Source organism: Coregonus lavaretus (assembly GCF_964263955.1).
Source record: "Coregonus lavaretus genome assembly, chromosome: 19".
NCBI classification, from domain to species: Eukaryota; Metazoa; Chordata; class Actinopteri; order Salmoniformes; family Salmonidae; genus Coregonus; species Coregonus lavaretus.
Window position 1 is genome coordinate 48,596,795 of NC_140006.1, and position 144,179 is coordinate 48,740,973.

Below are 144,179 nucleotides of genomic sequence, written 5' to 3' on the forward strand. Positions count from 1 at the left end.
GCTGCTCGTCTTCCAGGTGACTGATGTCAACAGGCGGGTGCCACGGCGCCGTCGTTGGCTTAACAGCATTGGGCGAGTCTGACTGTGTTGACCTTCACACTGGACTCCTGCTTGACGGGTCTCAACTACTCTAGCTATTGGCTGGATGCTACCAATGGCTGCTCTGCGGCTGGATGCTACCAATGGCTGCTCTCTGCGGCTGGATGCTACCAATGGCTGCTCTGCGGCTGGATGCTACCAATGGCTGCTCTGCGGCTGGATGCTACCAATGGCTGCTCACTGCGGCAGGATGATGTCATGTTTGGTGTGGTTCCCGACTGGGATCTCCACATATGTGTTTGCTTGTCTCTTGACTTCTACAAGGCCCTCTCCAAAATCTAGTTATTCTAACTGATTGTTGTCTTCATCTGGCTCGAACAGGACGAGGGAGTCAGACAGACTTGATTTGGGAGGGACACTACACCTAACCTTAGCTACTTGACTGGGGTGGATAAAGAAACACTGTGGACCAACTCTCAGGCGGGCAGGTGCTGGGTCTGTACAAAGCCTTACGGAGTAGACTAACTAGAGTTAACAACAGCCCTCCTGTCTGGCCTGACAGTTCAGAGAGGGGCCTGACAGTTCAGAGAGGGGCCTGACAGTTCAGAGAGGGGCCTGACAGTTCAGGGAGGGGCCTGACAGTTCAGGGAGAGGCCTGACAGGGCGGGGCGGGGCTTTGCCTCTAACGCCTCCCTGCTGATACTTTGACTCTGAGGGACTAGCAGTTTGGGACTGTGACTGTGGCCCGATCACTGATTGTCCCTCCACAGCGACCGGCTCCCGTTTCCAGAGCACTAACAGTATCCTGTAAAACAGGAGTAATTATGAGAATGGAAATAAGGTGTCAATTATTGAACATCTTCTCAAAATATAATTGTATTTTCCTTTTTTTCTTTTGGTATCAAAAATAATCATTTCATACAAAAATAACCACTCACATGTACATCATCCATCACAAACACATGTGGAAATACACTACCAGTCAAAAGTATAAAATATTAAAAATTATGAAAAACCCTTGAATGAGTGTTACATCTGTGCTGGCTTGTGTGTGAATGGTCTTGCACTGGGTAATGAATGAGTGAGTGTGTTAGATAGGACTTAGGTCCAAATGTACAGTACCAGTCAAAAGTTTGGACACACCTACTCATTCCAGGGTTTTTCTTTATTTTACTATTTTCTACAAAACTATGAAACAATAACACAAATACACATATGGAATCATGTAGTAACCAAAAAAGTGTTAAACAAATCAAAATATATTTTATATTTGAGATTGTTCAAATAGCCACCCTCTGCTTTTCCTTTACTCTGCGGTCCGACTCATCCCAAACCATCTCAATTGGGTTGAGGTCGGGGGATTGTGGAGGCCAGGTCATCTGATGCAGCACTCCATCACTCTCCTTCTTGGTAAAATAGCCCTTACACAGCCTGGAGGTGTGTTGGGTTATTGTCCTGCTGAAAAACAAATGATAGTCCCACTAAGCCCAAACCAGATGGGATGGTGTATCGCTGTAGAATGCTGTGGTAGCCATGCTGGTTAAGTGTGCCTTGAATTCAAAATAAATCATAGACAGTGTCACCAGCAAAGCACCCCCACACCCTAACACCTCCTCCTCCATGCTTTACGGTGGGAAATACACATGCAGAGATCATCCGTTCACCCACACCGTGTCTCACAAAACACGGCGGTTGGAACCAAAAATCTCAAATTTGGACTCCAGACCAAAGGACAAATTTACACTGGTCTAATATCCATTGCTTGTGTTTCTTGGACCAAGCAGGTCTCTTCTTGTTATTGGTGTCCTTTAGTAGTGGTTTCTTTGCAGCAATTCGACCATGAAGCCCTGATTCACACATCTTCTGTATACCACCCCTACCATTTCACAACACAACTCAAACAATTAAGAAGGAAAGAAATTCCACAAATTATATTTTAAGAAGGCACACCTGTTAATTGAAATGCATTCCAGTTGACTACATCATGAAGCTGGTTGAGAGAATGCCAAGATTGTGCAAAGCTGTCATTTAGATTTTTACATTTTAGTCATTTAGCAGATGCTCTTATCCAGAGCGACTTACAGTTAGTGAGTGCATACATTTGTCATCAAGGCATTAAGTTTGCCGACGACACAACAGTGGTAGGCATAATCACCGACAACGATGAGACAGCCTATAGGGAAGAGGTCAGAGACCTGGCAGTGTGGTGCCAGGACAGCAACCTCTCCCTCAACCTGAGCAAGACAAAGGAGCTGATCGCGGACTACAGGAAAAGGAGGGCTGAAAAAAATGCAGCCGTAGAAGATGGCTGCCGTTTTACAGCCCTCTAACCAATTGTACTATTATTCTTTGACAATATATATAATAAATGATCAAGCCTGCAAGCAACTCAAGACAATATTATTATGGTGGGGGATTATAATACTGTTTTAAATAGCTCAATGGACCGAAAAGGAAATCACACCACAAACAATCACCCACATGCTCTTAAGGAAATTGTGAATGCCATGGATACATTAGAACTAGTAGATAATGGCGGAGACTGAATCAAGCTAGTCGTCTTGACTTCTTTCTTATCTCATTCTCGTTGGCACCAAAAGTAAAAAAAAGTGTTGATAGGGGACAGAATGCGGTCGGACCATCATATAATAGGCATATACATTACTCTGACTGAATTTCCACGTGGGCGAGGATATTGGAAATTTAATCAAAGCCTATTAGATGATAATTTATTTATAATTAGAACAAAGGAATTTATAACTGACTTTTTCCAACATAACATAGGTACAGCGAATCCCCTTATTGTATGGGACACCTTTAAATGTGCCTTTAGAGGCCATGCAATTCAGTACTCATCTCGAAAACAAAAGCAATTTAGGTCAAAAGAGTTAATACTAAGAAAGGAAATAGAAAGTCTAACAGAACAGATAGATGGCAATAAAAACTGTAACATAGAGGCTCAGAATAAATTAGAGGATAAACAAAAAGAAATGGAAAAACTTATTCAAGAAAGATCAAGTGTAATATATTATAAAAATAAAGCAAACTGGATGGAATATGGGGAAAAATGCACAAAATTATTTTTTAATCTTCAACATAGGAATGCTACCAAAAAGAACTTAATGAAACTGGTTACAATTGACGGAGTCACCCATAATTCACCTAATGATATTTTGAAGGAAGAAACAAAGTATTTTAAGCATATGTTTTCTTTTTAGTCGTCTCCATCTCCTCTAACTGAAGCTAATTGTAGAGATTTTTTTCCTATTGATAATGTCAAATTAACAGCCACACAGAAAGACTTATGTGAAGGTGAAATTACAGAGGAGGAACTTCTGGATGCAATTAAAGACTTTAAGTCCGGGAAAACTCCAGGGTTGGATGGCATACCAATCGAGGTATACCAAACCTTTTTTGATATACTAAGAGGACCGTTATTAGCATGTTTTAACCACTCCTATGTAAATGGTAGATTATCTGACACTCAAGAAGAAGGTCTGATCTCATTATTACTGAAACAGGATACAAGTGGAAAATATAAAGATCCAGTCCATTTACAAAATTGGAGGCCCCTTACACTTCAGTGTTGTGATGCAAAAATCCTAGCAAAATGTATAGCGCATAGAATTAAAAAGGTATTGTCGGATATTATTCATTCTAATCAGACAGGTTTTTTACATGGAAGATACATTGGAGATAATATAAGGCAAGTATTGGAAACAATAGAACACTATGGAAAATATGGGAAACCAGGCCTGCTATTCATAGCAGACTTCGAAAAGGCATTTGATAAAGTTCGACTGGAATTTATATATAAATGCCTGGAGCATTTCAATTTTGGAGAATCTCTTATAAAATGGGTCAAAATCATGTATAGTAACCCTAGGTGTAAAATAGTAAATAATGGCTATTTCTCAGAAAGTTTCAAACTGTCAAGAGGAGTGAAACAAGGTTGTCCACTATCGGCATATCTATTTATTGTGGCCATCGAGATGTTGGCTATTAAAATCAGATCCAATAATAATATCAGAGGATTAGAAATACAGGGCTTAAAAACAAAGGTGTCATTGTACGCAGATGATTCATGTTTTCTTTTAGATCCACAACTAGAATCCCTCCACAGCCTCATAGAGGATCTAGATACATTTTCTAACCTCTTTGGATTAAAACCAAATTATGACAAATGTACTATATTACGTATTGGATCACTAAAAAATACAATTTTTACATTACCATGTAGTTTACCAATAAAATGGTCTGATGGTGATGTGGATATACTCGGAATACATATCCCAAAGGAAATAAATGATCTCACTTCAATAAATTTTAATAGAAAGTTAGCAAAAATAGATAAGATCTTACTACCATGGAAAGGAAAATACCTGTCAATTTGTGGAAAAATCACCCTGATTAACTCTTTAGTATTATCCCAGTTTACCTATTTGCTTATGGTCTTGCCTACGCCTAGCAAACAGTTTTTTAAATTATATGAGAAAAAAATATTCAATTTTATTTGGAACGGCAAGCCAGACAAAATTAAAAGAGCATATTTATATAATGAATATGAATTCGCAGGACAGAAATTATTAAATATTAAAGCATTAGACCTATCACTAAAATCCTCAGTCATCCAAAAGTTATACTTAAATCCGAACTGGTTCTCAAGCAAATTAGTAAGATTGTCTCACCCAATGTTCAAGAAAGGCCTTTTTCCCTTTATTCAGATTACAACCTCTCACTTTCAGTTATTTGAAAAGGAAATAATCTCCCAAATGTCACTATTTCTAAAACAAGCCATAGAAAGTTGGTTGCAATTTCAATTTAATCCTCCAGAAACGACAGAACAAATAATGCAACAAATATTGTGGTTAAATTCAAATATACTAATTGACAAAAAACCTTTATTTTTTGACAGAATGTTTAAAAAAGGTATAATCTTCGTAAATGATATCATCGGTAGGACTGGTGGAGTTATGTCGCACATGCAGCTAACAAAAACATATGGAAATGTCTGCTCTACCCAAAATTACAACCAAATAATTGCAGCCTTACCGCAAAAGTGGAAGAGGAAAGTTGAAGGGGGAGAAAGTAAGGAACTTGTCTGTCGGCCTTGCATTAAAGAACATAATTGGTTAAGGAAAACTGTGATAAATAAAAAAGTATATCAGTTTCACTTAAGGACCAAAGGATTGACAGCAGTCCCATATAGATTGCAAAATAGTTGGGAAGAGATCTTTGACGTACCGATCCCATGGCATAGTGTTTATGAACTGATACGCAAAACGACACCGGATTCAAAAATTAGAATCTTTCAATTTAAATTATTATATAAAATTCTTGCTACCAATAGAATGTTATTTATATGGGGGATACAATCTTCCCAGCTCTGCAGATTTTGCTGTGAAGAGATAGAATCATTAGATCATTTGTTTTGGTTCTGTCCATTTGTAGCTTGTTTTTGGACACAGGTCCAGGAATGGGTAAAGGATTGCAATATTTACCTGGAGCTAACCCTGCAGATAGCATTACTGGGTGATCTGAAAAGTTATAGTCAATCAATCAATAATATAATAATACTTTTAGCAAAAATGTTTATTTTTAATTCACAATCTGTAGAAGCAATGAGAATAGAAAGGTTCAGAACTTTTGTAAAACATCACAGTATGGTTGAAATATATATGGCAAATAGAAATCCTATATGGATGGTGTTAAGAGATAGATGGGAGGTATTGAATAGAGTTGAAGGATGGGACTAATAACAAATAACAACAAATAATAACAAAGATAGTTAATAATGTAAGCATACTGTGTCCATAATAAGTATATAGGTTGTATGTTGGGAGCTTTTGGGAAAGAGCACAGTTAGAAAGATATGGCATTTAGAAGCAAACCGGATGGACATCATGAAAATGATCGGAGAGGTTGAGAGTAGAAGAAGTTCAGGAGCAAAAAAAAAAAAAATATATATATATATATATATATATATAGATATAGAATTATTGTAAAATTAACTCTGTCCATAAGGTGTAGATAGTAAGTATAGACCGGAAGTAGAGGCCTGGGCGTTGTTGTTCACTAATTTACTCCAAGTAGGGAAAGGATGGTGGGGTTGAAAAGTAATAAAGGGGAATATATATATAAAAAATAAAAAAAACATGGGGGATTGGAAGTGATGCAGACAATTACATTGATAGAAGATACAATATATCTGCAATATTAAGCTGATCCATCCCCCCGAAGGCGGAAAAAAAAAAAATCAGCTTTAATATTGCAGATAGATTGTAACTTCCATCAATGTAATTGTCTCCATCACTTCCAATCCCCCATTTTTCTTCTCACAAATATATACAGTGGGGAAAAAAAGTATTTAGTCAGCCACCAATTGTGCAAGTTCTCCCACTTAAAAAGATGAGAGAGGCCTGTAATTTTCATCATAGGTACACGTCAACTATGACAGACAAAATGAGAAAAAAAAATCCAGAAAATCACATTGTAGGATTTTTTATGAATTTATTTGCTAATTATGGTGGAAAATAAGTATTTGGTCAATAACAAAAGTTTCTCAATACTTTGTTATATACCCTTTGTTGGCAATGACACAGGTCAAACGTTTTCTGTAAGTCTTCACAAGGTTTTCACACACTGTTGCTGGTATTTTGGCCCATTCCTCCATGCAGATCTCCTCTAGAGCAGTGATGTTTTGGGGCTGTCGCTGGGCAACACGGACTTTCAACTCCCTCCAAAGATTTTCTATGGGGTTGAGATCTGGAGACTGGCTAGGCCACTCCAGGACCTTGAAATGCTTCTTACGAAGCCACTCCTTTGTTGCCCGGGCGGTGTGTTTGGGATCATTGTCATGCTGAAAGACCCAGCCACGTTTCATCTTCAATGCCCTTGCTGATGGAAGGAGGTTTTCACTCAAAATCTCACGATACATGTCCCCATTCATTCTTTCCTTTACACGGATCAGTCGTCCTGGTCCCTTTGCAGAAAAACAGCCCCAAAGCATGATGTTTCCACCCCCATGCTTCACAGTAGGTATGGTGTTCTTTGGATGCAACTCAGCATTCTTTGTCCTCCAAACACGACGAGTTGAGTTTTTACCTAAAAGTTATATTTTGGTTTCATCTGACCATATGACATTGTCCCAATCCTCTTCTGGATCATCCAAATGCACTCTAGCAAACTTCAGACGGGCCTGGACATGTACTAGCTTAAGCAGGGGAACACGTCTGGCACTGCAGGATTTGAGTCCCTGGCGGCGTAGTGTGTTACTGATGGTAGGCTTTGTTACTTTGGTCCCAGCTCTCTGCAGGTCATTCACTAGGTCCCCCCGTGTGGTTCTGGGATTTTTGCTCACCGTTCTTGTGATCATTTTGACCCCACGGGGTGAGATCTTGCGTGGAGCCCCAGATCGAGGGAGATTATCAGTGGTCTTGTATGTCTTCCATTTCCTAATAATTGCTCCCACAGTTGATTTCTTCAAACCAAGCTGCTTACCTATTGCAGATTCAGTCTTCCCAGCCTGGTGCAGGTCTACAATTTTGTTTCTGGTGTCCTTTGACAGCTCTTTGGTCTTGGCCATAGTGGAGTTTGGAGTGTGACTGTTTGAGGTTGTGGACAGGTGTCTTTTATACTGATAACAAGTTCAAACAGGTGCCATTAATACAGGTAACGAGTGGAGGACAGAGGAGCCTCTTAAAGAAGAAGTTACAGGTCTGTGAGAGTCAGACATCTTGCTTGTTTGTAGGTGACCAAATACTTATTTTCCACCATACTTTGCAAATAAATTCATAAAAATCCTACAATGTGATTTTCTGGAAAATTTTTCTCTCAATTTGTCTGTCATAGTTGACGTGTACCTATGATGAAAATTACAGGCCTCTCTCATCTTTTTAAGTGGGAGAACTTGCACAATTGGTGGCTGACTAAATACTTTTTTTCCCCACTGTATATACAGCAGATTTTTCCACCTTTCTGGCTCGGGGATTCGAACCAGCGGCCTTTTGGTTACTAGCCCAAGGCTCTTAACCACTAGGCTACCTGTCGCAAATGGTGGTCACACCAGATACTGACTGGTTTTCTGATCCATGCCCCTGCCTTTTTTAAGGTATCTGTGACCAACAGATGCATATCTGTATTCCCAGTCATGAAATTCATAGATTAGGGCCTAATGAATTTATTTCAATTGACTGATTTCCTTATATGAACTGTAACTCAGTAAAACCTTTGAAATTGTTGCGTTTATATTTGTGTTCAGTATAATAACCATCATATGGAAGTAAACTTGGAGTCACACGATGACATGTTGTGTGGTCCTCCCACTACCACGACTGTCTTGGTGTGTTTGGACCATGACAGTTTTGGAGATGTGGACACCAAGGAACTTGAAACTCTCGACCCGCTCCACTTCAGCCCCGTCGATGTGAATGTGGGCGTGTTCTGCCCTCCTTTTCCTGTAGTTCACGATCCACGATGTGTTGTTGCCTACCCTTACCACCTGGGGGCGGCCCGTCAGGAAGTCCAGGGTCCAGTTGCAGAGGGAGGTGTTTAATCCCAGGATCCTTAACTTAGTGATGAGCTTTGTGGGCACTATGGTGTTGAACGCTGAGCTGTAGTCAATGAACAGCATTCTCACATAGGTGTTCCTTTTGTCCAGGTGGGAAAGGGCAGTGTGGAGTGCAATTGAGATTGCATCATCTGTGGATCTGTTGGGGCGGTATGCAAATTGGAGTGGGTCTAGGGTTTCCGGGATGATGGTGTTGATGTGAGCCATGAACAGCCTTTCAAAACACTTCATGGCTACCGACGTGAGTGCTACGGGGCGGTAGTCATTTAGGCAGGTTACCTTCACTTTCTTGGGCAAAGGGACTATGGTGGTCTGCTTGAAACATGAAGTTATTACAGACTCGGTCAGGGAGAGGTTGAAAATGTCAGTGAAGACACTTGCCAGTTAGTCCGCGCATGCTCTGAATACACGTCCTGGTAATCCGTCTGGCCCCCAGATGAATAGTTAACAAATATATTTGTTCACCTAAGTGTCCCTTGTAGCAGCTAGCTGACCCATGTTTTGATGCATGCCTCCACATGGTAAAGCTGGTCATCTGGAGATGCCTCGTCTATTAGCTGCGGCCCACCTATGTGAAGCTAGCCACAGTAAAGATTATTGTGGAATTTGCGGTTCGCCTTCAAAATAAAGACTGAAACGGATTGTAGAATCATGCCATATTTGGACTAGATAATGCTTAACAATTTTGGAATGTTATATAAATTCGACAAAATACAGTAATTAGTTAATTTGACAAATTAGTTGAAATCACACTGTGGATGTATTTGACTTCATAATTGCATTGGGGACATAATTATATTTCACTATACAGCCTCACCTATGGATTATGGATTGCAGGACTTTGACTGTGGGAAATCGCCTCATTATTCAGCCTATTGACTGGTGAGCTAATGTGGCTCATTTCACAGTGGTGTCAAAGTCCTGCAATAAGAGTTATGCCGTTCATATCTGTGTAAACTCTTCACAGTTGGGTTCTGTGGGTTTCACTGAGTAGGCTGATAACTCATTTCGTGGACCCAAAATCCAATGCAATTCTGAAGTCTAATACATCCACAGTGTGATTTCAACTGTTTTTTTAGTTTTAAAAAATGTGTATTGTCTTTTGTTGAATTTGTATAACAACAGTCCAAACTTGTTAAGCATTATCTAGTCCAAATATGGCATGATTCCACAATTTGTATCTGTTTGCGTCAGTTTCAATGTGGGACTTTTATTTTGAAGGTGAACCGCAAATTCTACTATTGTGGCTAATCGTTGTTGTGGCTAGTTTCACGTAGGTGGTGTAAAAGCAATCGAGCAACGCAAGGTGACATTGATCAACCAATGGTGTGTTAGATACCACCCACAGGAGTTTGATTGACATCTCATTATCATATTGGAGGAAGGAATACAGAAATTAATGAATAAATATATAAATTAATATAATTGATTAAAGTTTGAATAATTAGATAATACATAGATAAATAATTAAATACATACATATATGTAGAGAAAATTAATTAATTTGAGTCAGTATTTTTGTATTTCCTTGCTCATTTATTTAAAGGGGCAATATGTAACTTTTTGGGCGACCTTGACCAAATTCTAAATATTTGTAGGCCTTGTGTTACAGGAGGGGGTCGCAGTACTGGAGTGACCAGAGGCCTTCCCTTTAAATTAGAACGCTATCGAAGGCCTATAAATAAGGCAGCACAATGATTTTTATGATCCAAGCAATTTAACACTAAAATTGCAAGCGTAGCAGCTGAAACTGTGCCATGTCCAGGTCTAACACCGTATTGGTGCACATTAATTAGCCGCGGAAATCGAATTAACTTAATAAAAAACAAACATCAAAATCCATCTGTTTAAACTAGAGATGTGTTTGTTGCATGGGCTGCATCTAAATCCACCTCATCAGCCGATATCTCCCTTCCGCATCTGGGGTGAAAGGTGACAGAGCTAGAGCGGAGTTTGTCAGACCATGAGACATCCCGAAAATCGTTCTTCTCACGAAAACGTCTGTAGCGTCCGAACGGTTTGGCCAGCAAACTATTACGACCACTCCATTGAAAGAAGAGACTCTCACGAACACGATGGTGTTCTCCCACAGGACTCGGCTGAAGTCGGTGCAGCCTCTTCTGCTAACTTCTCTCTGTAGCGTCCGAATGGTTTGGGCTACACACTAATATGACCCCTCTGTGGAAAGCTGAAACTATCACGAACACACCCACAAGACTTATCTTAAGGTTCCCAGTACCTGTTTAAAAATGAATGGAAGTATATATGGAGATAGTTTAGTGCCTAAAGTAAGGGGATAAATACATGTAATTTTCTTTTATGAAAATGGTTTCCTGATCTCTCTTATATTTCTCAAATATAGGACAGACAATTCAGAACAAACTTCCTTTAGATTTATTGGGGGACTATCTGTTGTTCCATGTAGTGAATCTGTTATTCAATACGTTTATTGGCTAATAACAGTAATGCCAAATTAAATGTTTCATCCAATAATATTTTTTATATATTTTTTTGATACCTTAAGGGGTCTTAAAATTCAATGATAAAAGTCAGTTATTTTGTATTTTGGCTTCGGGACCACCAGTAAAGATCCTTGTTTCACAACCTCTGCCTACTGTATATCATAGCACTACACCTGGGTCACACCTCATCCCAACCCTTACAGAAAACTGAGCCAATATGGACCCAGTGGAGGCAGCACAGTATCGGAGCGCATTGGCAACACAAGGAGCCATGCTGAACCAACACGACCGCAGCCTGCAGTAGATCACCGAGAATCTCCGCCAGCTGACGATCGCCGTTCAGAGCCGGGTGGACACCCGATCAGCCCCGGCAGCCGGCGGAGCAGAAGCCGCGGCGTCTCCAGTATCGCCTGCAACATCGCGGGATATCGGAGGGGATGAAGGACAAACTCTCCAACAGGGAGCTGCCTGAGAAATTGGACGGCCTCGTCAAGCTCTCGGTGCGGGTAGACAATCTGCGTTGTGAGAGGGCGCATGAGAGAGGGATGACGCAAGGCGCCCTATCAACCCGGAGGCTGGTTCAGGGAGGGGACCCATCAGGAGGAGGCTATGCAGCTGGGGGCGGTGCGCTTATCCAGGATGTAGAGGCAGAGGCGTCTGCGCCAGGGACGTTGCCAGTACTGTGGCCAGGCAAGTCACAACTGCGACTCATTCCCGGAGAAGCCGGGAAACGGGAAGGCTCGCTAGTATCGGGAGGGGACTTTTCTCCCTGTCAGGGTTCAGTGGGCCCGCGCTGCGCGTCGGGTGCATGCACTGGTGGATTCTGGGGCCGCGGGAAACCTAGTTCCGGTCATGGGCCTGGACAGCCGGCCGTCACCCGGCGCACTGTCCCCAAACGTGTCCGGGTGGCGGGGGGCTATGGGAGGAAATCCAGTTTTTCATTGTGGACTCTCCAGAGTGTCCCCTCATCAGTCTCCTTCCTGGGGTTCATCATCACCCATGGGGACCTACGGATGGACCCAGCCAAGGCCAGCGCGGTACTGGATTGGCCCCAGCCTTTCTCCCTCAAGCAACTACAACGGTTTTTAGGGTTCGCTAATTTTTATAGGCAATTTTATTCGCAATTTTAGCTCCCTAGCCGCTCCCCTGACAGCCCTCACCCAGACGAGCGTACGCTCCTTCGCCTGGACCCCGGAAGCGGGGAACGCATTTGATGCGTTTAAGCGGTGCTTTACATCGCCCCCGGTCCTCAGGCATCCTGCTCCGTCCCTGCCGTTCATTGTGGAGGTGGATGCTTCAGAAGTTGCGGTAGGAGAAATCCTGTCCCAGCGGTTCCTCACGGACAGTAAGACTCACTCCTGTGCATTTTTCTCCCGTCGGCTGTCCCAGGCGGAGCAGAATTACGACGTGGGGAACCGTGAGCTGCTAGCGGTCAAGCTCGCCCTGGGGGAGTGGAGGCATTGGTCGTATGGACTGACCACAATAACTTAGCTTACATTCAGGGGGCCAAGAGGCTCAACTCACGCCAGGCCAGGTGGGCGTTTTTCTTCACCAGGTTCTGGTTCACCATCTCATACCGTCCGGGGTTGAAGAACACCAAGCCTGACGCGCTCTCCTGGCAGTTCGACCCCATGGACCTGGTGGAGAGGGACGACCCCATTGTCCCCAATGCCCTGATTGCTGCCCAAGTTGCGTGGGGAATCGATAGGCTGATCAGAGCAGCACTACGGCGGGAGCCAGATCCGGGCGGAGGTCCATCGGGGAGGATGTACGTACCCAAGGCTGAGCGCTCGCGACTGCTTCAGTGGGCGCACACGTCCGACTTCACCAGCCATCCGGGGTGCCAGGACGTTGGAGTTCCTGTGTAGGAGGTTCTGGTGGCCATCTGCTAAGGGGGATACATGCACCTTCGTGGCTGCTTGCCCAGTGTGCACGCGCACGAAGAGCTAACGTCAGCCCGCGGCAGGGCTGCTCCGACCCCTGCCTATCCCCAAGCGCCCCTGGTCCCACATCTCGCTGGATTTAATTTCCGCCCTACCCTCCTCTTATGGATACACAGTCATCCTGGTCGTTGTGGACCAGTTCTCAAAGGCTGCTCACTTCATTCCCCTTCCCAAACTCCTGTCGGCCCGGGAGATGTCTAAGTCGGGGGTGCAGCATGTTTTCCGGGTCCATGGCCTTCTCCAAGATGTGTTGTCGGATCGAGGTCCTCAGTTCGCCTCCACATTCTGGAAGGCGTTCGCCACCTGCCTCTGCACCTCCGTCAGCTTGTCTTCCGGCTTCCATCCCCAGTCGAACGGGCAGACTGAGCGCGTCAACCAGGATCTGGAGGGGGTGCTGAGGTGCTACGCCTCCAGCAACCCAGCTACGTGGAGTCAGAGACTGGCATGGGCGGAGTACGCCCACAACACCCTTCTCTGCTCGTCCGCCCACCGGCCTGTCCCCCTTCCAGTGCCAATACTGGTACCAACCCCCCCTATTCCCTGAGCAAGAGGAGGAGGAGGCGGTCCCGTCAGTCCCACATCAGGCGCTATCGCCGCACCTGGAGGCAGATATGGTTAAGCGGGCCTCGGTCAGGTCTCAACATTAGGCCAACCGCAGGCATCGCCCGGCCCCGGTCTTTCGCCCGGGACAGAGGGTGTGGCTCTCCCTCCGCGTGGAGTCCAGGAAGCTGTCCCCCCGGTTCGTCGGGCCATTCAGAGTGGTCCGGTGAGTCAACCCAGTGGCCTACCGCCTGCAACTTCCCCCCACCATGCGGGTGCATCCCACATTCCATGTGTCCCTCCTCAAGCCCGCCGCCACCTGTCCCCTGGCTCCTCCTCTTCGTCCTGTTCCCCCACTGCGCCTCGTCGGAGGGCAACCGGCTTTTACTGTGGACCGGATCCTGGACTGCCGGCAGGTGGGGAGGGGTCTCCAATTTCTGGTGGACTTGGAGGGTTATGGGCCGGAGGAGCAGTCCTGGGTGCACAGGAGGGACATTCTGGACCCAGGGCTGATAACAACATTTAGTAGCCTCCACCCGGAGGCGCCGTGGTGAAAGGCTGCGGCACTGGATACAATGAACAAAAGCACCTCACCCCAACCCTTACATACAGGTAGGAACACACACATTAAATACAGGTAGGAACACAAACACATTATATACAGGTAGAAACACATTAAATACAGGTGGAAACACACACATTAAATACAGGTAGAAACACACACATTAAATATACATTTGAAGTCGGAAGTTTACATACACATTAGCCAAATACATTTAAACTCAGTTTTTCACAATTCCTGACATTTAATCCTAGTTACAATTCCCTGTCTTAGGTCAGTTAGGATCACCACTTTATTTTAAGAATGTGAAATGCCAGAATAATAGTAGAGAGAATGATTTATTTCAGCTTTAATTTCTTTCATCACATTCCCAGTGGGTCAGAAGTTTACATACACTCAATTAGTATTTGGTAGCATTGCCTTTAAAATGTTTAACTTGGGTCAAACGTTTCGGGTAGCCTTCCACAAGCTTCCCACAATACGTTGGGTGAATTTTGGCCCATTCCTCCTGACAGAGCTGGTGTAACTGAGTCAGGTTTGTAGGCCTCCTTGCTCGCACACGCTTTTTCAGTTATGCCCACAAATGTTCTATAGGATTGAGGTCAGAGCTTTGTGATGACCACTCCAATACCTTGACTTTGTTGTCCTTAAGCCATTTTGCCACAACTTTGGAAGTATGCTTGGGGTCATTGTCCATTTGGAAGACCCATTTGCGAACAAGCTTTAACTTCCTGACTGATGTCTTGAGATGTTGCTTCAATATATCCACATAATTTTCCTTCCTCATGATGCCATCTATTTTGTGAAGTGCACCAGTCCCTCCTGCAGCAAAGCACCCCCACAGCATGATGCTGCCACCCCCGTGCTTCACGGTTGGGATGGTGTTCTTCGGCTTGCAAGCAACCCCATTTTTCCTCCAAACATAACGATGGTCATTATGGTCAAACATTACTATTTTTGTTTCATCAGACCAGAGGACATTTCTCCAAAAAGTACGATCTTTGTCCCCATGTGCAGTTGCAAACCGTAGTCTGCCTTTTTTATGGCGGTTTTGGAGCAGTGGTTTCTTCCTTGCTGAGCGGCCTTTCAGGTTATGTCGATATAGGACTCGTTTTACTGTGGATATAGATACTTTTGTACCTGTTTCCTCCAGCATCTTCACAAGGTCCTTTGCTGTTGTTCTGGGATTAATTTTGCATTTTTTTCACCAAAGTACGTTCATCTCTAGGAGACAGAACACGTCTCCTTCCTGAGCGGTATGACGGCTGCGTGGTCCCATGGTGTTTATACTTACGTACTATTGTTTATACAGATGAACGTGGTACCTTCAGGCGTTTGGAAATTGCTCCCAAGGATGAACCAGGCTTGTGGAGGTCTATTTCTTTTCATTTTCACATGATGTCAAGCAAAGATGCACTGAGTTTGAAGGTAGGCCTTGAAATACATCGACAGGTACACCTCCAATTGACTCAAATGTTGTCAATTAGCCTATCAGAATCTTCTAAAGCCATTTCATCATTTTCTGGAATTTTCCAAGCTGTTTAAAGGCACAGCCAACTTAGTGTATGTAATCTTCTGACCCACTGGAATTGTGAAACAGTGAATTATAAGTGAAATAATCTGTCTGTAAACAATTGTTGGAAAAATTACTTGTGTCATGCACAAAGTAGATGTCCTAACCGACTTGCCAAAACTATAGTTTGTTAACAAGAAATGTGTGGAGTGGTTGAAAAACAAGTTTTAATGACTCCAACCGAAGTGTATGTAAACTTCTGACTTCAACTGTAGGTAGGAACAAACAGACACATTAAATACAGGTAGAAACACACACATTAAATACAGGTAGAAACACACACATTAAATACAGGTAGAAACACACACATTAAATACAGGTAGAAACACACACATTAAATACAGGTAGAAACACACACATTAAATACAGGTAGAAACACACACATTAAATACAGGTAGAAACACACACATTAAATACAGGTAGAAACACACACATTAAATACAGGTAGAAACACACACATTAAAGTAGTCAACAGAATTGAAAATGGTCCAAAATGCATCAAAGCATGTTATACAGTGCCTTCGGAAAGTATTCAGACCCCTTGACTTTCTCCACATTTTGTTATGCTACAGCCTTATTCTAAAATGCATTTCTCCCTCATCAATCTTCACACAATATCCCATAATGACAAACCAAAAACAGGTTTTTAGGAATTTTAGAAAATTTAAAAAAAACTGAAATATCACCTTTACATAAGTATTCAGACCCTTTACTCAGTACTTTGTTGAAGAACCTTTGGCAGTGATTACAGCCTTGAGTCTTCTTGGGTATGACGCTACAAGCTTGGCACACCTGTATTTGGAGAGTTTCTTCCATTCTTCTCTGCAGGTCCTCTCAAGCTCTGTCCGGTTAGATGGGGAGGGTCACTGCACAGCTATTTTCAGGTCTCTTCAGAGATGTTAGATCGGGTTCAAGTCCGGGCTCTGGCTGGGCCACTCAAGGACATTCAGAGACTTGTCCCGAAGCCACTCCTGCGTTGTATTGGCTGTGTACTTAGGGTCGTTGTCCTGTTGGAAGGTGAACCTTCGCCCCAGTCTGAGGTCCTGAGCGCTCTGGAGCAGGTTTTCATCAAGGATCTCTCTGTACTTTGCTCCGTTCATCTTTGCCTCAATCTTGACTAGTCTCCCAGTCCCTGCCGCTGATAAACATCCCCACAGCATGATGCTGCCACCACCATGCTTCACCGTAGGGATGGTGCCAGGTTTCCTCCAGACGTGACGCTTGGCATTATGGCCAAAGAGTTCAATCTTGGTTTCATCAGACCAGAGAATCTTGTTTCTCATGGTTTAAGAGTCCTTTAGGTGCCTTTCGGAAAACTCCAAGCGGGCTGTCATGTGCCTTTTACTGAGCAGTGGCTTCCGTCTGGCCACTTTACCATAAAGGCCTGATTGGTGGAGTGCTGCAGAGATGGTTGTCCTTCTGGAATGTTCTCTCATCTCCACAGAGGAACTCTGGAGCTCTGTCAGAGTGACCAATGGGTTCTTGGTCACCTCCCTGACCAAGGCCCTTCTCCCCCGATTGCTCAATTTGGCCGGGCGGCCAGCTCAAGGAAGAGTCTTAGTGGTTCCAAACTTCTTCCATTTAAGAATGATGGAGGCCACTGTGTTTTTGGGGAACTTCAATGCTACAGACATTTTTTGGTACCCTTCCCCAGATCTGTGCCTCGACACAATCCTGTCTTGGAGCTCTACGGACAATTCCTTCGACCTCATAGCTTGGTTTTTGCTGTGACATGCACTGACAACTGTGGGACCTTATATAGACAGGTGTGTGCCTTTCCAAATCATGTCCAATGAATTGAATTTACCATAGGTGGACTCCAAGTTGTAGAAACATTTTAAGGATGATCAATGGAAACAGGATGCACCTGAGCTCAATTTTGAGTCTCATAGCAAAGGGTCTGAATACTTATTCTACAATAGATACAAATAAAAAAAATCCTCATCAATCCACAAACCATAATGACAAAGCAAAAACTGGTTTGTAGATATTTGTGCAAAATTTATAAAAAAATATAAAAAACTGATACTTTATTTACATAAGGTTGTAACGTAACAAAATGTGGAAAAAGTCAAGAGGTCTGAATACTTTCCGAATGCACTGTATTGCGTGATTAGTTTGATTTTGAGTTCTGATATTGGCAACTGTGGTAAACAGTAGAAAAGTAACTTGTCCTAACCTGACCCCATTTAGTTGACTGGTCGATGGGCTGTTGGTCAACCGAGATGTCTTTAGTCGACTGGTCGATAGGCTGTTGGTCAACCGAGATGTCTTTAGTCGACTGGTCGATGGGCTGTTGGTCAACCGAGATGTCTTTAGTCGAGCAGGTGGCAAATATATGTATAAAAAAACATGGCACACAAGACGCCTGTCTCTGGACTAATCCATCGTGGAGGCCGCAGTAGTACATTTACCGTTAATTACCATCATTTCCAATCTACAATGTTTGCTTGGTTACGGTAATTTCTGTTAATGCGTTCAATATATTATTATTACAGTCTTACCGTTGTCGTTGTAGGAGTGGACACGTTGTTTGCAGAGTCACAACCGACCAATCAAACCTCGGCTACACAAAAAGTTTGGGTGCATTTCATTCCATTTACGAGTTGTCAATTAATGAATTGTCTTTTTGTTTGGAGCGCTCCTGTCAATCTTGTGTAAGGACACGCACCTGATTTACGCATATAGAAGTAGGACTAGTCTGCCTGGCCTGCGCGCAAATGTAGGCCTACAAGTGTGCCCATTTGGGGATCTGATACTATTTTTGATTGTCTTCACTCACCACCAAAAGTAGTTTTTTTTCTTTGCCTCAAAAAGCAAGTAAACTAAATCTGTTTTTACATCCATTGAGAATGTCACTAGTTCCTCAAAGTAGCCTATTTGTAAAATCTTTCCAGCTCTCTCCCTTTCGATTACCACTCAGCATGAAAGGGGGAAAAAATGTCATGCTCCTATCCGGCATAATATAGGCCTACCTGATTACTTTTATCCCTTGTAGTATCGCATCATAGCCTACAGCTGTGTCTGTCAGGAGCTCACTGGTGCAGGGAAACTATTTTATAGAAATAAATAAAAATTAATAAATATGCCATTTAGCAGACGCTTTTATCCAAAGCGACTTACAGTCATGCGTGCATACATTTTTATGTATGGGTGGTCCCGGGGATCGAACCCACTACCTTGGCGTTACAAGCGCCGTGCTCTACCAGCTGAGCTACAGAGGACCATAGAAGGTTGCAAGTTTTCTAGCTCAAACTTCTGGCTGGACCCAAGTTAATAGTTAATACAATGTTTCAAGGAGCTTCAGGCTGGACCCAAGTTAATAGTTGATACAATGTTTCAAGGAGCTTCAGGCTGGACCCAAGTTAATAGTTGATACAATGTTTCCAGTTCGTTGCAGACAGGCCATGAGTAGCCAATGTAATTGATAGGATATTTTCCTCAGGATATTTTCTACCTGCGTGCTGCAATGTTTTTATTTGTTGGCATTATGGAGGCTATGTTTACATATTGGCAATGGCCATAGTTTTAGATTTGTATAATTTTCATTCAGGATTTTGATTCACCACATGACATTGATTTTGAGATATGAAGACTTTATTATAAATTAAATTAAACTGTTCCACGAAAATGTCCATATGAAAATCCTAACTAGCACGTAGATCAGTATAAATGGTAAGATAACTTGGCACTCCAAATGGAAAAGGACCCCTGGTGTAGACTATTACCTACAGGCAACTTCAGGAGCGTAACGGCAGCATCTGGCCAGCGGCAGCGGGAGGAAGAGGGTCGGGAGGAGGAGGGGTCGGGAGGAGGAGGGGTCGGGAGGAGGGGGGTCGGGAGGAGGAGGGTCGGGAGGAGGAGGGTCGGGAGGAGGGGGGTCGGGAGGAGGGGGGTCGGGAGGAGGAGGGTCGGGAGGAGGAGGGTCGGGAGGAAGAGGGTCGGGAGGAGGGGGGTCGGGAACAGCATTTCTCTCCTTCTGGTTAGGCGATATTGATCTCTGGCTCCCTCTTTAGTAATTTGTGTGTCTTCATTTTTTTATCGCCGTGCTATCTCAGTAGCCTACAGATTTGAGTTGATTTTATTCAAACATAGGGTGTATCTATATGTGGAAAAATACACGTTTTTAAAATGTTGACTAGTCGATTGGTCGAAAGAACAAACGACTCTTGGTCAACCAAGATGGTTTTTGTCGGGGACAGCCCTAGTCCTAGGGGTACCGCAGTGGGCCCATAGCTGAACCTAGGGGTACCGCAGTGGGCCCATAGCTGAACCTAGGGGTACCACAGTGGGCCTGAGATGAGATGGTGAGGCCTAGGAGGGTGCAACCTGACAGGATGGTAAAGGGCCATGGGCCACACCCTCTCACATAATACCATGCCAATTGGCCACATGGTGGCGCTATAACAATCGATTTAACATTAAAACTTAGCAAGGTCACGTGCCTCACCCCGCGTGAGCTAGTCCTAAAAATTGGTACATAGGTCCCTCTCCTCACAAGGAACAAATTTGCTTCAAGAACCCATAAGGTCTGCCATGATGGATTTTTCCGCCATTTAGAATTTTGTCAAAAACATTCAAAACACTACTAAAACAACATGGCCACTATTGACCAATAAACATTCAGATGGGCGTGGTCTGACACCTAAATGCATATAAATCAGACATGGATATTCGTATTGTTACAGAACTTGTCCTTGACGGTGTTCCAAACACTGTCAAGAATTAACATTTGCAAGCACATTCAGATCGACCACACGGTGGCGCTATAACGGGCAAATGTTGATATCTGTTGATCTGTTTGATTTGATAGCGAGGGACACATTTCACTTTACATCTGGTAAGAAGAGTTCCGAGAGATTATACATATGCCTTTGTTGACGGGAAACGTTTGATTTGGTGTAGCCGGCTATATTGTGGTAGGGTTATTTTCCGTCGCCAGCCACCAGAACGATTCACAAATCAGGGAGTCTAACCAATACACAGACTCCCAATGTTGTGTCCCACAGCTAACTTAGAGGTATTAGTTAGGTTAGTTGTCCTCTAATTTACCAACTGACATAGAGGTATTAGCCAGGTTAGCTTTTTTTCAAAGTTAGAAGAAAGTCTAAATGAAAGAATGTGATTAATCAAAGTTATGATTGGCCAACAACTGTGGAATGACTCAACCCCATAACAGGATGCTGTGTTACGTTATGTCTCCAGTACTGAAGTCTTCTCTTGTCCTTACAGTGCGCAAAGCCAGAGCTGCATTCTCATCAATATCACAGTTAGGCAATACTCAGGAAGACACAATTCTAAGAAAAACCTATAATACAGTGACGTCACCCAGCAGAGAAATTCAGAGGAAACAAGGGAAGGATATAGATAGATGAGAGAGTATCTTGCATTTCCTCTGAATTTCTCTGCTGAGTATTATTGGTTTTTCTTAGAATTGTTCCCTGCCTGAGTATTGCCTAACTGTGATATTGATGATAGTGCAGTTCTGCCGTTGTGCATTGTAAGGGTAGAAGCGAGGAATCAACACCAGTCTATCACTCTATCACTCTATCCATTGAAGTCAATGCACTCGTGTTAAACATCCTGTGTTATTGGCTTTGCTCTAGCCATATAGACTCATAACAAACAATTGAGGAGACGTTTGATGGTTCTGGCTAAGTTTCAATTGTTGTTGTCCTACATTTAAGTGCTGCTTTTGATACTGTAGCGATCTTCGCTATATGAGCCACGTTACAATTCCTACCACGTGGGTTAACCCAATTGGTGAGATGCATATGGTGGTTGCCTTTAACGCCAGCGTCTCAGGTTCACTTCGCTGCCCCACCATTCACTACAATACTATTGCTCAGAATAATCGTCTTAACACGCCTGAAAATTTGGTTGGCCTTTGAGGACAAGTTCTTAGATAGTATTAACGTAAAAAGCTCCAAAGTCAAATGTTGTGTTCGTACTGGACCCTACTCTGTAGTAGTCCCAGCTGGTCTATAGGTTCCGGTAGGATAGTAGACCCGGCTGGTCTGTAGGTTCCAGTAGGATAGTAGACCCAGCTGGTCTATAGGTTCCAGTAGGATAGTAGACCCAGCTGGTCTATAGGTTCCAGTAGGATAGTAGACCCAGCTGGTCTATAGGTTCCGGTAGGATGGTAGACCCAGCTGGTCTATAGGTTCCAGTAGGATAGTAGACCCAGCTGGTCTATAGGTTCCAGTAGGATAGTAGACCCAGCTGGTCTATAGGTTCCAGTAGGATAGTAGACCCAGCTGGTCTATAGGTTCCAGTAGGATAGTAGACCCAGCTGGTCTTAGCTGTCATTTGTCCTCCTTGGCACTCAGCCAGTTGCTTATTGTGTGCTGGTGAATCACGTCTCGTCTGCCCTTCCTTTCTTCGAGGAGGCGGGGTTCGGGAGGCCATCGGTCACTGGGGCCCCATGGTACCACTTCTCCTTTCTCACCCCCCCCCCCCCCCCCCCCACACACACACCCCACGCTCTCAGCCCACGCTCTCAGACCACCCACACCCTTCTTTCTCTGTGTGCTCAGGGATGAGTCAGAGCTGTCAGCATGAAATGTTTTCACAACAGATTAGTTTCTTTCACTCCCTGGGCTCAGGGTCAAGTGTGTGAGTGTGTGTTCCTGAAAGAGTGGTGATTATTAAACAGACAGCTAGCCGTTAGCCAGGTATAGTCTGACAGCTAGCCGTTAGCCAGGTATAGTCTGACAGCTAGCCGTTAGCCAGGTATAGTCTGACAGCTAGCCGTTAGCCAGGTATAGTCTGACAGCTAGCCGTTAGCCAGGTATAGTCAAACAGCTAGCCGTTAGCCAGGTATAGTCTGACAGCTAGCCGTTAGCCAGGTACAGTCTGACAGCTAGCCGTTAGCCAGGTATAGTCTGACAGCTAGCCGTTAGCCAGGTATAGTCTTACAGCTAGCCGTTAGCCAGGTATAGTCTGACAGCTAGCCGTTAGCCAGGTACAGTCTGACAGCTAGCCGTTAGCCAGGTATAGTCTGACAGCTAGCCGTTAGCCAGGTATAGTCTGACAGCTAGCCGTTAGCCAGGTACAATCTGACAGCTAGCCGTTAGCCAGGTATAGTCTGACAGCTAGCCGTTAGCCAGGTATAGTCAAACAGCTAGCCGTTAGCCAGGTACAGTCTGACAGCTAGCCGTTAGCCAGGTACAGTCTGACAGCTAGCCGTTAGCCAGGTATAGTCTGACAGCTAGCCGTTAGCCAGGTACAGTCTGACAGCTAGCCGTTAGCCAGGTATAGTCTGACAGCTAGCCGTTAGCCAGGTAGTAGACCCAGCTGGTCTATAGGTTCCAGTAGGATAGTAGACCCAGCTGGTCTATAGGTTCCAGTAGGATAGTAGACCCAGCTGGTCTATAGGTTCCAGTAGGATAGTAGACCCAGCTGGTCTATAGGTTCCAGTAGGATAGTAGACCCAGCTGGTCTATAGGTTCCAGTAGGATAGTAGACCCAGCTGGTCTATAGGTTCCGGTAGGATAGTAGACCCAGCTGGTCTATAGGTTCCAGTAGGATAGTAGACCCAGCTGGTCTATAGGTTCCAGTAGGATAGTAGACCCAGCTGGTCTATAGGTTCCAGTAGGATGGTAGACCCAGCTGGTCTATAGGTTCCAGTAGGATAGTAGACCCAGCTGGTCTATAGGTTCCAGTAGGATGGTAGACCCAGCTGGTCTATAGGTTCCAGTAGGATAGTAGACCCAGCTGGTCTATAGGTTCCAGTAGGATAGTAGACCCAGCTGGTCTATAGGTTCCAGTACGATAGTAGACCCGGCTGGTCTATAGGTTCCAGTAGGATAGTAGACCCAGCTGGTCTATAGGTTCCAGTACGATAGTAGACCCAGCTGGTCTATAGGTTCCAGTAGGATAGTAGACCCAGCTGGTCTATAGGTTCCAGTAGGATAGTAGACCCGGCTGGTCTATAGGTTCCGGTAGGATAGTAGACCCAGCTGGTCTATAGGTTCCAGTAGGATAGTAGACCCAGCTGGTCTATAGGTTCCAGTAGGATAGTAGACCCGGCTGGTCTATAGGTTCCAGTAGGATAGTAGACCCAGCTGGTCTATAGGTTCCAGTAGGATAGTAGACCCAGCTGGTCTATAGGTTCCAGTACGATAGTAGACCCAGCTGGTCTATAGGTTCCGGTAGGATAGTAGACCCGGCTGGTCTATAGGCTTAAGTAGGATAGTAGACCCAGCTGGTCTATAGGTTCCAGTAGGATAGTAGACCCAGCTGGTCTATAGGTTCCGGTACGATAGTAGACCCAGCTGGTCTATAGGTTCCGGTAGGATAGTAGACCCAGCTGGTCTATAGGTTCCGGTAGGATAGTAGACCCAGCTGGTCTATAGGTTCCGGTAGGATAGTAGACCCGGCTGGTCTATAGGTTCCGGTAGGGTAGTAGACCCGGCTGGTCTATAGGTTCCAGTAGGATAGTAGACCCAGCTGGTCTATAGGTTCCGGTACGATAGTAGACCCAGCTGGTCTATAGGTTCCGGTAGGATAGTAGACCCAGCTGGTCTATAGGTTCCGGTAGGATAGTAGACCCAGCTGGTCAATAGGTTCCGGTAGGATAGTAGACCCAGCTGGTCTATAGGTTCCGGTAGGATAGTAGACCCGGCTGGTCTATAGGTTCCGGTAGGATAGTAGACCCGGCTGGTCTATAGGTTCCGGTAGGATGGTAGACCCGGCTGGTCTATAGGTTCCAGTAGGATAGTAGACCCAGCTGGTCTATAGGTTCCGGTAGGATAGTAGACCCAGCTGGTTATTAGGTTCCAGTAGGATAGTAGACCCAGCTGGTCTATAGGTTCCAGTAGGATGGTAGACCCAGCTGGTCTGTAGGTTCCAGTAGGATAGTAGACCCAGCTGGTCTATAGGTTCCAGTAGGATAGTAGACCCAGCTGGTCTATAGGTTCCAGTAGGATAGTAGACCCAGCTGGTCTATAGGTTCCAGTAGGATAGTAGACCCAGCTGGTCTATAGGTTCCAGTAGGATAGTAGACCCAGCTGGTCTATAGGTTCCAGTAGGATGGTAGACCCAGCTGGTCTGTAGGTTCCAGTAGGATAGTAGACCCAGCTGGTCTATAGGTTCCAGTAGGATAGTAGACCCAGCTGGTCTGTAGGTTCCAGTAGGATAGTAGACCCAGCTGGTCTATAGGTTCCAGTAGGATAGTAGACCCAGCTGGTCTTAGCTGTCATTTGTCCTCCTTGGCACTCAGCCAGTTGCTTATTGTGTGCTGGTGAATCACGTCTCGTCTGCCCTTCCTTTCTTCGAGGAGGCGGGGTTCGGGAGGCCATCGGTCACTGGGGCCCCATGGTACCACTTCTCCTTTCTCACCCCCCCCCCCCCCCCCCCCCCACACACACACCCCACGCTCTCAGCCCACGCTCTCAGACCACCCACACCCTTCTTTCTCTGTGTGCTCAGGGATGAGTCAGAGCTGTCAGCATGAAATGTTTTCACAACAGATTAGTTTCTTTCACTCCCTGGGCTCAGGGTCAAGTGTGTGAGTGTGTGTTCCTGAAAGAGTGGTGATTATTAAACAGACAGCTAGCCGTTAGCCAGGTATAGTCTGACAGCTAGCCGTTAGCCAGGTATAGTCTGACAGCTAGCCGTTAGCCAGGTACAGTCTTACAGCTAGCCGTTAGCCAGGTATAGTCTGACAGCTAGCCGTTAGCCAGGTATAGTCTGACAGCTAGCCGTTAGCCAGGTACAGTCTGACAGCTAGCCGTTAGCCAGGTATAGTCTGACAGCTAGCCGTTAGCCAGGTATAGTCAAACAGCTAGCCGTTAGCCAGGTATAGTCTGACAGCTAGCCGTTAGCCAGGTACAGTCTGACAGCTAGCCGTTAGCCAGGTACAGTCTGACAGCTAGCCGTTAGCCAGGTAGTAGACCCAGCTGGTCTATAGGTTCCGGTAGGATAGTAGACCCAGCTGGTCTATAGGTTCCAGTAGGATAGTAGACCCAGCTGGTCTTAGCTGTCATTTGTCCTCCTTGGCACTCAGCCAGTTGCTTCTTGTGTCCTGGTGAATCACGTCTCGTCTGCCCTTCCTTTCTTTGAGGAGGCGTGGTTCGGGAGGCCATCGGTCACTGGGGCCCCATGGTACCACTTCTCCTTTCTCACCCCCCCCCCCCCCCCCACACACACACACACCCCACGCTCTCAGCCCACGCTCTCAGACCACCCACACCCTTCTTTCTCTGTGTGCTCAGGGATGAATCAGAGCTGTCAGCATGAAATGTTTTCACAACAGATTAGTTTCTTTCACTCCCTGGGCTCAGGGTCAAGTGTGTGAGTGTGTGTTCCTGAAAGAGTGGTGATTATTAAACAGACAGCTAGCCGTTAGCCAGGTATAGTCTGACAGCTAGCCGTTAGCCAGGTATAGTCTGACAGCTAGCCGTTAGCCAGGTATAGTCTGACAGCTAGCCGTTAGCCAGGTATAGTCTGACAGCTAGCCGTTAGCCAGGTATAGTCTGACAGCTAGCCGTTAGCCAGGTATAGTCTGACAGCTAGCCGTTAGCCAGGTATAGTCTGACAGCTAGCCGTTAGCCAGGTATAGTCTGACAGCTAGCCGTTAGCCAGGTAGTAGACCCAGCTGGTCTATAGGTTCCAGTAGGATAGTAGACCCAGCTGGTCTATAGGTTCCAGTAGGATAGTAGACCCAGCTGGTCTATAGGTTCCGGTAGGATAGTAGACCCAGCTGGTCTATAGGTTCCAGTAGGATAGTAGACCCAGCTGGTCTATAGGTTCCAGTAGGATAGTAGACCCAGCTGGTCTATAGGTTCCAGTAGGATGGTAGACCCAGCTGGTCTATAGGTTCCAGTAGGATAGTAGACCCAGCTGGTCTATAGGTTCCAGTAGGATGGTAGACCCAGCTGGTCTATAGGTTCCAGTAGGATAGTAGACCCAGCTGGTCTATAGGTTCCAGTAGGATAGTAGACCCAGCTGGTCTATAGGTTCCAGTACGATAGTAGACCCGGCTGGTCTATAGGTTCCAGTAGGATAGTAGACCCAGCTGGTCTATAGGTTCCAGTACGATAGTAGACCCAGCTGGTCTATAGGTTCCAGTAGGATAGTAGACCCAGCTGGTCTATAGGTTCCAGTAGGATAGTAGACCCGGCTGGTCTATAGGTTCCGGTAGGATAGTAGACCCAGCTGGTCTATAGGTTCCAGTAGGATAGTAGACCCAGCTGGTCTATAGGTTCCAGTAGGATAGTAGACCCGGCTGGTCTATAGGTTCCAGTAGGATAGTAGACCCAGCTGGTCTATAGGTTCCAGTAGGATAGTAGACCCAGCTGGTCTATAGGTTCCAGTACGATAGTAGACCCAGCTGGTCTATAGGTTCCGGTAGGATAGTAGACCCGGCTGGTCTATAGGCTTAAGTAGGATAGTAGACCCAGCTGGTCTATAGGTTCCAGTAGGATAGTAGACCCAGCTGGTCTATAGGTTCCGGTACGATAGTAGACCCAGCTGGTCTATAGGTTCCGGTAGGATAGTAGACCCAGCTGGTCTATAGGTTCCGGTAGGATAGTAGACCCAGCTGGTCTATAGGTTCCGGTAGGATAGTAGACCCGGCTGGTCTATAGGTTCCGGTAGGGTAGTAGACCCGGCTGGTCTATAGGTTCCAGTAGGATAGTAGACCCAGCTGGTCTATAGGTTCCGGTACGATAGTAGACCCAGCTGGTCTATAGGTTCCGGTAGGATAGTAGACCCAGCTGGTCTATAGGTTCCGGTAGGATAGTAGACCCAGCTGGTCAATAGGTTCCGGTAGGATAGTAGACCCAGCTGGTCTATAGGTTCCGGTAGGATAGTAGACCCGGCTGGTCTATAGGTTCCGGTAGGATAGTAGACCCGGCTGGTCTATAGGTTCCGGTAGGATGGTAGACCCGGCTGGTCTATAGGTTCCAGTAGGATAGTAGACCCAGCTGGTCTATAGGTTCCGGTAGGATAGTAGACCCAGCTGGTTATTAGGTTCCAGTAGGATAGTAGACCCAGCTGGTCTATAGGTTCCAGTAGGATGGTAGACCCAGCTGGTCTGTAGGTTCCAGTAGGATAGTAGACCCAGCTGGTCTATAGGTTCCAGTAGGATAGTAGACCCAGCTGGTCTATAGGTTCCAGTAGGATAGTAGACCCAGCTGGTCTATAGGTTCCAGTAGGATAGTAGACCCAGCTGGTCTATAGGTTCCAGTAGGATAGTAGACCCAGCTGGTCTATAGGTTCCAGTAGGATGGTAGACCCAGCTGGTCTGTAGGTTCCAGTAGGATAGTAGACCCAGCTGGTCTATAGGTTCCAGTAGGATAGTAGACCCAGCTGGTCTGTAGGTTCCAGTAGGATAGTAGACCCAGCTGGTCTATAGGTTCCAGTAGGATAGTAGACCCAGCTGGTCTTAGCTGTCATTTGTCCTCCTTGGCACTCAGCCAGTTGCTTATTGTGTGCTGGTGAATCACGTCTCGTCTGCCCTTCCTTTCTTCGAGGAGGCGGGGTTCGGGAGGCCATCGGTCACTGGGGCCCCATGGTACCACTTCTCCTTTCTCACCCCCCCCCCCCCCCCCCCCCCACACACACACCCCACGCTCTCAGCCCACGCTCTCAGACCACCCACACCCTTCTTTCTCTGTGTGCTCAGGGATGAGTCAGAGCTGTCAGCATGAAATGTTTTCACAACAGATTAGTTTCTTTCACTCCCTGGGCTCAGGGTCAAGTGTGTGAGTGTGTGTTCCTGAAAGAGTGGTGATTATTAAACAGACAGCTAGCCGTTAGCCAGGTATAGTCTGACAGCTAGCCGTTAGCCAGGTATAGTCTGACAGCTAGCCGTTAGCCAGGTACAGTCTTACAGCTAGCCGTTAGCCAGGTATAGTCTGACAGCTAGCCGTTAGCCAGGTATAGTCTGACAGCTAGCCGTTAGCCAGGTACAGTCTGACAGCTAGCCGTTAGCCAGGTATAGTCTGACAGCTAGCCGTTAGCCAGGTATAGTCAAACAGCTAGCCGTTAGCCAGGTATAGTCTGACAGCTAGCCGTTAGCCAGGTACAGTCTGACAGCTAGCCGTTAGCCAGGTACAGTCTGACAGCTAGCCGTTAGCCAGGTAGTAGACCCAGCTGGTCTATAGGTTCCGGTAGGATAGTAGACCCAGCTGGTCTATAGGTTCCAGTAGGATAGTAGACCCAGCTGGTCTATAGGTTCCAGTAGGATAGTAGACCCAGCTGGTCTATAGGTTCCAGTAGGATAGTAGTCCCGGCTGGTCTATAGGTTCCAGTAGGATAGTAGACCCAGCTGGTCTTAGCTGTCATTTGTCCTCCTTGGCACTCAGCCAGTTGCTTCTTGTGTCCTGGTGAATCACGTCTCGTCTGCCCTTCCTTTCTTTGAGGAGGCGTGGTTCGGGAGGCCATCGGTCACTGGGGCCCCATGGTACCACTTCTCCTTTCTCACCCCCCCCCCCCCCCCCCACACACACACACACCCCACGCTCTCAGCCCACGCTCTCAGACCACCCACACCCTTCTTTCTCTGTGTGCTCAGGGATGAATCAGAGCTGTCAGCATGAAATGTTTTCACAACAGATTAGTTTCTTTCACTCCCTGGGCTCAGGGTCAAGTGTGTGAGTGTGTGTTCCTGAAAGAGTGGTGATTATTAAACAGACAGCTAGCCGTTAGCCAGGTATAGTCTGACAGCTAGCCGTTAGCCAGGTATAGTCTTACAGCTAGCCGTTAGCCAGGTATAGTTATAATCTCCACCCGGCACAGCCAGAAGAGGACTGGCCACCCCTCATAGCCTGGTTCCTCTCTAGGTTTCTTCCTAGGTTTTGCCTTTCTAGGGAGTTTTTCCTAGCCACCGTGCTTCTACACCTGCATTACTAGCTGTTTGGGGTTTTAGGCTGGGTTTCTGTACAGCACTTCGAGATATTAGCTGATGTAAGAAGGGCTATATAAAATAAAATTGATTGATTGATTGATATAGTCTGACAGCTAGCCGTTAGCCAGGTATAGTCTGACAGCTAGCCGTTAGCCAGGTATAGTCTGACAGCTAGCCGTTAGCCAGGTATAGTCTGACAGCTAGCCGTTAGCCAGGTATAGTCTGACAGCTAGCCGTTAGCCAGGTAGTAGACCCGGCTGGTCTATAGGTTCCAGTAGGATAGTAGACCCAGCTGGTCTATAGGTTCCGGTAGGATAGTAGACCCAGCTGGTCTATAGGTTCCAGTAGGATAGTAGACCCAGCTGGTCTATAGGTTCCAGTAGGATAGTAGACCCAGCTGGTCTATAGGTTCCAGTAGGATAGTAGACCCAGCTGGTCTATAGGTTCCAGTAGGATAGTAGACCCAGCTGGTCTATAGGTTCCGGTAGGATGGTAGACCCAGCTGGTCTATAGGTTCCAGTAGGATGGTAGACCCAGCTGGTCTATAGGTTCCAGTAGGATAGTAGACCCAGCTGGTCTATAGGTTCCAGTAGGATAGTAGACCCAGCTGGTCTATAGGTTCCGGTAGGATGGTAGACCCAGCTGGTCTATAGGTTCCAGTAGGATAGTAGACCCAGCTGGTCTTAGCTGTCATTTGTCCTCCTTGGCACTCAGCCAGTTGCTTCTTGTGTGCTGGTGAATCACGTCTCGTCTGCCCTTCCTTTCTTCGAGGAGGCGTGGTTCGGGAGGCCATCGGTCACTGGGGCCCCATGGTACCACTTCTCCTTTCTCCCCCCCCCCCCCCCCCCCCCCCCCCCACACACACACACCCCACGCTCTCAGCCAACGCTCTCAGACCACCCACACCCTTCTTTCTCTGTGTGCTCAGGGATGAGTCAGAGCTGTCAGCATGAAATGTTTTCACAACAGATTAGTTTCTTTCACTCCCTGGGCTCAGGGTCAAGTGTGTGAGTGTGTGTTCCTGAAAGAGTGGTGATTATTAAACAGACAGCTAGCCGTTAGCCAGGTATAGTCTGACAGCTAGCCGTTAGCCAGGTATAGTCTGACAGCTAGCCGTTAGCCAGGTACAGTCTTACAGCTAGCCGTTAGCCAGGTATAGTCTGACAGCTAGCCGTTAGCCAGGTATAGTCTGACAGCTAGCCGTTAGCCAGGTATAGTCTGACAGCTAGCCGTTAGCCAGGTATAGTCTGACAGCTAGCCGTTAGCCAGGTATAGTCTGACAGCTAGCCGTTAGCCAGGTAGTAGACCCAGCTGGTCTATAGGTTCCAGTAGGATAGTAGACCCAGCTGGTCTATAGGTTCCAGTAGGATAGTAGACCCAGCTGGTCTATAGGTTCCGGTAGGATAGTAGTCCCAGCTGGTCTATAGGTTCCAGTAGGATAGTAGACCCAGCTGGTCTATAGGTTCCAGTAGGATAGTAGTCCCAGCTGGTCTATAGGTTCCAGTAGGATAGTAGACCCAGCTGGTCTATAGGTTCCGGTAGGATGGTAGACCCAGCTGGTCTATAGGTTCCGGTAGGATAGTAGTCCCAGCTGGTCTATAGGTTCCAGTAGGATAGTAGACCCAGCTGGTCTATAGGTTCCAGTAGGATGGTAGACCCAGCTGGTCTATAGGTTCCAGTAGGATGGTAGACCCAGCTGGTCTATAGGTTCCGGTAGGATGGTAGACCCAGCTGGTCTATAGGTTCCGGTAGGATGGTAGACCCAGCTGGTCTATAGGTTCCGGTAGGATGGTAGACCCAGCTGGTCTATAGGTTCCAGTAGGATAGTAGACCCAGCTGGTCTATAGGTTCCAGTAGGATAGTAGACCCAGCTGGTCTTAGCTGTCCTTTGTCCTCCTTGGCACTCAGCCAGTTGCTTCTTGTGTCCTGGTGAATCACGTCTCGTCTGCCCTTCCTTTCTTCGAGGAGGCGGGGTTCGGGAGGCCATCGGTCACTGGGGCCCCATGGTACCACTTCTCCTTTCTCACTATATAGGGAATAGGGTGCTATTCCTTTCTCCCTTCTCCTTTCTCCCCCCCCCCCCCACGCTCTCAGACCACCCACACCCTTCTTTCTCTGTGTGCTCAGGGATGAATCAGAGCTGTCAGCATGAAATGTTTTCACAACAGATTAGTTTCTTTCACTCCCTGGGCTCAGGGTCAAGTGTGTGAGTGTGTGTTCCTGAAAGAGTGGTGATTATTAAACAGACAGCTAGCCGTTAGCCAGGTATAGTCTGACAGCTAGCCGTTAGCCAGGTATAGTCTGACAGCTAGCCGTTAGCCAGGTATAGTCTGACAGCTAGCCGTTAGCCAGGTATAGTCTGACAGCTAGCCGTTAGCCAGGTATAGTCTGACAGCTAGCCGTTAGCCAGGTATAGTCTGACAGCTAGCCGTTAGCCAGGTATAGTCTGACAGCTAGCCGTTAGCCAGGTATAGTCTGACAGCTAGCCGTTAGCCAGGTATAGTCTGACAGCTAGCCGTTAGCCAGGTATAGTCTGACAGCTAGCCGTTAGCCAGGTATAGTCTGACAGCTAGCCGTTAGCCAGGTATAGTCTTACAGCTAGCCGTTAGCCAGGTATAGTCTGACAGCTAGCCGTTAGCCAGGTATAGTCTGACAGCTAGCCGTTAGCCAGGTACAGTCTGACAGCTAGCCGTTAGCCAGGTACAGTCTGACAGCTAGCCGTTAGCCAGGTATAGTCTTACAGCTAGCCGTTAGCCAGGTAGTAGACCCAGCTGGTCTATAGGTTCCAGTAGGATAGTAGACCCAGCTGTAAATGTAAAATGTTATTTCCCATTGACTCTGTACCGGTACCCCCTGTATATAGCCTCCCTACTGTTATTTCCCATTGACTCTGTACCGGTACCCCCTGTATATAGCCTCCCTACTGTTATTTCCCATTGACTCTGTACCGGTACCCCCTGTATATAGCCTCCCTACTGTTATTTCCCATTGACTCTGTACCGGTACCCCCTGTATATAGCCTCCCTACTGTTATTTCCCATTGACTCTGTACCGGTACCCCCTGTATATAGCCTCCCTACTGTTATTTCCCATTGACTCTGTACCGGTACCCCCTGTATATAGCCTCCCTACTGTTATTTCCCATTGACTCTGTACCGGTACCCCCTGTATATAGCCTCCCTACTGTTATTTCCCATTGACTCTGTACCGGTACCCCCTGTATATAGCCTCCCTACTGTTATTTCCCATTGACTCTGTACCGGTACCCCCTGTATATAGCCTCCCTACTGTTATTTCCCATTGACTCTGTACCGGTACCCCCCTGTATATAGCCTCCCTACTGTTGAAACCCCACCTCTTTAAGGAATACCTGGGATAGGATAGGATAAAGTAATCCTTCAGCCCCCCCCCCCCCCCCCCCCCCCCCCACCCCCCACACCCCCCACACCCCCACCCCCCCCAAAATTTTTTTTTGTAAAGTGGTTATCCCACTGGCTATAGGGTGAATGCATCAATTTGTGAGTCGCTCTGGACTAGAGCGTCAGCTAAATGACTTAAATGTGACCTTGAGCAAGGCACTTAACCCTAATTTGCTCCTGTAAGTCGCTCTGGATAAGAGCGTCTGCTAAATGACTAAAATGTAAATGTAAAATGTTATTTCCCATTGACTCGGTACCGGTACCCCCTGTATATAGCCTCCCTACTGTTATTTCCCATTGACTCTGTACCGGTACCCCCTGTATATAGCCTCCCTACTGTTATTTCCCATTGACTCTGTACCGGTACCCCCTGTATATAGCCTCCCAACTGTTATTTCCCATTGACTCTGTACCGGTACCCCCCTGTATATAGCCTCCCTACTGTTATTTCCCATTGACTCTGTACCGGTACCCCCTGTATATAGCCTCCCTACTGTTATTTCCCATTGACTCTGTACCGGTACCCCCCTGTATATAGCCTCCCTACTGTTATTTCCCATTGACTCTGTACCGGTACCCCCTGTATATAGCCTCCCTACTGTTATTTCCCATTGACTCTGTACCGGTACCCCCCTGTATATAGCCTCCCTACTGTTATTTCCCATTGACTCTGTACCGGTACCCCCTGTATATAGCCTCCCTACTGTTATTTCACTGCTGCTCTTTAATTATTTGTCACTTTTATTTTTTTGAAATGTTATTTTTTTGGTGTTCTTTCATAAAACTGCATTGTTGGTTAAGGGCTCGTCAGTAAGCATTTCACTGTAAGGTCTACACCTGTTGTATTCGGCGCTTGCGACAAATAACATGTGATTTGATTGTGTTGGTCATTGTAGCTAGTGAGATCAAATCAAATCATTTATTGATGACACGTAGGCCTACTTTACGTTGTTGTAATAACCATCTAACCTGTTGGGATGAACAGACATTGGTTAGTGATTACGTCCTAAATGGCACCCTATTCCCTATATAGTGCACTACTTTAGACCAGAGAATGGGACCCTATTCCCTATATAGTGCACTACTTTAGACCAGAGAATGGCACCCTAGTCCCTATATAGTGCACTACTTTAGACCAGAGAATGGGACCCTATTCCCTATATAGTGCACTACTTTAGACCAGAGAATGGCACCCTAGTCCCTATATAGTGCACTACTTTAGACCAGAGAATGGCACCCTATTCCCTATATAGTGCACTACTTTAGACCAGAGAATGGCACCCTATTCCCTATATAGTGCACTACTTTAGACCAGAGAATGGCACCCTATTCCCTATATAGTGCACTACTTTAGACCAGAGAATGGCACCCTAGTCCCTATATAGTGCACTACTTTAGACCAGAGAATGGCACCCTATTCCCTATATAGTGCACTACTTTAGACCAGAGAATGGCACCCTAGTCCCTATATAGTGCACTACTTTAGACCAGAGAATGGCACCCTATTCCCTATATAGTGCACTACTTTAGACCAGAGAATTGCACCCTATTCCCTATATAGTGCACTTCTTTAGAACAGAGAATAGCACCCTATTCCCTATATAGTGCACTACTTTAGAACAGAGAATAGCACCCTATTCCCTATATAGTGCACTACTTTAGACCAGAGAATGGCACCCTATTCCCTATATAGTGCACTACTTTAGAACAGAGAATAGCACCCTATTCCCTATATAGTGCACTACTTTAGACCAGAGAATGGCACCCTATTCCCTATATAGTGCACTACTTTAGAACAGAGAATAGCACCCTATTCCCTATATAGTGCACTACTTTAGACCAGAGAATGGCACCCTATTCCCTATATAGTGCACTACTTTAGAACAGAGAATAGCACCCTATTCCCTATATAGTGCACTACTTTAGAACAGAGAATGGCACCCTATTCCCTATATAGTGCACTACTTTAGACCAGAGAATGGCACCCTATTCCCTATATAGTGCACTACTTTAGACCAGAGAATGGCACCCTATCCCATATATAGTGCACTACTTTAGACCAGAGAATGGCACCCTATTCCCTATATAGTGCACTACTTTAGACCAGAGAATGGCACCCTATTCCCTATATAGTGCACTACTTTAGAACAGAGAATAGCACCCTATTCCCTATATAGTGCACTACTTTAGACCAGAGAATGGCACCCTATTCCCTATTTAGTGCACTACTTTAGAACAGAGAATAGCACCCTATTCCCTATATAGTGCACTACTTTAGAACAGAGAATGGCACCCTATTCCCTATATAGTGCACTACTTTAGACCAGGGCCCATTGGGATCTATATAGGGAATAGGGTGCCATTCGACTATTGTCTCATGACTCGTGGTCAGTGTAAAATACACAGAACGTCATTTTTTTTTTTTTACACAATAGTGTTTTCTGTTAATCGTATCCCTGACATAGTTATTATTTGAACATTGAGTACATGAAGGCTAATCGAGGGGGTGTCAGCGCCCCTCCCATTCACAAGAAAAGGTTACTAGTGTTGAAATGTCTCAACGACATCTGTTGATAGTGAAAGAAATATGCCATGTGACAGAGTATTTCATGGCTATTAAATAGCAGAACCAGTCGTACAGACCACTCAGTCAGTCACAACCCTACTGGGAAGATGACAGCCATCATGATAACAGTAGCAGTACTGTTGCTTTTCATTCAAACCACCCTGGAGGCTCCTGAAACAGGTATGTTGTCCATCTCATTGGTTATTGGTTTACACCTGAAACAGGTATGTTGTCCATCTCATTGGTTATTGGTTTACACCTGAAACAGGTATGTTGTCCATCTCATTGGTTATTGGTTTACACCTGAAACAGGTATGTTGTCCATCTCATTGGTTATTGGTTTACACCTGAAACAGGTATGTTGTCCATCTCATTGGTTATTGGTTTACACCTGAAACAGGTATGTTGTCCATCTCATTGGTTATTGGTTTACACCTGAAACAGGTATGTTGTCCATCTCATTGGTTATTGGTTTACACCTGAAACAGGTATGTTGTCCATCTCATTGGTTATTGGTTTACACCTGAAACAGGTATGTTGTCCATCTCATTGGTTATTGGTTTACACCTGAAACAGGTATGTTGTCCATCTCATTGGTTATTGGTTTACACCTGAAACAGGTATGTTGTCCATCTCATTGGTTATTGGTTTACTCTGCAGAGGACAGCTCTTTAGGTCTAACTCCTGTTCTGTCTTGTCCTGGCAGCTTATTAGCCTAACCATTTGGCTGATCCAGAATCCCAATTGAGACCAAGGTCCATTTTTCAATGGGGCCCTGTATGTATGTGATAGTGTTATGTAGTCCTATAACAGTGTTATGTAGCCCTTGACAGTGTTACGTATCCTTATGCTAGTGTTATGTAGCCCTATGACAGTATAGTGTAGCCCTATAACAGGGTTATGTAGCCCTATGACAGGGTTATGTAGCCCTATGACAGGGTTATGTAGCACTATAACAGGGTTATGTAGCCCTATGACAGGGTTATGTAGCCCTATAACAGGGTTATGTAGCCCTATGACAGGGTTATGTAGCCCTATGACAGTGTTATCCTGTTAAATGTAATGTCAAAAGGTACATTTCCGCCTAAATAAGCATACCCAAAAGTAATTATTTATCATGAGAAGGCCATAAACAATACTTAGTAATATGTAATACTGCCAGAAAGATTACAATCTCACGTTTCTGGAATTTTCAAAAATAAATTGCTGAGGTGTAATCACTTTTGAGGACACAAGCTCAAGTACACAGTATAAATGTAATGAAAATATGAAAAATAATATATAATTTTTTTCCTGTTCAACAAAAGAGGGGGGAATAGGAATTAATAATAATAATATGCCATTTAGCAGACGCTTTTATCCAAAGCCACTTACAGTCATGTGCGCATGCATTTTTACGTATGGGTGGTCCCGGGGATCGAACCCACTACCCTGGCGTTACAAGCGCCGTGCTCTATCAGCTGAGCTACAGAGGACCACGATTGCAATGCTTTCTGAATATAGTAACAATCAAATTATAAACGACTTACTATAAGATTTCACATTTCTTGTAACTGTAAAATAAATATGATCGTATTTAGTGACAGTACAAAATTGGCACCATTTCATATTACTGACAACAGAGCATTTTCTGCCCAGCGTCCTCTGTGTGATGCAGAGACGCCATTCAAATGCCTGCTGACTCATTACAACTTCAGCTTTTTAAGCACAAAGTGATTTAGTCCCTCTGTGACCAAGAGAAAGTGGTCTTGTTTCAGTTCTACAAAATTATTTTGTATTTTTTTCATGCTGAGAGCTAGAGAAGATCACGGCGAGATGAGTGCTGCAATCACACAGGCAGAGGAAATCGATCCTTTTGTCTGGATTGGCCAGAAAATGTGAGGTGTCGCTCCCTATGCAAATGAGGTGTCAGATTTCACATGCTGCGTCTCAGAGAGCAGCATGTGAAGCGGGACAACCGGAGCCTTCACACAGCAAATGATGTTGCGCCGTTTCACAGAGCGCTCTGTACACAAAAATGTTGGTCCGACTCACATCAATAATTTCAAAGCTCAATCATTTTCAATTACGCGTAATTTAAAAGCCCATTTCTTAGAGAGTGTTACAAACTGGGACTATGTTTTGTAACTTCCTTTGAAGAGTTGGTGATTGGGTCTAAATAGGCGTTGGTAGTCTAAATTCAGTGTACTTTTCTTTAACTACCATTTCCTGAAAGTCCGACTCTTCCGACACGTCAACACATTTTTTCTCAGCTTAGTGCCTTCAGAAGGTATTCACTACCTTTGGCAGGTTTGCAAAATCTCTAAGAGCTTTGCAAACCTGGATTGTACAATATCTGCCCATTTTATTATTTTGAAAATTCTTCAAGCTCTGTCAAGTTGGTTGTTGATCATTGCTAGACAGCCATTTTCAAGTCTTGCCATAGATTTAAGTCAAAACTAACTAGGCCACTCAGGAACATTCAGTGGCATCATTGTCAGAAAAACGTGTCTGTTTCTGGTCAGCTTGTGTTGTTGTCCTGCAGTAGCTAGCTTGCTAAATCGGCCCTTTCCTAAGGCATGGATGGGGATTTGGACTTGTGGTTTTGACTTAATTCTCTCTCCAGGCAATGTTTATGACGGCGATTCTGATCTAACCATAAATTAATATATTGTGCCACTGGCCTGAGACGATTGAAGTTCAATATGTAGCCTAGAAGTAACCTAGTAGGCTCATGTTAACTAACGTTAGCTAGCTAACTTAGCTGGTTCATTGTTGCGCACGCATGCAAGCACACACACACACACACACACACACACACACACACACACACACACACACACACACACACACATACACAGAAATCAGCCCCATGGACACCCACATGATTCTTAGCAACATGATTGGACTAAATTGTTTGTTTTTGTGCATACACTGCCGATTTTGCAGGTTTTCCTACTTACAAAGCATGTAGAGGTCTGTAATTTTTATCATAGGTACACTTCAACTGTGAGAGACGGAATCTAAAACAAAAATCCAGAAAATCACATTGTATGATTTTTAAGTAATTCATTTGCATTCTATTGCATGACATACAGTGGGGGAAAAAAGTATTTAGTCAGCCACCAATTGTGCAAGTTCTCCCACTTAAAAAGATGAGAGAGGCCTGTAATTTTCATCATAGGTACACGTCAACTATGACAGACAAAATGAGATTTCTTTTCTCCAGAAAATCACATTGTAGGATTTTTTATGAATTTATTTGCAAATTATGGTGGAAAATAAGTATTTAGTCACCTACAAACAAGCAAGGTTTCTGGCTCTCACAGACCTGTAACTTCTTTAAGAGGCCCTCCTGTTCTCCACTCATTACCTGTATTAACTGCACCTGTTTGAACTCGTTACCTGTAAAAAGACACCTGTCCACACTCAATCAAACAGACTCCAACCTCTCCACAATGGCCAAGACCAGAGAGCTGTGTAAGGACATCCGGGATAAAATTGTAGACCTGCACAAGGCTGGGATGGGCTACAGGACAATAGGCAAGCAGCATGGTGAGAAGGCACCAACTGTTGGCGCAATTATTAGAAAATGGAAGAAGTTCAAGATGACGGTCAATCACCCTCGGTCTGGGGCTCCATGCAAGATCTCACCTCGTGGGGCATCAATGATCATGAGGAAGGTGAGGGATCAGCCCAGAACTACACGGCAGGACCTGGTCAATGACCTGAAGAGAGCTGGGACTACAGTCTCAAAGAAAACCATTAGTAACACACTATGCCGTCATGGATTAAAATCCTGCAGCGCACGCAAGGTCCCCCTGCTCAAGCCAGCGCATGTCCAGGCCCGTCTGAAGTTTGCCAATGACCATCTGGATGATCCAGAGGAGGAATGGGAGAAGGCCATGTGGTCTGATGAGACAAAAATAGAGCTTTTTGGTCTAAACTCCACTCGCCGTGTTTGGAGGAAGAAGGATGAGTACAACCCCAAGAACACCATCCCAACCGTGAAGCATGGAGGTGGAAACGTCATTCTTTGGGGATGCTTTTCTGCAAAGGGGACAGGACGACTGCACCGTATTGAGGGGAGGATGGATGGGGCCATGTATCGCGAGATCTTGGCCAACAACCTCCTTCCCTCAGTAAGAGCATTGAAGATGGGTCGTGGCTGGGTCTTCCAGCATGACAACGACCCGAAACACACAGCCAGGGCAACTAAGGAGTGGCTCCGTAAGAAGCATCTCAAGGTCCTGGAGTGACCTAGCCAGTCTCCAGACCTGAACCCAATATAAAATCTTTGGAGGGAGTTGAAAGTCCGTATTGCCCAGCGACAGCCCCGAAACCTGAAGGATCTGGAGAAGGTCAGTATGGAGGAGTGGGCCAAAATCCCTGCTGCAGTGTGTGCAAACCTGGTCAAGACCTACAGGAAACGTACAGTGGGGGAAAAAAAGTATTTAGTCAGCCACCAATTGTGCAAGTTCTCCCACTTAAAAAGATGAGAGAGGCCAGCAATTTTCATCATAGGTACACGTCAACTATGACAGACAAAATGAGATTTTCTTTCTCCAGAAAATCACATTGTAGGATTTTTAATGAATTATTTGCAAATTATGGTGGAAAATATGTATTTGGTCAATAACAAAAGTTTCTCAATACTTTGTTATATACCCTTTCTTGGCAATGACACAGGTCAAACGTTTTCTGTAAGTCTTCACAAGGTTTTCACACACTGTTGCTGGTATTTTGGCCCATTCCTCCATGCAGATCTCCTCTAGAGCAGTGATGGTTTGGGGCTGTCGCTGGGCAACACGTACTTTCAACTCCCTCCAAAGATTTTCTATGGGGTTGAGATCTGGAGACTGGCTAGGCCACTCCAGGACCTTGAAATGCTTTTTACGAAGCCACTCCTTCGTTGCCCGGGCGGTGTGTTTGGGATCATTGTCATGCTGAAAGACCCAGCCACGTTTCATCTTCAATGCCCTTGCTGATGGAAGGAGGTTTTCACTCAAAATCTCACGATACATGGCCCCATTCATTCTTTCCTTTACACGGATCAGTCGTCCTGGTCCCTTTGCAGAAAAACAGCCCCAAAGCATGATGTTTCCACCCCCATGCTTCACAGTAGGTATGGTGTTCTTTGGATGCAACTCAGCATTCTTTGTCCTCCAAACACGACGAGTTGAGTTTTTACCAAAAAGTTCTATTTTGGTTTCATCTGACCATATGACATTCTCCCAATCCTCTTCTGGATCATCCAAATGCACTCTAGCAAACTTCAGACGGGCCTGGACATGTACTGGCTTAAGCAGGGGGACACATCTGGCACTGCAGGATTTGAGTCCCTGGCGGCGTAGTGTGTTACTGATGGTAGGCTTTGTTACTTTGGTCCCAGCTCTCTGCAGGTCATTCACTAGGTCCCCCCGTGTGGTTCTGGGATTTTTGCTCACTGTTCTTGTGATCATTTTGACCCCACGGGGTGAGATCTTGGATCTCCCAGATCGAGGGAGATTATCAGTGGTCTTGTATGTCTTCCATTTCCTAATAATTGCTCCCACAGTTGATTTCTTCAAACCAAGCTGCTTACCTATTGCAGATTCAGTCTTCCCAGCCTGGTGCAGGTCTACAATTGTGTTTCTGGTGTCCTTTGACAGCTCTTTGGTCTTGGCCATAGTGGAGTTTGGAGTGTGACTGTTTGAGGTTGTGGACAGTTGTCTTTTATACTGATAACAAGTTCAAACAGGTGCCATTAATACAGGTAACGAGTGGAGGACAGAGGAGCCTCTTAAAGAAGAAGTTACAGGTCTGTGAGAGCCAGAAATCTTGCTTGTTTGTAGGTGACCAAATACTTATTTTCCACCATAATTTGCAAATAAAATCATTAAAAATCCTACAATGTGATTTTCTGGATTTTTTTTTCTCAATTTGTCTGTCATAGTTGATGTGTACCTATGATGAAAATTACAGGCCTCTCTCATCTTTTTAAGTGGGAGAACTTGCACAATTGGTGGCTGACTAAATACTTTTTTCCCCCACTGTATATATACAGTGAGGGAAAAAAGTATTTGATCCCCTGCTGATTTTGTACGTTTGCCCACTGACAAAGAAATTATCAGTCTATAATTTTAATGGTAGGTTTATTTGAACAGTGAGAGACAGAATAACAACAAAAAAATCCAGAAAAACGCATGTCAAAAATGTTATAAATTGATTTGCATTTTAATGAGGGAAATAAGTATTTGACCCCCTCTCAATCAGAAAGATTTCTGGCTCCCAGGTGTCTTTTCTACAGGTAACGAGCTGAGATTAGGAGCACATTCTTAAAGGGAGTGCTCCTAATATCAGCTTGTTACCTGTATAAAAGACACCTGTCCACAGAAGCAATCAATCAATCCGATTCCAAACTCTCCACCATGGCCAAGACCAAAGAGCTCTCCAAGGATGTCAGGGACAAGATTTTAGACCTACACAAGGCTGGAATGGGCTACAAGACCATCGCCAAGCAGCTTAGTGAGAAGGTGACAACCGTTGGTGCGATTATTCGCAAATGGAAGAAACACAAAATAACTGTCAATCTCCCTCAGCCTGGGGCTCCATGCAAGATCTCACCTCGTGGAGTTGCAATGATCATGAGAATGGTGAGGAATCAGCCCAGAACTACACGGGAGGATCTTGTCAATGATCTCAAGGCAGCTGGGACCATAGTCACCAAGAAAACAATTGATAACACACTACGCTGTGAAGGACTGAAATCCTGCAGCGCCCGCAAGGTCCCCCTGCTCAAGAAAGCACATATACAGGCCCATCTGAAGTTTGCCAATGAACATCTGAATGATTCAGAGGAGAACTGGGTAAAAGTGTTGTGGTCAGATGAGACCAAAATGGAGCTCTTTGGCATCAACTCAACTCGCCGTGTTTGGAGGAGAAGGAATGCTGCCTATGACCCCAAGAACACCATCCCCACCATCAAACATGGAGGTGGAAACATTATGCTTTTGGGGTCATAGGGACAGGACAACTTCACCGCATCAAAGGGACGATGGACGGCGCCATGTACCGTCAAATCTTGGGTGAGAACTTCCTTCCCTCAGCCAGGGCATTGAAAATGGGTCATGGATGGGTATTCCAGCATGACAATGACCCAAAACACACGGCCAAGGCAACAAAGGAGAGGCTCAAGAAGAAGCACATTAAGGTCCTGGAGTGGCCTAGCCAGTCTCCAGACCTTAATCCCATAGAAAATCTGTGGAGGGAGCTGAAGGTTCGAGTTGCCAAATGTCATGCTCGAAACCTTAATGACTTGGAGAAGATCTGCAAAGAGCAATGGGACAAAATCCCTCCTGAGATGTGTGAAAACCTGGTGGCCAACTACAAGAAAAGTCTGACCTCTGTAATTGACAACAAGGGTTTTGCCACCAAGTACTAAGTCATGTTTTGCAGAGGGGTCAAATACTTATTTCCCTAATTAAAATGCAAATCAATTCATAACATTTTTGACATGCGTTTTTCTGGATTTTTCTGTTGATATTCTGTCTCTCACTGTTCAAATAAACCTACCATTAAAATTATAGACTGATCATGTCTTTGTCAGTGGGCAAACGTACAAAATCAGTAGGGGATCAAATACTTTTTTCCCCTCACTGTGTATATATATATATATATTTATATATATATATAGAATTATTGTAAAATTAACTCTGTCCATAAGGTGTAGATAGTAAGTATAGACCGGAAGTAGAGGCCTGGGCATTGTTGTTCACTAATTTAGGGAAAGGATGGTGGGGTTGAAAAGTAATAAAGGGGAGTATATATATATATTTTTTTAAACATGGGGGATTGGAAGTGATGCAGACAATTACATTGATAGAAGATACAATCTATCTGCAATATTAAGCTGATCCATTCCCCCAGAAAAAAAAAAGAATGTGAAATGTCAGAATAATAGTAGAGAGTGATTTATTTCAGCTTTTATTTATTTCATCACATTCCCAGTGGGTCAGAAGTTTACATACGCTTAATTAGTATTTGGTAGCATTGCCTTTAAATTATTTAACTTGGGTCAAACGATTCGGGTAGCCTTCCACAAGCTTCCCACAATAAGTTGGGTGAATTTTGGCCCTTTCCTCCTGACAGAGCTGGTGTAACTGAGTCAGGTTTGTAGGCCTCCTTGCTCGCACACGCTTTTTCAGTTCTGCCCACAAATGTTCTATAGGATTGAGGTCAGGGCTTTGTGATGGCCACTCCAATACCTTGACTTTGTTGTCCTTAAGCCATTTTGCCACAACTTTGGAAGTATGCTTGGGGTCATTGTCCATTTTGAAGACCCATTTGCGACCAAGCTTTAACTTCCTGACTGATGTCTTGAGATGTTGCTTCAATATATCCACATAATTTTCCTTCCTCATGATGCCATCTATTTTGTGAAGTTCACCAGACCCTCCTGCAGCAAAGCACCCCCACAGCATGATGCTGCCACCCCCGTGCTTCATGGTTGGGATGGTGTTCTTCGGCTTGCAAAGCAACCCCTTTTTCCTCCAAACATAAACAATGGTCATTATGGCCAAACAGTTCTATTTTTGTTTAATCAGACCAGAGGACATTTCTCCAAAAAGTACGATCTTTGTCCCCATGTGCAGTTGCAAACCGTAGTCTGGCTTTTTTATGGCGGTTTTGAAGCAGTGGCTTCTTCCTTGCTGAGTGGCCTTTCAGGTTATGTCGATATAGGACTCGTTTTACTGTGGATATAGATACTTTGGTACCTGTTTCCTCCAGCATCTTCACAAGGTCCTTTGCTGTTGTTCTGGGATTGATTTGCATTTTTCTTACCAAAGTACGTTCATCTCTAGGAGACAGAACGCGTCTCCTTCCTGAGCGGTATGACGGCTGCGTGGTCCCATGGTGTTTATACTTGCGTACTATTGTTTGTACAGATGAACGAGGTCTTGGCTGATTTCTTTTGATTTTCCCATGATGTCAAGCAAAAAGAAATTTGTGGAGTGATTGAAAAACGAGTTTTAATGACTCCAACCAAAGTGTTTGTAAACTTCCGACTTCAACTGACATTTAAAATGTATTAAATGTACATTTTGTGTCACTGATCTAACACAACAAAATGTGGAAAGTCCAGGCTTTCCGAAGGCGCTGTATATTCTCCATACTTGCCCAGAGTGTCACATTCATTTAATGACGGGTCAGACCAAGGCGCAGCTTGATATGCGTACATGTTTATTTTAACTGTTAAACACACGACAAAACAACAAAGGAAACGAAACGTGAAGTCCAAGGTAGCACACACAACATACCTTATCCGGAACAAGATCCCACAACTAGACTGTGCCAATAGGCTGCTTAAGTATGGTCCCCAATCAGAGACAACGAGCGACAGCTGCCTCTGATTGGGAACCTCACCGGCCAACATAAATCCACACATGCTAGATATACAACATAGAATATATACAAACAAAACATATAAGAGTCCCCTGAGTCAGGGCGTGACACAGAGGGAATTGTTGACATTGTCAATGATTTAGTCTAGATAACTTCCTTTGGAAAAAAAATGAATTTTACGTACGTTTTTAGTATTTTACAGGTAAAAAGATGACAAAAAGTATTCATCTACAATCTGCTCTGGACAAGTCCGGTCCTTGAATGTCTTAAAAAATGAAACCAAAATATTTAGTCTGACTTCATCCAGTGTCCAAAAAAAAAAAAAAAAAAAATCGATTTGCGCGATATCCAAATATGCACAATTTATTGAGATCACCTAATTTGCATACATTACCAGTCAAACGTTTGGACACACCTACTCATTCAAGGGTTTTAATTTATTTTAATATTTTCTATAGTGAAGAAATCATGTAGTAACCAGAAAAGTGTTAAACAAATCAAAAACCTTCCGGAGACACTTGAAACCCCACCTCTTTAAGGAATACCTGGGATAGGATAAAGTAATCCTTCTACCCCCCTTGCCCCCCCCCCCCCCCAAAAAAAGATATAACATACAAAAAATACACAAATAATTATATTGTAAAGTGGTTATCCCACTGGCTATCATAAGGTGAATGCACCAATTTGTAAGTCACTCTGAATAAGAGCGTCTGCTAAATGATGTAAATGTAATATTTGAGATTCTTCAAATAGCCACCCTTTTGCCTTGATGACAGCTTTGCACACTCTTGGCATTCTCTCAACCAGCTTCACCTGGAATGCTTTTCCAACAGTCTTGAAGGAGTTCCCACATATGCTGAGCACTGCTTTTCCTTCACTCTGCCGTCCGACTCATCCCAAACCATCTCAACTGGGTTGAGGTCGGGGGATTGTGGAGGCCAGGTCATCTGATGCAGCACTCCATCACTCCCCTTCTTGGTAAAAAAAACCCTTACACAGCCTGGAGGTGTGTTGGGTCATTGTCCTGTTGAAAAACAAATGATAGTCCCACTAAGCCCAAACCAGATGGGATGGTGTATCGCTGCAGAATACTCTGGTAGCCATGCCGGTTAAGTGTGCCTTGAATTCTAAATAAATCACAGACGGTGTCACCAGCAAAGCACCCCCACACCATAACACCTCCTCCTCCATGCTTTATGGTGGGAACTACACATGCGGAGATCATCTGTTCACCCACACCGCGTCTCACAAAGACATGGCGGTTGGAACCAAAAATCTCAAATTTAGACTCCAGACCAATGGACAAATTTCCACCGGTCTAATGTCCATTGTTCATGTTTCTTGTCCCAAGCATGTCTCTTCTTCTTATTGGTGTCCTTTAGTAGTGGTTTCTTTGCAGCAATTTGACCATGTAGGCCTGATTCACACAGTCTCCTCTGAACAGTTGATGTTGAGTGTCTGTGACTTGAACTCTGTGAAGTATTTATTTGGGCTGCTATTTCTGAGGCTGGTAACTCTAATGAACTTATCCTCTTCAGCAGAGGTAACTCTGGGTCTTCCTTTCCTGTGGTGGTCCTCATCAGAGCCAGTTTCATCACAGCACTTGATGGTTTTTGCGACTGCACTTGAAGAAACGTTCAAAGTTCTTGACATTTCCGTATTGACTGACCTTCATGTTAAAGTAATGATGGACTGTCGTTTCTCTTTGCTTATTTGAGCTGTTCTTGCCATAATATGGACTTGGTCTTTTACCAAATAGGGCTATCTTCTGTATACCCCCCTACCGTTACACAACACAACTGATTGGCTCAAACGCATTAAGAAGGAAATAAATTCCACAAATTAACTTTTAAGAAGGCACACCTGTTAATTGAAATACATTCCAGGTGACTACCTCATGAAGCTGGTTGAGAGAATGCCAAGAGTGTACAAAGCTGTCATCAAGGCAAAGGTGGCTACTTTGAAGAAACTTAAATATAAAATATATTTAGATAAAAAAAAAAAAAAAATGGTTACTTCATGATTCCACATGTGTTACTTCATAGTTTTGATGTCTTCTCTATTATTCTACAATGTAGAAAACAGTAAAATAAGAAAAACCCTGGAATGAGTAGGCGTGTCCAAACTTTGACTGGTACTGTATGTTAATAGCATGTATAGTAAAATGTGAAGAAGTGTTATATTTGTGTTTACATTGAACCGGTAAAAGTTGATTTTGAAATGATTAAGGGAAAACAATTCCTTATGAGGGTGTGTTGCCTGGCCTTAAGAGGATTTATGTAGCCCTATAACAGGGGTATTTAGCCCTATGACAGTGTTATGTAGCCCTATAACAGGGTTATGTAGCCCTATAACAGGGTTATGTAGCCTTATGACAGGGTTATGTAGCCCTAAAACAGGGTTATCTAGCCCTATAACAGGGTTATGTAGCCCTATAACAGGGTTATGTAGCCCTATGACAGTGTTATGTGGCCCTATGACAGGGTTATGTAGCCCTATGTCAGTGTTATGTCGCCCTATGACAGGGTTATGTAGCCCTATGACAGTTAAAAAGCACTTCTGAAAGAGGGTTCAATTAAAGTTAAAATGTTTGCCTGTTATGTCAGTGCTGGTTAGTGATTTTGTTTTTGTAATTTTCCTTTGTAGACGGTCCCTTCATTCTCTTCAATGCAGCCAGTGGCATTAAACAGGGTCTGGCACGCTGGGTGTCAGGGGGACGTCTCTACTACCCCAGCATTAGGAAGTGTGCTGGGGTCTCTGGGAAGAAAGAGGGTAGTACCCTGGTGTTTTCTGACTGTGATGAGAATAGCCACCTCCAGCAGTGGGAGTGTAGTAACCACACACTGCTCAATCTGAAAGGACAGACTCTGTACCTCCACATCAACGACAACAATGATCGGGTGCTGTCCAGAGACATGGGGCCTCGGAGTCGCTGGATCGTCTTCGGTACAACGGACGGCCCCTGCTCAAGGACCCACAGAGGTACGGGATTTCTCATTTATTAGGATTTTACACAAAGTCTCAACACATTTCACAAGAAGCAAGGTTAAAGGCAGGTTACATATAACTCCCTGACCAAGGCCCTTCTCCCCCGATTGCTCACATAACTACATCTGACAGTAGTTTAGTTTTTTTGTTTGTTTAATAATTCAACCATTAAAAAAAATCAAGCACACATAAAACTTGAAAAAGCCGTACATGCACATGAGTAAAATCATGGAGGAAAACACACATTACAGTCTGGGACTTCTTTCCATGGTGGTCCTCTGGAGACAAGATGGCTGGCAAGATGGAACACAGTATGACAACCAGATTATAAAACAAAAAACGAAGAAGAAGAACATCTATCTCATCATTGCAGTTACATCGTAGGGGTCATTCATATGGGCACAGAAGACATCAAACAGGTTTTTACTTTTTAAGCTGCCCAGAGAGGACGTCGTTTTTCTGGGCAGAGGCAGCTCATTCCACTCTGAGGCTCCAGTATACGTGATAATACCTTTCCCAGCATTACCCCTGAACCTGTATAAGCACACATTAGCAACAGCTGATCTGGCGCTGTGATTGTTTGCATCCCTAACACGGGGAAAGTAATCACTTAGATAGTACATTTTAACGACTGCAGGTTACACATAACTACATTTGACAGTACATTTGATTGAAAAAAAAACAACCTACATATTTTCCCCTGAGAATCCACAACGTACAGTAACACACACACACACACACACACACAGGGACACACACACAAAGAGAAAGAGGGACACGCACTCACAGACAGTGTCCCATAATAGTGTTCAAATAGGAGGCCATATTCACCAACAAGGTCACGCAGGGGGGCAGAGGGGCAGGGAGGCCGAGGGGCAGGGAGGCAGGGAGGCAGGGGGGCAGGGGGGCAGGGAGGCAGGGGGGCAGAGGGGCAGGGAGGCCGAGGGGCAGAGGGGCAGGGAGGCAGGGGGGCAGAGGGGCAGGGAGGCCGAGGGGCAGAGGGGCAGGGAGGCAGGGGGGCAGGGAGGCCGAGGGGCAGAGGGGCAGGGAGGCAGAGGGGCAGGGAGGCCGAGGGGCAGAGGGGCAGGGAGGCAGAGGGGCAGAGGGGCAGAGGGGCAGAGGGGCAGAGAGGCAGAGGGGCAGGGAGGCAGAGAGGCAGGGGGGCAGGGAGGCAGGGGGGCAGAGGGGCAGAGAGGCAGAGGGGCAGGGAGGCAGAGAGGCAGGGGGGCAGGGAGGCAGGGGGGCAGAGGGGCAGGGGGGCAGGGAGGCAGGGGGGCAGAGGGGCAGAGGGGCAGGGAGGCAGAGGGGCAGGGAGGCAGGGAGGCAGAGGGGCAGAGAGGCAGAGGGGCAGTAAAACCCTTGGGGCTGAAACCTACGTCACACTGAGCACTTAACCACATACACACACACACACACACTCACACACTCACACACACTCACAGTAACCCCTGTCCCTGTTTCCTTCAGAACTCTTTACCATCGAAGGAAACGCATTTGGGCATCCCTGTCAGTTTCCCTTCCTGTACAAAGACCAATGGTACGGAGACTGTACCTTGATGGACTCCTCTGTTGGACGCCTCTGGTGTGCCACCGAAACAAACTACCAAGACAATGAACTGTGGGGCTACTGTCCATCCAAATGTGAGTATTACATCTGTTACTTACTGTGTGTCAATATACGCACCTGTTAGATGCTACTATTTTTCTCTCTCTCTCTCTCTCTCTCTCTCTCTCTCTCTCTCTCTCTCTCTCTCTCTCTCTCTCTCTCTCTCTCTCTCTCTGTCTCTCTGTCTCTCTGTCTCTCTCTCTCTCTCTCTCTCTCTCTCTCTGTCTCTCTCTCTCTCTCTCTGTCTCTGTCTCTGTCTCTGTCTCTGTCTCTGTCTCTCTCTCTCTCTCTCTCTCTCTCTCTCTCTCTCTCTCTCTCTCTCTCTCTCTCTCTCTCTCTCTCTGTCTCTCTGTCTCTCTGTCTCTCTCTCTCTCTCTCTCTCTCTCTCTCTCTCTCTCTCTCTCTCTCTCTGTCTCTGTCTCTGTCTCTGTCTCTCTCTCTCTCTCTCTCCCTCATCCCTCATCCCTCATCCTATAGCTATGGAGCATTGGCATAAGAACCCAGTCACAGGTGCATTCTACCAGGTGAACCTCCGCTCTGCCCTGACCTGGCACCAGGCTCGGACCAGCTGCCAACAGCAGGGAGCAGACTTGGCCTCAATCACCGCACCCCACGAGCAGAGCTACTTATCAGGTAGTGCCACCTGGTGGCCATGCTCACATTCACATACATCAGGCGTGTCAAACTCCAACCCTGGAGGGCCGAGTTGTCTGCTGGTTTTTATTTCCTTTCAATTCAAGACCTAGCTTAACGAATCAATCAAGTAGAAGGAAGGAGCGAAAACCTGCAGACATTCTGTCCATTAGGACTGGAGTTAGAGACGTCCACCATTCTAAAGCACTACTGGAGTTAGAGACGTCCACCATTCTAAACACTACTGGAGTTAGAGACGTCCACCGTTCTAAACACTACTGGAGTTAGAGACGTCCACCGTTCTAAAGCACTACTGGAGTTAGAGACGTCCACCATTCTAAACACTACTGGAGTTAGAGACGTCCACCGTTCTAAAGCACTACTGGAGTTAGAGACGTCCACCGTTCTAAAGCACTACTGGAGTTAGAGACGTCCACCGTTCTAAAGCACTACTGCTATTCAAATCTGCACAGCAGTCTTCTTACAGCCCAGTATATACACACTTCCTTCCACATAATATCATGTACTACTGTGTTTATTAGTGTACTGTTCATGTACTATTTATGTCACATGCAACTTTCTCTCCTTCTCTGTCTTACACACAGGCCTGGTTGGTAGAGAGCATGTGCCGCTGTGGACGGGGCTGAACGCTCTGGAGCAGGACAGTGGGTGGCAGTGGAGCAGTGGAAAGCCCCTCCGCTACTTCCGCTGGGACTCGGGTGAGTTCTCACCTTTTCACTGTTCCCTTTACGGTGCACTACTTTGACCAGGGTCTGTTGCACTATATAGGGAATAGGGTGCACCATTTTGGACACAGATTAGATGGGACGTCACAATGAGACTTTACATTTTATGGGACTCTGGTGAGAACATTAAGCATTTGTTAATGTTACGATTCTTGTTGTTGTTAGTCTTCAGATGTAGTGATATATCTGTTGTTAGTCTTCAGATGTAGTGATATATCTGTTGTTAGTCTTCAGATGTAGTGATATATCTGTTGTTAGTCTTCAGATGTAGTGATATCTGTTGTTAGTCTTCAGATGTAGTGATATATCTGTTGTTAGTCTTCAGATGTAGTGATATATCTGTTGTTAGTCTTCAGATGTAGTGATATATCTGTTGTTAGTCTTCAGATGTAGTGATATATCTGTTGTTAGTCTTCAGATGTAGTGATCTATCTGTTGTTAGTCTTCAGATGTAGTGATATATCTGTTGTTAGTCTTCAGATGTAGTGATATATCTGTTGTTAGTCTTCAGATGTAGTGATCTATCTGTTGTTAGTCTTCAGATGTAGTGATATATCTGTTGTTAGTCTTCAGATGTAGTGATATATCTGTTGTTAGTCTTCAGATGTAGTGATATATCTGTTGTTGTTGTTTGTCTGTAGGTCACCCTCTCCCTGATCCTGGTCAGATCTGTGGACTGGTCAACCCGGCTCAGCAGTCCTACTGGCAGAGCTCCCTGTGCTCCAAGTCACTAGGCTACGTCTGTCAGAAAGACCCACCTACAGCCCCTGTTCAGCCAGGTACGTCTGTCAGAAAGACCCACCTACAGCCCCTGTTCAGCCAGGTACGTCTGTCAGAAAGACCCACCTAGAGTCCCTGTTCAGCCAGGTACGTCTGTCAGAAAGCCCACCTAGAGTCCCTGTTCAGCCAGGTACGTCTGTCAGAAAGACCCACCTACAGCCCCTGTTCAGCCAGGTACGTCTGTCAGAAAGACCCACCTACAGCCCCTGTTCAGCCAGGTACGTCTGTCAGAAAGACCCACCTACAGCCCCTGTTCAGCCAGGTACGTCTGTCAGAAAGACCCACCTACAGCCCCTGTTCAGCCAGGTACGTCTGTCAGAAAGACCCACCTACAGCCCCTGTTCAGCCAGATCCAACACTCCATTCTACTCTGCTCAATTCATTTCAGACTAGTCCAGTCCATTTTAGTCTAGTCCAGTCTAGTCTAGTCCAGTCCATTTCAATCCAGTCCAGTTCGTTTTGATTCTGTTCAGTCCATTTCAGTCCAGTCTAGTCCAGTTCAGTTCTTTATGATTTGATTTGGTTTAGTATGGGCAGGTGTATTTGTTGTAGCACAGTATTCTTAAATGTGTTTCCATGTGTTTGTGATCATCAGAAGAGGCAGGTTCATGCTCCGGTCCGTGGATTCCCTACGCTGCCAGGTGCTACCGCCTCCAGCGCACTAAGAAGACCTGGACAGAGGCTCAGATGGAATGTCGCAAGGACGGAGGCGACCTGGCCAGCATCCACAACATCGAGCAGCACAGCTTTGTGATGTCACAGCTGGGATATGGTCAGTGAAACACTGATACGCTAGAGTTCGCACGTTAGACAGTGAGTGAAAAGGGTAACTCCAACTCACCTCTCCTCTTCCCACCTCCCCTCCCCTCCTCTCCTCTCCTCTGTCCCAGCGGCCGCTGACGAGCTGTGGATCGGGATGAACGACGTCAAGACGCCACTACTGTTTGAGTGGAGCGACCAATCCCCTGTCACCTACACCAGGTGGGAGGAAGCCATGCTAAGGGAGGGCAACTGTGTCCTGGTCAGGGGAGAGGTATGGTATGCACCCCCCTGTACCATCACCCCCCTCCAGACTGCCCCTAACCCTAACCCTGGCCCTAACCCTGGCCCTAACCCTGGCCCTAACCCTAACACCCACTAAACCTGGCCCTAACCCTGGCCCTAACCCTGGCCCTAACCCTAACACCCCCTAACCCTGGCCCTAACCCTGGCCCTAACCCTGGCCCTAACCCTGGCCCTAACCCTGGCCCTAACCCTGGCCCTAACCCTAACACCCCCTAACCCTAACACCCCCTAACCCTGGCCCTAACCCTAACACCCCCTAACCCTAACACCCTCTAACCCTAACACCCCCTAACCCAAACACCCCCTAACCCTAACACCCCCTAACCCTAACACCCCCTAACCCTAACACCCCCTAACCCTAACACCCCCTAACCCTAACACCCCCTAACCCTAACACCCCCTAACCCTGCCCCTAACCCTGCCCCTAACCCTAACACCCCCTAACCCTAACACCCCCTAACCCTAACACCCCCTAACCCTAACACCCCCTAACCCTAACACCCCCTAACCCTGGCCCTAACCCTAACACCCCCTAACCCTAACACCCCCTAACCCTAACACCCCCTAACACCCCCTAACCCTGGCCCTAACCCTAACACCCCCTAACCCTAACACCCCCTAACCCTAACACCCCCTAACCCTAACACCCCCTATTCCTAACACCCCCTAACCCTAACACCCCCTAACCCTAACACCCCCTAACACCCCCTAACCCTAACACCCCCTAACCCTAACACCCCCTAACCCTAACACGCCCTAACCCTAACACCCCCTAACCCTAACACCCCCTAACCCTGGCCCTAACCCTAACACCCCCTAACCCTACCACCCCCTAACCCTAACACCCCCTAACCCTAACACCCCTAACCCTAACACCCCCTAACCCTAACACCCCCTAACCCTGGGCCTAACCCTAAAACCCCCTAACACCCCCTAACCCTGCCCCTAACCCTAAAACCCCCTAACCCTAACACCCCCTAACCCTAACACCCCCTAACCCTTCACCCCCTAACCCTAACACCCTCTAACCCTATAACCCCCTAACCCCTAACCCTAACACCCCCTAACACCCCCTAACCCTGCCCCTAACCCTAACACCCCCTAACCCTAACACCCCCTAACCCTAACACCCCCTAACCCTATAACCCCCTAACCCCTAACCCTAACACCCCCTAACCCTAACACCCCCTAACCCTAACACCCCCTAACCCTAACCCTAACCCTAACACCCCCTAACCCTAACACCCCCTAACCCTGGCCCTAACCCTAACACCCCCTAACCCTAACACCCCCTAACCCTAACACCCCCTAACACCCCCTAACACCCCCTACCACCCCCTAACACCCCCTAACACCCCCTAACACCCCCTAACACCCCCTAACACCCCCTAACCCTGCCCCTAACCCTAACACCCCCTAACCCTAACACCCCCTAACCCTAACACCCCCTAACCCTAACACCCCTAACCCTAACACCCCCTAACCCTAACACCCCCTAACCCTAACACCCTCTAACCCTAACACCCCCTAACCCCTAACCCTAACACCCCCTAAACCTAACACCCCCTAACCCTAACACCCCCTAACCCTGGCCCTAACCCTAACACCCCCTAACCCAAACCCTAACACCCCCTAACCCTAACACCCCCTAACCCTAACACCCCCTAACCCTAACACCCCCTAACCCTGGCCCTAACCCTAACACCCCCTAACCCTAACCCTAACACCCCCTAACCCTAACACCCCCTGACCCTAACACCCACTAACCTTAACACCCACTAACCCTAACACCCCCTAACCCTAACACCCCCTAACCCTAACACCCCCTAACCCTAACCCTAACCCTAACACCCCCTAACCCTAACACCCCCTAACCCTACCACCCCCTAACCCTAACACCCCCTAACCCTAACACCCCCTAACCCTAACACCCCCTAACTTTAACACTCCCCAACCCTAACACCCCCTAACCCCAACACCCCCTAACCCTAACACCCCCTAACCCTAACCCTAACCCTAACACCCCCTAACCCTACCACCCCCTAACCCTACCACCCCCTAACCCTAACACCCCCTAACCCTAACACCCCCTAACCCTAACACCCTCTAACCCTAACACCCCCTAACCCTAACACCCCCTAACCCTAACACGCCCTAACCCTGCCCCTAACCCTAACCCTGGCCCTAACCCTACCACCCCCTAACCCTAACACCCCCTAACCCTAACCCTAACCCTAACACCCCCTAACCCTAACACCCCCTAACCCTAACACCCCCTAACCCTAACCCTAACCCTAACACCCCCTAACCCTGCCCCTAACCCTAACCCTGGCCCTAACCCTACCACCCCCTAACCCTAACACCCCCTAACCCTAACCCTAACCCTAACACCCCCTAACCCTAACACCCCCAAACCTAACACCCTCTAACCCTAACCCTAACACCCCCTAACCCTAACACCCCCTAACCCTGGCCCTAACCCTAACACCCCCTAACCCTAACACCCCCTAACCCTGGCCCTAACCCTAACACCCCCTAACCCTAACACCCCCTAACCCTAACAACCCCTAACCCTAACACCCCCTAACCCTAACACCCCCTAACCCTAACACCCCCTAACCCTAACACCCCCTAACCCTAACACCCCCTAACCCTGGCCCTAACCCTAACACCCCCTAACCCTAACACCCCCTAACCCTAACACCCCCTAACCCTAAAAACCCCTAACCCTAACACCCCCTAACCCTAACACCCCCTAACCCTAACACCCCCTAACGCTAACACCCCCTAACGCTAACACCCCCTAACCCTAACACCCCCTAACCCTAACACCCCCTAACCCTAACACCCCCTAACCCTAACACCCCCTAACCCTAACACCCCCTAACCCTAACACCCCCTAACCCTAACACTCCCTAACCCTGCCCCTAACCCTAACCCTGGCCCTAACCCTAACACCCCCTAACCCTAACACCCCCTAACCCTAACACCCCCTAACCCTAACACCCCCTAACCCTGCCCCTAACCCTAACACCCCCTAACCCTAACACCCCCTAACCCTAACCCTAACCCTAACACCCCCTAACCCTGCCCCTAACCCTAACACCCCCTAACCCTAACACCCCCTAACCCTAACACCCCCTAACCCTAACACTCCCTAACACCCCCTAACCCACCCCCTAACCCTAACACCCCCTAACCCTGGCCCTAACCCTAACACCCCCTAACCCTAACACCCCCTAACCCTAACACCCCCTAACCCTAACACCCCCTAACCCTAACACCCCCTAACCCTAACACCCCCTAACCCTAACACCCCCTAACCCTGCCCCTAACCCTAACACCCCCTAACCCTAACACCCCCTAACCCTGCCCCTAACCCTAACACCCCCTAACCCTAACACCCCCTAACCCTAACACCCCCTGACCCTAACACCCCCTAACACCCCCTAACCCTAACACCCCCTAACCCTAACACCCCCTAACCCTGGCCCTAACCCTAACACCCCCTAACCCTAACACCCCCAAACCTAACACCCTCTAAACCTAACACCCCCTAACCCTGGCCCTAACCCTAACACCCCCTAACCCTAACACCCCCTAACCCTAACACCCCCTAACCCTAACACCCCCTAACCCTAACACCCCCTAACCCTGGCCCTAAACCTAACACCCCCTAACCCTAACACCCCCTAACCCTAACACCCCCTAACCCTAACACCCCCTAACCCTTACACCCCCTAACCCTAACACCCCCTAACCCTAACACCCCCTAACCCTAACACCCCCTAACCCTAACACCCCCTAACCCTAACCCCCTAACCCTACCACCCCCTAACCCTACCACCCCCTAACCCTAACACCCCCTAACCCTAACACCCCCTAACCCTAACACCCCCTAACCCTAACACCCCCTAACCCTGGCCCTAACCCTAACACCCCCTAACCCTAACACCCCCTAACCATGGCCCTAACCCTAACACCCCCTAACCCTAACACCCCCTAACCCTAACACCCCCTAACCCTAACACCCCCTAACCCTGGCCCTAACCCTAACACCCTCTAACCCTAACACCCCCTAACCCTAACACCCCCTAACCCTAACACCCCCTAACCCTGGCCCTAACCCTAACACCCCCTAACCCTAACACCCCCTAACCCTGCCCCTAACCCTAACACCCCCTAACCCTAACACCCCCTAACCCTAACACCCCCTGACCCTAACACCCCCTAACACCCCCTAACCCTAACACCCCCTAACCCTAACACCCCCTAACCCTGGCCCTAACCCTAACACCCCCTAACCCTAACACCCCCAAACCTAACACCCTCTAAACCTAACACCCCCTAACCCTGGCCCTAACCCTAACACCCCCTAACCCTAACACCCCCTAACCCTAACACCCCCTAACCCTAACACCCCCTAACCCTGGCCCTAAACCTAATACCCCCTAACCCTAACACCCCCTAACCCTAACACCCCCTAACCCTAACACCCCCTAACCCTTACACCCCCTAACCCTAACACCCCCTAACCCTAACACCCCCTAACCCTAACACCCCCTAACCCTAACACCCCCTAACCCTAACCCCCTAACCCTACCACCCCCTAACCCTACCACCCCCTAACCCTAACACCCCCTAACCCTAACACCCCCTAACCCTAACACCCCCTAACCCTAACACCCCCTAACCCTGGCCCTAACCCTAACACCCCCTAACCCTAACACCCCCTAACCATGGCCCTAACCCTAACACCCCCTAACCCTAACACCCCCTAACCCTAACACCCCCTAACCCTAACACCCCCTAACCCTAACACCCCCTAACCCTGGCCCTAACCCTAACACCCTCTAACCCTAACACCCCCTAACCCTAACACCCCCTAACCCTGGCCCTAACCCTAACACCCCCTAACCCTAACACCCCCTAACCCTAACACCCCCTAACCCTAACACCCCCTAACCCTGGCCCTAACCCTAACACCCCCTAACCCTAACACCCCCTAACCCTAACACCCCCTAACCCTAACACCCCCTAACCCTGCCCCTAACCCTAACACCCCCTAACCCTAACACCCCCTAACCCTAACACCCCCTAACCCTAACACCCCCTAACCCTGGCCCTAACCCTAACACCCCCTAACCCTAACACCCCCTATCCCTAACACCCCCTAACACCCCCTAACCCTAACACCCCCTAACCCTGGCCCTAACCCTAACACCCCCTAACCCTGCCCCTAACCCTAACACCCCCTAACCCTAACACCCCCTAACCCTAACACCCCCTAACCCTAACACCCCCTAACCCTGGCCCTAACCCTAACACCCCCTAACCCTAACACCCCCTAACCCTAACACCCCCTAACCCTAACACCCCCTAACCCTAACACCCCCTAACCCTGGCCCTAACCCTAACACCCCCTAACCCTAACACCCCCTAACCCTAACACCCCCTAACCCTAACACCCCCTAACCCTAACCCTGGCCCTAACCCTAACACCCCCTAACCCTAACACCCCCTAACCCTAACACCCCCTAACCCTAACACCCCCTAACCCTGCCCCTAACCCTAACACCCCCTAACCCTAACACCCCCTAACCCTAACACCCCCTGACCCTAACACCCCCTAACCCTAACACCCCCTAACCCTAACACCCCCTGACCCTAACACCCCCTGACCCTAACACCCCCTAACCCTAACACCCCCTAACCCTAACACCCCCTAACCCTAACACCCCCTAACCCTAACCCTAACACCCCCTAACCCTAACACCCCCTAACCCTAACACCCCCTAACCCTAACACCCCCTGACCCTAACACCCCCTAACCCTAACACCCCCTAACCCTAACACCCCCTAACCCTAACACCCCCTAACCCTGCCCCTAACCCTAACTCTAACCACCCATTCACAACCACCACCCTCCCTGACGGTGTCCTGTGTGACTGTGTCTGTCTTGCAGCAGGGCAGGTGGGCTACCCAGGTGTGTGAGAACCAGCACGGCTTCATCTGTATGAAGAAGTCTTCCTCCCAACCCTCAGGGGACCAGGTGAACACGAACCCAGGCTGCAAACTGGTGAGTGGACTGACAGGGTCAGAGCTCGTGCTCTACAGCGCTGACGCTCTCTGGAACAGCCACATATATGCCTCTCCCCACCGGAGACCGGGGTTCAGTCCTCCATTCAAACCTTCCTACTCTTACTCCCACTTGCCCGTCTCCACCTCTGTTTCAAACTGGCTAAATAAAGTATAAAAATAAAAATACATCTGTAAATGTGCCAGATTTAGCCAGCTAGCTAGTTGTCAACTTTATTCCCTGCGCAGGTAGATAGATAATCAACACGTGAAGCCTTAACCCTAGACCAGCTCAACAGCCTTAACCCTAGACCAGCTCAACAGTCTAACAGCTGTTTCTGACCCTGTTTGTCTCTCTGAAGCATTGGACCAGGCACGGCTCCTACTGCTACTTTGTGGGACCGGAGACCAAGACGTTTGACGAGGCCAAAGAGACATGCAAGAGATCACAGTCTTATCTGGCAGATGTTTCTAGCAGGTAAGAGAAGATACTGGGATATACTTCTCTAGATCAGAAATGTGGGCTAGATGAATCTGGCTGGATAAAACATTGTCTCATGATAATGAGTTCAGGGTGGACAAAGTTCCATTATAATGTTTAAAATATTATTGTACTCAAAAACTAACTTTTTAGTTTTTTCTTAATTAGTCCACTGTTATGTGATCATAACACAAGCACCATTTTGACTAAAGGACAAAATGCTCAAATATAGTTTTTGAGTAAAATATGCCTTTAATCATAATGTTTAAATAATGTTATAATGATAATGTTTCATAATAATGTTCACAGGGTGTATAATGTTCTGATGATAATGTTAAATGATAACGTGTCCAGGGTGCATAACGTTATAATAATGTTTTAATAATAACGTGTCCAGGGTGCATAACGTTTTAATGATAATGTTTTAATAATAATGTGTCCAGGGTGTATAACATTTTAATGATAATGTTTTAATAATAATGTGTCCAGGGTGTATAATGTTCTGATGATAATGTTTTAATAATAATGTGTCCAGGGTGGACAATGCTTTCCTGATCAGCCTGGTTGGGTCCAGGGCAGAGCAACACTTCTGGATTGGTCTCTCCAACCAGAACCACATCGACGTCTTCACCTGGACCAACAGCAACAGGGTCAGGTACACCCACTGGAACGCACAGATGCCAGGTACGTGACAACCACAGAGATATATAATAATACTGTATGTATTGTAGCGACCACGCGTTTGGAAGCGCGTTCATCAACACCCCCAAGGGAGCGTGCTTTCTGAGGGGAGTCGATGGTGCGCAGCGGCAGAAAGTTGACGGTTCACCGCCCACTGTGGATGAGCTCACTCTCCCCGCCTGTTTCATTGCAATATTATATAATGATAATGTATCATGTCATTCTATAATATCAAACCTATTGTAATTATTTAGAGAAGAAGGGCAATGGTGATCAGATGTTTAGATACAAGATTATGTACGATGTCTATGAAGGAGTAGGACTCTCACTGCAGTTCTATAGTAGGAATCTCTTTGCTGTGAAACTGAATGTTGCTCTGTCTTTGTTGTTCTCTCTCTGCATCAACTTTGACCTCAGGCAGTAGACAGGGTTGTGTGGCCATGACAACAGGGACCCTAGCAGGATTATGGGATGTGCTGAGCTGCACCAATCAGGAGAAGTATATATGTAAACACCTGGCAGAAGGGGCGGGGCCAACACCAGAACCAATCACACCTGTCCCTCCCAGGTGCCATGAGGACTGGTATCCTGTGGGGACTCGAAACTACTGCTTCAAGGTAGACATCACTTAGAATTGAACTAATGTGTATTATCACTGCAGTAACAACCTCTAGTTGAGTTAATGCTGTTCCTCTTCATTTAACATCTCTGTAGCCAGGATCTAAAATATAACAATATAATATATGCCATTTAGTAGACGCTTTTATCCACAGTCATGCATGCATACATTTTACAGTATGGGTGGTCCCGGGAATCAAACCCACTATCCTGGTCTTGCAAGCGCCATGTCCTACCAACTGAGCTACAGAGGTTCTAAGTCATTTAGGATAACGACCTGGTTAGTCGTCATATAAGGATCTCTTCCTAACTGTAACGGATCATGATCCAGAGACAGTCTGTGTTTCAAATGATAACCTTTTCCCTGTGTGGTGCCCATTGCGTTCTGGTCAAAAGCAGTGCACTGAATAGGGTGTCTGTCTGTTCCAGTTCTTTACACAGCCTCGCGCAGACGAGAAGACCTGGTTTGAGGCTCGGGACTACTGCAGGGTGATTGGAGGAGACCTACTCAGCATCCACAGTTCTACGGACCTCCAGTCTATGAATCATGTGTACGTTCTTCAAACAACCTCACTTAAACACTCCAACACACACTTTTTTTTGATTAGCAACGATTCCAACACCCAATAATCTTCGACAGGTCTTATTCTAGGATCCAAACAGTCAACCTATTTTACCCAAGGCTTAGTAACATCTTTGTTACAGCATATGACAGTTATATTTCCACCATCTTCCAGTTTTCTCAAAAAAAGTCCAGTAGGTGGGCCACCAGACATAGCATTGATGTAATACTGCTAACTCACATCGACGTAAGTTTTATTCCCTTGCCATGGTGATGATATAGTATTGTTTTGGAGACTGTAGCCATGGTGATAATATAGTATTGTTTTGGAGACTGTAGCCATGGTGATAATATAGTATTGTTTTGGAGACTGTAGCCATGGTGATATGAAATTGTTTTGGATACCATAGCCATGGTGATAATATGATATTGTTTTGGATAACTTAGCCATGATGATAACATGATATTGTTTTGGATAACTTAGCCATGATGGGATTGCCTGGATCGGCCTGAGTGCTCAGGACCCCAACGCTGGCTACACCTGGACTGATGGGTCGCCAGTGAGTTATGTTTACATAATAATACTAATACTACTAATAATAATACTAATAATGTTAATACTACTACTACTAATTATACTAATACTACTGCTGATAATACTACTACTACTAATACTACTACTACTACTACTACTACTACTACTACTACTACTACTACTACTACTAATAATAATAATAATAATACTACTACTACTAATACTACTACTACTACTACTACTACTACTACTACTACTACTACTACTACTACTACTAATAATAATAATAATAATACTACTACTACTACTAATACTACTACTACTACTACTACTACTACTACTACTACTACTACTAATAATAATAATAATAATACTACTACTACTAATACTACTACTACTACTACTACTACTACTACTACTACTACTACTACTACTACTATTACTACTACTACTACTACTACTACTACTACTACTACTACTACTACTACTACTAATAATAATAATAATACTAATACTAATTATAATAATGTGTTGCTGGTGTTGTTCTTGAACCCTTCCAACTGAGCTGCCACCCATGTTGGCTGATGTTTGTCCTTGAGGAATGTTCATGATTGTCTGTAATAGGTTTGAAGTATTGTTGATCAGAAGTCTACCTCACGGGAAAGTTTATCTTACAAATGTGTTTGTCCTCAGCTGTCCTTCCAACACTGGATGGAGGGGGAACCCAACAACTACAACGGCGTGGAGTCCTGTGCTGAGATGAGAAACTCTTTCTGGGATGAAGAGGGATCCTGGAATGATGTAAACTGTGAGGGCTACAATGACTGGCTGTGTGAGATCCCTAAAGGTAATGTACTGAATGGAGTCTCTCAGTCTGACTGTGGCTGTGTGAGATCCCTAAAGGTAATGTACTGAATGGAGTCTCTCAGTCTGACTGTGGCTGTGTGAGATCCCTAAAGGTAATGTACTGAATGGAGTCTCTCAGTCTGACTGTGGCTGTGTGAGATCCCTAAAGGTAATGTACTGAATGGAGTCTCTCAGTCTGACTGTGGCTGTGTGAGATCCCTAAAGGTAATGTACTGAATGGAGTCTCTCAGTCTGACTCTGGCTGTGTGAGATCCCTAAAGGTAATGTACTGAATGGAGTCTCTCAGTCTGACTGTGGCTGTGTGAGATCCCTAAAGGTAATGTACTGAATGGAGTCTCTCAGTCTGACTGTGGCTGTGTGAGATCCCTAAAGGTAATGTACTGAATGGAGTCTCTCAGTCTGACTGTGGCTGTGTGAGATCCCTAAAGGTAATGTACTGAATGGAGTCTCTCAGTCTGACTCTGGCTGTGTGAGATCCTTAAAGGTAATGTACTGAATGGAGTCTCTCAGTCTGACTGTGGCTGTGTGAGATCCCTAAAGGTAATGTACTGAATGGAGTCTCTCAGTCTGACTGTGGCTGTGTGAGATCCCTAAAGGTAATGTACTGAATGGAGTCTCTCAGTCTGACTCTGGCTGTGTGAGATCCCTAAAGGTAATGTACTGAATGGAGTCTCTCAGTCTGACTGTGGCTGTGTGAGATCCCTAAAGGTAATGTACTGAATGGAGTCTCTCAGTCTGACTGTGGCTGTGTGAGATCCCTAAAGGTAATGTACTGAATGGAGTCTCTCAGTCTGACTGTGGCTGTGTGAGATCCCTAAAGATAATGTACTGAATGGAGTCTCTCAGTCTGACTCTGGCTGTGTGAGATCCCTAAAGGTAATGTACTGAATGGAGTCTCTCAGTCTGACTGTGGCTGTGTGAGATCCCTAAAGGTAATGTACTGAATGGAGTCTCTCAGTCTGACTGTGGCTGTGTGAGATCCTTAAAGGTAATGTACTGAATGGAGTCTCTCAGTCTGACTGTGGCTGTGTGAGATCCCTAAAGGTAATGTACTGAATGGAGTCTCTCAGTCTGACTGTGGCTGTGTGAGATCCCTAAAGATAATGTACTGAATGGAGTCTCTCAGTCTGACTGTGGCTGTGTGAGATCCCTAAAGGTAATGTACTGAATGGAGTCTCTCAGTCTGACTGTGGCTGTGTGAGATCCCTAAAGGTAATGTACTGAATGGAGTCTCTCAGTCTGACTCTGGCTGTGTGAGATCCCTAAAGGTAATGTACTGAATGGAGTCTCTCAGTCTGACTGTGGCTGTGTGAGATCCCTAAAGGTAATGTACTGAATGGAGTCTCTCAGTCTGACTGTGGCTGTGTGAGATCCCTAAAGGTAATGTACTGAATGGAGTCTCTCAGTCTGACTGTGGCTGTGTGAGATCCCTAAAGGTAATGTACTGAATGGAGTCTCTCAGTCTGACTCTGGCTGTGTGAGATCCCTAAAGGTAATGTACTGAATGGAGTCTCTCAGTCTGACTGTGGCTGTGTGAGATCCCTAAAGGTAATGTACTGAATGGAGTCTCTCAGTCTGACTGTGGCTGTGTGAGATCCCTAAAGGTAATGTACTGAATGGAGTCTCTCAGTCTGACTCTGGCTGTGTGAGATCCTTAAAGGTAATGTACTGAATGGAGTCTCTCAGTCTGACTGTGGCTGTGTGAGATCCTTAAAGGTAATGTACTGAATGGAGTCTCTCAGTCTGACTGTGGCTGTGTGAGATCCCTAAAGGTAATGTACTGAATGGAGTCTCTCAGTCTGACTGTGGCTGTGTGAGATCCCTAAAGGTAATGTACTGAATGGAGTCTCTCAGTCTGACTCTGGCTGTGTGAGATCCTTAAAGGTAATGTACTGAATGGAGTCTCTCAGTCTGACTGTGGCTGTGTGAGATCCTTAAAGGTAATGTACTGAATGGAGTCTCTCAGTCTGACTGTGGCTGTGTGAGATCCCTAAAGGTAATGTACTGAATGGAGTCTCTCAGTCTGACTCTGGCTGTGTGAGATCCCTAAAGGTAATGTACTGAATGGAGTCTCTCAGTCTGACTCTGGCTGTGTGAGATCCCTAAAGGTAATGTACTGAATGGAGTCTCTCAATAGACCACATGTAGCGCACTACTTTTGACCAGGGCCCATGAGGTATGGTCAAAACTACAACACTATAACAGGAATAGGAAGACATTTAGGACTCTGTCTGTTGGACATCAGTATTTTAGTGGACCTCATGTGCATGATGAGTAAACCTACTGGGACCAGAAGGCTTTAGCTTAGTGAGCTAACACAGTCTTCTCTCTCTCCTCCTCTCTTCTCCGTTCTCCTCCGTTCTCCTCCGTTCTCCTCCTCTCTCCTCCGTTCTCCTCCTCTCTCCTCCGTTCTCCTCCTCTCTCCTCCGTTCTCCTCCTCTCTCCTCCGTTCTCCTCCTCTCTTCTCCATTCTCCTCCTCTCTCCTCCGTTCTCCTCCTCTCTCCTCCGTTCTTCTCCTCTCTTCTCCGTTCTCCTCCTCTCTTCTCCGTTCTCCTCCTCTCTCCTCCTCTCTTCTCCTCTCTTCTCCGTTCTCCTCCTCTCCTCTCTTCTCATTACAGGAGTGACCCCACTACCTCCTCCCAACAACACCGTCCCTGGTAAGTCCCCTTGACAGTAACACATCCCATAGCTCTCAGGACTCCCTGGAAAATAATGGCAAGTGTTGATGAGTCGTCTATCATGCCTACATAAATCAAATGAATGAATGAATGCATGAATGAATGAATTAATGAATGAGCTCACCACATTAAAAATATAAATATTTTGGGGTTGCATTGTGGTATTCTAGTGTGAACTTTGGAACACAGTCCAAATGGCCTCAGATAAGTCCCCTCTAGAGTCTAAACCAAGCAGATAAGTCCCCTCCAGAGACCAAGCAGATAAGTCCCCTCCAGAGACCAAGCAGATAAGTCCCCTCCAGAGACCAAGCAGATAAGTCCCCTCCAGAGACCAAGCAGATAAGTTCCTTCTAGAGACCAAGCCGATAAGTCATCTCTAGAGACCAAGCCGATAAGTCATCTCTAGAGACCAAGCAGATAAGTCATCTCTAGAGACCAAGCCGATAAGTCATCTCTAGAGACCAAGCCGATAAGTCATCTCTAGAGACCAAGCCGATATGTCATCTCTAGAGACCAAGCAGATGAGTCCCCTCCAGAAACCAAGCAGATAAGTCCCCTTTCTAGAGACCAAGCAGATAAGTCCCCTTTCTAGAGACCAAGCAGATAAATCCCCTTTCTAGAGGTGACTCATGTGCTTGGTCTAGACTCTAGGGGCACTGATCTGCTTGGTCTATAGTCTGTAGTCCAGACCAAGCAGATAAGTCCCCTTTCTAGAGACCAAGCAGATAAGTCCCCTTTCTAGAGACCAAGCAGATAAGTCCCCTTTCTAGAGACCAAGCAGATAAGTCCCCTTTCTAGAGACCAAGCAGATTAATCCCCTTTCTAGAGGGGACTCATTTGCTTGGTCTAGACTCTAGGGGCACTGATCTGCTTGGTCTGTAGTCTGTAGTCCAGACCAAGCAGATAAGTCCCCTTTCTAGAGACCAAGCAGATAAGTCCCCTTTCTAGAGACCAAGCAGATAAGTCCCCTTTCTAGAGACCAAGCAGATAAGTCCCCTTTCTAGAGACCAAGCAGATAACTGCCCTTTCTAGAGACCAAGCAGATAAGTCCCCTTTCTAGAGACCAAGCAGATAAGCCCTTTCTAGAGACCAAGCAGATAAGTCCCATTTCTAGAGACCAAGCAGATAAGTCCCCTTTCTAGAGACCAATCAGATAAGTCCCCTTTCTAGAGACCAAGCAGATAAGTCCCCTTTCTAGAGACCAAGCAGATAAGTCCCCTTTCTAGAGACCAAGCAGATAAGTCCCCTTTCTAGAGACCAAGCAGATAAGTCCCCTTTCTAGAGACCAAGCAGATAAGTCCCATTTCTAGAGACCAAACAGATAAGTCCCCTTTCTAGAGACCAAGCAGATAAGTCCCCTTTCTAGAGACCAAGCAGATAAGTCCCATTTCTAGAGACCAAGCAGATAAGTCCCCTTTCTAGAGACCAAGCAGATAAGTCCCCTTTCTAGAGACCAAGCAGATAAGCCCTTTCTAGAGACCAAGCAGATAAGTCCCATTTCTAGAGACCAATCAGATAAGTCCCCTTTCTAGAGACCAAGCAGATAAGTCCCCTTTCTAGAGACCAAGCAGATAAGTCCCCTTTCTAGAGACCAAGCAGATAAGTCCCCTTTCTAGAGACCAAGCAGATGAGTCCCCTCCAGAAACCAAGCAGATAAGTCCCCTTTCTAGAGACCAAGCAGATAAGTCCCCTTTCTAGAGACCAAGCAGATAAATCCCCTTTCTAGAGGTGACTCATGTGCTTGGTCTAGACTCTAGGGGCACTGATCTGCTTGGTCTGTAGTCTGTAGTCCAGACCAAGCAGATAAGTCCCCTTTCTAGAGACCAAGCAGATAAGTCCCCTTTCTAGAGACCAATCAGATAAGTCCCCTTTCTAGAGACCAAGCAGATAAGTCCCCTTTCTAGAGACCAAGCAGATAAGTCCCCTTTCTAGAGACCAAGCAGATAAGTCCCATTTCTAGAGACCAAGCAGATAAGTCCCCTTTCTAGAGACCAATCAGATAAGTATCCTTTCTAGAGACCAAGCAGATAAGTCCCCTTTCTAGAGACCAAGCAGATAAGTCCCCTTTCTAGAGACCAAGCAGATAAGTCCCCTTTCTAGAGACCAAGCAGATAAGTCCCCTTTCTAGAGACCAAGCAGATAAGTCCCCTTTCTAGAGACCAAGCAGATAAGTCCCCTTTCTAGAGACCAAGCAGATAAGTCCCCTTTCTAGAGACCAAGCAGATAAGTCCCCTTTCTAGAGACCAAGCAGATAAGTCCCCTTTCTAGAGACCAAGCAGATAAGTCCCATTTCTAGAGACCAAGCAGATAAGTCCCCTTTCTAGAGACCAATCAGATAAGTATCCTTTCTAGAGACCAAGCAGATAAGTCCCCTTTCTAGAGACCAAGCAGATAAGTCCCCTTTCTAGAGACCAAGCAGATAAGTCCCCTTTCTAGAGACCAAGCAGATAAGTCCCCTTTCTAGAGACCAAGCAGATAAGTCCCCTTTCTAGAGACCAAGCAGATAAGTCCCCTTTCTAGAGACCAAGCAGATAAGTCCCCTTTCTAGAGACCAAGCAGATAAGTCCCCTTTCTAGAGACCAAGCAGATAAGTCCCCTTTCTAGAGACCAAGCAGATAAGTCCCCTTTCTAGAGACCAAGCAGATAACTGCCCTTTCTAGAGACCAAGCAGATAAGTCCCCTTTCTAGAGACCAAGCAGATAAGCCCTTTCTAGAGACCAAGCAGATAAGTCCCATTTCTAGAGACCAATCAGATAAGTCCCCTTTCTAGAGACCAAGCAGATAAGTCCCCTTTCTAGAGACCAAGCAGATAAGTCCCCTTTCTAGAGACCAAGCAGATAAGTCCCCTTTCTAGAGACCAAGCAGATGAGTCCCCTCCAGAAACCAAGCAGATAAGTCCCCTTTCTAGAGACCAAGCAGATAAGTCCCCTTTCTAGAGACCAAGCAGATAAATCCCCTTTCTAGAGGTGACTCATGTGCTTGGTCTAGACTCTAGGGGCACTGATCTGCTTGGTCTGTAGTCTGTAGTCCAGACCAAGCAGATAAGTCCCCTTTCTAGAGACCAAGCAGATAAGTCCCCTTTCTAGAGACCAATCAGATAAGTCCCCTTTCTAGAGACCAAGCAGATAAGTCCCCTTTCTAGAGACCAAGCAGATTAATCCCCTTTCTAGAGGGGACTCATTTGCTTGGTCTAGACTCTAGGGGCACTGATCTGCTTGGTCTGTAGTCTGTAGTCCAGACCAAGCAGATAAGTCCCCTTTCTAGAGACCAAGCAGATAAGTCCCCTTTCTAGAGACCAAGCAGATAAGTCCCCTTTCTAGAGACCAAGCAGATAAGTCCCCTTTCTAGAGACCAAGCAGATAAGTCCCCTTTCTAGAGACCAAGCAGATAACTGCCCTTTCTAGAGACCAAGCAGATAAGTCCCCTTTCTAGAGACCAAGCAGATACGTCCCCTTTCTAGAGACCAAGCAGATAAGTCCCATTTCTAGAGACCAAGCAGATAAGTCCCCTTTCTAGAGACCAATCAGATAAGTCCCCTTTCTAGAGACCAAGCAGATAAGTCCCCTTTCTAGAGACCAAGCAGATAAGTCCCCTTTCTAGAGACCAAGCAGATAAGTCCCCTTTCTAGAGACCAAGCAGATAAGTCCCCTTTCTAGAGACCAAGCAGATAAGTCCCCTTTCTAGAGACCAAGCAGATAAGTCCCCTTTCTAGAGACCAAGCAGATAAGTCCCATTTCTAGAGACCAAGCAGATAAGTCCCCTTTCTAGAGACCAAGCAGATAAGTCCCCTTTCTAGAGACCAAGCAGATAACTGCCCTTTCTAGAGACCAAGCAGATAAGTCCCCTTTCTAGAGACCAAGCAGATAAGCCCTTTCTAGAGACCAAGCAGATAAGTCCCATTTCTAGAGACCAAGCAGATAAGTCCCCTTTCTAGAGACCAATCAGATAAGTCCCCTTTCTAGAGACCAAGCAGATAAGTCCCCTTTCTAGAGACCAAGCAGATAAGTCCCCTTTCTAGAGACCAAGCAGATAAGTCCCCTTTCTAGAGACCAAGCAGATAAGTCCCCTTTCTAGAGACCAAGCAGATAAGTCCCATTTCTAGAGACCAAGCAGATAAGTCCCCTTTCTAGAGACCAAGCAGATAAGTCCCCTTTCTAGAGACCAAGCAGATAAGTCCCATTTCTAGAGACCAAGCAGATAAGTCCCCTTTCTAGAGACCAAGCAGATAAGTCCCCTTTCTAGAGACCAAGCAGATAAGTCCCCTTTCTAGAGACCAAGCAGATAAGTCCCCTTTCTAGAGACCAAGCAGATAAGTCCCCTTTCTAGAGACCAAGCAGATAAATCCCCTTTCTAGAGGGGACTCATGTGCTTGGTCTAGACTCTAGGGGCACTGATCTGCTTGGTCTGTAGTCTGTAGTCCAGACCAAGCAGATAAGTCCCCTTTCTAGAGACCAAGCAGATAAGTCCCCTTTCTAGAGACCAATCAGATAAGTCCCCTTTCTAGAGACCAAGCAGATAAGTCCCCTTTCTAGAGACCAAGCAGATAAGTCCCATTTCTAGAGACCAAGCAGATAAGTCCCCTTTCTAGAGACCAAGCAGATAAGTCCCCTTTCTAGAGACCAAGCAGACAAGTCCCATTTCTAGAGACCAAGCAGATAAGTCCCCTTTCTAGAGACCAAGCAGATAAGTCCCCTTTCTAGAGACCAAGCAGATAAGTCCCCTTTCTAGAGACCAAGCAGATAAGTCCCCTTTCTAGAGACCAAGCAGATAAGTCCCCTTTCTAGAGACCAAGCAGATAAGTCCCCTTTCTAGAGACCAAGCAGATAAATCCCCTTTCTAGAGGGGACTCATGTGCTTGGTCTAGACTCTAGGGGCACTGATCTGCTTGGTCTGTAGTCTGTAGTCCAGACCAAGCAAATAAGTCCTCTCTGGAGTCTCCAAGCAGAGATGATTCAGATTCAGACTGATATGAGTATTTTCTAATCCTGTCTAGAGTATAATGTGACAGAGGATGGCTGGCTGGAGTACGGAGGCTCTCAATATTACTTTAATACTGAAATGCTGGCCATGGAGGATGCCAGATACTACTGTCAGCAGAGGCATGGGGACCTCGTAGTTATCAACGGACAAAACGAAAATACATTTCTGTGGAAAAAGGTAAACACCTATAGTTTCGTTATAGTCCTGCCTTTAAACACATTGGCAGAGCTATATACACTGAGTGCACAAAAACATTAAGAACACCATTCTAATATTGAGTTGCACCCCCTTTTTCCCTCAATTCGTCGGGGCTTGGACTCTACATGGTGTCGAAATCCATATCTCAATTGTCTCCAGGCTTAAAAATCTTTATTTAACCTGTCTCCTCCCCTTCATCTACACTGATATAAGTGGATTAAACAAATTACATCAATAAGGGATCATATCTTTCACCTGGATTCACCTGGTCAGTCTATGTCATGGAAAGAGCAGGTTTTCTTACTGTTTTGTGCACTCTGTGTGTGTGAGAGAGAAGAGAGAGGGAGAGAGAGATGCTCAGCAGGCTCTGCTCACACTTACTGGTCTGAGGCCAAACCACACGACTAACAACATTGGACACTTTATGGAGCACAAAGCCATCACTATTTCATCCTGGAATATCCAAGGCCTGAGGTCATCTGCCTTTGGCCTAAAGAGTAGGAACCTGGACTTCACCAAATAAATCAGAAATAAAGACATTGTCATCCTACAAGAAACATGGTATAGAGGAGACGGACCCACTGGTTGCCCTCTAGGTTACAGAGAGCTGGTAGTCCAATCCACCAAACTACCAGGAGTAAAACAGGGAAGGGACTCCGGGGGTATGCTAATTTGGTATAGAGCAGACCTAACTCACTCTATTCAATTAATCAAAACAGGAACATTTTACATTTGGCTAGAAATTCTAAAGGAAATTATCTCAACAGAGAAATATATCCTCCTGTGTGCTACCTATATCCCCCCACTAGAATCCCCATACTTTAATGAAGACAGCTTCTCCATCCTGGATGGGGAATTCAATCACTTCCAGTCCCAGGGACATGTACTAGTCTGTGGTGACCTAAATGCCAGAACTGGACAAGAACCTGACACCCTCAGCACACAGGGGGACAAACACCTACCTGGAGGTGACAGCATTCCCTCCCAATATGCCCCCCTAGGCACAACTATAACAACATAACCAATAAAAACGGGTCACGACTCCAGCAGCTCTGTCGCATTCTGGGTATGTACATAGTCAATGGTAGGCTTCGAGGGGACTCCTATGGTAGGTACACCTATAGCTCATCTCTTGGAAGTAGTACTGTAGACTACTTTATCACTGACCTCAACCCAGAGTCTCTCAGAGTGTTCATAGTCAGCTCACTGACACCCCTATCAGACCACAGCAAAATCACAGTCTACTTGAACAGAGCAATACTCAATCATGGGGCATCAAAGCCAAAGGAACTGAATAATATTAAGAAATGCTATATATGGAAGGAAAGTAGTGTGGAAACCTACCAGAAAACAATTAGGCAACAACAAATTAAATCCCTTTTAGACAACTTCCTGGACAAAACATTTCACTGTAATAGTGAAGGTGTAAACTTGGCAGTAGAAAACCTGAACAGTATATTTGACCTCTCAGCTTCCCTATCAAATCAAACAATTTCAAGCAGACAACCTAAGAAAATTAACAGCAATGACAAAATGGTTTGATGAAGAATGCAAAAACCTAAGAAAGAAATTGAGAAACCTATCCAACCAAAAACATAGAGACCCAGAAAACCTGAACCTACGCCTTCACTATGGTGAATCACTAAAACAATACAGAAATACACTACGGAAAAAGAAGGAACAGCATGTCAGAAATCAGCTCAATGTAATTGAAGAATCCATAGACTCTAACCACTTCTGGGAAAATTGGAAAACACTAAACAAACAACAACACGAAGAGCTATCTATCCAAAACGGAGATGTATGGGTAAACCACTTCTCCAATCTTTTCGGCCCTATATCAAAGAACAAACAAAAAAAACATATACATGATCAAATACAAATCTTAGAATCAACTATTAAAGACTACCAGAACCCACTGGATTCTCCAATTACATTGAATGAACTACAGGACAAAATACAAACCCTCCAACCCAAAAAGACCTGTGGTGTTGATGGTATCCTCAATGAAATGATAAAATATACAGAACACAAATTCTAATTGGCTATACTTAAACTCTTTAACATCATCCTTAGCTCTGGCATCTTCCCCAATATTTGGAACCAAGGACTGATAACCCCAATCCACAAAAGTGGAGTCAAATTTGACCCCAATAACTACCGTGGGAAATGTTTCAACAGCAACCTTGGGAAAATCCTCTGCATTATCATTAACAGCAGACTAGTTCATTTCCTCAGTGAAAACAATGTACTGAGCAAATGTCAAATTGGCTTTCTACCAAATTACCGTATGACAGACCACGTATTCACACTGCACACCCTAACTGACAAACAAACCAACCAAAATAAAGGCAAAGTCTTCTCATGCTTTGTTGATTTCAAAAACCCAATTTGGCATGAGGGTCTGCTATACAAATTGATGGAAAGTGGTGTTGGGGGAAAAACATACAAAATTAAAATCCATGTCCACAAACAACAAGTGTGTGGTTAAAATTGGCAAAAAACACACACATTTCTTTCCACAGGGCCGTGGGGTGAGACAGGAATGCAGCTTAAGCCCCACCCTCTTCAACATATATATCAACGAATTGGCGAGGGCACTAGAACAGTCTGCAGCACCCGGCCTCACCCTACTAGAATCTGAAGTCAAATGTTTACTGTTTGCTGATGATCTGGTGCTTCTGTCACCAACCAAGGATGGCCTACAGCAGCACCTAGATCTTTTGCACAGATTCTGTCAGACCTGGGCCTGACAGTAAATCTCAGTAAGACAAAAATAGGACCACAAATACAAATTCCATCTAGACACCGCTGCCCTAAAGCACACAAAAAACGATACATACCTCGGCCTAAACATCAGCGCCACAGGTAACTTCCACAAAGCTGTGAACGATCTGAGAGACAAGGCAAGAAGGGCCTTCTATGCCATCAAAAGGAACATAACATTTGACATACCAATTAGGATCTGGCTAAAAATACTTAAATCAGTTATAGAACCCATTGCCCTTTATGGTTGTGAGGTCTGGGGTCTGCTCACCAACCAAGAATTCACAAAATGGGACAAACACCAAAATGAGACTCTGCATGCAGAATTCTACAAAAATATCCTCCATGTACAACGAAAAACACCAAATAATGCATGCAGAGCAGAATTAGGTCAATACCCGCTAATTATCAAAATCCAGAAAAGGGACGTTAAATTCTTCAACCACCTTAAAGGAAGCGATTCCCAAACCTTCCATAACAAAGCCATCACCTACAGAGAGATGAACCTGGAGAAGAGTCCTCTAAGCAAGCTGGTCCTGGGGCTCTGTTCACAAACACAAACAGACCCCACAGAGCCCCAGGACAGCAACACAATTAGACCCAACCAAATCATGAGAAAACAAAAAGATAATTACTTGACACATTTGAAATAATTAACAAAAAAACATCGCAAACTAGAATGCTATTTGGCGCTAAACGAAGCGTACACAGTGGCAGAATACCTGACCACTGTGACTGACCCAAACTTAAGGAAAGCTTAGACTATGTACAGACTCAGTGAGCATAGCCTTGCTATTGAGAAAGGCCGCCGTAGGCAGACCTGGCTCTCAAGAGAAGACAGGCTATGTGCACACTGCCCACAAAATGAGGTGGAAACTGAGCTGCACTTCCTAACCTCCTGCCAAATGTATGACCATATTAGAGACACATATTTCCCTCAGATTACACAGACCAACAAAGATCTCGAAAACAAATCCAATTTTGATAAACTCCCATATCTACTGGGTGAAAAACCACAGTGTGCCATCACAGCAGCAAGATTTGTGACCTGTTGCCACAAGAAAAGGGCAACCAGTGAAGAACAAACACCATTGGAAATACAACCCATATTTATGTTTATTTATTTTCCCTTTTGTGCTTTTGCACATAATGACATTTGAAATTTTATTTTGGAACTTTTGTGAGTGTAATTTTACTGTTAATTGTTATTGTTTATTTCACTTTTGTTTATTATCTATTACACTTGCTTTGGCAAGTATGAGAGAGAGAGAGAGAGAGAGAGAGAGAGAGAGAGAGAGAGAGAGAGAGAGAGAGAGAGAGAGAGAGAGAGAGAGAGAGAGAGAGAGAGAGAGAGAGAGAGAGAGAGAGAGAGAGAGAGAGAGAGAGAGAGAGAGAGAGAGAGAGAGAGAGAGAGAGAGAGAGAGAGAGAGAGAGAGAGAGAGAGAGAGAGAGAGAGAGAGAGAGAGAGAGAGAGAGAGAGAGAGAGAGAGAGAGAGAGAGAGAGAGAGAGAGAGAGCTAATGTTAATTGTTATTTTTCAGATAAATAAAGAGCGTTTGGGATCCCATTACATCGGGCTAACAGTTGATCTTGATCGGTCTTTCGGGTGAGTATAAAACGAGTAAATAGATTTTCAAATAAACTAAACTAATGGTGTCAAACTGCTCTTCTATTGCTGCGTTCTTGACATTTTAAAAACTCTGAAATACAAGCTTCCTTTGTGGGAGAAATCGATTTGAAAAGCACTCCAATTGGAGACTCAGATACTTCTCAGACATAACTTACCAAAACATTATTTATCCAAATCAATCTATTTGGATGTTTATTTAACACAATAATTTGGTTGAGAGCGTGACGGCTGCACTTTTTGTTTATGGTTGACGTAGCTAGTTAGACATTAGCCAGTTGGTGTTATCAACGATTTCAAAGCATGTGAATGCACACAAATAACTGCTCCGAGTTTAGAAGTTGTATTTCCGAACATTCCGTCATGTCATGAATGCATCATATTTGCCGTGTATTGTCCGTGTTCTTTCTGTGTCTTGTGTGTTTCTGAGTTCTTGTGTTCTGAGTTCTGTGTTCTGAGTCCTTGTGTTCTTTGTTCTGGGTTCTTGTGTTCTTTGTTCTGTGTTCCATGTTTCGTGCAGAGGCCACGGCAGTGCCAGGCTGGGCAGAGGCTGAATACTGGCCCACCCAATCAGGATGGCTTAAAATATATTTTTAAAAGAAAAAATGAAAGAAATGAATTCGATTTGTTATTTGTATTGCTTCCTTACTAATCAGAAATGTTGAATAATGCAGTAGGAGGTTCCAGGGATACCCCCCCCCCCCCCAAAAAAAAAATAACTACAACAACAACACACACACACATACAGTGCCTTCAGAAAGTATTCATACCCCTTGACAGATTCCACATCTTGTTGTTACAGCCTGAATTCAAAATGGATTAAATAGTTTTTTCTCTCACAAATCTACACACAATACCCCATAATGACAAAGTGCAAACTTGTTTTCAGACATTTGTACACATTTATTGAAAATGAAATACAGAAATATATCATTTACATAAGTATTCCCACCCCTGAGTCAATACATGTTAGAATCACCCTTGGCAGCGATTGCAGCTGTGAGTCTTTCTGGGTAAGTCTCTAAGAGCTTTCCACACCTGGATTGTGCAACATTTGCCCATTATTCTTTAAAAAATGATTCAAGCTCTGTCAAATTGGTTGTTGATCATTGCTAGACAAAAACTTTCAAGTCTTGTCATAGATTTTAAAGCTGATTTAAGTCAAAACTGTAACTCGGCCACTCAGGAACATTCACTGTCTTCTTGGTAAGCAACTCCAGTGTAGATTTGGTCTTGTGTTTTAGGTTATTGTCCTGCTGAAAGGTAAATTCATCTCCCAGTGTCTGGTGGAAAGCAGACTGAACCAGGTTTTCCTCTGGGATTTTGCTTGTGCTTCGCTTCATTCCATTTCTTTTATCCTGAAAAACTCCCCAGTCCTTAACGATTACAAGCATACCCATAACATGATGCAGTCACCACCATGCTTGAAAATATGGAGAGTGGTACTCAGTAATGTGTTGTATTGGATTTGCCCCAAACATAACACTTTGTATTCAGGACAAAAAGTTAAATGCTTTGGCAATTTTTTTTGCAAAATTACTTTAGTGCCTTGTTGCAAACAGGATGCATTATTTGGAAAAAAATGTATTCAGTACATGCTTCCTTCTTTTCACTCTGTCACGATCGTTGACAGATGAAGCGGACCAAGGCGCAGCATGATAAGCGTACATTCTTTATTTGTGTACACAACACGAACCAAAACAATAAACAAACGATACGTGAAGTCCTAGGTTACATTTACATTACATTACATTTTAGTCATTTAGCAGACGCTCTTATCCAGAGCGACTTACAGGAGCAATTAGGGTTAAGTGCCTTGCTCAAGGGCACATTAACGTCATTTAGCAGACGCTCTTAGCCAGAGCGACTCACAAATTGGTGCGTTCACCCTATAGCCAGTGGGATAACCACTTTACAATTTGGGGGGGGGGGGGGGGGGGTAGAAGGATTACTTTATCCTATCCCAGGTATTCCTTAAAGAGGTGGGGTTTCAAATGTCTCCGGAAGGTGGTGAGTGACTCCGCTGTCCTGGCGTCGTGAGGGAGCTTGTTCCACCATTGGGGTGCCAGAGCAGCGAACAGTTTTGACTGGGCTGAGCGGGAACTATGCTTCCGCAGAGGAAGGGGAGCCAGCAGGCCAGAGGTGGATGAACGCAATGCCCTCGTTTGGGTGTAGGGACTGATCAGAGCCTGAAGGTACAGAGGTGCCGTTCCCCTCACTGCTCCATAGGCAAGCACCATGGTCTTGTAGCGGATGCGAGCTTCAACTGGAAGCCAGTGGAGTGTGCGGAGGAGGGGGGTGACGTGAGAGAACTTGGGAAGGTTGAACACCAGACGGGCTGCGGCATTCTGGATGAGTTGTAGGGGTTTAATGGCACAGGCAGGGAGGCCAGCCAACAGCGAGTTGCAGTAGTCCAGACGGGAGATGACAAGTGCCTGGATTAGGACCTGTGCCGCTTCCTGTGTAAGGCAGGGTCGTACTCTCCGAATGTTGTAGAGCATGAACCTGCAGGAGCGGGTCACCGCCTTGATGTTGGCGGAGAACGACAGGGTGTTGTCCAGGGTCACGCCTAGGCTCTTCGCACTCTGGGAGGAGGACACAGCGGAGTTGTCAACCGTGATGGCGAGATCATGGAACGGGCAGTCCTTCCCCGGGAGGAAGAGCAGCTCCGTCTTGCCAGGGTTCAGCTTGAGGTGGTGATCCGTCATCCATACTGATATGTCTGCCAGACATGCAGAGATGCGATTCGCCACCTGGTTATCAGAAGGGGGAAAGGAGAAGATTAGTTGTGTATCGTCAGCGTAGCAATGATAGGAAAGGCCATGTGAGGATATGACAGAGCCAAGTGACTTGGTGTATAGGGAGAAAAGGAGAGGGCCTAGAACTGAGCCCTGGGGGACACCAGTGGTGAGAGCACGTGGTGCGGAGACAGCTTCTCGCCACGCCACTTGGTAGGAGCGACCGGTCAGGTAGGACGCAATCCAGGAGTGAGCCGCGCCGGAGATGCCCAGCTCGGAGAGGGTGGAGAGGAGGATCTGATGGTTCACAGTATCAAAGGCAGCAGACAGGTCTAGAAGGACAAGAGCAGAGGAGAGAGAGTTAGCTTTAGCAGTGCGGAGAGTCTCCGTGACACAGAGAAGAGCAGTCTCAGTTGAATGACCAATCCTGAAACCTGATTGGTTTGGATCAAGAAGGTCATTCTGAGAGAGATCAATCAATCAATCAATTTTATTTTATATAGCCCTTCTTACATCAGCTAATATCTCGAAGTGCTGTACAGAAACCCAGCCTAAAACCCCAAACAGCTAGTAATGCAGGTGTAGAAGCACGGTGGCTAGGAAAAACTCCCTAGAAAGGCAAAACCTAGGAAGAAACCTAGAGAGGAACCAGGCTATGAGGGGTGGCCAGTCCTCTTCTGGCTGTGCCGGGTGGAGATTATAACAGAACCATGCCAAGATGTTCAAAAATGTTCATAAGTGACAAGCATGGTCAAATAATAATCAGGAATAAATCTCAGTTGGCTTTTCATAGCCGATCATTAAGAGTTGAAAACAGCAGGTCTGGGACAGGTAGGGGTTCCATAACCGCAGGCAGAACAGTTGAAACTGGAATAGCAGCAAGGCCAGGCGGACTGGGGACAGCAAGGAGTCACCACGGCCGGTAGTCCCGACGTATGGTCCTAGGGCTCAGGTCTCTCAGTTGGCTTTTCATAGCCGATCATTAAGAGTTGAAAACAGCAGGTCTGGGACAGGTAGGGGTTTCGTAGCCGCAGGCAGAACAGTTGAAACTGGAATAGCAGCAAGGCCAGGCGGACTGGGGACAGCAAGGTGTCATCATGCCCGGTAGTCCTGACGTATGGTCCTAGGGCTCAGGTTCTCAGAGAGAAAGAGAGAACGAGAGAATTAGAGAGAGCATACTTAAATTCACACAGGACACTGGATAAGACAGGAGAAGTACTCCAGGTATAACCAACTAACCCCAGCCCCCCGACACATAAACTACTGCAGCATAAATACTGGAGGCTGAGACAGGAGCGGTCTGGAGACACTGTGGCCCCATCCGAAGAAACCCCCGGACAGGGCCAAACAGGAAGGATATAACCCCACCCACTCCGCCAAAGCACAGCCCCCGCACCACTAGAGGGATATCCCCAACCACCAACTTACAATCCTGAGACAAGGCCGAGTATAGCCCACAGAGGTCTCCACCACAGCACAAACCAAGGGGGGGGGCGCCAACCCAGACAGGAAGATCACGTCAGTAACTCAACCCACTCAAGTGACGCACCCCTCCCAGGGACGGCATGAAAGAGCACCAGCAAGCCAGTGACTCAGCCCCTGCAACAGGGTTAGAGGCAGAGAACCCCAGTGGAGAGGGGAACCGGCCTGGCAGAGACAGCAAGGGCTGTTCGTTGCTCCAGCCTTTCCGTTCACCTTCACACTCCTGGGCCAGACTACACTCAATCATATGACCTACTGAAGAGATAAGTCTTCAGTAAAGACTTAAAGGTTGAGACCGAGTCTGCGTCTCTCACATGGGTAGGCAGACTGTTCCATAAAAATGGAGATCTATAGGAGAAAGCCCTGCCTCCCGCTGTTTGCTTAGAAATTCTAGGGACAATTAGGAGGCCTGCGTCTTGTGACCGTAGCGTACGTATTGGTATGTACGGCAGGACCAACTCGGAAAGATAGGTAGGAGCAAGCCCATGTAACGCTTTATAGGTTAACAGTAAAACCTTGAAATCAGCCCTTGCCTTAACAGGAAGCCAGTGTAGGGAAGCTAGCACTGGAGTAATATGATCAAATTTCTTGGTTCTAGTCAGGATTCTAGCAGCCGTATTTAGCACTAACTGAAGTTTATTTAGTGCTTTATCCGGGTAGCCGGAAAATAGAGCATTGCAGTAGTCTAACCTAGAAGTAACAAATGCATGGATTAATTTTTCTGCATCATTTTTGGACAGAAAATTTCTGATTTTTGCAATGTCACGTAGATGGAAAAAAGCTGTCCTTGAAACAGTCTTGATATGTTCGTCAAAAGAGAGATCAGGGTCAAGAGTAACGCCTAGGTCCTTCACAGTTTTATTTGAGACGACTTTACAACCATCAAGATTAATTGTCAGATTTAACAGAAGATCTCTTTGTTTCTTGGGACCTAGAACAAGCATCTCTGTTTTGTCCGAGTTTAAAAGTAAAAAGTTTTCAGCCATCCACTTCCTTATGTCTGAAACACAGGCTTCTAGCGAGGGCAATTTTGGGGCTTCACCATGCTTCATTGAAATGTACAGCTGTGTGTCATCCGCATAGCAGTGAAAGTTAACATTATGTTTTCGAATAACATCCCCAAGAGGTAAAATATATAGTGAAAACAATAGTGGTCCTAAAACGGAACCTTGAGGAACACCGAAATGTACAGTTGATTTGTCGGAGGACAGACCATTCACAGAGACAAACTGATATCTTTCCGACAGGTAGGATCTAAACCAGGCCAGAACTTGTCCGTGTAGACCAATTTGGGTTTCCAGTCTCTCCAAAAGAATGTGGTGATCGATGGTGTCAAAGGCAGCACTAAGGTCTAGTAGCACGAGGACAGATGCAGAGCCTCGGTCTGACGCCATTAAAAGGTCATTTACCACCTTCACAAGTGCATTCTCAGTGCTATGATGGGGTCTAAAACCAGACTGAAGCATTTCGTATACATTGTTTGTCTTCAGAAAGGCAGTGAGTTGCTGCGCAACAGCTTTTTCTAAAATTTTTGAGAGGAATGGAAGATTCGATATAGGCCGATAGTTTTTTATATTTTCCGGGTCAAGGTTTGGCTTTTTCAAGAGAGGCTTTATCACTGCCACTTTTAGTGAGTTTGGTACACATCCGGTGGATAGAGAGCTGTTTATTATGTTCAACATAGGAGGGCCAAGCACAGGAAGCAGCTCCTTCAGCAGTTTAGTAGGAATAGGATCCAGTATGCAGCTTGAAGGTTTAGAGGCCATGATTATTTTCATCATTGTGTCAAGAGATATAGTACTAAAACACTTAAGTGTCTCTCCCGATCCCAGGCCCTCGCAGAGCTGTGCAGATCCAGGACAGCTAAGCCCTGGAGGAATACGCAGATTCAAAGAGGAGTCCGTAATTTGCTTTCTAATGGTCATGATCTTTTCCTCAAAGAAGTTCATGAATTTATCACTGCTGAAGTGAAAGCCATCCTCTCTTGGGGAATGCTGCTTTTTAGTTAGCTTTGCAACAGTATCAAAAAGACATTTTGGATTGTTCTTATTTTCCTCGATTAAGTTGGAAAAGTAGGATGATCGAGCAGCAGTGAGGGCTCTTCGGTACTGCACGGTACTGTCTTTCCAAGCTAGTCGGAAGACTTCCAGTTTGGTGTGGCGCCATTTCCGTTCCAATTTCCTGGAAGCTTGCTTCAAAGCTCGGGTATTTTCTGTATACCAGGGAGCTAGTTTCTTATGACAAATGTTTTTCGTTTTTAGGGGTGCAACTGCATCTAGGGTATTGCGCAAGGTTAAATTGAGTTCCTCAGTTAAGTGGTTAACTGATTTTTGTCCTCTGACGTCCTTGGGTAGGCAGAAGGAGTCTGGAAGGGCATCAATGAATTTTTGTGTTGTCTGAGAATTTATAGCACGACTTTTGATGCTCCTTGGTTGGGGTCTGAGCAGATTATTTGTTGCGATTGCAAACGTAATAAAATGGTGGTCCGATAGTCCAGGATTTTGTGGAAAAACATTAAGATCTACAACATTTATTCCATGGGACAAAACTAGGTCCAGAGTATGACTGTGGCAGGACGCAAGAGAGTTGGCTAAAGACGGCACGCTCAATAGTTTTGGAAAGAAAAGAAAGAAGGGATACTGGTCTGTAGTTGTTGACATCAGTGGGGTCGAGTGTTGGTTTTTTGAGAAGGGGAGCAACTCTCGCTCTCTTGAAGACGGAAGGGACATGGCCAGCGGTCAAGGATGAGTTGATCAGCGAGGTGAGGTAGGGGAGAAGGTCACCGGAGATGGTCTGGAGAGAGAGGGGAGAAAGAAGTCAAAGCATAGGGTAGGGCAGTGTGAGCAGGACCAGCAGTGTCATTAGACTTAACAAACGAGGATCGGATGTCGTCAACCTTCTTTTCAAAGTGGTTGACGAAGTCATCCACAGAGAGAGAGGAGGGGGGGGGGGGGGGGATTCAGGAGGGAGGAAAATGTGGCAAAGAGCTTCCTAGGGTTAGAGGCAGATGCTTGGAATTTAGAGTGGTAGAAGGTGGCCTTAGCAGCAGAAACAGATGAAGAAAATGTAGAGAGGAGGGAGTGAAAAGATGCCAGGTCGGCAGGGAGTTTAGTTTTCTTCCATTTCCGCTCCGCTGCCCGGAGCTCTGTTCTGTGAGCTCGCAATGAGTCATCAAGCCACGGAGCTGGAGGGGAGGACCGAGCCGGCCGGGAGGATAGGGGACACAGAGAGTCAAAGGATGCAGAAAGGGAGGAGAGGAGGGTTGAGGAGGCAGAATCAGGAGATTGGAGGGAGAAGGATTGAGCAGAGGGAAGAGATGATAGGATGGAAGAGGAGAGAGTAGTGGGAGAGAGAGAGCGAAGGTTGCGGCGGCGCATTACCATCTGTGTAGGGGCAGAGTGAGTAGTGTGGGAGGAGAGCGAGAGAGAAAAGGAAATAAAGTAGTGGTCGGAGACATGGAGGGGAGTTGCAGTGAGATTAGTAGAGGAGCAGCATCTAGTGAAGATGAGGTCAAGCGTATTGCCTGCCTTGTGAGTAGGGGGGGACGGTGAGAGGGTGAGGTCAAAAGAGGAGAGGAGTGGAAAGAAGGAGGCAGAGAGAAATGAGTCAAATGTGGACATAGGGAGGTTGAAATCCCCCAAAACTGTGAGGGGTGAGCCATCCTCAGGAAAGGAACTTATCAAGGCGTCAAGCTCATTGATGAACTCTCCAAGGGAACCTGGAGGGCGATAGATGACAAGGATATTAAGCTTAAATGGGCTAGTGACTGTGACAGCATGGAATTCAAATGAGGAGATAGACAGATGGGTTAGGGGAAAAATTGAGAATGTCCACTTGGGAGAGATGAGGATTCCTGTACCACCACCCCTCTGACCAGATGCTCTCGGGGTATGCGAGAACACATGGTCAGACGAGGAGAGAGCAGTAGGAGTAGCAGTGTTTTCAGTGGTGATCCATGTTTCCGTCAGCGCCAGGAAGTCGAGGGACTGGAGGTTGGCATAGGCTGGGATGAAGTCAGCTTTGTTGGCAGCAGAACGGCAGTTCCAGAGGCTGCCTGCGACCTGGAACTCCAGGTGTGGGGTGCGTGCAGGGACCACCAGGTTAGAGAGGCAGCAGCCACGCGGTGTGGTGCGTTTGTGTAGCCTGTGCAGAGAGGAGAGAACAGGGATAGGCAGAGGCATAGTTGACAGGCTGTAGCAAATGGCTACAAAAATGCAGAGGAGATCGGAATGAAATGAGCTAAGCATCTGGGAGAGGAGAGAGCAGGGCCTCCCTCACCAAAAACTTCTACCTCAGAAACTAAAATTGTTTCACTGAACCACCCGAACAAAAACTCTCCCAACTTCCACCTTTAGAAATCAGAATTGTTGTGAACCACAGTGGTTCAATGTTTAAAGGAATAGACTCAACCCACTTTATTCAGCTAGCTAACTATGACACCATAGCTAACTAGCATGCTAGCATCCAATAACAATAACACACAGTTTAGCACCAACACTTGGTCACAACAAACCACCAATAGTGTGTTAACTAGCTAACTAGCATGCTAGCATCCAGTAACACACAGTTTAGCACCAACACTTGGTCACAACAAACCACCAATAGTGTGATAACACACTAAACAGATCATTCGTGTCTGTGTCAAGTTCCTTTCATGACGCAGCAATGATTAAACGTTGGCTAGCTAGGACAAGTATATTGTATTTAGCTACTACAGTACAGTTAGCTGGTCGTGTTGGGTAGCTAGCAATGGCCACTGTGTTGACTTTGTTTGAAGAACGGCTAGCTAGCTAGCTTCGTGCTACACCCGGCACACAATGGCTACTGTGTTGACTCTGACTCTGTTCGAAAAACGGCTAGTTAGCTCGCTTCGTGCTACAGCCGGCACGGCCGAAGACACTGCCAACCTACAGTAACTACCCACAACAACCCACGATGCCTAGCTATGACGCCATAGCTAACTAGCATGCTAGCATCCATTAACACACAGTTTAGCACCAATACTTGGTTACAACAAACTGCCAAGAGTGTGTTAGCACACTAAACAGATAATTCATGTCCGTGTCTAGTTCCTTTCATAACGCATAACGCAGCAAAAATTAAACGTTGGCTAGCAGCACATTAACATTGGAAACAGCTCTCCACCGTTGCTAAACGTTACCAGTAGCTACCCGCTAGCTAGCTAGCCTCGTGCTTCGATACTAACCTACAATTACCTACGGAAACCTACAATAACAACAATACTAACCTACAATAACTACAATACCTAACTACAACTAACTACCTACCTACGATCTAATACATGGTTAAGCTTTACTCAACACCATATGAGAAGCTTACCTCCTGCTTACCTCCAGCTAGAACAGCATGGACAACACAAACCTTTCGGAACAAGATCCCACCAAATACTAGTGCCAAACAGGCTGCCTAAGTATGGTCCCCAATCAGAGACAACGAGCTACAGCTGCCTCTGATTGGGAACCACCCTGGCCAACATAGATCAAAACGAACTAGAACCTAAAACATAGAAAACAAAACATAGAAAATCCACACCCTGGCTCAACATATAAGAGTCCCCAGAGCCAGGGCGTGACACACTCTGTCATTTAGGTTAATATTGTGGATTAACTACAGTGTTGTTGATCCATCCTCAGTTTTCTCCTATCACAGTGATTCAACTCAGTAACTGTTTTAATGTCACCATTGGCCTCATGGTGAAATCCCGGAACGGTTTCCTTCCTCTCCGGCATCTTAGTTACTGACGCCTGTACTTTGTAGTGACTGGGTGTACACCATCCAAAGTGTAATTAATAACTTCACCGTGCTCAAAGGGATATTCAATATCTGATATTCAATATCTTATGTTCTGAGTTCTTGTGTTCCGTGTTCTGAGTTCTCGTGTTCTGAGTTCTCATGTTCTTGAATCTTCTTGTGTTCTTGTGTTCTTAGTTCTTATGTTCTGTGTTCTTGTGTTCTGAGTTCTTGTGTTCTAAGTTCTGAGTTATTGTGTTCCGTGTTCTGTCCAGGTGGATGGACGGTTCCCCAGTAGTGTACCAGAGATGGGACAACAACCAGCCGGACTTCAAGAACAACGATGAGAACTGTGTTGCCATGTATGCCTCCATGGGTGAGCTAAAGATGAGATGAGGCCCATAATTGATCCTCTCTTATAAGAACTTGCATTGAGTTATTTTAATTCTGAATCTGGGGGGTGGTTACCACAGAACTCAAGGGCATGACTAGGTCTACTATAACTGTGTGTCTGTGTCTTCAGGTTTCTAGGATGACTATAACTGTGTGTCTGTGTCTTCAGGTTTCTAGGATGACTATAACTGTGTGTCTGTGTCTTCAGGTTTCTAGGATGACTATAACTGTGTGTCTGTGTCTTCAGGTTTCTAGGATGACTATAACTGTGTGTCTGTGTCTTCAGGTTTCTAGGATGACTATAACTGTGTGTCTGTGTCTTCAGGTTTCTGGCACGACTATAACTGTGGCACCCAAATGAGGTCCATCTGTGAGAGGATTGGTTCCCCCCCAGCGAACAGCACTGTGGCCCCTACTGCCCCCCCCACAGGAGGATGTCCCCCGGAATGGACCCTCTACCAGTCTAAGGTCAGAGATCACAGGTCACACAGGAAGAGTGTTATAATAATAATAATGTAATAATAATTTAATGTTAAAAGTCTTTCACATGAAAACAGACGATACAGTTTTACAACAGGCTTTGAGAATGAAAGTCTAACTCTAAGTGTTTGCCTATAGTCAATCAACTTTAATTAATCAAGTTGATGTATTGCTTATTGATTTGTTTATAGTGCTACAAACTGATTGGACACCGGGTACCTAGTACCTGGCTCGAGGCCAGATCGTTCTGCCAATCCATGGGCGCAAACCTGGCGTCCATCGCCAATAGGAGGGAGCAAGGTTGGTGAGATGCTTTTAATCCAATGACCCTCATCTGTGGCCGTCTAAGCCGTTGCCTCTGGATCACATCTACGATGTGCCGCTGGGGGTTTGAATCCTGCCCACTGCTCTTTCATCACTCTTTGTCCTACCTTTAACCTTTCACCTCTATCTATCCTAAAACATACAAAACAATTCAATAAAACCAGTGGTGGAAAAAGTACCCAATTGTCATACTTGAGTAAAAGTAAAGATACCTTAATAGAAAATGACTCAAGTAAAAGTGAAAGTCACCCAGTAAAATACTACTTGAGTAAAAGTCTAAAAGTATTTGTTTTTAAATATACTTAAGTATCAAAAGTAAATGTAATTGCTAAAATATACTTAAGTATCAAAAGTATAAGTATAAAATCATTTGAAATTCCTTATATGAAGCAAACCAGACGGCACCCTTTTCTTGTTTTTTTATTTATGGGTAGCCAGGGGCACACTCCAACACTCAGACATAATTGACAAACTAAGCATTTGTGTTTAGTGAGTCCTCCAGATCAGAGGCAGTAGGGATTTTCTTGATAAGTGAGTGAATTAGACAATGTTCCTGTCCTGCTAAGCATTCAAAATGTAACGAGTACTTTTGGCCGTCAGGGAAAATGTATGGAGTAAAAAGTACATTATTTTCTTTAGGAATGTAGTGAAGTAAAAGTAAAAGTTGTCAAAAATATAAATAGTAAAGTAAAGATACCCCAAAAAACTACTTAAGTAGTACTTTAAAGTTTTTTTTATTAAGTACTTTACACCACTGCAAAAGATATACTGTATATACTGAATGAACAGTCATCTTCTCTTTGACAGGCAGGTAGTTAACGCCCACAGACAACGCCACTGACCCTAAACTGTCAAACTGATCAACTGACCCATTACAGACAGTCATACACATAAACACCCCATGGATACTGCTATAAATGTTAGTAGCACCTTGTTTTACAGACGAAAATGACAGTACCATCAAATAAAGGAACAGCCAAATATCAGTCAGTCAGTGTTGATCCAACCTTTTTCTCTCCTGACCAACTCTCTCTCCTGTGGGTTGTAACCATAGAGATAGAAAGAGGGCTCTGGATGGATTGAGGGCTTCCACCATTTTAAAGTAGTCAGCTGGGTGGGGATTCCTATGGGCTGTAGCCTCAATGAGCTGCCCACGCTGTCACAGACGCTATAATGGCACAGATACAAAGATGAGACCTCTATCTGTCTCTATGGTTGCAGTGTTTCTGACGACCCAGATGACTACTGTGGCCACTGACCTGTGGATTGGACTGAGTAACTTAAACCGGGACAGGTTTGTTTGGACCGATGGCCAGGCAGTCAAATACTTAAACTGGGATCCCAATAAGGTATGCATGTATGCACACATTTACCTAATCAATGAGGCCCGCTGGGGGGTGCTATATGGCCAATATACCACAGCTGGTCGTAGGCGTGACGCGAAGCAGACATTTATGCATTTACATATAAACAAAACATTCACATAGACATAGACAATGTTCCGTCTAAGCTGCAGAGAAGCACGAAATTGAACTTCACTCACCTTTCTTGAGTTTTCCCCTTTAGTTAACACTATCAATGTTCCGCTGTACTGTGGGAATTGTGATCGAATCAACGCAATGTTAGCCAATTTCAATGTAACATACCCACACAAAACGAACTATGCAAGAGATTTTCTTGTAGGCAGAACGCATTGGAGTAGGATTCTATTGCATTGATAGGCACGACTCAGCCCTTACTCTACACAGACCGGTCCGGCATAACCAATCAGAGCTGCAATAGGCCTATATGCAAATAGCCATTGTCATATATGGATCTGTGCCGTTCACTTTGAACTGGACTGTGTTTAGGCTACAGATGTGTTCGTTTACTTTGAGCCTGGACCACTGGGTGGCATACTGGACGTGATGTGCTAGTTTACTTTGCAAATCTTATCCCTAAGCCAATAATGTCTCTTAATAAATACCATTCATGTATAATATTTTGTTTCTTAATTTTAGAATCTGCCGCCGACGTTAAGACAGCGATGGCATCAAGTTAATCGGGTAAATACCCTTTACACTTTAAGTAAAAATGCTACACGTATATTCACTTAAACACAGAAATATACATACAGTAAATATACACACAGTAAATATACATACAGTAAATATACATACAGTAAATATACATCTACACAGACATATACAGTGAGGGGAAAAAGTATTTGATCCCCTGCTGATTTTGTACGTTTGCCCACTGACAAAGACATGATCAGTCTGTAATTTTAATGGTAGGTTTATTTTAACAGTTAGAGACAGAATAACATCAACAAAAATCCAGAAAAACGCATGTCAAAAATGTTATAAATTGATTTGGATTTTAAATGAGGGAAATAAGTATTTGACCCCCTCTGCAAAACATGACTTAGTACTTGGTGGCAAAACGCTTGTTGGCAATCACAGAGGTCAGGCGTTTCTTGTAGTTGGCCACCAGGTTTGCACACATCTCAGGAGGGATTTTGTCCCACTCCTCTTTGCAGATCTTCTCCAAGTCATTAAGGTTTCGAGGCTGACATTTGGCAACTCAAACCTTCAGCTCCCTCCACAGATTTTCTATGGGATTAAGGTCTGGAGACTGGCTAGGCCACTCCAGGACCTTAATGTGCTTCTTCTTGAGCCACTCCTTTGTTGCCTTGGCCGTGTGTTTTGGGTCATTGTCATGCTGGAATACCCATCCACGACCCATTTTCAATGCCCTGGCTGAGGGAAAGAAGGTTCTCACCCAAGATTTGACGGTACATGGCCCCGTCCATCGTCCCTTTGATGCGGTGAAGTTGTCCTGTCCCCTTAGCAGAAAAACACCCCCAAAGCATAATGTTTCCACCTCCATGTTTGACGGTGGGGATGGTGTTCTTGGGGTCATAGGCAGCATTCCTCCTCCTCCAAACACGGCGAGTTGAGTTGATGCCAAAGAGCTCCATTTTGGTCTCATCTGACCATAACACTTTCACCAAGTTCTCCTCTGAATCATTCAGATGTTCATTGGCAAACTTCAGACGGCCCTGTACATGTGCTTTCATGAGCAGGGGGACCTTGAGGGCGCTGCAGGATTTTAGTCCTTCACGGCGTAGTGTGTTACCAATTGTTTTCTTGGTAACTATGGTCCCAGCTGCCTTGAGATCATTGACAAGATCCTCCCGTGTAATTCTGGGCTGATTCCTCACCGTTCTCATGATCATTGCAACTCCACGAGGTGAGATCTTGCACGGAGCCCCAGGCCAAGGGAGATTGACAGTTCTTTTGTGTTTCTTCCATTTGCGAATAATCGCAACACACCACACACCCACACAACACACCCACACACCCACACCACACACACACCCACACCACACCACACACCCACACCCACACCACACACCCACACCCACACACCCACACCCACACCACACCACACCACACCACACCACACCACACACCCACACCCACACCCCCACACACCCACACAACACACCCACACCTACACCCACACACCCACACCCACACAACACACCCACACCCACACAACACACCCACACACCCACACCACACCACACACCCACACCCACACAACACACCCACACACCCACACCACACCACACACCCACACCCACACACCCACACCCACACCACACCACACCACACACCCACACCCCCACCCCCACACACCCACACAACACACCCACACCTACACCCACACCACACCACACACCCACACCCACACAACACCCCCCCACACCCACACCACACCACACACCCACACCACACCACACCACACCACACACCCACACCCCCACACACCCACACAACACACCCACACCTACACCTACACCCACACCCACACTACACCACACACCCACACCCACACAACACACCCACACACCCACACCACACCACACACCCACACCCACACCCACACACCCACACCACACCACACACCCACACCACACCCCCACCCCCACCGACAGGCCTACTGTACATATGTTCATAAGATAACATAAGATACTGAAACACATAGACCAAATCCCTATAGTGTATCTCTAGAAACATTTCTGAATAAATACCACTAACATATATCATTTGGCTTGTTTAATTGTAGCATTTCTTAGATATATTTATCTCTCAGTCTAATAAGGTAAGACCCATTTAAACTAACTATCATCACTCAAAATGAGAATTACACACAATACATCTGATATAATAACAATACAAATAATATATTAATAATGTATTATTTAATGTGCTAGCCATACATTTTGCTCAAAGCTATATTATATGACAGAATGAAGTCTGTGACTGTGAATGTTGTGGTGGCATTGATCATCTTTCTCTCACTGTCAGTGTTTTGTGATGGCCAGTTCCTCATCCATCTTGGGGAAATGGCAGCACAGGTCCTGCAACGATACACACGGCTTCATCTGTCAGCGCAAAGTTGGTGAGTAAAGACATTCTTCTACTTCTTCTCTACCTCCTCCTCCTCCTCCCCTTCGCTCTCTCTCTCCTCATCTTCCTCCTCCTCCTCCTCCTCCTCTCTCTCTGCCTCCTCCTACTCCTCCTCCTCTTCGTTCTCCCTCCTCCTCCTCCTCCTCCTCCTCTTCTTATCTCTCTCTCTTCCTCCTCCTCATCCTCCTCCTCCTCATCTTCCTCCTCCTCTTCTTTCTCTCTCCTCCTCCTCCTCCTCCTCTTCCCCCTTCTCTTTTTCTCTTCTTCCTCGTTCTTCTTGTCTCCATCCTCAGCCCTCTGATTTGTGATGTGACTAACTGTTGCTCTGCCCTCCTAGACTCAGGCATCCCAGTCCCAGCCCCGACAGCGTTACCCAGAGGATGGGTGAAGCTGGCCAACGACTCCTACATGGTGCTGCCCCGGAACCAGACATGGCCCGAGGCCCGGATGCAGTGTGAGGCCGAGGAGGGCCAGCTGGCTAGCACCCTGGATGAACTGTCAGTAGCCTACCTGGAGCTGCAGGCTCTGAAGCTGCAGTCACCACTGTGGATCGGACTCAATAGGAATGAGGTAGAGTACTAGCTACTACTACTAGTTACTGGTACCCTCTCCTCACTGCTGGCTGTCTCTTCAGGTGCAACAGACTCCTCATCAGAATAGGGCAGCTTACTGGTACCTTTCTCCTCACTGCTAGATAGTGTGACCAACTGGGTTTCAACCACAGGGTCGTTTACAGCACCACACAACAAAAACTGTGTTAGCCCTCTGAGATAAAGCCTAGGCATTATCTAAGGAGCATAACGTTACGTTTTCAGATGATCAAGACAGGCTACTGTACTGTAATATAACAGATGCAATTTATCAGATGCTTTATCCAAAGCGACTTACAGTCATGCGTGAATACATTTTCGCGTGGGTGGCCCCAGCGGGAATCAAACCCACGATCCTGAAGTTGGAAGCGCAATGCTCAACCAACTGACTTACAGCTGTAGTGGGGTTTTTTTTCAGACGCAAGGCTACTTCAGGTGGATGGACGGCTGGCCCCTGAGCCTGGCCAAGTGGGCCCAAGGGGAGCCCAGCAGAGACCGGCCCTGTGTCTACCTGGACGTGGAAGGCACCTGGAAGACAGCCCTCTGTAACCACACCTACCCCAGTGTGTGTAAGCAATCCTCAGGTGAGAGAGTCACCTACCCCAGTGTGTTAGTAGTCACCAGGTGAGTCAGTCACCTACCCCAGTGTGTTAGTAGTCACCAGGTGAGACAGTCACCTACCCCAGTGTGTTAGTAGTCACCAGGTGAGACAGTCACCTACCCCAGTGTGTTAGTAGTCACCAGGTGAGACAGTCACCTACCCCAGTGTGTTAGTAGTCACCAGGTGAGACAGTCACCTACCCCAGTGTGTTAGTAGTCACCAGGTGAGACAGTCACCTACCCCAGTGTGTTAGTAGTCACCAGGTGAGACAGTCACCTACCCCAGTGTGTTAGTAGTCACCAGGTGAGACAGTCACCTACCCCAGTGTGTTAGTAGTCACCAGGTGAGACAGTCACCTACCCCAGTGTGTTAGTAGTCACCAGGTGAGTCAGTCACCTACCCCAGTGTGTTAGTAGTCACCAGGTGAGACAGTCACCTACCCCAGTGTGTTAGTAGTCACCAGGTGAGACAGTCACCTACCCCAGTGTGTTAGTAGTCACCAGGTGAGTCAGTCACCTACCCCAGTGTGTTAGTAGTCACCAGGTGAGTCAGTCACCTACCCCAGTGTGTTAGTAGTCACCAGGTGAGTCAGTCACCTACCCCAGTGTGTTAGTAGTCACCAGGTGAGACAGTCACCTACCCCAGTGTGTTAGTAGTCACCAGGTGAGACAGTCACCTACCCCAGTGTGTTAGTAGTCACCAGGTGAGTCAGTCACCTACCCCAGTGTGTTAGTAGTCACCAGGTGAGACAGTCACCTACCCCAGTGTGTTAGTAGTCACCAGGTGAGACAGTCACCTACCCCAGTGTGTTAGTAGTCACCAGGTGAGACAGTCACCTACCCCAGTGTGTTAGTAGTCACCAGGTGAGTCAGTCACCTACCCAGTGGCGGCTCCTGAAAAAATTCTCAGGGGGGGCAATTTTTCTGATGATTTAGGTGACCTACACACATTTTTAAAAAGATATGTCCAGCAACAACATGAAGACAGGGGCAGCATATAAGTCAATACCAGAAGCATTTATTGACTGATCTCAAAAGTGTTGGCTTACAAAAGCAAAATAAGTTATCACAGTAAAAATAATCAAGGGTGTTCTTTCACATTCCTCAACACTGCATAAACAATATGTATGGCTTTGTAAAAATGAACAACCATATTCTGGCCAATTGTATAGATTTGTAAATATGAACAACCATATTCTGGCCAATTGTATAGATTTGTAAAAATGAACATGAACAGATTTTTTATTTTTTTGAATGGCAGTACCTTTCAAACATGTCTGCTTGCAGTAAGGTAGCACTCACAAGGTGGCCAGAGAAAGAGAACCTTTCTTTGGTGTGATCCAGGATGGTGTTGCAGACCTCTTCAGACAGCCTCTGCTTCTCCTCTTCTCTCAAAGCTGTTCTGGGTCTTTTGGCTCCTGTTGCTTCTTGCAGCTGCTGTTGAGAGGAGTCCCTGAAGGCAAACAGACCAATGTGTTTGTTGGCTTTGTACAGTATTGTTGTCTATGTGATGCACAGGTATATGCAATGTATCCATGTATAGTACAAATACTTCAGTTCCACTTAAAATGAGCAGGGATGCATAAAGTCTTTAGTGTTTAAGTTAGCCTTTGTGTCTCACATAGCCTGGATGTTCAGCACAGTATACAGTGGTGCTCATAAGCTTATGATCCCATGCTAAAGTTGACTAAAAAGAGGAATAAAAAAGAAAAGAAAATTGGTGTCCTTAAAGGTTGGATTTTCCAACTTTTTTAATTAAGTCATTAAGATCAATTTCCAAAAGATGATTTTTTTATTTTTTTATTCCTCTTTTTAGTCAGCTTTAGAATGTGTTCATACACTTATGAGCACCACTGTACAGTACACATAGTATATAAAATAAGATAGATTACACCACTGGCCATATATAATGAGAATAATGTAATTTCAAACACAAATGCAGTCTCCTTTCATGCATACATTTTCAAATAAAGCTCTGCTTTGAGAAAGATCGAATGATATTGTTTAATCTTTATCTTACCTTATGGCCTGCACACTGCTTGCGAAGCTGTCGAGGGCACGTTTGATAAAGACAGCATCGATGTCCTTCTTCTGTAGCTTCTGGTACGGTGGGCTGGTGAAATGAACCCAATGAACCCATCCGGATGGCTTCAAAACATTCTATGAGGTCGTCTCGATTCTCGTAGACAGTGTTCACGACTCTGCTGTTGCTAACCTCATCGTTATCGCGGTGGACAGCTAGCCTGTATCCCTCATCCAGTTGAGTGGCAATATTCACTCTCCCCAAAGCAGACAATCTCAAAAAGCTATCAATGTGGGTCTTTGACAGCTCATTTTTCTTAATCTTTTCTGAAAGATGGTGCATGTCGGTTACACCAGTCGCTGTCCAAGCGGTGCTGTCTGCCGTGCCGCCTTCAGGGTGAAAGAGTAGTTTCTTAGTTACGTTCATGGTTACGTTACGTTACGTATGACGAAAGCGCGTAAGTGCAAGCCCTCAGAAACCCATAGAGATTGTATTGAAAGCTCTGAAATTTGAAAAAAAAATTTTTTACATTAGAGGCTATGAGAGACTTCTGGCCGATTTTCAACCTGACTGAAATCGCCCCAAAACGGGCGGGGACATTTGAAGCACGACTTTAGCCTGATTGGACATTTAGTGGCTGGCAGATCAAACGTCTAGATTAGAACACTGAACTACTGTTGCCGTGATATAATTGATTAGAAAAAAAATCCCTTCCTTTTCCCGTTTGGCAGTGCGTCGCCCATATCGCCCTATTGAACAGACCGCCCCTGCACCTACCCCAGTGTGTTAGTAGTCACCAATCAAATAATCAATCAATCAAATGTACACTGCTCAAAAAAATAAAGGGAACACTAAAATAACACATCCTAGATCTGAATGAATGAAATAATCTTATTAAATACTTTTTTCTTTACATAGTTGAATGTGCTGACAACAAAATCACACAAAAATTATCAATGGAAATCAAATTTATCAACCCATGGAGGTCTGGATTTGGAGTCACCCTCAAAATTAAAGTGGAAAACCACACTACAGGCTGATCCAACTTTGATGTAATGTCCTTAAAACAAGTCAAAATGAGGCTCAGTAGTGTGTGTGGCCTCCACGTGCCTGTATGACCTCCCTACAACGCCTGGGCATGCTCCTGATGAGGTGGCGGATGGTCTCCTGAGGGATCTCCTCCCAGACCTGGACTAAAGCATCCGCCAACTCCTGGACAGTCTGTGGTGCAACGTGGCGTTGGTGGATGGAGCGAGACATGATGTCCCAGATGTGCTCAATTGGATTCAGGTCTGGGGAACGGGCGGGCCAGTCCATAGCATCAATGCCTTCCTCTTGCAGGAACTGCTGACACACTCCAGCCACATGAGGTCTAGCATTGTCTTGCATTAGGAGGAACCCAGGGCCAACCGCACCAGCATATGGTCTCACAAGGGGTCTGAGGATCTCATCTTGGTACCTAATGGCAGTCAGGCTACCTCTGTCGAGCACATGGAGGGCTGTGTGGCCCCCCAAAGAAATGCCACCCCACACCATGACTGACCCACCGCTAAACCAGTCATGCTGGAGGATGTTGCAGGCAGCAGAACGTTCTCAACGGCGTCTCCAGACTCTGTCACGTCTGTCACATGTGCTCAGTGTGAATCTGCTTTCATCTGTGAAGAGCACAGGGCGCCAGTGGCGAATTTGCCAATCTTGGTGTTCTCTGGCAAATACCAAACGTCCTGCACGGTGTTGGGCTGTAAGCACAACCCCCACCTGTGGACGTCGGGCCCTCATACCACCCTCATGGAGTCTGTTTCTGACCGTTTGAGCAGACACATGCACATTTGTGGCCTGCTGGAGGTCATTTTGCAGGGCTCTGGCAGTGCTCCTCCTGCTCCTCCTTGCACAAAGGTAGAGGTAGCAGTCCTGCTGCTGGGTTGTTGCCCTCCTACGGCCTCCTCCACGTCTCCTGATGTACTGGCCTGTCTCCTGGTAGCGCCTCCATGCTCTGGACACTACGCTGACAGACACAGCAAACCTTCTTGCCACAGCTCGCATTGATGTGCCATCCTGGATGAGCTGCACTACCTGAGCCACTTGTGTGGGTTGTAGACTCCGTCTCATGCTACCACTGGAGTGAAAGCACCGCCAGCATTCAAAAGTGACCAAAACATCAGCCAGGAAGCTTAGGAACTGAGAAGTGGTCTGTGGTCACCACCTGCAAAACCAGTCCTTTATTTGGGGTGTTTTGCTAATTGCCTATAATTTCTACCTGTTGTCTATTCCATTTGCACAACAGCATGTGACATTTATTGTCAATCAGTGTTGCTTCCTAAGTGGACAGTTTGATTTCACAGAAGTGTGATTGACTTGGAGTTACATTCTGTTGTTTAAGTGTTCCCTTTATTTTTTTGAGCAGTGTATTTATAAAGCCCTTTTTACATTAGCAGATGTCACAAAGTGCTATACAGAAACCCAGACTAAAACCCCAAACAGCAAGCAATGCAGATGTAGAAGCACGGTGGCTAGGAAAAAATCCCTAGAAAGGCAGAAACCTAGGAAGAAACCTAGAGAGGAACCAGGCTCTGAGGGGTGGCCAGTCCCCTTCTGGCTGTGCCGGGTGGAGATTATAACAGTACATGGCCATTAAAGCCAGATTTTTCTCCAAGATGTTCAAACGTTCATAGATGACCAGCAGGGTCAAATAATAATCACAGTGGTTGTAGAGGTTGCAACAGGTCAGTACATCAGGAGTAAATGTCACTTGGCTTTTCATAGCCGGGCATTTAGAGGTTGAAATAGCAGGTGCGGTAGAGAGAGAGTTGAAAACAGCAGGTCTGGGACAAGGTAGCACGTCCAGTGAACAGGTCAGGGTTCCATAGCCGCAGGCAGAAGAGTGGAAACTGGAGCAGCAGCACGACCAGGTGGACTGGGGACAGCAAGGAGTCATCAGGCCAGGTAGTCCTGAGGCATCAAATCAAATCAAATTTGATTTGTCACATACACGTATTAAGCAGATGTTATAGCAGGTGTAGCCAAATGCTTATGCTTTTAGCTCCGACAGTGCAGTATTATCTAACAATTTCACAACATATACCCAATACACACAAAAAAGTAAGGAATGGGATTTAAGAATATATACATATATGGACAAGCAATGACAGAGTGGCATGGACTAAGATACAGTAGAATATTATAGAATAGAATACAGTATATACATATGAGATGAGTAGTGCAAGATATGTAAACATTATTAAAGTGACTAGTGTTCCATTTCTTAAAGTGGCCAGTGATTTCAATAGGCAGCAGCAGCCTCTAATGTGCTAGCGATGGCTATTTAACAGTCTGATGGCCTTGAGATAGAAGCTGTTTTTCATTCTCTCGGTCCCAGCTTTGATGCACCTGTACTGACCTCGCTTTCTGGATGATAGCGGGTGAACAGGCAGTGGCTCGGGTGGTTGATGTCCTTGATGATCTTTTTGGCCTTCCTGTGACATCGGGTGCTGTAGGTGTCCTGGAGGGCGGGTAGTTTGCCCCGGTAATGCGTTCGGCAGACCGCACCACCCTCTGGAGAGCCCTGTGATTGTGGGCGGTGCAGTTGCTGTACCAGGTGGTGATACAGCCCGACAGGATGCTCTCAATTGTGCATCTGTAAAAGTTTGTGAGGGTTTTAGGTGACAGGCCAAATTTCTTCAGCCTCCTGAGGTTGAAAAGGCTCTGTTACGCCTTCTTCACCACACTGTCTGCATGGGTGGACCATTTCAGTTTGTCTGTGATGTGTATGCCAAGGAACTTGAAGCTTTCCATCTTCTCCACTGCTGTCCTGTTGATGAGGACAGGGGGGTGCTCCCTCTGCTGTCTCCTGAATTCCACGATCAGCTACTTCGTTTTGTTGACGTTGAGAGAGAGGTTATTTTCCTGGCCCCACTCCGCCAGGGCCTTCACCTCCTCCCTGTAGGCTGTCTCGTCATTGTTGGTAATCAGGCCTACTACTGTTGTGTCGTCTGCAAACTTGATGATTGAGTTGGAGGTGTGCTTGGCCACGCAGTCATGGGTGAACAGGGAGTACAGGAGGGGGCTGAGCACGCACCCTTGTGGGGCCCCAGTGTTGAGGATAGGCGAAGTGGAGATGTTGTTTCCTACCTTCACCACCTGGGGGCGGCCCGTCAGGAAGTCCAGGACCCAGTTGCACAGGGCGGGGTTCAGACCCAGGGCCTCGAGCTTAATGATGAGCTTGGAGGGTACTATGGTGTTGAATGCTGAGCTATAGTCAATGAACAGCATTTTTCCATAGGTATTCCTCTTGTCCAGATGGAATAGGGCAGTGGGCAGTGTGATGGCGATTGCATTGTCTGTGGATCTATTGGGGCGGTAAGCAAATTGAAGTGGGTCTAGGGTGACAGGTAAGGTAGAGGTGATATGATCCTTGACTAGTCTCTCAAAGCACTTCATGATGACAGAGGTGAGTGCTACAGGGCGATAGTCATTTAGTTCAGTTACCTTTGCTTTCTTGGGTACAGGAACAATGGTGGCCATCTTGAAGCATGTGGGGACAACAGACTGGGATAGGGAGAGATTGAATATGTCCATGAACACTCCAGCCAGCTGGTCTGCGCATGCTCTGAGGACACGGCTAGGGATGGCGTCTGGGCCTGCAGCCTTGCGGGGGTTAACATGCTTAAATGTCTTACTCACGTCGGCCATGGAGGAGAGGCCACAGTCCTTGGTAGTGGGCCTCGTCGGTGGCACTGTGTTGTCCTCAAAGCAGGCGAAGAAGGTGTTTAGCTTGTCTGGAAGCGAGACGTCGGTGTCGGCGACGTGGCTGGTTTTCCTTTTGTAGTCTGTGATTGTCTGTAGACCCTGCCACATACGTCTCGTGTCTGAGCCGTTGAATTGCGACTCCACTTTGTCTCTATACTGACGTTTTGCCAGTTTAATTGCCTTGCAGAATGAGTAGCTACACTGTTTTGTATTCTGCCATATTCCCAGTCACCTTGCCATGGTTGAATGCGGTGGTTCGCGCTTTCAGATTGGCGCGAATGCTGCCGTCTATCCACACATTCTGGTTAGGGTAGGTTTTAATAGTCACAGTGGGCACAACATCACCTATACACTTCCTGATAAACTCAGTCACCGTTTCAGTGTATACGTCTAAATTATTTAATGGTCCTAGGGCTCAGATCCCCCGGGAGGGGAGGGATAGAGAATTAGAGGGAGCATACCAGGTGAGACAGTCAAATTCCCCAGTGTGTGTAAGCAGCAGGGAAGGAATGATCCTATTGGTAGATCCCTGTGCAGTGCTGTAATCCTATTGGTTGGTTCCCCCCACAGCCGTCCCGCCCACTGCCTCGTCCCAGTACCCCGGGGAGTGTATCCAGGAGGAGGAGCAGATCGGTGTTTGGAACAGCCCCTGGTCCTGGTTGCCCTTCAGAGGGCACTGCTACAGCTTCGTCAATGATGACATAGAGTGGGCCTACGCCTCCACCAGCTGTATACACAAAGGTAGGAGCCTCAAAACCAAGGGTGTGTCAAAGAATGTCACCCTGTTGTAGACCTGTGATTTCTGATAAATTGACTTGGCAGGAGAGAGAGGAGACTAGAGGCCATGTAACACATTATTTAATACAGAATTATTCTGGGTACATGCATGTATATTCAATATGCAAGATTTGATAACAAGTTTCATTTTAGATGCAAGGGCATAGTACTTAGTGTCCACTACACTATTCCCTACATAGTGCACTACTTTTGACCAGGGCTCTATACGGGGGTGCCGTTATAAAATGGTGCGATTTTGGACTGGGCCCATCTCCCATTCTCTCCCCTTCTCCTCCAAGTGTGTACTTGTTTACTGCATTGGTGTAAGACGTGTGGTAGGACACAGGCTGCTAGACCAATCCAATGCTTTTAAATCCTTGCGGGGAGTGAACAGGTGCACGCTTCAGGGAGGGAAGGAGATAACTGGAATTGGGATCCAGTATTCCACGAACTTGACAGAACATAAAGAAAGTAAATGGAGAAGCATTAATAAGAATATTGTGTGTTAAGGGGCATCTCTGGTGAGCATCGAGGACCCTGAGGAACTCCGCTTCATAAAGAGCAACATAGAGTTACTGAAAGACAGCTACTCTTCCTTCTGGATAGGCCTGTACAAAACACACCTAGGTAACTACGACTCCTTGATAGATCTGTACAAAACACACCTAGGTAACTACCAATCCTTCTGGATAGGCCTGTACAAAACACACCTAGGTAACTACGACTCCTTGATAGATCTGTACAAAACACACCTAGGTAACTACCAATCCTTCTGGATAGGCCTGTACAAAACACACCTAGGTAACTACCAATCCTTCTGTATAGGCCTGTACAAAACACACCTAGGTAACTACGACTCCTGGAGTGAACTGTACAAAACACACCTAGGTAACTACCAATCCTTCTGTATAGGTCTGTACAAAACACACCTAGGTAACTACCAATCCTTCTGGATAGAACTGTACAAAACACACCTAGGTAACTATGACTCCTGGATAGAACTGTACAAAACACACCTAGGTAACTATGACTCCTGGATAGAACTGTACAAAACACACTTAGGTAACTACCAATCCTTCTTTATAGGTCTGTACAAAACACACCTAGGTAACTACCAATGCTTCTGTATAGGTCTGTACAAAACACACCTATGTAACTACCAATCATTCTGGATATAACTGTACAAAACACACATAGGTAACTACCAATCATTCTGGATAGGCCTGTACAAAACACACCTAGGTAACTACCAATCATTCTGGATAGGTCTGTACAAAACACACCTAGGTAACTACCAATCCTTCTGGAAAGAACTGTACAAAACACACCTAGGTAACTACCAATCCTTCTGGATAGAACTGTACAAAACACACCTAGGTAACTACCAATCCTTCTGTATAGGTCTGTACAAAACACACCTAGGTAACTATGACTCCTGGATAGAACTGTACAAAACACACCTAGGTAACTATGACTCCTGGATAGAACTGTACAAAACACACCTAGGTAACTATGACTCCTGGATAGAACTGTACAAAACACACTTAGGTAACTACCAATCCTTCTTTATAGGTCTGTACAAAACACACCTAGGTAACTACCAATGCTTCTGTATAGGTCTGTACAAAACACACCTATGTAACTACCAATCATTCTGGATATAACTGTACAAAACACACATAGGTAACTACCAATCATTCTGGATAGGCCTGTACAAAACAGACCTAGGTAACTACGACTCGTGGATAGAACTGTACAAAACACACCTAGGTAACTACCAATCATTCTGGATAGGTCTGTACAAAACACACCTAGGTAACTACGACTCCTGCATAGAACTGTACAAAACACACCTAGGTAACTACCAATCCTTCTGGATAGAACTGTACAAAACAGACCTAGGTAACTACCAATCCTTCTGGATAGGTCTGTACAAAACACACCTAGGTAACTACGACTCCTGCATAGAACTGTACAAAACACACCTAGGTAACTACCAATCCTTCTGGATAGGTCTGTACAAAACACACCTAGGTAACTACGACTCCTGGATAGATCTGTACAAAACACACCTAGGTAACTACCAATCATTCTGGATATAACTGTACAAAACACACATAGGTAACTACCAATCATTCTGGATAGGCCTGTACAAAACACACCTAGGTAACTACGACTCCTGGATAGATCTGTACAAAACACACCTAGGTAACTACCAATCATTCTGGATATAACTGTACAAAACACACATAGGTAACTACCAATCATTCTGGATAGAACTGTACAAAACACACCTAGGTAACTACCAATCCTTCTTTATAGGTCTGTACAAAACACACCTAGGTAACTACGACTCCTGGATAGAACTGTACAAAACACACCTAGGTAACTACCAATCCTTCTGGAAAGAACTGTACAAAACAGACCTAGGTAACTACCAATCCTTCTGGAAAGAACTGTACAAAACAGACCTAGGTAACTACGACTCCTGGATAGAACTGTACAAAACACACCTCGGTAACTACCAATCCTTCTGGATAGGCCTGTACAAAACACACCTAGGTAACTACCAATCCTTCTGGATAGGTCTGTACAAAACACACCTAGGTAACTACCAATCCTTCTGGAAAGAACTGTACAAAACAGACCTAGGTAACTACCAATCCTTCTGGAAAGAACTGTACAAAACAGACCTAGGTAACTACGACTCCTGGATAGAACTGTACAAAACACATCTAGGTAACTACCAATCCTTCTGGATAGGCCTGTACAAAACACACCTAGGTAACTACCAATCCTTCTGGATAGGTCTGTACAAAACACACCTAGGTAACTACCAATCATTCTGGATAGGCCTGTACAAAACACACTTAGGTAACTACCAATCATTCTGGATAGGTCTGTACAAAACACACCTAGGTAACTACGACTCCTGGATAGAACTGTACAAAACACACTTAGGTAACTACCAATCATTCTGGATAGGTCTGTACAAAACACACCTAGGTAACTACAACTCCTGGAGAGAACTGTACAAAACACACATACACTTTTAGAATAAAAAGGTTCCAAAATGGTTCTTCGGCTGTCCCCATGTGAGAATCCTTTGAAGGACCAGTTAAAACCCTTTTGGGTTCCATGTAGAACCCTTTCAAACGAGGTGTTCCACATGGAACCGACAATGGTTCTACCTGGAACCCAGAAGGGTTCTTCAAAGGGTTCTCCAATGGGGACAGACGAAGAACCCTTTTTGGTTCTAGATAGAACCTTTCTTTGTAAGAGTGTAGGTACCCAAATGACTAACAACAGACCCTGTTGCAGGTAAGTGGCAGTGGGTTGACCAAACAGTGCTGGACTACATTAACTGGGCAGAGGGACAGCCCTACGACTCTAACCAAAACAACTATGGAGAGATGCTATCCTCCGATGGGTCCTGGAGCACTGCCCCCAGATGGCATGACAAACCATACATCTGTAAGAAGCCCAAAGGTGAGAGAGGAGCACCATGGCTCTATTACAATAAACACACAACTTTCTTTCTCACTCCATAGTGGACTACACATGTGAATGTCAATAGAACTGTATGAAATGAAGGCAATGATGAAGAAGTATTTGAGGAATTAGGATAATAGACACCGTTGGACTTCTTAATAATACCTTCTTAATAATCCTCTCTTTTCCACCTCCAGTTCTAGAAACATTACCAACACATGGTGAGTTATAAATGAATGAGTCGATCAATCAACCAACCAACCAACCAACCAACCCATCCATCCATCCACCAATCATCCATCCTTCAATCAACTAATCAATCAATCAGTCAATGAATTAATCAATCAATCAGTCGAATACCATGCAGTCAATTAACCACGCAGTCAATTAACCACTCAGTCAATCAACCACTCAGTTAATTAACCAATCATCCAATCAGTCATATCAGTCAATCAATCATAGCCATACTATAATATTTATCCCTGTGATCCTGCAGTGTCTCTGAAGGGAGGTCAGAGGCGTGTGTATTCAGGCCTGGCAGTGGTGGTGGTGCTGGCTTCCCTGTGTCTGATGGGTCTCACAGCCTTAATGCTCTACAAGAAGACCGGCCGTCCCCTGCCCTCCTTCACCAAACCCCTGGTCTTCAGCGCAGGCTGGAGAGCCTTCGACAACCCCCTCTACACGGAGCCTGTCACCGAGGTCGATGTGGTCAACCCCAGCACAGTGGACACTAGCCAACTGGTCAAACACATGGAGGAGCAGGCTCAGCCAATGATCACTCTGTGATTGGAGAGAGACAAGGGGGAGTTGGGGGGGGGTCAGGGGGAGTCGGGGGGTGGTCGGGGGGAGTCAAGGGGGGAGTCGGGGGGTCAGGGGGAGTCAAGGGGGGAGTCGGGGGGTCCTCTGTAGCTCAGCTGGTAGAGCACAACGCTTGTAACGCCAAGGTAGTGGGTTCGATCCCCGGGACCACCCATACACAAAAATGTATGCACGCATGACTGTAAGTCGCTTTGGATAAAAGCGTCTGCTAAATGGCATATTATTATTATTATTATTATTACTAAGGTTAAAGATCCAACCCAGGTTAGGACATGTTATATTTATGTGCACAAGCTTTCGAAAATAAACAAATTCATTGGACCAGCTCCGTTGATAACTAGCTTCGCTGATCCCTTGGTTTTTCCCCAAGAGTTATGGGATATTAGAAACCTCTTGTTTCTACCTTCACATTTTTGACCCAGGAGTCATGGGACGTGCTGTGAGGTCTGTGGCCGGTTAGCAACTTTCTATTGGACCAGCTGCAGTAACTCTGTCGCCTCGGGGACAGTCTCAGGTCATACTGGAGCAAGAAGCCGAGGAGCTGCCTGGGTGATTTGTCTCGTACCATTTCTGAACTGTACAATCCGACAAGATCAGCCTTAAATGGATACTTTGGGATTTTGGCAATGATTGATTCCATTTTTATGTCTCTGTCTCCAGTATGAAAGAAGTTAGAGGTAGTTTCGCTAGCCAATGCTAACTAGAATTAGCGCAATGACTAGAAGTCTATGGGCAGATACCCATAGACTTCTAGTCATTGCTAACAGATACCCATAGACTTCTAGTCATTGCGCTAATGCGTGCTAGCAGATACCCATAGACTTCTAGTCATTGCGCTAATGCGTGCTAGCAGATACCCATAGACTTCTAGTCATTGCGCTAATGCGTGCTAGCAGATACCCATAGACTTCTAGTCATTGCGCTAATGCGTGCTAGCAGATACCCATAGACTTCTAGTCATTGCGCTAATGCGTGCTAGCAGATACCCATAGACTTCTAGTCATTGCGCTAATGCATGCTAGCAGATACCTCTCTCCTTCACCCTCTGGATGGACACACACACACACTCTCTGTAGAGGGTTAGGACACACACTCTCTCTAGAGTGTGCAAAGCTGTGTGTTACCAATTGTTTTCTTGGTGACTATGGTCCCAGCTGCCTTGAGATCATTGACAAGATCCTCCCGTGTAGTTCTGGGCTAATTCCTCACCGTTCTCATGATCATTGCAACTCCACGAGGTGAGAGCTTGCATGGAGCCCCAGGCCGAGGGAGATTGACAGGTCTTTTGTGTTTCTTCCATTTGCGAATAATCGCACCAACTGTTGTCACCTTCTCACCAAGCTGCTTGGCGATGGTCTTGTAGCCCATTCCAGCCTTGTGTAGGTCTACAATCTTGTCCCTGACATCCTTGGAGAGCTCTTTGGTCTTGGCCATGGTGGAGAGTTTGGAATCTGATTGATTGATTGCTTCTGTGGACAGGTGTCTTTTATACAGGTAACAAACTGAGATTAGGAGCACTCCCTTTAAGAGTGGAACAAAATCCCTCCTGAGATGTGTGCAAACCTGGTGGCCAACTACAAGAAACGTCTGATCTCTGTGATTGCCAACAAGGGTTTTGCCACCAAGTACTAAGTCATGTTTTGCAGAGGAGTCAAATACTAATTTCCCTCATTAAAATGCAAATCAATTTATAACATTTTTGACATGCGTTTTTCTGGATTTTGTTGTTGTTATTCTGTCTCTCACTGTTCAAATAAACCTACCATTAAAATTATAGACTGATCATTTCTTTGTCAGTGGGTAAACGTACAAAATCAGCAGGGGATCAAATAATTTTTTCCCTCACTGTAGCTGGCGGGATATACGCTGCATCGGCAAGATAGAACAGGTGCCTCCGGTAAGACAAGGGGTGGAGGTGTATATTTGTAAACAACAGCTGGTGCACAAAATCTAATATTAAGGAAGTCTCGAGGTTTTGCTCGCCTGAGGTACAGTATCTCATGATCAACTGTAGACCATATTATTTACCAAGAGAGTTTTCATCTATATTTTTCGTAGCTGTCTATTTACCACCACAAACTGATGCTGTCCCTAAGACCGGACTCAATGAACTGTATAAGGCCATAAGCAAACAGGAAAATGCTCATCCAGAGGCAGCGCTCCTAATGGCCAGGGACTTTAATGCAAGGAAACTTAAATCTGCTTTACCTCATTTCTACCAGCATGTTAAATGTGCAACCAGAGGAAAAAAAACTCTAGATCACTTTTACGTCACACACAGTGACGCGTACGAAGCTCCTCCTGATTCCTGCTTACAAACTAAAGCAGGAAGCACCAGTGACTCGGTCAATAAAGAAGTGGTCAGAACCGGTTGGTAACCTAAAACACATTGGAATGGTGTTTTTGGAGTTCTGGGCATATTCTGCCCATGGCAAGAATACAGAGCACTCCCCCGGCCGGTCCTGATAGTAGGACCGCAGGAACCTACCCACATCCTGATTTACCCGTTCCACCTGCCCATTTGACTCGCGGTGGAACCCAGAGGTCAGACTGACCGAGACCCCCAGACGTTCCATGAATGCCTTCCAAACCTTGGACGTGAACTGGAGACCTCGGTTGGACACTATATCCTCTGGCACCCTGTAGTGCCGGAAGACGTGAGTAAACAGGGCATCCGCAGTCTGCAGGGCCATGGGGAGACCAGGCAGAGGAAGGAGGCGGCAGGACTTGGAAAAGCGGTCCACAATGACCAGGATGGTGGTGTTACCTTGGGAGAGGGGAAGATCAGTCAGAAAATCAATACTAAGGTGAGACCATGGTCGTTGTGGAACTGGTAAAGGTTGTAACTTACCCGCTGGGAGGTGCCTAGGTGCCTTACTCTGGGCGCACACCGAGCAGGAGGAGACGTACACCCTCACGTCCTTAGCCAAGGTAGGCCACCAGTACTTTCCTGTCAGGCAGCGCACTGTACAACCGATACCTGGGTGCCAGAGGAGGGTGACGTGTGTGCCCAGTAGATCAGACGATCACGGATAAGAGCAGGCACGTACTGTAGCCCATCTGGACACTGCGGTGGAGATGGATCCATGCGTAATGCCTGCTCTATATCCGCGTCCATCGCCCATACTACCGGCGCCACAATGCAGGAGGCCGGGAGTATGGGGGTGTTGTCTCTGGGCCTCTCCTCTGTTTCATACAGTCGGGACAGTGCGTCTACCTTCACATTCTTCATACCCAGGATGTATGATAGAGTGAAATCAAACCGGGTGAAGAATCGGGCCCACCTGGCCTGGCGAGGGTTCAGCCTCCTCGCTGCCCGGATGTACTCCAGGTTACGGTGGTCCGTCCAGACGAGGAAAGGGTGTTTCGCCCCTTCGAGCCAATGCCTCCACACGGTCAAGGCTCGGACAACAGCCAACAGCTCCCGATCACCAACGCCGTAGTTCTGCTCCGCCGGGCTGAGCTTCTTAGAGAAGAACGCACAGGGGCGAAGCTTGGGTGGCATGCCTGAGCGTTGAGACAGGACAGCTCCTATCCCAACTTCGGACACATCCACTTCCACTACGAACGGTAGTGATGGATCGGGGTGGAGCATTCATCAAACCATAGGGCATCACCAGGTATTCATAATCCCCTGTGGTTGTGCTGAATGCTGTCTTCCACTCATCCCCCTCTCTGATACGCACCAGGTTGTACGCACTCCTGAGATTTAATTTGGTGAAGAAGCGCGCCCCACGCATTGACTCAATCATTGAAGGAATGAGGGGGAGAGGATAACTAAATCGTATCGTCTCCTTGTTCAGTGGTCAATAATCAATGCACAGGCGCAGACCGCCGTCTCTCTTCTTCACAAAAAAGAAACTTGAGGAGGCGGGTGAAGTGGAGGGACGTATATACCCCTGGCGCAGGGACTCGATAACATATGTTTCCATAGCCTCCATTTCAGCCTGTGACAGGGGATACACATGACTCCTGGGAGGAACAGCGTCTACCCGGAGGTTTATCATGCAATCCCCCGCCAGATGAGGTGGTAACTTAGTCGCCTGCGTTTTAGAGAACGCTTGCGCTAGATTGAGGTATTTGGGGGGAATGCGCACGGTGGAGGTACTGTCTGGACTTTCCACGTGGTTGCACCAACGGAAACACCTAGACACCTACCCTGACACTCTCGCGATCACCCTGTGAGAACCCTCTGCGGCCATGAGAAGGTGGGGTTGTGGAGTGCTAGCCAAGGGATACCTAATACCACAGGGAAAGCAGGGGACTCAAAAAGTGCCCTGCCTTCCGCCTCCAGACCCAGAAGAGCGTTGACGAAAACGTGTGGTGGAATGTCCCTTTGTGCCACCAGTGTGGCACTGGCGCTGGCGCTGTCGTCCTCCCCTCTCGCGGCTAGCGGTTCCACTCTGGATCCTAGTTGGCCAGGGTGGAAATGGGCAGACCTCCTCCAGGACGTCATCTGGCTGCCAGCAGGTTGTCCAAACAAATGGCCATGTCCACCAGTTGCGAGAAGGACAACATGGTGTCATAGCAGGTTAGCTACTGTCGGACGTACTCCCGCAGATGGCACCGGAAATGGTTGATCAGGGCCCGCTCGTTCCACCCGGTTCCAGCTGCCAGAGTTCGAAACTCCAATGCGAAGTCCTGCGCAGTCCTCGTCCGCTGCCTCAGGTGGACCAGCCACTCGCCCGCCTCTCGACCCTCGGGCGGGTGATCGAAGACCGCCCGAAAGAGGCGAGCGAACTCCCCATAGTTCTCCAACGCGGCTCCTCCTTCGTTCCACACCCCGTTGGCCCACAGTAAGCCGGTGATGACGAACGCCGAAGCCTGCCCGAACAAGGAGGGGAGGCAGCCTCGGCGGAAGTCGTGACAGATGCAGAAAAGCTAATCCATGCTTTTGTAACTTCTAGATCAGACAACTGCAATGCTCTACTCTCTGGCTACCAGGATAAAGCACTAAATAAACTTCAGTTAGTGCTAAACACGGCTGCTAGAATCTGGACTAGAACCATGTGATCATATTACTCCAGTGCTAGCCTCTCTACACTGGCTTCCTGTTAAGGCTAGGGCTGATTTCAAGGTTTTACTGCTAACCTACAAAGCGTTACATGGGCTTGCTCCTACCTATCTCTCCGATTTGGTGCTGCCGTACATACCTACACGTACGCTACGGTCACAAGACGCAGGCCTCCTTATTGTCCCTAGAATTTCTAAACAAACAGCTGGAGGCATAACGTTCTCCTATAGAGCTCCATTTTTATGGAATGTTCTGCCGGTCCATGTGAGAGACGCAGACTCGGTCTCAACCTTTGAGTCTTTACTGAAGAGTCATCTCTTCAGTAGGTCCTATGATTGAGTCTGGCCCAGGGGTGCGAAGGTGAACGGAAAGGCACTGGAGCGACAAACCACCCTTGCTGTCTCTGCCTGGCCAGCTCCCCTCTCTCCACTGGGATTCTCTGCCTCTGACCCTATTACGGGGACTGAGTCACTGGCTTACTAGTGCTCTTCTATGCTGTCCCTTGGAGGGGTGCGTTACTTGAGTGGGTTGAGTCACAGACGTGATCTTCCTGTACGGTTTGGTGCCCCCTTGGGCTCGTGCGATGGAGGAGATCTTCATGGGCTATACTCAGCCTTGTCTCAGGGTAGTAAGTTGGTGGTCTGTTGATATCCCTCTGGTGGTGTGGGGGCTGTGCTTTGGCAAAGTGGGTGGGGATATATGCTGCCTGGTTGGCCCTGTCCGGGGGTATCATTGGACGGGGCCACTGTGTCTCCCTCCCCCCCCCCTCCCCCCCCCGTCCCCGTCCCCCCCCCGTCTTAGCCTCCAGTATCTATGCTGCAATAGTCTATGTGCTGGAGGGCTAGGGTCAGTCTGTTATATCTGGTGTAAATCTCCTGTCTTATCCTTTGTCCTGTGTAAATTTAAGTATGCTCCCTCGAATTCTCTCTCTCTCCCTCTCTCCCTCCCATCCCGGAGGACCTGAACCCTAGGACCATGCCTCAGGACTACCTGGCCTGATGACTCCTTGCTGTCCCCAGTCCACCTGGTCGTGCTGCTGCTCCAGTTTCCACTCTTCTGCCTGCGGCTATGGAACCCTGACCTGTTCACTGGACGTGCTGCCTTGTCCCAGACCTGCTGTTTTCAACTCTCTCTCTCTACCGCACCTGCTATTTCAACCTCTAAATGCCCGGCTATGAAAAGCCAAGTGACATTTACTCCTGATGTACTGACCTGTTGCAACCTCTACAACCACTGTGATTATTGTTTGACCCTGCTGTTCATCTATGAATGTTTGAACATCTTGAAGAAAAATCTGGCCTTAATGGCCATGTACTGTTATAATCTCCACCCGGCACAGCCAGAAGGGGACTGGCCACCCCTCAGAGCCTGGTTCCTCTCTAGGTTTCTTCCTAGGTTCCTGCCTTTCTAGGGAGTTTTTCCTAGCCACTGTGCTTCTACATCTGCATGGCTTGCTGTTTGGGGTTTTAGGCTGGGTTTCTGTATAGCATTTTGTGACATCTGCTGATGTAAAAAAGGGCTTCATAAATACATTTGATTGAATTTGATTGACGTGAGAGAGGATGCCAACCCCAAGTCCCGTCATCGCCACCTCACCTGCTCTAAGATACCCTCGCGCCAACTGGGGACCCAAGGCTGGTTAGGAGACACCGCTAGAGACACTGCTATGTAATTGTGATGAACTGAGAGAAGGTAGCTTAGTGGTTAAGAGCGCAGTGCCAGTAACCGAAAGGTCGCTGGTTCTAATCCCCGAGCCGACTAGGTGAAAAATCTGTCGATGTGCCCTTGAGCAAGGCACTTAACCGTAATTGCTCCTGTAAGTCGCTCTGGATAAGAGCGTCTGCTAAATGACTAAAAAAAATAAAAAATAATATATATATTAAGTTTAGTATTATTAATTCATTAATCATATGCTGTCTTCCCTGCTCCTCTGTTCTCATCTCCTTCCCTGTCGGTCTTCCCTGCTCCTCTGTTCTCATCTCCTTCCCTGTCTGTCTTCCCTGTTCCTCTGTTCTCACCTCCTTCCCTGTCTGTCTTCCCTGCTCCTCTGTTCTCATCTCCTTCCCTGTCTGTCTTCCCTGCTCCTCTGTTCTCACCTCCTTCCCTGTCTGTCTTCCCTGCTCCTCTGTTCTCACCTCCTTCCCTGTCTGTCTTCCCTGCTCCTCTGTTCTCATCTCCTTCCCTGTCTGTCTTACCTCCTTCCCTGTCTGTCTTCCCTGCTCCTCTGTTCTTACCTCCTTCCCTGTCTGTCTTCCCTGCTCCTCTGTTCTCATCTCCTTCCCTGTCTGTCTTCCCTGCTCCTCTGTTCTCATCTCCTTCCCTGTCTGTCTTCCCTGCTCCTCTGTTCTCACCTCCTTCCCTGTCTGTCTTCCCTGCTCCTCTGTTCTCATCTCCTTCCCTGTCTGTCTTCCCTGCTCCTCTGTTCTCACCTCGTTCCCTGTCTGTCTTCCCTGCTCCTCTGTTCTCACCTCCTTCCCTGTCTGTCTTCCCTGCTCCTCTGTTCTCATCTCCTTCCCTGTCTGTCTTCCCTGCTCCTCTGTTCTCACCTCGTTCCCTGTCTGTCTTCCCTGCTCCTCTGTTCTCACCTCCTTCCCTGTCTGTCTTCCCTGCTCCTCTGTTCTCACCTCCTTCCCTGTTCCTCTGTTCTCACCTCGTTCCCTGTCTGTCTTCCCTGCTCCTCTGTTCTCACCTCCTTCCCTGTCTGTCTTCCCTGCTCCTCTGTTCTTACCTCGTTCCCTGTCTGTCTTCCCTGTTCCTCTGTTCTCACCTCCTTCCCTGCTCCTCTGTTCTCACCTCCTTCCCTGTTCCTCTGTTCTCACCTCCTTCCCTGTCTGTCTTCCCTGCTCCTCTGTTCTCATCTCCTTCCCTGTCTGTCTTCCCTGCTCCTCTGTTCTCATCTCCTTCCCTGTCTGTCTTCCCTGCTCCTCTGTTCTCACCTCCTTCCCTGTCTGTCTTCCCTGCTCCTCTGTTCTCATCTCGTTCCCTGTCTGTCTTCCCTGCTCCTCTGTTCTCATCTCTTTTCCTGTCGGTCTTCCCTGCTCCTCTGTTCTCATCTCTTTCCCTGTCTGTCTTCCCTGTTCCTCTGTTCTCATCTCTTTCCCTGTTCCTCTGTTCTCATCTCCTTCCCTGTTCCTCTGTTCTCATCTCCTTCCCTGTCTGTCTTCCCTGCTCCTCTGTTCTCATCTCCTTCCCTGTCTATCTTCCCTGCTCCTCTGTTCTCATCTCTTTCCCTGTCTGTCTTCCCTGCTCCTCTGTTCTCATCTTGTTCCCTGTCTGTCTTCCGTGTTCCTCTGTTCTTACCTCGTTCCCTGTCTGTCTTCCCTGCTCCTCTGTTCTCACCTCCTTCCCTGTCTGTCTTCCCTGCTCCTCTGTTCTTACCTCCTTCCCTGTCTGTCTTCCCTGCTCCTCTGTTCTCACCTCCTTCCCTGTCTGTCTTCCCTGCTCCTCTGTTCTTACCTCCTTCCCTGTCTGTCTTCCCTGCTCCTCTGTTCTTACCTCCTTCCCTGTCTGTCTTCCCTGCTCCTCTGTTCTTACCTCCTTCCCTGTCTGTCTTCCCTGCTCCTCTGTTCTTACCTCCTTCCCTGTCTGTCTTCCCTGCTCCTCTGTTCTCATCTCTTTCCCTGTCTGTCTTCCCTGTTCCTCTGTTCTCATCTCCTTCCCTGCTCCTCTGTTCTCATCTCGTTCCCTGTCTGTCTTCCCTGCTCCTCTGTTCTCATCTCCTTCCCTGTCTGTTTTCCCTGCTCCTCTGTTCTCACCTCCTTCCCTGTCTGTCTTCCCTGCTCCTCTGTTCTCATCTCCTTCCCTGCTCCTCTGTTCTCACCTCCTTCCCTGTCTGTCTTCCCTGCTCCTCTGTTCTCACCTCCTTCCCTGTCTGTCTTCCCTGCTCCTCTGTTCTCATCTCCTTCCCTGTCTGTCTTCCCTGCTCCTCTGTTCTCATCTCCTTCCCTGTCTGTCTTCCCTGCTCCTCTGTTCTCATCTCGTTCCCTGTCTGTCTTCCCTGCTCCTCTGTTCTCATCTCCTTCCCTGTCTGTCTTCCCTGCTCCTCTGTTCTCACCTCCTTCCCTGCTCCTCTGTTCTCATCTCTCTCTGTCCTTCCCTGTCTGTCTTCCCTGCTCCTCTGTTCTCATCTCGTTCCCTGTCTGTCTTCCCTGCTCCTCTGTTCTCATCTCTTTCCCTGTCGGTCTTCCCTGCTCCTCTGTTCTCATCTCTTTCCCTGTCTGTCTTCCCTGTTCCTCTGTTCTCATCTCTTTCCCTGTTCCTCTGTTCTCATCTCCTTCCCTGTTCCTCTGTTCTCATCTCCTTCCCTGTCTGTCTTCCCTGCTCCTCTGTTCTCATCTCCTTCCCTGTCTGTCTTCCCTGCTCCTCTGTTCTCATCTCTTTCCCTGTCTGTCTTCCCTGCTCCTCTGTTCTCATCTTGTTCCCTGTCTGTCTTCCCTGTTCCTCTGTTCTCACCTCGTTCCCTGTCTGTCTTCCCTGCTCCTCTGTTCTCACCTCCTTCCCTGTCTGTCTTCCCTGCTCCTCTGTTCTTACCTCCTTCCCTGTCTGTCTTCCCTGCTCCTCTGTTCTCACCTCCTTCCCTGTCTGTCTTCCCTGCTCCTCTGTTCTTACCTCCTTCCCTGTCTGTCTTCCCTGCTCCTCTGTTCTTACCTCCTTCCCTGTCTGTCTTCCCTGCTCCTCTGTTCTTACCTCCTTCCCTGTCTGTCTTCCCTGCTCCTCTGTTCTTACCTCCTTCCCTGTCTGTCTTCCCTGCTCCTCTGTTCTCATCTCTTTCCCTGTCTGTCTTCCCTGTTCCTCTGTTCTCATCTCCTTCCCTGCTCCTCTGTTCTCATCTCGTTCCCTGTCTGTCTTCCCTGCTCCTCTGTTTTCATCTCCTTCCCTGTCTGTCTTCCCTGCTCCTCTGTTCTCACCTCCTTCCCTGTCTGTCTTCCCTGCTCCTCTGTTCTCATCTCCTTCCCTGCTCCTCTGTTCTCACCTCCTTCCCTGTCTGTCTTCCCTGCTCCTCTGTTCTCACCTCCTTCCCTGTCTGTCTTCCCTGCTCCTCTGTTCTCACCTCCTTCCCTGTCTGTCTTCCCTGCTCCTCTGTTCTCATCTCCTTCCCTGCTCCTCTGTTCTCATCTCCTTCCCTGTCTGTCTTCCCTGCTCCTCTGTTCTCACCTCCTTCCCTGTCTGTCTTCCCTGCTCCTCTGTTCTCATCTCCTTCCCTGTCTGTCTTCCCTGCTCCTCTGTTCTCATCTCCTTCCCTGTCTGTCTTCCCTGCTCCTCTGTTCTCATCTCGTTCCCTGTCTGTCTTCCCTGCTCCTCTGTTCTCATCTCCTTCCCTGTCTGTCTTCCCTGCTCCTCTGTTCTCATCTCCTTCCCTGTCTGTCTTCCCTGCTCCTCTGTTCTCATCTCCTTCCCTGTCTGTCTTCCCTGCTCCTCTGTTCTTACCTCCTTCCCTGTCTGTCTTCCCTGCTCCTCTGTTCTTACCTCCTTCCCTGTCTGTCTTCCCTGCTCCTCTGTTCTCATCTCCTTCCCTGTCTGTCTTCCCTGCTCCTCTGTTCTCACCTCGTTCCCTGTCTGTCTTCCCTGCTCCTCTGTTCTCACCTCCTTCCCTGTCTGTCTTCCCTGCTCCTCTGTTCTCACCTCCTTCCCTGTTCCTCTGTTCTCACCTCGTTCCCTGTCTGTCTTCCCTGCTCCTCTGTTCTCACCTCCTTCCCTGTCTGTCTTCCCTGCTCCTCTGTTCTTACCTCGTTCCCTGTCTGTCTTCCCTGTTCCTCTGTTCTCACCTCCTTCCCTGCTCCTCTGTTCTCACCTCCTTCCCTGTTCCTCTGTTCTCACCTCCTTCCCTGTCTGTCTTCCCTGCTCCTCTGTTCTCATCTCCTTCCCTGTCTGTCTTCCCTGCTCCTCTGTTCTCATCTCCTTCCCTGTCTGTCTTCCCTGCTCCTCTGTTCTCACCTCCTTCCCTGTCTGTCTTCCCTGCTCCTCTGTTCTCATCTCGTTCCCTGTCTGTCTTCCCTGCTCCTCTGTTCTCATCTCTTTTCCTGTCGGTCTTCCCTGCTCCTCTGTTCTCATCTCTTTCCCTGTCTGTCTTCCCTGTTCCTCTGTTCTCATCTCTTTCCCTGTTCCTCTGTTCTCATCTCCTTCCCTGTTCCTCTGTTCTCATCTCCTTCCCTGTCTGTCTTCCCTGCTCCTCTGTTCTCATCTCCTTCCCTGTCTATCTTCCCTGCTCCTCTGTTCTCATCTCTTTCCCTGTCTGTCTTCCCTGCTCCTCTGTTCTCATCTTGTTCCCTGTCTGTCTTCCCTGTTCCTCTGTTCTTACCTCGTTCCCTGTCTGTCTTCCCTGCTCCTCTGTTCTCACCTCCTTCCCTGTCTGTCTTCCCTGCTCCTCTGTTCTTACCTCCTTCCCTGTCTGTCTTCCCTGCTCCTCTGTTCTCACCTCCTTCCCTGTCTGTCTTCCCTGCTCCTCTGTTCTTACCTCCTTCCCTGTCTGTCTTCCCTGCTCCTCTGTTCTTACCTCCTTCCCTGTCTGTCTTCCCTGCTCCTCTGTTCTTACCTCCTTCCCTGTCTGTCTTCCCTGCTCCTCTGTTCTTACCTCCTTCCCTGTCTGTCTTCCCTGCTCCTCTGTTCTCATCTCTTTCCCTGTCTGTCTTCCCTGTTCCTCTGTTCTCATCTCCTTCCCTGCTCCTCTGTTCTCATCTCGTTCCCTGTCTGTCTTCCCTGCTCCTCTGTTCTCATCTCCTTCCCTGTCTGTTTTCCCTGCTCCTCTGTTCTCACCTCCTTCCCTGTCTGTCTTCCCTGCTCCTCTGTTCTCATCTCCTTCCCTGCTCCTCTGTTCTCACCTCCTTCCCTGTCTGTCTTCCCTGCTCCTCTGTTCTCACCTCCTTCCCTGTCTGTCTTCCCTGCTCCTCTGTTCTCATCTCCTTCCCTGTCTGTCTTCCCTGCTCCTCTGTTCTCATCTCCTTCCCTGTCTGTCTTCCCTGCTCCTCTGTTCTCATCTCGTTCCCTGTCTGTCTTCCCTGCTCCTCTGTTCTCATCTCCTTCCCTGTCTGTCTTCCCTGCTCCTCTGTTCTCACCTCCTTCCCTGCTCCTCTGTTCTCATCTCTCTCTGTCCTTCCCTGTCTGTCTTCCCTGCTCCTCTGTTCTCATCTCGTTCCCTGTCTGTCTTCCCTGCTCCTCTGTTCTCATCTCTTTCCCTGTCGGTCTTCCCTGCTCCTCTGTTCTCATCTCTTTCCCTGTCTGTCTTCCCTGTTCCTCTGTTCTCATCTCTTTCCCTGTTCCTCTGTTCTCATCTCCTTCCCTGTTCCTCTGTTCTCATCTCCTTCCCTGTCTGTCTTCCCTGCTCCTCTGTTCTCATCTCCTTCCCTGTCTGTCTTCCCTGCTCCTCTGTTCTCATCTCTTTCCCTGTCTGTCTTCCCTGCTCCTCTGTTCTCATCTCTTTCCCTGTCTGTCTTCCCTGCTCCTCTGTTCTCATCTTGTTCCCTGTCTGTCTTCCCTGTTCCTCTGTTCTCACCTCGTTCCCTGTCTGTCTTCCCTGCTCCTCTGTTCTCACCTCCTTCCCTGTCTGTCTTCCCTGCTCCTCTGTTCTTACCTCCTTCCCTGTCTGTCTTCCCTGCTCCTCTGTTCTCACCTCCTTCCCTGTCTGTCTTCCCTGCTCCTCTGTTCTTACCTCCTTCCCTGTCTGTCTTCCCTGCTCCTCTGTTCTTACCTCCTTCCCTGTCTGTCTTCCCTGCTCCTCTGTTCTTACCTCCTTCCCTGTCTGTCTTCCCTGCTCCTCTGTTCTTACCTCCTTCCCTGTCTGTCTTCCCTGCTCCTCTGTTCTCATCTCTTTCCCTGTCTGTCTTCCCTGTTCCTCTGTTCTCATCTCCTTCCCTGCTCCTCTGTTCTCATCTCGTTCCCTGTCTGTCTTCCCTGCTCCTCTGTTCTCATCTCCTTCCCTGTCTGTCTTCCCTGCTCCTCTGTTCTCACCTCCTTCCCTGTCTGTCTTCCCTGCTCCTCTGTTCTCATCTCCTTCCCTGCTCCTCTGTTCTCACCTCCTTCCCTGTCTGTCTTCCCTGCTCCTCTGTTCTCACCTCCTTCCCTGTCTGTCTTCCCTGCTCCTCTGTTCTCACCTCCTTCCCTGTCTGTCTTCCCTGCTCCTCTGTTCTCATCTCCTTCCCTGCTCCTCTGTTCTCATCTCCTTCCCTGTCTGTCTTCCCTGCTCCTCTGTTCTCACCTCCTTCCCTGTCTGTCTTCCCTGCTCCTCTGTTCTCATCTCCTTCCCTGTCTGTCTTCCCTGCTCCTCTGTTCTCATCTCCTTCCCTGTCTGTCTTCCCTGCTCCTCTGTTCTCATCTCGTTCCCTGTCTGTCTTCCCTGCTCCTCTGTTCTCATCTCCTTCCCTGTCTGTCTTCCCTGCTCCTCTGTTCTCATCTCCTTCCCTGTCTGTCTTCCCTGCTCCTCTGTTCTCATCTCCTTCCCTGTCTGTCTTCCCTGCTCCTCTGTTCTTACCTCCTTCCCTGTCTGTCTTCCCTGCTCCTCTGTTCTTACCTCCTTCCCTGTCTGTCTTCCCTGCTCCTCTGTTCTCATCTCCTTCCCTGTCTGTCTTCCCTGCTCCTCTGTTCTCATCTCCTTCCCTGTCTGTCTTCCCTGCTCCTCTGTTCTCACCTCCTTCCCTGTCTGTCTTCCCTGCTCCTCTGTTCTCATCTCCTTCCCTGTCTGTCTTCCCTGCTCCTCTGTTCTCACCTCGTTCCCTGTCTGTCTTCCCTGCTCCTCTGTTCTCACCTCCTTCCCTGTCTGTCTTCCCTGCTCCTCTGTTCTCATCTCCTTCCCTGTCTGTCTTCCCTGCTCCTCTGTTCTCACCTCCTTCCCTGTCTGTCTTCCCTGCTCCTCTGTTCTCACCTCCTTCCCTGTTCCTCTGTTCTCACCTCGTTCCCTGTCTGTCTTCCCTGCTCCTCTGTTCTCACCTCCTTCCCTGTCTGTCTTCCCTGCTCCTCTGTTCTTACCTCGTTCCCTGTCTGTCTTCCCTGTTCCTCTGTTCTCACCTCCTTCCCTGCTCCTCTGTTCTCACCTCCTTCCCTGTTCCTCTGTTCTCACCTCCTTCCCTGTCTGTCTTCCCTGCTCCTCTGTTCTCATCTCCTTCCCTGTCTGTCTTCCCTGCTCCTCTGTTCTCATCTCCTTCCCTGTCTGTCTTCCCTGCTCCTCTGTTCTCACCTCCTTCCCTGTCTGTCTTCCCTGCTCCTCTGTTCTCATCTCGTTCCCTGTCTGTCTTCCCTGCTCCTCTGTTCTCATCTCTTTCCCTGTCGGTCTTCCCTGCTCCTCTGTTCTCATCTCTTTCCCTGTCTGTCTTCCCTGTTCCTCTGTTCTCATCTCTTTCCCTGTTCCTCTGTTCTCATCTCCTTCCCTGTTCCTCTGTTCTCATCTCCTTCCCTGTCTGTCTTCCCTGCTCCTCTGTTCTCATCTCCTTCCCTGTCTGTCTTCCCTGCTCCTCTGTTCTCATCTCTTTCCCTGTCTGTCTTCCCTGCTCCTCTGTTCTCATCTTGTTCCCTGTCTGTCTTCCCTGTTCCTCTGTTCTTACCTCGTTCCCTGTCTGTCTTCCCTGCTCCTCTGTTCTCACCTCCTTCCCTGTCTGTCTTCCCTGCTCCTCTGTTCTTACCTCCTTCCCTGTCTGTCTTCCCTGCTCCTCTGTTCTCACCTCCTTCCCTGTCTGTCTTCCCTGCTCCTCTGTTCTTACCTCCTTCCCTGTCTGTCTTCCCTGCTCCTCTGTTCTTACCTCCTTCCCTGTCTGTCTTCCCTGCTCCTCTGTTCTTACCTCCTTCCCTGTCTGTCTTCCCTGCTCCTCTGTTCTTACCTCCTTCCCTGTCTGTCTTCCCTGCTCCTCTGTTCTCATCTCTTTCCCTGTCTGTCTTCCCTGTTCCTCTGTTCTCATCTCCTTCCCTGCTCCTCTGTTCTCATCTCGTTCCCTGTCTGTCTTCCCTGCTCCTCTGTTCTCATCTCCTTCCCTGTCTGTCTTCCCTGCTCCTCTGTTCTCACCTCCTTCCCTGTCTGTCTTCCCTGCTCCTCTGTTCTCATCTCCTTCCCTGCTCCTCTGTTCTCACCTCCTTCCCTGTCTGTCTTCCCTGCTCCTCTGTTCTCACCTCCTTCCCTGTCTGTCTTCCCTGCTCCTCTGTTCTCATCTCCTTCCCTGCTCCTCTGTTCTCATCTCCTTCCCTGTCTGTCTTCCCTGCTCCTCTGTTCTCACCTCCTTCCCTGTCTGTCTTCCCTGCTCCTCTGTTCTCATCTCCTTCCCTGTCTGTCTTCCCTGCTCCTCTGTTCTCATCTCCTTCCCTGTCTGTCTTCCCTGCTCCTCTGTTCTCATCTCGTTCCCTGTCTGTCTTCCCTGCTCCTCTGTTCTCATCTCCTTTCGTCTGTCTTCCCTGCTCCTCTGTTCTCACCTCCTTCCCTGCTCCTCTGTTCTCATCTCTCTCTGTCCTTCCCTGTCTGTCTTCCCTGCTCCTCTGTTCTCATCTCGTTCCCTGTCTGTCTTCCCTGCTCCTCTGTTCTCATCTCTTTCCCTGTCGGTCTTCCCTGCTCCTCTGTTCTCATCTCTTTCCCTGTCTGTCTTCCCTGTTCCTCTGTTCTCATCTCTTTCCCTGTTCCTCTGTTCTCATCTCCTTCCCTGTTCCTCTGTTCTCATCTCCTTCCCTGTCTGTCTTCCCTGCTCCTCTGTTCTCATCTCCTTCCCTGTCTGTCTTCCCTGCTCCTCTGTTCTCATCTCTTTCCCTGTCTGTCTTCCCTGCTCCTCTGTTCTCATCTTGTTCCCTGTCTGTCTTCCCTGTTCCTCTGTTCTTACCTCGTTCCCTGTCTGTCTTCCCTGCTCCTCTGTTCTCACCTCCTTCCCTGTCTGTCTTCCCTGCTCCTCTGTTCTTACCTCCTTCCCTGTCTGTCTTCCCTGCTCCTCTGTTCTCACCTCCTTCCCTGTCTGTCTTCCCTGCTCCTCTGTTCTTACCTCCTTCCCTGTCTGTCTTCCCTGCTCCTCTGTTCTTACCTCCTTCCCTGTCTGTCTTCCCTGCTCCTCTGTTCTTACCTCCTTCCCTGTCTGTCTTCCCTGCTCCTCTGTTCTTACCTCCTTCCCTGTCTGTCTTCCTTGCTCCTCTGTTCTCATCTCTTTCCCTGTCTGTCTTCCCTGTTCCTCTGTTCTCATCTCCTTCCCTGCTCCTCTGTTCTCATCTCGTTCCCTGTCTGTCTTCCCTGCTCCTCTGTTCTCATCTCCTTCCCTGTCTGTCTTCCCTGCTCCTCTGTTCTCACCTCCTTCCCTGTCTGTCTTCCCTGCTCCTCTGTTCTCATCTCCTTCCCTGCTCCTCTGTTCTCACCTCCTTCCCTGTCTGTCTTCCCTGCTCCTCTGTTCTCACCTCCTTCCCTGTCTGTCTTCCCTGCTCCTCTGTTCTCACCTCCTTCCCTGTCTGTCTTCCCTGCTCCTCTGTTCTCATCTCCTTCCCTGCTCCTCTGTTCTCATCTCCTTCCCTGTCTGTCTTCCCTGCTCCTCTGTTCTCACCTCCTTCCCTGTCTGTCTTCCCTGCTCCTCTGTTCTCACCTCCTTCCCTGTCTGTCTTCCCTGCTCCTCTGTTCTCATCTCCTTCCCTGCTCCTCTGTTCTCATCTCCTTCCCTGTCTGTCTTCCCTGCTCCTCTGTTCTCACCTCCTTCCCTGTCTGTCTTCCCTGCTCCTCTGTTCTCATCTCCTTCCCTGTCTGTCTTCCCTGCTCCTCTGTTCTCATCTCCTTCCCTGTCTGTCTTCCCTGCTCCTCTGTTCTCATCTCGTTCCCTGTCTGTCTTCCCTGCTCCTCTGTTCTCATCTCCTTTCGTCTGTCTTCCCTGCTCCTCTGTTCTCACCTCCTTCCCTGCTCCTCTGTTCTCATCTCTCTCTGTCCTTCCCTGTCTGTCTTCCCTGCTCCTCTGTTCTCATCTCCTTCCCTGTCTGTCTTCCCTGCTCCTCTGTTCTCACCTCCTTCCCTGTCTGTCTTCCCTGCTCCTCTGTTCTCATCTCCTTCCCTGCTCCTCTGTTCTCACCTCCTTCCCTGTCTGTCTTCCCTGCTCCTCTGTTCTCACCTCCTTCCCTGTCTGTCTTCCCTGCTCCTCTGTTCTCACCTCCTTCCCTGTCTGTCTTCCCTGCTCCTCTGTTCTCATCTCCTTCCCTGCTCCTCTGTTCTCATCTCCTTCCCTGTCTGTCTTCCCTGCTCCTCTGTTCTCACCTCCTTCCCTGTCTGTCTTCCCTGCTCCTCTGTTCTCACCTCCTTCCCTGTCTGTCTTCCCTGCTCCTCTGTTCTCATCTCCTTCCCTGCTCCTCTGTTCTCATCTCCTTCCCTGTCTGTCTTCCCTGCTCCTCTGTTCTCACCTCCTTCCCTGTCTGTCTTCCCTGCTCCTCTGTTCTCATCTCCTTCCCTGTCTGTCTTCCCTGCTCCTCTGTTCTCATCTCCTTCCCTGTCTGTCTTCCCTGCTCCTCTGTTCTCATCTCGTTCCCTGTCTGTCTTCCCTGCTCCTCTGTTCTCATCTCCTTTCGTCTGTCTTCCCTGCTCCTCTGTTCTCACCTCCTTCCCTGCTCCTCTGTTCTCATCTCTCTCTGTCCTTCCCTGTCTGTCTTCCCTGCTCCTCTGTTCTCATCTCGTTCCCTGTCTGTCTTCCCTGCTCCTCTGTTCTCATCTCTTTCCCTGTCGGTCTTCCCTGCTCCTCTGTTCTCATCTCTTTCCCTGTCTGTCTTCCCTGTTCCTCTGTTCTCATCTCTTTCCCTGTTCCTCTGTTCTCATCTCCTTCCCTGTTCCTCTGTTCTCATCTCCTTCCCTGTCTGTCTTCCCTGCTCCTCTGTTCTCATCTCCTTCCCTGTCTGTCTTCCCTGCTCCTCTGTTCTCATCTCTTTCCCTGTCTGTCTTCCCTGCTCCTCTGTTCTCATCTTGTTCCCTGTCTGTCTTCCCTGTTCCTCTGTTCTTACCTCGTTCCCTGTCTGTCTTCCCTGCTCCTCTGTTCTCACCTCCTTCCCTGTCTGTCTTCCCTGCTCCTCTGTTCTTACCTCCTTCCCTGTCTGTCTTCCCTGCTCCTCTGTTCTCACCTCCTTCCCTGTCTGTCTTCCCTGCTCCTCTGTTCTTACCTCCTTCCCTGTCTGTCTTCCCTGCTCCTCTGTTCTTACCTCCTTCCCTGTCTGTCTTCCCTGCTCCTCTGTTCTTACCTCCTTCCCTGTCTGTCTTCCCTGCTCCTCTGTTCTTACCTCCTTCCCTGTCTGTCTTCCTTGCTCCTCTGTTCTCATCTCTTTCCCTGTCTGTCTTCCCTGTTCCTCTGTTCTCATCTCCTTCCCTGCTCCTCTGTTCTCATCTCGTTCCCTGTCTGTCTTCCCTGCTCCTCTGTTCTCATCTCCTTCCCTGTCTGTCTTCCCTGCTCCTCTGTTCTCACCTCCTTCCCTGTCTGTCTTCCCTGCTCCTCTGTTCTCATCTCCTTCCCTGCTCCTCTGTTCTCACCTCCTTCCCTGTCTGTCTTCCCTGCTCCTCTGTTCTCACCTCCTTCCCTGTCTGTCTTCCCTGCTCCTCTGTTCTCACCTCCTTCCCTGTCTGTCTTCCCTGCTCCTCTGTTCTCATCTCCTTCCCTGCTCCTCTGTTCTCATCTCCTTCCCTGTCTGTCTTCCCTGCTCCTCTGTTCTCACCTCCTTCCCTGTCTGTCTTCCCTGCTCCTCTGTTCTCACCTCCTTCCCTGTCTGTCTTCCCTGCTCCTCTGTTCTCATCTCCTTCCCTGCTCCTCTGTTCTCATCTCCTTCCCTGTCTGTCTTCCCTGCTCCTCTGTTCTCACCTCCTTCCCTGTCTGTCTTCCCTGCTCCTCTGTTCTCATCTCCTTCCCTGTCTGTCTTCCCTGCTCCTCTGTTCTCATCTCCTTCCCTGTCTGTCTTCCCTGCTCCTCTGTTCTCATCTCGTTCCCTGTCTGTCTTCCCTGCTCCTCTGTTCTCATCTCCTTTCGTCTGTCTTCCCTGCTCCTCTGTTCTCACCTCCTTCCCTGCTCCTCTGTTCTCATCTCTCTCTGTCCTTCCCTGTCTGTCTTCCCTGCTCCTCTGTTCTCATCTCCTTCCCTGTCTGTCTTCCCTGCTCCTCTGTTCTCACCTCCTTCCCTGTCTGTCTTCCCTGCTCCTCTGTTCTCATCTCCTTCCCTGCTCCTCTGTTCTCACCTCCTTCCCTGTCTGTCTTCCCTGCTCCTCTGTTCTCACCTCCTTCCCTGTCTGTCTTCCCTGCTCCTCTGTTCTCACCTCCTTCCCTGTCTGTCTTCCCTGCTCCTCTGTTCTCATCTCCTTCCCTGCTCCTCTGTTCTCATCTCCTTCCCTGTCTGTCTTCCCTGCTCCTCTGTTCTCACCTCCTTCCCTGTCTGTCTTCCCTGCTCCTCTGTTCTCACCTCCTTCCCTGTCTGTCTTCCCTGCTCCTCTGTTCTCATCTCCTTCCCTGCTCCTCTGTTCTCATCTCCTTCCCTGTCTGTCTTCCCTGCTCCTCTGTTCTCACCTCCTTCCCTGTCTGTCTTCCCTGCTCCTCTGTTCTCATCTCCTTCCCTGTCTGTCTTCCCTGCTCCTCTGTTCTCATCTCCTTCCCTGTCTGTCTTCCCTGCTCCTCTGTTCTCATCTCGTTCCCTGTCTGTCTTCCCTGCTCCTCTGTTCTCATCTCCTTTCGTCTGTCTTCCCTGCTCCTCTGTTCTCACCTCCTTCCCTGCTCCTCTGTTCTCATCTCTCTCTGTCCTTCCCTGTCTGTCTTCCCTGCTCCTCTGTTCTCATCTCGTTCCCTGTCTGTCTTCCCTGCTCCTCTGTTCTCATCTCTTTCCCTGTCGGTCTTCCCTGCTCCTCTGTTCTCATCTCTTTCCCTGTCTGTCTTCCCTGTTCCTCTGTTCTCATCTCTTTCCCTGTTCCTCTGTTCTCATCTCCTTCCCTGTTCCTCTGTTCTCATCTCCTTCCCTGTCTGTCTTCCCTGCTCCTCTGTTCTCATCTCCTTCCCTGTCTGTCTTCCCTGCTCCTCTGTTCTCATCTCTTTCCCTGTCTGTCTTCCCTGCTCCTCTGTTCTCATCTTGTTCCCTGTCTGTCTTCCCTGTTCCTCTGTTCTTACCTCGTTCCCTGTCTGTCTTCCCTGCTCCTCTGTTCTCACCTCCTTCCCTGTCTGTCTTCCCTGCTCCTCTGTTCTTACCTCCTTCCCTGTCTGTCTTCCCTGCTCCTCTGTTCTCACCTCCTTCCCTGTCTGTCTTCCCTGCTCCTCTGTTCTTACCTCCTTCCCTGTCTGTCTTCCCTGCTCCTCTGTTCTTACCTCCTTCCCTGTCTGTCTTCCCTGCTCCTCTGTTCTTACCTCCTTCCCTGTCTGTCTTCCCTGCTCCTCTGTTCTTACCTCCTTCCCTGTCTGTCTTCCTTGCTCCTCTGTTCTCATCTCTTTCCCTGTCTGTCTTCCCTGTTCCTCTGTTCTCATCTCCTTCCCTGCTCCTCTGTTCTCATCTCGTTCCCTGTCTGTCTTCCCTGCTCCTCTGTTCTCATCTCCTTCCCTGTCTGTCTTCCCTGCTCCTCTGTTCTCACCTCCTTCCCTGTCTGTCTTCCCTGCTCCTCTGTTCTCATCTCCTTCCCTGCTCCTCTGTTCTCACCTCCTTCCCTGTCTGTCTTCCCTGCTCCTCTGTTCTCACCTCCTTCCCTGTCTGTCTTCCCTGCTCCTCTGTTCTCACCTCCTTCCCTGTCTGTCTTCCCTGCTCCTCTGTTCTCATCTCCTTCCCTGCTCCTCTGTTCTCATCTCCTTCCCTGTCTGTCTTCCCTGCTCCTCTGTTCTCACCTCCTTCCCTGTCTGTCTTCCCTGCTCCTCTGTTCTCATCTCGTTCCCTGTCTGTCTTCCCTGCTCCTCTGTTCTCATCTCCTTCCCTGTCTGTCTTCCCTGCTCCTCTGTTCTCACCTCCTTCCCTGTCTGTCTTCCCTGCTCCTCTGTTCTCACCTCCTTCCCTGTTCCTCTGTTCTCACCTCGTTCCCTGTCTGTCTTCCCTGCTCCTCTGTTCTCACCTCCTTCCCTGTCTGTCTTCCCTGCTCCTCTGTTCTTACCTCGTTCCCTGTCTGTCTTCCCTGTTCCTCTGTTCTCACCTCCTTCCCTGCTCCTCTGTTCTCACCTCCTTCCCTGTTCCTCTGTTCTCACCTCCTTCCCTGTCTGTCTTCCCTGCTCCTCTGTTCTCATCTCCTTCCCTGTCTGTCTTCCCTGCTCCTCTGTTCTCATCTCCTTCCCTGTCTGTCTTCCCTGCTCCTCTGTTCTCACCTCCTTCCCTGTCTGTCTTCCCTGCTCCTCTGTTCTCATCTCGTTCCCTGTCTGTCTTCCCTGCTCCTCTGTTCTCATCTCTTTCCCTGTCGGTCTTCCCTGCTCCTCTGTTCTCATCTCTTTCCCTGTCTGTCTTCCCTGTTCCTCTGTTCTCATCTCTTTCCCTGTTCCTCTGTTCTCATCTCCTTCCCTGTTCCTCTGTTCTCATCTCCTTCCCTGTCTGTCTTCCCTGCTCCTCTGTTCTCATCTCCTTCCCTGTCTGTCTTCCCTGCTCCTCTGTTCTCATCTCTTTCCCTGTCTGTCTTCCCTGCTCCTCTGTTCTCATCTTGTTCCCTGTCTGTCTTCCCTGTTCCTCTGTTCTTACCTCGTTCCCTGTCTGTCTTCCCTGCTCCTCTGTTCTCACCTCCTTCCCTGTCTGTCTTCCCTGCTCCTCTGTTCTTACCTCCTTCCCTGTCTGTCTTCCCTGCTCCTCTGTTCTCACCTCCTTCCCTGTCTGTCTTCCCTGCTCCTCTGTTCTTACCTCCTTCCCTGTCTGTCTTCCCTGCTCCTCTGTTCTTACCTCCTTCCCTGTCTGTCTTCCCTGCTCCTCTGTTCTTACCTCCTTCCCTGTCTGTCTTCCCTGCTCCTCTGTTCTTACCTCCTTCCCTGTCTGTCTTCCCTGCTCCTCTGTTCTCATCTCTTTCCCTGTCTGTCTTCCCTGTTCCTCTGTTCTCATCTCCTTCCCTGCTCCTCTGTTCTCATCTCGTTCCCTGTCTGTCTTCCCTGCTCCTCTGTTCTCATCTCCTTCCCTGTCTGTCTTCCCTGCTCCTCTGTTCTCACCTCCTTCCCTGTCTGTCTTCCCTGCTCCTCTGTTCTCATCTCCTTCCCTGCTCCTCTGTTCTCACCTCCTTCCCTGTCTGTCTTCCCTGCTCCTCTGTTCTCACCTCCTTCCCTGTCTGTCTTCCCTGCTCCTCTGTTCTCATCTCCTTCCCTGCTCCTCTGTTCTCATCTCCTTCCCTGTCTGTCTTCCCTGCTCCTCTGTTCTCACCTCCTTCCCTGTCTGTCTTCCCTGCTCCTCTGTTCTCATCTCCTTCCCTGTCTGTCTTCCCTGCTCCTCTGTTCTCATCTCCTTCCCTGTCTGTCTTCCCTGCTCCTCTGTTCTCATCTCGTTCCCTGTCTGTCTTCCCTGCTCCTCTGTTCTCATCTCCTTTCGTCTGTCTTCCCTGCTCCTCTGTTCTCACCTCCTTCCCTGCTCCTCTGTTCTCATCTCTCTCTGTCCTTCCCTGTCTGTCTTCCCTGCTCCTCTGTTCTCATCTCGTTCCCTGTCTGTCTTCCCTGCTCCTCTGTTCTCATCTCTTTCCCTGTCGGTCTTCCCTGCTCCTCTGTTCTCATCTCTTTCCCTGTCTGTCTTCCCTGTTCCTCTGTTCTCATCTCTTTCCCTGTTCCTCTGTTCTCATCTCCTTCCCTGTTCCTCTGTTCTCATCTCCTTCCCTGTCTGTCTTCCCTGCTCCTCTGTTCTCATCTCCTTCCCTGTCTGTCTTCCCTGCTCCTCTGTTCTCATCTTGTTCCCTGTCTGTCTTCCCTGTTCCTCTGTGCTTACCTCGTTCCCTGTCTGTCTTCCCTGCTCCTCTGTTCTTACCTCCTTCCCTGTCTGTCTTCCCTGCTCCTCTGTTCTCACCTCCTTCCCTGTCTGTCTTCCCTGCTCCTCTGTTCTTACCTCCTTCCCTGTCTGTCTTCCCTGCTCCTCTGTTCTTACCTCCTTCCCTGTCTGTCTTCCCTGCTCCTCTGTTCTTACCTCCTTCCCTGTCTGTCTTCCCTGCTCCTCTGTTCTTACCTCCTTCCCTGTCTGTCTTCCTTGCTCCTCTGTTCTCATCTCTTTCCCTGTCTGTCTTCCCTGTTCCTCTGTTCTCATCTCCTTCCCTGCTCCTCTGTTCTCATCTCGTTCCCTGTCTGTCTTCCCTGCTCCTCTGTTCTCATCTCCTTCCCTGTCTGTCTTCCCTGCTCCTCTGTTCTCACCTCCTTCCCTGTCTGTCTTCCCTGCTCCTCTGTTCTCATCTCCTTCCCTGCTCCTCTGTTCTCACCTCCTTCCCTGTCTGTCTTCCCTGCTCCTCTGTTCTCACCTCCTTCCCTGTCTGTCTTCCCTGCTCCTCTGTTCTCACCTCCTTCCCTGTCTGTCTTCCCTGCTCCTCTGTTCTCATCTCCTTCCCTGCTCCTCTGTTCTCATCTCCTTCCCTGTCTGTCTTCCCTGCTCCTCTGTTCTCACCTCCTTCCCTGTCTGTCTTCCCTGCTCCTCTGTTCTCACCTCCTTCCCTGTCTGTCTTCCCTGCTCCTCTGTTCTCATCTCCTTCCCTGCTCCTCTGTTCTCATCTCCTTCCCTGTCTGTCTTCCCTGCTCCTCTGTTCTCACCTCCTTCCCTGTCTGTCTTCCCTGCTCCTCTGTTCTCATCTCCTTCCCTGTCTGTCTTCCCTGCTCCTCTGTTCTCATCTCCTTCCCTGTCTGTCTTCCCTGCTCCTCTGTTCTCATCTCGTTCCCTGTCTGTCTTCCCTGCTCCTCTGTTCTCATCTCCTTTCGTCTGTCTTCCCTGCTCCTCTGTTCTCACCTCCTTCCCTGCTCCTCTGTTCTCATCTCTCTCTGTCCTTCCCTGTCTGTCTTCCCTGCTCCTCTGTTCTCATCTCGTTCCCTGTCTGTCTTCCCTGCTCCTCTGTTCTCATCTCTTTCCCTGTCGGTCTTCCCTGCTCCTCTGTTCTCATCTCTTTCCCTGTCTGTCTTCCCTGTTCCTCTATTCTCATCTCTTTCCCTGTTCCTCTGTTCTCATCTCCTTCCCTGTTCCTCTGTTCTCATCTCCTTCCCTGTCTGTCTTCCCTGCTCCTCTGTTCTCATCTCCTTCCCTGTCTGTCTTCCCTGCTCCTCTGTTCTCATCTCTTTCCCTGTCTGTCTTCCCTGCTCCTCTGTTCTCATCTTGTTCCCTGTCTGTCTTCCCTGTTCCTCTGTTCTTACCTCGTTCCCTGTCTGTCTTCCCTGCTCCTCTGTTCTCACCTCCTTCCCTGTCTGTCTTCCCTGCTCCTCTGTTCTTACCTCCTTCCCTGTCTGTCTTCCCTGCTCCTCTGTTCTCACCTCCTTCCCTGTCTGTCTTCCCTGCTCCTCTGTTCTTACCTCCTTCCCTGTCTGTCTTCCCTGCTCCTCTGTTCTTACCTCCTTCCCTGTCTGTCTTCCCTGCTCCTCTGTTCTTACCTCCTTCCCTGTCTGTCTTCCCTGCTCCTCTGTTCTTACCTCCTTCCCTGTCTGTCTTCCTTGCTCCTCTGTTCTCATCTCTTTCCCTGTCTGTCTTCCCTGTTCCTCTGTTCTCATCTCCTTCCCTGCTCCTCTGTTCTCATCTCGTTCCCTGTCTGTCTTCCCTGCTCCTCTGTTCTCATCTCCTTCCCTGTCTGTCTTCCCTGCTCCTCTGTTCTCACCTCCTTCCCTGTCTGTCTTCCCTGCTCCTCTCTTCTCATCTCCTTCCCTGCTCCTCTGTTCTCACCTCCTTCCCTGTCTGTCTTCCCTGCTCCTCTGTTCTCACCTCCTTCCCTGTCTGTCTTCCCTGCTCCTCTGTTCTCACCTCCTTCCCTGTCTGTCTTCCCTGCTCCTCTGTTCTCATCTCCTTCCCTGCTCCTCTGTTCTCATCTCCTTCCCTGTCTGTCTTCCCTGCTCCTCTGTTCTCACCTCCTTCCCTGTCTGTCTTCCCTGCTCCTCTGTTCTCATCTCGTTCCCTGTCTGTCTTCCCTGCTCCTCTGTTCTCATCTCGTTCCCTGTCTGTCTTCCCTGCTCCTCTGTTCTCATCTCCTTCCCTGTCTGTCTTCCCTGCTCCTCTGTTCTCACCTCCTTCCCTGTCTGTCTTCCCTGCTCCTCTGTTCTCATCTCGTTCCCTGTCTGTCTTCCCTGCTCCTCTGTTCTCATCTCGTTCCCTGTCTGTCTTCCCTGCTCCTCTGTTCTCATCTCCTTCCCTGTCTGTCTTCCCTGCTCCTCTGTTCTCATCTCCTTCCCTGTCTGTCTTCCCTGCTCCTCTGTTCTCATCTCGTTCCCTGTCTGTCTTCCCTGCTCCTCTGTTCTCATCTCCTTCCCTGTCTGTCTTCCCTGCTCCTCTGTTCTCACCTCCTTCCCTGCTCCTCTGTTCTCATCTCTCTTTGTCCTTCCCTGTCTGTCTTCCCTGCTCCTCTGTTCTCATCTCGTTCCCTGTCTGTCTTCCCTGCTCCTCTGTTCTCATCTCTTTCCCTGTCGGTCTTCCCTGCTCCTCTGTTCTCATCTCTTTCCCTGTCGGTCTTCCCTGCTCCTCTGTTCTCATCTCTTTCCCTGTCTGTCTTCCCTGTTCCTCTGTTCTCATCTCTTTCCCTGTTCCTCTGTTCTCATCTCCTTCCCTGTTCCTCTGTTCTCATCTCCTTCCCTGTCTGTCTTCCCTGCTCCTCTGTTCTCATCTCCTTCCCTGTCTGTCTTCCCTGCTCCTCTGTTCTCATCTCTTTCCCTGTCTGTCTTCCCTGCTCCTCTGTTCTCATCTTGTTCCCTGTCTGTCTTCCCTGTTCCTCTGTTCTTACCTCGTTCCCTGTCTGTCTTCCCTGCTCCTCTGTTCTCACCTCCTTCCCTGTCTGTCTTCCCTGCTCCTCTGTTCTTACCTCCTTCCCTGTCTGTCTTCCCTGCTCCTCTGTTCTCACCTCCTTCCCTGTCTGTCTTCCCTGCTCCTCTGTTCTTACCTCCTTCCCTGTCTGTCTTCCCTGCTCCTCTGTTCTTACCTCCTTCCCTGTCTGTCTTCCCTGCTCCTCTGTTCTTACCTCCTTCCCTGTCTGTCTTCCCTGCTCCTCTGTTCTTACCTCCTTCCCTGTCTGTCTTCCTTGCTCCTCTGTTCTCATCTCTTTCCCTGTCTGTCTTCCCTGTTCCTCTGTTCTCATCTCCTTCCCTGCTCCTCTGTTCTCATCTCGTTCCCTGTCTGTCTTCCCTGCTCCTCTGTTCTCATCTCCTTCCCTGTCTGTCTTCCCTGCTCCTCTGTTCTCACCTCCTTCCCTGTCTGTCTTCCCTGCTCCTCTCTTCTCATCTCCTTCCCTGCTCCTCTGTTCTCACCTCCTTCCCTGTCTGTCTTCCCTGCTCCTCTGTTCTCACCTCCTTCCCTGTCTGTCTTCCCTGCTCCTCTGTTCTCACCTCCTTCCCTGTCTGTCTTCCCTGCTCCTCTGTTCTCATCTCCTTCCCTGCTCCTCTGTTCTCATCTCCTTCCCTGTCTGTCTTCCCTGCTCCTCTGTTCTCACCTCCTTCCCTGTCTGTCTTCCCTGCTCCTCTGTTCTCATCTCGTTCCCTGTCTGTCTTCCCTGCTCCTCTGTTCTCATCTCGTTCCCTGTCTGTCTTCCCTGCTCCTCTGTTCTCATCTCCTTCCCTGTCTGTCTTCCCTGCTCCTCTGTTCTCACCTCCTTCCCTGTCTGTCTTCCCTGCTCCTCTGTTCTCATCTCGTTCCCTGTCTGTCTTCCCTGCTCCTCTGTTCTCATCTCGTTCCCTGTCTGTCTTCCCTGCTCCTCTGTTCTCATCTCCTTCCCTGTCTGTCTTCCCTGCTCCTCTGTTCTCATCTCCTTCCCTGTCTGTCTTCCCTGCTCCTCTGTTCTCATCTCGTTCCCTGTCTGTCTTCCCTGCTCCTCTGTTCTCATCTCCTTCCCTGTCTGTCTTCCCTGCTCCTCTGTTCTCATCTCCTTCCCTGTCTGTCTTCCCTGCTCCTCTGTTCTCATCTCGTTCCCTGTCTGTCTTCCCTGCTCCTCTGTTCTCATCTCTTTCCCTGTCTGTCTTCCCTGCTCCTCTGTTCTCACCTCCTTCCCTGCTCCTCTGTTCTCATCTCTCTTTGTCCTTCTCACCCCCCCCCCCCCCCCCCCCCCCCCCCCCCCCCCTGACCGCTTTCTTCCTCTGGTTTTATAATGCACACCAGATGTGCATTGAAGTACAGATTGAACTTGTATTTATAATATAATATTACAATTATAATATTTATAATGCATGTATTATGTATGTATACCACTTGGATAATGAACTTATTTCAATAAAACTTTTCACATTCTCTACTGGTTGAAATTAAGTCTCTCATTTGATGAAGTACTACACTTATCCTCAGATCAGGGCAGAGGAAGGAAATTAGATATTGAGTATTTACATGATGCATAGGTAGTGTAGTGTACTGTTTTATAAATTCTGGTTCTGTATATATGAATTACAAATCAGTCTTTAACTAGTTAAATCATGTTTCTAGTCTACTGCAGAGTTACAATGTGTAACCATTGATGTCCCTGGACCAGGATTGGTAAACACTGTTGAAGTGTATAATTGTAATACATAAATGCAGACACAGCATCATTCAGAGACTGGAGTTTGATACTCCTGGTATTGGATATGACTGAAAAATAACGTCTCACAGACATTCATACCTTGAACAGCAGCTTTATTTGCCAAGGTAGAGTACATGATCAGTGAATATATTCAATGTATAAGCTACAATGTGGGGATCTCATGCATAGTAAAAACTACATTTACTGTAGATACGACTTGCATCTTTGGCACAATAAAGTTGTATTATATTCTACTCAATCCATAGGCTTCATTGATGCCATTCAGACTGTCTTGAAGTCGATACAACCGACTATGATAGCTGAGGTTCATAGCTAGGTTCATAGCTAGCTAGCTAATATTGACATTATATAATATTGAAGCTAGCTTCAAAGCTAGCTAGCTAATATTTACATTATAATACTGAAGCTAGGTTCATAGCTAGCTAGCTAATATTTACATTATACTATTGACATGTAACATTCATGTGTGTAACAGTCATTTTCTTGGGGATTAATGATTAACTGGTGGAAGCAATTAAAAACCACTGTTCTGAACTAATATTTACATCAAACGTTTTAGGGTCCATACACAGATATGGCCACATAGCTAGCTACACATCCATCGTGTCATGACTGTCCTGGGATAATCAGGTTTGGAGGGAGAGCTTCCATCAGACTCAGATCAGTTCTCAGATCAGGAACTGTAGGGTTTTGACACCACGTCCTGTCGTAAATTTAACAAAGGAATGTGCCTTTGTTTCACAGACGTTTTCCCGCCGAAACTCTAACACGTTCTGAAGCGAATACTGGAACAATATTTCTAACATAGAACATGGGGAATGGTCAGAGGAGATCTATAGAAAACGAATGTCATATGGCGTTGTTATTTTGTGATTGTCATTAAAAACATTATAGAGGAAATACTGTAATTTGAAAAGTATAAAAACTATGAATGATGTTTTCATCCGATGCGTTGTGAATGAAATATGAAAAATGATGAAAACTTTCCACAGTAAGTAGCCACACCCCGAGTGAGGTCAGAGAGCGTGTCAGCCTGACGGAACCGCCCCTTTAGACCAGAGTGCATAAAGGCTTGGTATATAATAAGATAAGTCACCTCCCGGACAATCACTGGTACGGCTGATTAGCTGTTCTGAGCAAAGTATCTAGAAAAGCGAATTTAAGTGGACCATACTACTACTCTATCCAAACCATCCTACTAAGCTATTATCGTCACCTCACTGGGGAACCATCGACAGGGCTGGCTAGCCTCTCTTCAAAGAACCAATCTTCCAGAACGAGTGAATGGACAATCCATGCTGTAGTTTTGTTCAGGACTACATGACAAGTTATTGGAGATCTGACAACTAAGAAGAAGTACATTGTGACCTTTTTTGGACAATCAGAGCCTTACAAGCGTGCCACGGAAAGGCCCAACCAAACCCCTTTCCAAGAAGGCCCGGTTCCGAGAGCTACACGGCGGCATTCATGATTTAAATACATTCATGATTTCTTACTCCAAGCGGGCGGCGGTTCGTGTGCAAAGTATATGATTGCTGTGAGAGTAGTTTCCAAATGTATCAAATTATAATGTCTCTGTCCCTCTCTGCCCCCCTCTCCATCTCTTTTGTAACAAGCCGTCATATTGGGTCAGTCCGCTAGGGACCTGTTTCCATCGTATTAAGTTTCTAGTCAATAACCTATTCTGTGTGTGTCTGTTCATCTTGTGTTATTATTTAGTTAGCTAGTAAATAAATAATTAAACCAATTTTTATAGTACCGAATCATAAGTAAGGCTGGGGTTTTTGCAGATGCAAGGAGGATACAACGTTCAGAATGAGGACATGATATGAGGTAATGATTAATAAGTTGACTGTTCATCGATGTGATAGGTATATACCTTCTAGAGTTTAATTCGGGAGATGGTAACTCTTTAAACAACCGCTTCCGTGGTGCCCCAAATCCTAATGAGCTAATTGTTACATGATTTATGTAATCAGGTAACAATTAAACATATTTAAATATAGAAATACAGTCATCAGATTAATGTTAGACGACAATAGGCATACAGTTATTTTTATCCTCCACTACACAATAAGCAATAACATAGTTAGCTAGCTACGTTACTTCAGCTGCATTGCATGGCAAACATCAGCAAGGCAAGCTTAAAAAATTGTACCTTCAATTTGCTGTAAATGCTTTAGCTAGCTAGATTCTTTACATCTACTGTTTCACAAGACGACAGCCTGGTTTGCTGGTTTTCTCAGGAGTCCCTAAAACATGAAACGTATTCTTCTCAACTGTAATTTTTTTTTTGCATGATTCGTTATGACGTTATAATTACTTACCTTTGCTTCAATCTAGTATTTTTGTCAGCCATCTTTGCTGAAAAAAAAGTATCCAGCGTTGGGTCGCATATCGTCAAATTCGTCATGGGAACCACTCAATATGATTGGTCATCGCCCAGCCTTCGCTGCTGGTGATTTGCATAAAGTTGGGAAATGCTTAACTATTTCATCACCTCCCACACCACATTCGCACCGCCCATTGGTCCCCTGCCCACTCCCCTTCTCACCGCTTTATTTCCATTGAAAATGAATGGGAAGCTGTGTTTCACTACATGTGTACACGGGCCGTAAGTTTAGAAGTGCGAACCTCAACTTCTCCGCTGTTTTGGTCCTGTTTTGGTCCTGTTTTGGTCCTGTTTTGGTCCTGTTTTGGTCCTGTATCACGTTGGAAGGGAGCTCGTGCTCATGCACGGATACTGTGTGTGACTCTGTCTTGCATGTCGTCGCAACATCTGTTGTGCTTCTCGTGCAACATCACATCGCTGAGTCTAGTTGTACAACACTGTTACTAGTTGCTAGCTAGGTTGCTAATGTAGCTGTTTAGCTACTAACTATAGCCTCAGTGGCTAACACTAGCTACCTTCATAATATGGGAAGAATAGCTATGCTACAGTATTATGGCCTCTGACACCAATGTTACCCACTAAGTTAAAGCTAAAAGTATAACCAGCTCAACTGGTACCAATATCAGACAAACACTATTTTGCACAACCACCCATGCACAATCTACAGTGTTAACTGATGTTAGCTAGCTAGCTAACTTGCTATAGCTAGTTATTACCTAAATAGTTACTTACCGTCAGCATGTTAGCTACAAAGTACACACCAGCAAACATAACACCGCCGAAATGGCAACACACTGAACTTTATTTGATTGAAATCATCACTGAAGCTTAACACTTAATTTTATTATACAGTACCAGTAGGAAGGATGATATTATACAGTACCGGTAGGAAGGATGATATTATAGTACTGGTAGGAAGGATGATATTATACAGTACCAGAAGGAAGGATGATATTATACAGTACCAGAAGGAAGGATGATATTATAATATACCTGTAGGAAGGATGATATTATAGTACTGGTAGGAAGGATGATATTATAGTACTGGTAGGAAGGATGATATTATAGTACTGGTAGGAAGGATGATATTATAGTACTGGTAGGAAGGATGATATTATAGTACTGGTAGGAAGGATGATATTATAGTACTGGTAGGAAGGATGATATTATAGTACTGGTAGGAAGGATGATATTATAGTACTGGTAGGAAGGAGGATATTATACAGTACCAGTAGGAAGGATGATATTATACAGTACCAGTAGGAAGGATGATATTATACAGTACCAGTAGGAAGGATGATATTATAATATACCTGTAGGAAGGATGATTTAACTATTATACAGTAATGGTATGAAAGATGAATAAACTATTATACAGTAATGGTATGAAAGATGAATAAACTATTATACAGTACTGGTAGAAAGGAGGATTTAACTCTTATACAGTACCAGTAGGAAGGAAGATATAACTATTATAAAATACTGGTAGGAAGGATGATATTATACAGTACCGGTAGGAAGAAAGATATTATAGTACTGGTAGGAAGGAGGATTTAACTATTATCCATTATCGGTTGGAAGGATGATTGAACTATTATACAGTGTGTATATATATATATATATATATATATATATATATATATATATACAGTACCGGTCAAAGGTTTGGACACACCTACTCATTCCAGGGTTTTTCTTTATTTTTACATTGTAGAATAATAGTGAAGACATCAAAACTATGAAATAACACATATGGAATCATGTAGTAACCAAAAAAGTGTTAAACAAATCAAAATATATTTTATATATTTGATTCTTCAAATAGCCACCCTTTGCCTTGATGACAGCTTTGCACACTCTTGGCATTCTCTCAACCAGCTTCATGAGGTAGTCACCTGGAATGCATTTAAATTAACAGGTGTGCCTTCTTAAAAGTTCATTTGTGGAATTTATTTCCTTCTTAATGCATTTGAGCCAATTGTCTTGTGACAAGGTAGGGGGGTATACAGAAGATAGCCCTATTTGGTGAAAGACCAAGTCCATATTATGTGAAGAACAGCTCAAATAAGCAAAGAGAAAAAACAGTCCATCATTACTTTAAGACATGAAGGTCAGTCAATACAGAACATTTCAAGAAATTTGAAAGTTTCTTCAAGTGCAGTCGCAAAAACCATCAAGTGCTATGATGAAACTGGCTCTCGTGAGGACCGCCACAGGAATGGAAGACCCAGAGTTACCTCTGCTGCAGAGGATAAGTTCATTAGAGTTACCAGCGTCAGAAATTGCAGCCCAAATAAAAGCTTCACAGAGTTCAAGTAACAGACACATCTCAACATCAACTGTTCAGAGGAGACTGTGTGAATTAGGCCTTCATGGTCGAATTGCTGCAAAGAAACCACTACTAAAGAACCAATAAGAAGAAGAGACTTGCTTGGGCCAAGAAACATGAGCAATGGACATTAGACCGGTGGAAATTTGTCCTTTGGTCTGGTCTCCAAATTTGAGATTTTTGGTTCCAACCGCCGTGGCTTTGTGAGACGTGGTGTGGGTGAACAGATGATCTCCGCATGTGTAGTTCCCACCGTAAAGCATGGAGGAGGAGGTGTTATGGTGTGGGGGTGCTTTGCTGGTGACACTGTCTGTGATTTATTTAGAATTCAAGGCACACTTAACCAGCATGGCTACCAGAGCATTATGCAGTGATACGCCATCCCATCTGGTTTGGGCTTAGTGGGACTATCATTTGTTTTTCAACAGGACAATGACCCAACACACACCTCCAGGTTGTGTAAGGGCTATTTGACCAAGAAGGAGAGTGATGGAGTGCTGCATCAGATGACCTGGCCTCCACAATCCCCCGACCTCAACCCAATTGAGATGGTTTGGGATGAGTCGGACGGCAGAGTGAAGGAAAAGCAGCCAACAAGTGCTCAGCATATGTGGGAACTCCTTCAAGACTGTTGGAAAAGCATTCCTCATGAAGCTGGTTGAGAGAATGCCAAGAGTGTGCAAAGCTGTCATCAAGGCAAAGGGTGGCTATTTGAAGAAATAAAGACAAATCCTGGAATGAGTAGGTGTGTCCAAACTTTATATGCAGTACCAGTGAAAAGTTTGGACACACCTACTCATTCCAGGGTTTTTCTTTATTTTTACTATTTTCTACATTGTAGAATAATAGTGAAGACATGAAAACTATGAAATAACACATATGGAATCATGTAGTAACCACAAAAGTGTTAAAAAAATCAAAATATGGTAGCAATTATGATGCAGAGATGTTAGCCATAATAATGGTAGCAATAACGATGCAGAGATGTTAGCCATAATAATGGTAGCAATAATGATGCAAAGATGTTAGCCATAATAATGGTAGCAATAATGATGCAGAGATGTTAGCCATAATAATGGTAGCAATAATGATGCAGAGATGTTAGCCATAATAATGGTAGCAATAATGATGCAAAGATGTTAGCCATAATAATGGTAGCAATAACGATGCAAATCAAAATGAAATCACATGTTATTGGTCACATACACGTGTTTAGCAGATGTTATTGCGGGTGTAGCGAAATGCTTGTGTTTCTAGCTCCGACAGTGCAGTAATATCTAACAAGTAATATCTAACAATTTCACAACATATACCCAATACACACAAATCTAAGTAAAGCAATAGAATTAAGAATATATAAATAAATATATGGAGGAGCAATGTCAGAGCGGCAGAGACTAAGATACAGTAGAATAGTATAGAATACAGTATATACATATGGGATGAGTAATGCAAGATATGTAAACATTATTAAAGTGACTAGTGTTCCATTTATTAAAGTGGCCAGTGATTTCAATAGGCAGCAGCAGCCTCTAATGTGCTAGCGATGGCTATTTAACAGTCTGATGGCCTTGAGATAGAAGCTGTTTTTCATTCTCTCAGTCCCAGCTTTGATGCACCTGTACTGACCTCGCCTTCTGGATGATAGCGGGGTGAACAGGCAGTGGCTCGGGTGGTTGTTGTCCTTGATGATCTTTTTGGCCTTCCTGTGACATCGGGTGCTGTAGGTGTCCTGGAGGGCTGGTAGTTTGCCCCCGGTGATGCGTTGGACAGACTGCACCACCCTCTGGAGATCCCTGCAGTTACCAGGCGGTGATACAGCCCGACAGGATGTTCTCAATTGTACATCTGTAAAAGTTTTTGAGGGTTTTAGGTGCCAAGCCAAATTTCTTCAGCCTCCTGAGGTTGAAGAGGCACTGTTGCACCTTCATCACCACACTGTCTGTGTGGGTGGACCATTTCAGTTTGTCAGTGATGTGTACGCCGAGGAACTTGAAGCTTTCCACCTTCTCCACTGTGGTCCCGTCGATGTGGATAGGGGGGTGCACTCTCTGCTGTTTCCTGAAGTCCACGATCATCTCCTTTGTTTTGTTGATGTTGAGTGAGAGGTTATTTTGCTGGCACCACACTCCCAAAGCCCTCACCTCCTCCCTGTAGGCTGTCTCGTCATTGTTGGTAATCAAGCCTACTACTGTTGTGTCGTCTGCAAACTTGATGATTGAGTTGGAGGTGTGCTTGGCCACGCAGTCATGGGTGAACAGGGAGTACAAGAGGGGTGCTGAGCATGCACCCTTGTGGGGCCCCAGTGTTGAGGATCAACAAAGTGGAGGTGTTGTTTCCTACCTTCACCACCTGGGGGGCGGCCCTTCAGGAAGTCCAGGACCCAGTTGCACCCAGATGTTAGCCATAATAATGGCAGCAATAACGATGCAGAGATGTTAGCCAAAATAATGGTAGCGATAATGATGCAGAGATGTTAGCCATAATAATGGTAGCGATAATGATGCAGAGATGTTAGCCATAATAATGGTAGCAATAATGATGCAGAGATGTTAGCCATAATAATGGTAGCGATAATGATGCAGAGATGTTAGCCATAATAATGGTAGCGATAATGATGCAGAGATGTTAGCCATAATAATGGTAGCAATAATGATGCAGAGATGTTAGCCATAATAATGGTAGCAATAATGATGCAAAGATGTTAGCCATAATAATGGTAGCAATAATGATGCAAAGATGTTAGCCATAATAATGGTAGCGATAATGATGCAGAGATGTTAGCCATAATAATGGTAGCAATAATGATGCAGAGATGCTAGCCATAATAATGGTAGCAATAATGATGCAAAGATGTTAGCCATAATAATGGTAGCAATAATGATGCAAAGATGTTAGCCATAATAATGGTAGCGATAATGATGCAGAGATGTTAGCCATAATAATGGTAGCAATAATGATGCAGAGATGCTAGCCATAATAATGGTAGCAATAATGATGCAAAGATGTTAGCCATAATAATGGTAGCAATAATGATGCAGAGATGTTAGCCATAATAATGGTAGCAATAATGATGCAGAGATGTTAGCCATAATAATGGTAGCAATAATGATGCAGAGATGCTAGCCATAATAATGGTAGCAATAACGATGCAGAGATGTTAGCCATAATAATGGTAGCAATAACGATGCAGAGATGTTAGCCATAATAATGGTAGCAATAACGATGCAGAGATGTTAGCCATAATAATGGTAGCAATAATGATGCAAAGATGTTAGCCATAATAATGGTAGCAATAATGATGCAGAGATGCTAGCCATAATAATGGTAGCAATAATGATGCAAAGATGTTAGCCATAATAATGGTAGCAATAATGATGCAGAGATGTTAGCCATAATAATGGTAGCAATAACGATGCAGAGATGCTAGCCATAATAATGTTAGCAATAACGATGCAGAGATGTTAGCCATAATAATGGTAGCAATAATGATGCAGAGATGTTAGCCATAATAATGGTAGACATTTTTCATTCTTTCCATATTTGCAGAGTTCAGCCATTCCTAAATCTGCGACCAAAAACAAGCCATATATGAGCAGCACCAAAACAACTGATCTAATGATTCTGTCTCTTTGCATCAAAATATGCAGAGCTGGGATGGTTGTATCCCCCCATATATATAACATTATTTTGGTTGCAAGAATTTTGGAAAATAATTTACATTGAAAAACTCTACGTTTTGAATCCGGTGTTGTTTTGTGTGTCAGTTCATAAACCATGTGCCATGGAATCGGTACGTCATAAATCTCCTCCCAACTATTTTGCACCCTGTATGGCGCAGCTTCTAATCCTGAAATCTATGCAGCCTACTCAATCACTTTTTATAGCTACTGTTTACAGGCCTCCTGGACTGTATACAGCATTCCTCACTGAGTTTCCTGAATTCCTATTGGACCTTGTAGTCATGGTAGATAATATTCTTTTTTTTTTTTACTTCAATATTCTCATGGAAAAGTCCACAGATCCACTCCAAAAGGCTTTCGGAACCATCATCGACTCAGTGGATTTTGCTCAACATGTCTCCGGACCTACACATTGCCACAGTCATACCCTGGATCTAACTTTGTCCCGTGGAATAGATATTCTGGATCTAAATGCTTTTCCTCATGATCCTGGACTATCGGACCACCATCGTAATATGCTTGCAAACATAACAAATAATCTGCTCAGACCCCAAACAAGGGTTATCTTAAGCCACGCTGTAAATTCTTGGACAACCCAAAGATTCCTAGATGCCCTTCTAGACTGCCTTCACCTACACAAGGACTTCGGAGTACAGAAATCTGTTAACCACCCAACCGACGATCTACATTTGCGTAATACCCTGTCAGAGATGGGCGTAGGTGTGGTGTGGAATCAAATGCAGGGTGCAGATGCAAGTCCAAAATACTTTAATAAAGTCCACAGAATGAACGACTACAAACAGAGCCGGAGGCACAAGGAAAATAACGCACTCAGCGTAAAAATACAACAAACGCACAACAGTGCGGACTCTCTATAAAAATAGAGCACAAACTGACTGGCAACACCTGCTGACATGGAACAACTACACACAACCACAAGACAGAAACAACGAGAACTTAAAGGACACATAATCAAGACAAAATGAGAAACAGGTGTACCAAAACAGACCAAACCAAACGAACACAGAAACAACGAACGGTGGCAGCTAGTACTCCGGGGACGACGACCGCCGAAGCCTGCCCGAACAAGGAGAATGTTATGTGGGCAGCTTGTCTCTCCCTTTTCTGTTTCCCTTCCTCCTTGTTTTGTCCCCTCTTTGTCTGTCGTATCTGTATGTGGGTTTGTCCCCATTATGTTGGTGCGTCTGCCGGTGTGTGTCTGGAGTGGATCGGGGGGTGTGCTCATGGCTCTCCACCGGCGCCAGATCGTTGTTCTTACTAGAGCGTTCAGACATACCTCCCTACCTTCCTGCCTGCCTGCCTGCCTGCCTGCCTGCCTGCCTGCCTGCCTGCCTGCCTGCCTCAGCCTCTCCTTCCTCCGAAGCCGACTAGCCCACTCTGTTCCTTTTCTTCAGTTGTTTTTTGGACTAAGACAAATTGAATATTTATTAAAAGCATTTTTGTTTCTTCCACTCCCTTAGTCGTGTTTTGTTTCTCTGAGTGCTGGGTTTAACCATAGCCTAACAGAACGATCTGGCCATGGACCCAACAGAGAAACAGCACGGGGCAAACGAAGACAGCTTCCAACAAGCTATCCAGGCTCAAGGAACGTTGCTAGGACAGCATGACCAATTGATTCAGACTCTTTTGGAAAATAATCATCAACTGCTGAACCAGGTGACTCAGTTAATTACACAAGTCTCTAAATTGTCTGTTATCAGTTCTAAATCTCTCTCTGGCCCCCAGTTTGATGCACCCCAAGTTGGTTCCTCGGACATTATGCAGGCTTCGTTCCATCGGGAACCCCCTGTCACGTCGCCTGAACCGTTCAATGGAGAATTGGACAAGTGCCGGGGATTTTTGCTTCAGTGTGACTTGATTTTTCGGCAGAGACCACTGTCGTTTTCTACTGATTCCTCTAAGGTACATTATGTTCTGGGGCTGTTAAGAGGGAGAGCTCTGGTTTGGGCTGAGGCTGTGTGCTCAAATCAAACTTTGACTGGATTGACTTTTGCAGATTTTTCTGCTAAATTGAAGACTGTTTTTGACCATCCTGACCATGTGGTTAATTCCTCCAAGATACTTTTTAATTTGAGGCAGGGTTCTAACAGTGTGGCTGAGTACTCTATTGAGTTCTGGACTTTGGCAGCGGACTCCAAGTGGAACAATTTGGCACTTCAAGGAGCATTTCTAAACGGTTTGAATGAAGCCATTAAGGATGAACTGGCTGCTCGTGACGAGCCACATGATTTACATTCTTTCGTTTCCCTGTCCATTAAGCTAAACAACCGGTTGCGGGAGAGGCGTCGGGAGAGAGGCGGTCGGCCACATCTAGGAGGACGAGTTCCCCAGCCTTCAACCACTCGAGTCTCGCCTCCCCGGAGCCGGCAGCTTCTTGTTCCTGATCCCATCCCGAGCACAGAGGAGGAACCAATGCAAGTGGGTCGAGCTCGACTACCTCCAGCAGAGCGGCAACGGCGCCTCCAGGCGGGTGAGTGCCTGTACTGTGGAGACGCCACACACATTCTGGCTACATGCCCTAAGCGACCAAAAGACAAGGCTCGCTCGTAACGGTGGGTCTACTTGCGAGCCCAGAGTTAGATCCTGAACCCATCATTCCCCGATTACAAGTACCTGTAACCTTAAGTTTCCAGAGTCATTCCCTGCCACTCTCAGCTCTCATAGACTCAGGTGCAGAAGACAACTTTATTAGCCACCAGTTCGTTACACAAGCTCGTATCCCCGTGGAGCCACTACCTACCCCCATTCGAGTCACAGCCCTTGATGGGCGCCTCCTCGCGGAGATAACTCATCAAACCACCCCCGTTTCCCTAGTGATTTCTGACAATCATTGTGAAAGCGTTCAGTTAAGAGTTATGTCTGGCTCAGCTACCTCCCTAATCCTTGGCTTCCCCTGGTTGGCTCTTCACAACCCACAAATTGATTGGACACGTCACATCATTCTCAGTTGGAGCACTAACTGCCATTCGGAGTGCCTTAGGTCAGCGGTTCCCCCCACTAAGTGTAACCCAACTCATCCCTCAGCTCCTCCCGATCTGTCATCTGTCCCCAAAGAATACCATGACTTAGCGGAGGTTTTCAGTAAGGACAAGGCTCTGTCTCTACCACCACATAGGCCTTATGATTGCCCTATTGAACTGCTTCCTGGTGCTCCCTTGCCCTCTAGTCGCTTATACAATCTGTCCCGACCGGAAAGAGAGGCAATGGAGCAGTATATTGGTGATTCTCTGACCTCGGGCATAATCCGTCCCTCGTCGTCTCCTTTGGGTGCAGATTTCTTTTTCGTTGAAAAGAAAGACAAGTCGTTACGCCCCTGTATCGATTTCAGGGGTTTAAACAACATAACTGTTAAAAACAAGTATTCCCTTCCACTCATCAACTCAGCTTTTGAACCTCTGCATGGCACCACAGTTTTCTCCAAGCTCGACCTCAGGAACGCTTATCACCTTGTCAGAATCCGAAAGGGAGATGAGTGGAAAACCGCTTTCAACACTCCACTGGGGCATTTTGAGTATTTGGTCATGCCCTTTGGGCTCTCAAACGCCCCTGCTGTATTCCAAGCCATGGTGAACGATGTTCTTAGGGATTTTTTGAACCGTTTTGTCTTTGTATACCTGGATGATATTCTTATTTTTTCCAAGTCACCCGAGGAGCATGAGTCACACGTCCGTCAAGTCCTTCGACGGCTCTTGGAGAATAAGCTGTACGTCAAAGCAGAAAAGTGTGAGTTCCACAAACGGTCTACATCGTTCCTTGGTTTCATCATTGAGAGCGGGCAGGTGAAGGCGGACCCCGAGAAGATCCGGGCAGTGACGGAATGGCCCACACCCACCACCCGTAAGCAACTTCAACGATTTTTGGGCTTTGCTAACTTCTACCGTAGATTCATTAAGGGTTTTAGTAAAGTGGTGGCACCCCTTACTAGACTCACATCCCCAAAAGTCCCTTTTCTGTGGTCCCCTGAGGCGGAGCAGGCGGTAGGGGTTTTGAAGGAACTGTTTTCCACCTCCCCCGTGTTGATACACCCCAATACCTCTCTGCAGTTCATTGTGGAGGTGGACACGTCTGACTCAGGTGTGGGAGCAGTCCTCTCCCAGCGCTCCCCCACTGACCAAAAGCTTCACCCCTGTGCTTTTTTCTCCAAGAAATTGTCACCCACTGAACGGAATTACGACGTTGGAAACCGGGAACTGCTGGCGGTCAAGCTTGCACTGGAAGAATGGCGGCACTGGCTGGATGGAGCTGAACTGCCGTTTGTGGTCTGGACAGACCACAAAAACTTGGCTTACATCCAAGCCACTAAGAGACTCAACTCACGCCAAGCCAGATGGGCCCTGTTTTTTAGTAGGTTTAACTTTATTCTTACATACAGACCGGGGTCAAGAAATGTAAAACCAGATGCTTTGTCCCGCCAGTTTGCTGACCCTTCGGAGACCAGCGAGCCTGAGGCAGTCCTACCTTCCTCATGCGTCGTGGCGGCAGTACAGTGGGAGATCGAGTCTCTTGTGAAGACTGCACTTGCCACGGACCCGGGACCGGGTGATGGACCTCCCAACCTACTCTTTGTTCCCGAGACGGTCCGGTCTCAGGTGTTGCAGTGGATTCACACCTCCCGTTTTGCTGGTCACCCTGGGATGAGACGCACGTTGATGCTGCTTAAGAGACATTTTTGGTGGCCTTCAATGGAAACTGACGTTCGGGCTTTTGTGGCAGCCTGTTCAACCTGTGCTCGGGGCAAAGCCTCCC

General features: G+C 46.9%; 1 protein-coding gene across 2 annotated transcripts; it reads left to right on the forward strand.

The window, feature by feature from the left end:
• Positions 1 to 35,634: 35,634 nt before the first annotated feature.
• Positions 35,635 to 103,422, forward strand: LOC311146611 (macrophage mannose receptor 1-like; the record flags this gene model as incomplete). Of its 2 annotated transcripts, XM_084183140.1 has the most annotated exons (32): positions 35,635 to 35,708; positions 47,538 to 47,873; positions 49,347 to 49,520; positions 49,963 to 50,118; positions 50,724 to 50,837; positions 51,506 to 51,643; positions 52,240 to 52,416; positions 52,535 to 52,677; positions 58,675 to 58,788; positions 59,150 to 59,265; positions 59,804 to 59,952; positions 60,367 to 60,566; positions 60,997 to 61,118; positions 61,614 to 61,689; positions 62,358 to 62,511; positions 65,151 to 65,189; positions 70,204 to 70,367; positions 74,695 to 74,759; positions 85,027 to 85,127; positions 85,470 to 85,612; positions 85,816 to 85,924; positions 87,170 to 87,297; positions 87,949 to 87,993; positions 90,065 to 90,100; positions 90,307 to 90,400; positions 90,746 to 90,978; positions 91,417 to 91,582; positions 98,938 to 99,108; positions 99,655 to 99,771; positions 102,466 to 102,633; positions 102,834 to 102,857; positions 103,133 to 103,422. In XM_084183140.1, the coding sequence occupies exons 1-32, from the start codon at positions 35,636 to 35,638 to the stop codon at positions 103,420 to 103,422; spliced, it is 4,335 nt and encodes a 1,444-aa protein (XP_084039266.1). In that variant the 5' UTR covers position 35,635. The 2 variants fall into 2 exon arrangements, with proteins under 2 accessions (XP_084039266.1, XP_084039267.1); XM_084183141.1 differs by lacking the exon at positions 90,065 to 90,100.
• Positions 103,423 to 144,179: the final 40,757 nt, after the last annotated feature.